The 144,179-nt window shown below is 40.6% G+C and overlaps 4 protein-coding genes, 1 long non-coding RNA gene and 1 pseudogene across 5 annotated transcripts; 4 read left to right on the top strand and 2 right to left on the bottom strand.

Annotated features, from left to right (window-relative positions):
* The first annotated feature begins 19,936 nt into the window (after positions 1-19,936).
* LOC131242212 (FCS-Like Zinc finger 6-like) lies at positions 19,937-21,340 on the top strand. The gene is made up of 2 exons (XM_058240725.1): positions 19,937-20,374; positions 20,985-21,340. Exons 1-2 carry the CDS (start codon positions 20,055-20,057, stop codon positions 21,109-21,111), a joined length of 447 nt encoding a protein of 148 aa, XP_058096708.1. The 5' UTR covers positions 19,937-20,054; the 3' UTR covers positions 21,112-21,340.
* A 39,485-nt stretch (positions 21,341-60,825) lies between these two features.
* LOC131241987 (non-specific lipid transfer protein GPI-anchored 11-like) lies at positions 60,826-89,268 on the top strand. Its single transcript, XM_058240343.1, has 5 exons — positions 60,826-61,159; positions 61,735-61,755; positions 79,052-79,072; positions 79,327-79,474; positions 89,079-89,268. Exons 1-5 carry the CDS (start codon positions 60,826-60,828, stop codon positions 89,266-89,268), a joined length of 714 nt encoding a protein of 237 aa, XP_058096326.1.
* A 5,702-nt stretch (positions 89,269-94,970) lies between these two features.
* On the top strand, positions 94,971-96,861 carry LOC131242210 (non-specific lipid transfer protein GPI-anchored 11-like). Its single transcript, XM_058240724.1, has 2 exons — positions 94,971-95,320; positions 96,588-96,861. The coding sequence occupies exons 1-2, from the start codon at positions 94,987-94,989 to the stop codon at positions 96,830-96,832; spliced, it is 579 nt and encodes a 192-aa protein (XP_058096707.1). The 5' UTR covers positions 94,971-94,986; the 3' UTR covers positions 96,833-96,861.
* Positions 96,862-101,331: 4,470 nt separating this feature from the next.
* On the bottom strand, positions 101,332-118,352 carry LOC131242209 (inositol-3-phosphate synthase). Its single transcript, XM_058240723.1, has 10 exons — positions 118,046-118,352; positions 117,867-117,935; positions 115,946-116,081; positions 115,621-115,868; positions 115,052-115,278; positions 114,836-114,951; positions 102,719-102,895; positions 102,416-102,604; positions 102,234-102,296; positions 101,332-101,608 (listed from the first exon to the last, which is right to left on the bottom strand). Exons 1-10 carry the CDS (start codon positions 118,231-118,233, stop codon positions 101,489-101,491), a joined length of 1,533 nt encoding a protein of 510 aa, XP_058096706.1. The 5' UTR covers positions 118,234-118,352; the 3' UTR covers positions 101,332-101,488.
* On the top strand, positions 113,719-113,912 carry LOC131244962 (small nucleolar RNA U3; annotated as a pseudogene).
* LOC131242211 (uncharacterized) lies at positions 116,156-117,860 on the bottom strand. Its single transcript, XR_009169538.1, has 2 exons — positions 117,561-117,860; positions 116,156-117,523 (listed from the first exon to the last, which is right to left on the bottom strand). It is a non-coding gene; the product is annotated as an uncharacterized LOC131242211 (long non-coding RNA).
* Positions 118,353-144,179: the final 25,827 nt, after the last annotated feature.

The following is a 144,179-nucleotide window of genomic DNA, read 5'->3' as shown; positions in this document are numbered from 1 at the left end:
CACTTGTCCAATTCCTCAGATGGGTGATGTTCCATCACAAGTTCACAACAACAGATGTTGACGTGGCCACTTGCTAGACGTCAGTTTCATTGCAAAAGGTGAAAACTGCTTTTAATGCTCTTTCCCTTTCTTTTTGATTGGAAAGAAATGACAATCTCACGTTTGACGAATCACACCGGGAATAAAGAAAGGTGGCATCATCAGCAAAGATAGTGTTTGCTGACATGATGGATTCCATTCATGTGGGAAAATGTTTCCATGATCCGAACCGTTTATATGATGGGTCTCGCCATTCATAAGGAATACTAGAAAAAAGGTCCCTAATAGGAATATTTTTAGCGTTTGATCATTGGAAATATTTATATGAATATGGACGATCATCTCCTTAACCCTGTTTTTGGACTGTTAATCGAACGGTTAGGATTTCCCAATATTGGGAGCTTTCATGGAAGCCCCCATCAGTTTTCATCCCATTAGATCAACAGATCAGCGGTTCGGAACTTTTGAAAAGTGAATCTTCAACTGAAAACCAGTGGTGAGGATCATCCTTTCAGCTTGATATCTGACCATGTATAACTAAAATGGTTTCTGACAGTGCATGGATGGTTCTGATCACTCGACCATATCTCCATGTGGACCCGTGGTTAAAATCAAGTTAGGTATCCTGTTAATTTTGATAATAACATTGAATAGACTAAGCAATAGAACTGATGCAGACCACTAATGTGTCAATGAGGCACATGTGTGTCAGATCCAATCCATCCATGGTGGATCTGGGTACACAATTCAAGGCCTAACTGAAGCCACGGTCTTTAGACCCAAAAGCAATGCAACAGGTAAGTAGCGTCTGCGCCTGGGATTGACCTGAGTCGAACCCTTTAATTAAATAAAAGAGGTGGCCAAAACTAAAGAACTAAAGCAGTGGAGCATAAACAGAGAAAAGTTCACATCTTCTCCTCTATTATAAGTCTTCAATTTATAAGTAAAAATTAATTTTTAAATTGAATATAAAAAATTTAATAATAATGAGAATTATTCATTTATAATATAATAAAATATGATTTATTCAAGGTTTAGACAATTTCTATGGAGCATATGCCTCCCAACAGATAATAGATGCGTGCAAAAGTTTCCTCCTTCCGGACGTAAATTAGCTCGCAAGTGCAAAAGTTAAAATGGGCTTGACTACAACATTCACCGTGGAGTAGGAACGAAAGTCGGCTTTAGTGGTCTAATGGCAATGTCAAATGTAAGTCCGTCACCGGCCACTTAGCTGAATGAATAAATTCATTCAATATAGTAAAGACATTTACATAGGTTCCCACTCACTTAGTTTTGTGATTGGAGTATTTAAAACCTAAAACAAATTTAAAAAATAATAATTTTATAAAATAATAAATTTAACTCCAAATTAAAATTTACTTCAGTATTTTGTTACATAATAATTTTTTATAAAATTCATGATGACTTTTTAATTTTTAATATTGTTCGTATGTAAATTTCGATAACTAGTTGTAAAGTTATAATTATTAATAATGAGCACTGGGCCAATTGCTCTATTTTAATTTTTTTAAATCCTAACGCCACACTAAGTCATCTACAACTTATCCAACATAAAAAAAAATAAAAAATAAAAAATCCATATGGGCTCAATTTAATTTTACATGAGGATAAAATCTAATGTAGAGCGGGTCGTGGACAGTTTCATGCCCAAGATGGATTAGAAAAGGCCCGATTGACGACAAAAGTGATCCGGACCATTAGACATTAGATCGGTCGTATCTCACAATCTGGAATGAGTTATCGGGTGTAAAATATATGATTTTCGGGTAGAACGAGCTACTTTAGCCAACCAACCCCGCTATGCCGGGTTATGCAAGCCAGATTTGCGAAATACTCCTAGATCGACGCTTGTTTCCCTATTTTAATTTCGTTTTTACTATAAATAGTAAGTTTTAGTTTGATTATAACTCTTCATCCGGCGGGCTTTAAGAGTTGCGCCCAATGTGAAAAGAGCTTAGAATAATTAGGAGAACGGTTTGGTGAAGCCAAATAGGACACTTACTATTTTTGGCCGAAAACCTTGCGCACTAGTAGACATCATGACCGTCTATAAATAGTAAGTTTATTATTTATAGTAAGTTATGAATTCTAGGAGTTTTAGTTGTAGTTTACTTCTGATTTCTCTCTCATTGCTTGGTAACCCTATTTAAAGGGTTGTGAACTCGTTTAATTCATTCATTAATTTCCTATTTTGCTTACTTTCTTTCTCGTGGATTTGAGAAGCCTCTGTGAGGAGTCCAGAGAAGTTCCGTGGATTCGGAACAGTTATCCTCTTGAGGGAGACGATGCTCGACCTCATTACGTTCATCCCTGGGTCAATTGATATCAGAGCGAGGATTCCCCTCGGACCGATGACAAATGACGAAGGTATGAACCAAAATCCTGTGGATGATGATGCAGGGATTCGTGATCTTGCGGAAAGAATGGAAGCTTTCCACCGGGAGAGTCAGTTGACCATGCAAGGGCTGTAGGTAACCCTCGACCGTCTTGCAGATGCGCTATTTCCGCCCCAATCCCTAGGCGGTGCTCCACCACCTATGGTTGCTCCACCGCCCGTGGTTGCTGTACGATACAACCCCGATTTTCATAGAGCACTACCAGTGGCAAACTATAACACCCCGTACTTTTCGTATTCAGGTGTTACTGTTAAAACCCAATTAGCAAGCTTGTGTGGGAACACACATGAACCACCCTGCTAATCACCTTTCGATTAGCCACCATTTGATCATCGTGACCGTCTAAAGTTAGGCTATCTAACCATTGACTCTTAGGGCCAGACCATCAATGACTCAGACTCTTAAAATCATGACCTCGATATGAAATGAGTACTTTGCACCATTGAAATCCAATCCTAACAGTGGGAAGTATGCCATAAAGCATTTTGAGCCTTTCACGGTGTATGTGTGCAGATCTGGCCATTAATAGTATGGATCATCTGTACATCTAGGCTTGAAAATTCCAAGAAGACGTCATAGGACACCTATAGTGCACCTTTTGAGACAATTTAGTTATTGGGTTGCAAGGACGGTCATCAAACAAGTGAGACTTGGGTTGGTCGAAAATCTAGAGCATTTGACCCTTCAATCGACCATCAGAACCATCCAATGCGAGCCATGAAAGGCCTTTATCTTAGATCATCCTAGAATCAAGACCCAAATCATGAGGATCACAGTTAAACATTCCTTAGAATCCCAAGGGTTATTGTCAATCCAATCATTGGATTGTTGAATGCTAAGTAAACTGTGATTTGGAAATTAGAGGTCCACGTGGTGTAACGCACTTTAATCCAAGGTGACCCTAATGATAGGGTATGCAGGTGAATAATGCACAGCGAGTAGCCTCGCATCCTACATATAGATATAATAAATAAATAAATAAATATAGATAAATAAATAAATAAATGACAATGTATAGGTAATAATAATAAAAATTAAATATTTAATAACATAAAGTCATGAGTTGGAAAGTCCTAACCTACAGAGTGGGACCCATGTCATGAATTAAATATTTCATGCATGTGTGAAAAAGAAAATAATAATAATAATAATGATAATAATAAATAATATTATTAAAAGTATTATAACATGATATTTAACGATATAAAAACATAATAGGTCATAAAATCCATAGTCTAGCCGTTGATTTATACCTTAAATGGTCCCTTGGACCCTTTTAGCTGTTGACGTTCGATTTAGGAGTTATCTGACCGTTAGATCAACAGAAAGCCACCATTAGGACTTGAAATTTAAGAATATAGCCCACCTAAGCTTTAGAGCAGCCTGGTCTTTGGTCAAGGACATTTTGTGTGCCCTTCAAAGTAAATGGACGGAGTGGATTTCTCAGAAACATAATGGTGGACCCCACCTGGCAGAGCGTGTGCACAACAGGGTAGTGCACCCGCTGTGCACTGGTCGACCCAGCACAGTCAAAGCGGGCTGACCCGCAATCTCTCCAAAAAAAGAGGAGATTTCTCCCTCTCGCCTGCTGTTGACAGCAAAACGGACTGTTTCCGTTTGCTTCAATCATGGCCCACCTCCACTACCCAGATTAGGGATCCAAACCGTCCATCCGATGGAAAATTTACGGAAGACTAAAAAATTCTCCATTATGAGTTACCATGCACGTTCCTGCACACGATCGTTGCTGCAAAGGAGTCATACAAACACAACTTTCCAAGTGTAGAAACCTGCTGCTGTCGCCAGGTTGGCAATCCACGTGAAGCTGGATACGCCCATCCTAGTCGTCCCTATACTGAATCATCTCAGCCACCCATTTTCTTAGAACGTCCCAAGCAAAACCAGGGCCGGTTTTGGTTCCTACCCACCGTTTGGGGAAGCTGTTTCTACCAGATCGAAGTTGGTTCATTCGTTGCTCATCCAACGGTCCAGGTAAGACTAGGGTTTTCCATATGAAGGAGAGGATCGGACGGCAACAGGAGGATTCCATTCCGTTTCTTATGGTGGCTCGAAAATGGCCATTTTCTTCCTTCCTCAGAACCCACCAGCCAAAATTCCTTGGAGCTTCACTCCAGCCATTCACCGAGCTCCCATAGGCATGATTACACCACACAGGGGCTTCTTTTTGGAGGAAAGCTCACCCGACGGAGACCTGGCATTTTCGTCCAAGGTTCTTCCTCGTTTTAAGTTCAGCCGCACCACCTCGAATCGGACCGAGTTTGGTCGAGGCTGGATTGTAGGCTCGGTGGGATGATGCAAGATAAAGGTGAGAGGAAGATGGAGGAATGGAGAGAGAATGAAGGGAACTGGAAGAACGAGGGAGAAAGAAAGAGGAGGAGGGAGCAGCCGTTGCACCATCTCAGCTCGACCAAATTGTTGGGCCAGACATTAGCTGCTGCCGAGTTGCGTCTCAGTCAACTTGGTCCATACCATTGTTGGACCTCCAGCAGGAAAAAGAGAGAAGAAAGGAGAGAAAAGAAATAGGGAAGGGAAGAAGAAAGAGAAAGAGAAGGGGTGTATGTGGCTGTCGTCAAGTCGGGCGGGTCACTGACTCGCTAGACTGAGTCAGGCCAGGTCCGCCGGCCATTGCTGGACCTTTCCAGCAAGGTAGAGAGATGGAGTAAGGAAGATGAGAGGAGGAGAGAAAGAGAGAAGAAAAATAAGAGAGCGTGGGTCTTTGGGGACCACCGAGTCAACTCGGCTAGAACCGAGTTTGACTCGGTCAAGTTGGGTTCGGGCCTGGCCCATACATTGCAGGATTTCCAGCATGTGAAAAACAATAGAAGGAGGAGAAAAGAGAGGGAAAAGGAGAAGAAGAGAAAGAAGAGAGAGGCAAGCAATGGCGAGTCGAGTTGGCTCAACCAAGTCGACTAGGTGAGTCCACATTCTCCTTCCATATTTAAGCTATATTGATCATAGATATCGCTGTTACCATTACAATCATCTTTGGGATTGTTAATTAAATACGCGAATAGCCATTAGTAAACTGCCTATATTAATGTTAGTATTACATGCAAATTATCATTATCGAATATTGGAACCTATTTTGTCAACCTTGGGTATTATCCTTGGTGATTAGAACATACTATTTATTTCATTACAGTAGCTACTAGTGCCTTGTTGACTAATATTAAGTATACTGTTAATATTAATAATCGTTTTGAAATTATTAGTATTATTAGCATTACGATCAACTATACATCATTGGCCATTATTGGATTACTATTAATAGTGTTATTAGAACCGTTATTACATCCATTAGAAATTGAATCTTAAAATTTATCCTAGACCTAAACTTAAGGATGAAACCCTAAAACCTAGGTCATCTAAATCCTAGGTTAAGACCTTAACCTAAATAATGGGTTAGGATTGGATCTAACATTAGAACTTCACAATCCAGGGCAGCTCCTAGTATCTATTATTCTTGATAGTCATGATTATGAGCATCGAGAAGTATTTATCATTTTCTTTATGGGATTAGTAAAATACTTGTTAATATAACTAATAGTATTAACCCTTATTATTATCGTTAGTAAAGATTCTATCATTATTACTTACATTATTTAGGAGATTTTTAGTCATTATAGGAATATTAGATAACGTCGGTATATTTAAATAGGAACTTAGGAGCCATCATTAATAACGGATTAGTACTCCTACTATGAATATTATTCAATCCATTGTACAATAATAATAATAATAATAATAATAATAATAATAATAATAATAATAATACCAATACAGGATTCAATCCTAGAATCTAAAGCTTATCACTAAATCTTAGGGGGAAACCCCAAGTTCTATATCAAAACTCTAAAAATGAGTAATCTAAACCCTAGGTTGTAATTAATCTTGACTATAAGTACTTTATAGAAACTTGATCTCACTTACAACTTTACAATCCATGGTAGGATTCAATTCTAAGGGTGCACGCGCTTCCTAGCGACAGCAGTTGGCGATTCAAAGTACAAGGTGATGATCCTTCCCCATGAGCTTTCCATTTTTCTATTAGCTTAAGTTATAGTTTTATTTTAATTTATAAATGATATCTCCATTCTATAACCACATGTGTTAATTATTAGAATTGAGTTGCTACATCACATGCTTAATGTTTATCCTGTATATTTAATTTATGCTATTGGATTACTTATGGGTTGCTTCTGGAATTTAAATCGGTACATTAGTGGAAAACCCTCACTTATAAATGTACACCCATAATTGGGATGTAACTCAATTGGTGGTGATTGCAATGGACCTTCGATCTAGTGGTTATTGAGTGGTGGTGTATATGGATCATTGATGTGGGCCTACCATCCAAGGTTGTTGTGTTTAAGTGGTTTTCAAGGATGGTCTTTTATCACATCGTTTTTATACTCGCCCTATGTAACTTATTTTGATATTTGCCATATGTGGCTTGTTTTGATATTGGCCCTATGTGGCTTTGTTTCGGTATTTTTTCTATATGGGTTCGATGTTTTATACTGTGCAACTATGCGATAGTAAACCCCATATATTGTAATATGATTGACCACTAGTCGACGGGGTTCCATTAAACATCCGAAGATAGTAGTCTCATGAGCCGGGGATGGTGGTATGCGACTTATGTCCGAGCTGTCGGCCTACGCTAGTAACGAGCCCTCGTAGTGACCTTGATCTTATTTAAATTGGCTGATTGTAATTAGACTAATAATGGTTTGGCTAATCATGTATCCATAGCATATTGGCGATGACGGGTGACTAATTCTAGATGCTGTAGCACGTGCCCTTAGGATCGTCGGACTATCGTTTTGCTAGCTCCCAGACCACCGACTATTAATCTATTGTTCCGATTGAATGATTTTCCCAGGTCGATGATTTGCATGGGTGACGAGCCCACTGTCCGCACGGATGAGCATCCCTAGGGCGATGCTTGCATTCACGCATCTATGCATCTATAGAGGCCTGTATCATGTATTGTTTCGTGTGTTTTGTTTTATAATTATCCTTACCTAATGCGGCGGTGTGTAATCTTGAGGGGAATTCACACTGAGTTGGCCACTCATCCATCAAATATATAACCGTATAGGTAGCACAGGTGGCTTAAGTGATTTTCAAGTTCAGACTGATGATGAGTCGGGTACAAGTGCCAGGGATGCATGGCCGTATTGTTAAGAGGAGTTGCGCGGTCTTACAGTTTATGTTTATATTCTTCTGTTATTTTTCATGCATTAAATTATGTAAATTCTTGTATTTGTTATATTGAGACATTGGTTTGTATAAGTCATTATGGGCAACCTCTTGTATATCCAAAACGTAAATGAAATTTTCCATTATATATGATTTGTCCATTTTATGCTCATCTGCTTACTCTAATAGTTGAAAAAAAATATACTCAAATTTGACTATCCTTTAAGGTTAACACTCGAATTTTTAAGAAACGAGTCATATACTCGGGTCCCGAAAACACGGGGCGTTATACAAACCGTAGGGCTACACCAGATGATTCAAGTTCTAGCGATGAGGACATTAATAAAGGTTTTGTCCGACGACCAATCCATAGAGCCGATCATTTAGATTGTACTGAAAGAGACTATCAAGGTAAGGCTAAACTTCCTAGTTTTAATGGTTTATTACGAATAAAAGATTTCCTCGACTGGCTTGCCGAAGTAGATAGATATTTTGATTATATGGACATGTCAGATCATAAAAAGGTAAAATTGGTAGTGTTTAAATTAAAATTTGGTGCTTCTACATGGTGGGAGCAATTACAACTCTCACGAGCCCATCAGAACAAGATGCCCATCTCATCATGGCCATGGATGAGATGTCTTCTTCGATCATGATTTCTCCCCAGCGATTATGAGCAGATATTATTCTAGCAATATCAGAATTGCCGATAAGAAAATCGAACCATCACAAATTACACTAAAGAATTCCAGCGATTGGCGACACGAAACGATCTGTCAGAATCTGAGTCACGGAAGGTGGTACGATTTATAGGTGGGTTGCGACCGACAATTCAGGACTGAGTTCAGATGTATCCAATCGGGACTATGGATGAAGTAGTTCAATTGACGAGTAGGGTAGAAATGCAACTTACAAGAGTTCTTGCTCGGCCCTATCCTTCAACTCGACCCCCCATGACGGGTCCCACGCAGGATCCAGTGCTGGCATGAGAAAAAGAGCTAGTAGGAGAACATCCTTAACCTCCTGCAAGATACGAGGAGCTGCTCATCCAGGTCTCAATGTGCAGTACCCACAACAGCGGACCCGAGTAGGATTCCAAATCCTTCAACTTGGCCAAGGTTGAACAATTGTTACCAATGTGGTCAACCGGGTCACTTATCAAACACATGTCCTCAACGTCCCATGACACACTTGACCATAAACGAAAGGGGCACTGAATGTGAGGCCGCAGAAGAAGACCCTGGCTTTGATGAACATGAGCAAGCCACTGAGGAAATAGCAGATGGTGATGAATTGACGGGCGAGGATCGTAGTGAATCTCTAGTTGTGAGGCGATTACTGTATACCCCACAGAAGGAATTACATTCATAGTAACACAATATATTCCATACACAGTGCACTGCCAACGGAAAGGTCTATGATGTGATCATAGACAGTGGTAGTAGCGAGAACATCATCTCAAGAGTGATGGTAGACAAGTTGCAGCTACAAACGACAAAACATCCTTTCCTGTACTCAATTAGCTGAATAAAAAAGGTAAACGAGACCAAAGTAACTGAACAATGCACTATCTCATTTTCAATTGATAAAAATTATAAAGATCAAATACTTTATGACATGGTCGACATGGAAGCATGTCATATGTTACTCGATCGACCCTGATAGTCTGACCATGATGCAACCCATCGAGGACGAGACAATGTCTACATATTTGTCAAGGATAGTCGAAAAATAATCATTGCCTATATGGCACCAGAGAATCACCCTGAAGCCTCTAAAGTAGAGGGGAGTTCCCTCTTAACCATTTGAGATTTCATGGAGGAATCCAAAGAAACTGGCGGGGTATACGCCGTAGTAGTGAAATACGAGGAATCGGAACCCTCAAACATTCCTCCAAGTTTAAGAGTATTGCTAAATGAATTCAAAGAAGTCTGGCCTTAAGATTTACCTGATGGATTGCCCCCCATGAGGGACATCCAACATCACATATACCTTGTCCCTAGGGCTAGCTTGCCCAACCGCCCTTATTATCAGATGAGTCCGAAGGAGTGTGAGATACTTCAGGGGCAAGTGGAGGAATTAATCCGTAAGGGTATCTTGAAAGAGAACATGAGCCCATGTGCCGTACTAGTATTATTAACGCAAAAAAAAAGATGAAAGCTAGCGCATGTGTGTCGACAGTTGGGCAATCAACAAAATTACCATCAAATATCGGTTCCCAATACCACGGTTGGATGACATGCTCGATATGCTAGAAGGGACCAAGGTGTTCTCTAAACTAGACGTAAGTAGCGGGTACCATCAAATTCGTATCCGACCCGGTAATGAGTGGAAAATGACATTCAAGACCAGAGAAGGGTTGTATAAGTGGCTGGTCATGCCCTTCGGCCTATCAAACGCACTAAGTACTTCTATGCGTTTGATAAATCAAGTTCTAAAACCATTCACTGGCCGATTTTTGGTAGTATATTTTGATGACATATTGATATATAGCTAGGATAAGATGGAGTACAAGAAACATCTCAGGCAGGTGCTGTAAGTCCTACAAATTAACAAGTTGTACCTCAACTTGAAGAAGTGTAGTTTTTTAACGGACAGCCTATTGTTTTTAGGACTTGTTGTAACGTCCACAGGCATCCGTATGGATGATGAAAATGTGTGAGCCATTAAGGAATGGTCGATCCCGACAAACATTCATGAGGTGAGGAATTTTCACGGGTTGGCGACTTTCTATCGTCGATTCGTATGAAATTTTAGTACAATAGTTGCACCTATAACAGATTGCATGAAAAAATGACTGTTCCAGTGGACCGATGAAGCTGACAAGAGCTTTCATGAGATCAAGCATCGTTTGTCCACAATACCGGTCTTGATGTGTCCTAATTTCGACAAACTGTTTGAGGTTAAGTGTGACGCTTCATACGTTAGAAATAGAGGATTATTATTACAGGAAGGCAAGCCGGTAGCCTTTTACAGTAAGAAGCTCAGCGAAGACTGAAAGAAGTGGTCGACTTATGAGCTTGAGTTATACATAGTTGTTCAGGTGCTGCGACATTGACGACATTATCTTATTCAAATAGAGTTTATTCTGTACACTGACCATCAGGCATTAAAGTTTATTAATAGTCAGACTAATGTGAATTGTATGCATGCTAGATGAGTTACATTTTTACAGCAATTCACGTTCGTTCTAAAGCACAAGTCAGGGCAGCAGAACAAGGTGACTGATGCACTTAGCTTTCGTGCATCACTACTTATTACAATGAGCAACGAGGTGGTCGGCTTCAACTATCTCAATGAGCTATATGCCGAGGATAAGACTTCAAAAATTCTTAGATGAAGTGCCAAGAATGACCTTCATATACAGGACGGTTTTCTCTTCAAAGGGAATCGATTGTGCATCGCCCAAAGTTCTTTGAGAGAACAGATTATTCAGGAGCTATATGGAGGTGGCCTTGGTAGACACCTTAGGCGAGACAAGATGCGAGCTCTTGTGTAAGAGCGGTATTACTGGCCATAATTTGTACGTGATGTGTGAAAAGTTGTACAATGTTGTCATATTTGTCAGACCTCCAAGGGACAATTTAAGAATACGGGCCTCTACATCTTGTTACTTGTGCCTGACGGTCCTTAGAAGGATTTATTTATAAACTTTGTGCTTGGTCTCCCACGAACACAACGCTACATGGATTTAGTGTTCGTGGTGGTAGATTCTTTCTCTAAGATGACACACTTTATCCCATGCAAGAAGACCATCGATGCAACACACGTGGTGAATATATTCTTCAGGGAGGTCGTACGACTACACGGGGTCCCCAAGACCATTACTTCTGATCGTGACACGAAGTTCATTGGCCACTTTTGGCGAACTTTCTGGACTCGATTTAATACACGACTTCAATAAAGCAGCGCCTACCACCCACAGACTGATGAACAGATCGAGGTTGTGAATCACACATTGGGAGACCTCCTTCGCTGTATTTCAGGAAAAAAATCGAAGCAGTGGGATTTGGTCTTGTCTCAAGCAGAGTTTGCATTCAACAACATGGTGAACCGCTCTACAGAAAAATCACCATTCCAAATTATCTACGGACGAGTGTCTCGCCACACACTTGACTTAGTCCCTTTGCCCAAACTCTCAGGCACGAGCATTGCAGTAGAACATATGACAGACAAGATTACAGGCATCTATGCAGAAGTGCAGACCAAGCTACATGCCTTGAACGAGAAGTATAAGAAACAAACGAAAAACCATCGACGATAAAAAGTGTTTGAGGTGGGCGACAGCGTTATGGTCCATCTGCGCAAAGAGAGATTTTCGACCGGGACGTATAACAAACTGAAGAATAAGAAGATTAAACCCGTACCAATCATCCGAAAGATCAATGACAACACTTATGTTGTTGATCTTTTAGGTGACATGACGATTTCACGAATTTTCAACACGCAGACCTGACCGAGTATCATGAACCAGAGCAGGACGAGAACTTGAGGACGAGTTCTTTTGAAGTAGAAGGGAATGATGTAGAGGGGGTGGCGGACAATTTCATGGCTAAGATGGATCATAAAAGGCCCGGTTGACGATAGAAGTGATCCGGACCGTTAAACCTTAGATCGGGCGTATCTCACAATTCGGAATGAGTTATCGGGAGTAAAATATATGATTTTGGGGTAGAACAAGCTACTTTAGCCAACCAACCTCGCTACGTCGGCTTGCGCAAGCTGGATTTGTGAAATATTCCTGGATCGACGGTCGTTTTCCTATTTTAATTTCGTTTTTACTATAAATAGTAAGTTTTAGTTTGATTATAACTCTTCATCCGTCAGGCTTTAGGAGTTGCGCCCAATGTGAAAGAGCTTAGAATAATTAGGAGAACGGTTTGGTGAAGCCAAATAGGACACTTACAATTTTCGGCCAAAAACCTTGCGCACTAGTAAACATCACAACTGCCTATAAATAGTAAGTTTACTATTTATAATAAGTTGTGAATTCTAGGAGTTTTAGTTGTAGTTTGCTTCTGATTTCTCACCCATTGCTTGGTATCCCTATTTAAAGGGTTGTGAACTTGTTTATTTCATTAATTAATTAATTTCAAATTTTATAGAATTTATTTTCTATTTTGCTTACTTTTTTTCTCGTGGATTCGAAAAGCCTCTGTGAGGAGTCCAGAGAAGTTCCATGGATTCGGAACCATTACCCTCTTGAGGGAGATGGTGCTCGACCTCATTACGTTGATCCCTGTGTCAAAATCTTAATCACAATTTCAATTTGCACTTGAGAAGGATTTGAACTGCAATCAAGGGGCTAACCCCACTTAAGTAATCTGCATTGCTCATGGGCCCATGGCCCATCATTTAGTTCTTTTATGTTGTGAGAACTCAGAGTATAAGGGCCCACTCATTAAGAATGGTGGAGCCGGATTTGTCAACCACAATAATGATGGGTTTCGTCACTTGAATTGATTTTTTGGAACGGGAGGCCACCATCATGGTGGTCCTGCAATTGACTTTAGATCAACGTGTCATAACCGTTGGGTCATGGCAGCAGACCATCAATGAGTTGGAATAAGGTGCCCCATCTATATTTCTATAGAGCTTATGTCAGCTACAAGCTTGTATTAGCTTCTAGGTTGATCAAATCAACAGCAATTTGTTAGCAGGAGGAGACCATTAAATCATGATAAAGCAACCGTTTGGATGCACCTGCAATTGCATGTGAATTGAATTGTGATCATTGCAATTTGAAACCTCCAAAATCTTTCAAGTTGGGATGCCAAACATCAATCCAACTGTTCATTCGATAGTGCGAATGGGAGCAAGCCATGATGCAAAAATCACACTGATTAGATGATCCCAATCCAATACAAAGTGGGTCTGTTGAATAGATGGGTTCAAGATGACGTTTTCTCTACTCAATATTGACTATCCATTTTCCCTGCCATTGATCGGATGCTTTGGATCATTCAAATTGCATGATTGTTCACCACTGCTAGCTTGTCTCTAATTGTGTGAAAGAATGGACGGTCCAGATTGATGATTGGGCATCCCACGCGTCGCTTAAAAGGTTGACCACCACGTTTTAGAACTATGGTACAAATTACCAAGGGCTCGTTTAGATGCCACTAAAAATATATCTTAATATTAATAAGTAGATCTGCCCATGCCGGATATTTATGGCGTACTTTCGAAGGGGAAGCACTCAACGGCTAGAATTAAAAGTAGATCTCACGCTCGAGCCTACTTTTGGTGTCATCCAAACCATTGATCTGATGTAGGCGACCTTGGATAGGTATGCCCAAAACTCTTCAGTTGAATGTGAACTGTTAATGACTGATCATGTGGGCCACTTGTACAAACTGAAAACCCGAGGACAATGTGCATGTCCTTGTGTCCACAATCATGCAAGTTCTCCTCACTGATGCAATCCTCTATTGAGGTATGAGGTTCACCCACGTTTCAGTGATCCAAAACGTTGATCAAATGTACGGTCAGAAAACCGCGGGCTCCATTTGTAGGAACTGATCAGATCACCCACCTTTCTTTCTTTGTTTCTGACCATTGGTCTGAAGGCCACGGATCCAGTAGTCAGGATCATCCGAACTATGCGTTTCTTTAGTTATTTTCCATCCATGGTCAGGTCCACCAGATGTAAGGTCCTGATTGATACATCAACCTGCCATGTGTCTTGTGGAGAGGTAGCTCTACCGTATTAAGGTTCATCCCACTCTACCGTATCAACTCCCCAGAAATAATTAACGGTCCACATTATTGCGGAGGAGGATTCGCAGCACGCCCATGCAAGATTAGTTGTGAAGTGGTCAGGAAATGATTCGCTGAAGACTAACGCACTGACTTTCATACTCCCTAACTTGTTGTACCGTACACATGAAAGGAGGGAATTGGTGAACTGGGACTGTACAAGTAGTGCGGTCCACCTTAGACGGTTCATAGTCAAAGATGGTTAGACGTCGTGGTTTTGAACTATCAGGAAGTGAATTGCATACTGAGTGAGTAAATTCTGTGAGGGCCATCCTGGTGTATGTGTGTTATCCACACCGTCCATCCGATTTACCATCTCATTTTAGGCTATGAGCCCATAATTGAAGCATATCCAAAGCTCAAGTGGACCACACCGCGGAAACAGTGTGAATTGAACACCAACGGTTGAAAACTTCTGGGCGCCGTGGAAGTTTTGGATCAAACTGATATTTGTTTTTTCCTTTCATCCATATGATATTATGAACAGGTTGGATGACATATAAGCATCACAGTGGGTTCGAGGAATATTTCAACGGTGGACGTCATTACCCCACTGTTTCCTTCTTGTAAGTGTGGTTCACTTGATCGTTGGTTATGCTTGCTCTAAAATGTTCCAAAAAATATTGATTTTTAAATATATTTTAATAAAATATAATATATATATATATATATATAAGTTTGAAAATTATCTTTTTTGTGGGCTTTGGGAATAGTCCCATATTAAAAAAAGAGGAGAAGAAAAAGTACTTTATATGAGAGTGATGGAGTATTATAATATTGACCCACGTGTTCCAAAGGAGAATGGGACTTGCGCTCGCACTCGCACTCGCGCTCAGTCACGGGCTCGGTACGAGGGCGTGGGCATATGAGGCAGTGTGATTGTAGTGGTATACTTTTCACTTCGCAGAGGGTCGCTCTCTTCGCAAACCGTAGCGAGACATGTATGAGTCGCGGTGCGACTAGTTGGCTAAGGTGAGTTGCTGGTTGGAAGGAAAGACTAGAGGACTGAGAGAAAGGTCTTCCAGTATATATAGAGAGGCTGAAAAGTGTGAGTCGCGGTGTGAGTAGTTGGCTAAGGTGAGTGGCTGGTTGAAAGGAAACTAGAGAACTGAGAGAGGTCCTCCAGTATATATAGAGAGGCTGAAAAGAGCTGTTGCAGCAAAAACTGTAACAGCTGTACCATTAGTGTAGGGTCCAGCTGTAACTGCTGCGTGGCTAGCCCAACAGCTAGAAAATAGCTAGCTGCTGTCTCACAATAGTCAGCATGCAGCAGCTTTATGGCCCATGCACAATAGTCAGAAAACGGTCATAAAACGGCTAGTTTTCTCCAACAGCCAGAAAACGGTCATGGGATTTATTCCCCTGGACCATAACCCCCAGCCACCATAGCTTATATAAACAAGGCCTGGATGGGTTTCCAAATCATCTCAACCCACTTTGGCGGTCCCATACGAACCAAAGCATCTCCTCTCCTACAGACAAAATTATTAGCAGTATAGCAAGGTTAATTAGATCCATTGCTTGAAGAACAGACCAACGGTGTGGTCTAAAATGGTTCAACTGAACCAGTGGCTGAAGAACTGACCAGTGCAGTGATCTAAATCACAACTTCTCTTCTCTTTTTCTTTTTTGAGATTTTTCTTTATTGTATTTCTGCCAGACTGAGTGTAATAGAGTTTCATTTGGTGGGCCTTCGTGTTTGCTGAACGCAGACCCACACCAGGCTCGTCGTATCCTAGAAGTAGTTTGCCTGTAACCTATCAGCATACTCAATTCACTTGAGTAAGGGCAAATAATGCTTTAAGGACAACGTCCCAGACGTGCTTCAGCCTGTCCTTATTCAAGTTAATTTTATTTTCAGTTTCCACATTATACAGAAATAATATAAATCTGTATAATATCCAACATAAAATGAGATGGTCAAATGGATGGACCGTGTAGATAAAGCACATACATTATGGTGGTCCTTACAGAGTTTATTTGGTAGGGTATAGCATATTGAGTTACTCAGTACCCAATCCGCTCCTCATACAACCAGGGATTGGAACTGTCCATCTAGTGGCCTTTATTGTAGATGGCTCAGAGTTAGATAATCATACCAACAGGTCTAAGCTCTCGATTCTTCCACAATGTTCCCTTGCTTAATGTTGACCGTCAACGATGTTTTCAATTACATTTTGAAGGTCCCGATCAAATGTTGAAGACCATTGAATTACTATGGTTTTTGAACAATAATCCACCATTGGTTAGAGATCACTGAATTTTCAATAGAGGAGATTCTACTGAACTTTTTCACTTCCAGTTAGTCTAGAGCTGGGAAGAATTCGACCTGATCCGAAGGCCTGGATCGGTGTGTATCAAGTAGGACCACTCAGATCCGACCGTACATCAAATTGAGTTCGGATCGTGGTCAATCCGGACTGATCCGATCTGAAATCCGAACGAACCCTAACCCTTCTTTCTCTACCTGAAGGAGGCACCGTCCACCCATCTCTCCTCCTCTCTCTCGATTTCCCTCCTCTCCTTTCTTCTCTCCAGGTTTCCCACATCTCCTTCTTTCTCTCCTCCTTTCTCTCCCTCTCTCTCCCTAGACTCAACTCGTTCCGACTCCATTCGGTTTCTCAGACCAAGTTAGACTCAGGCCAGCAAGAATTCGGATCAGATCGAGTCAACCCTGCTGGACTCCGTCCTAGATAGGATTGAGTTTGGGTCATGTTCTTGAAAAATCGGATCGAGTCGAGTTGGGCCCAATCCGGTCTGACTCAACTCATGCCCACCTTTACCTGTTACCATAAATTACAGGTAGTCAACCCATCACGGCCGGGGAGGGTGGCATTAAGAAAGAGCCGCGCTAGCGTAACTCGCGCACCTAGAGCCATGTTGACAGAACTTTCATGAAATCCACCCCGTCCATTAGATACGTTGCATCATGTTCACATTTGAGTTGTAAAATCATGACTATCCACAGAGGTCAGGTAGGCCACACCCCAGGAAAGGTTGGCATGAGACGCCCAACATTACTTGTGTTGGGCCATCATGGTGTTTATATGCAACCCAATCCATTTACCTAATGCGCCTCATCAGGCCGAAAGAATTAAGCAACAGTCATAATACTACAAAACTCGGGTGCAACCACAATAGCACATAAATTTAGACGTTTATAGGTATAATTTTATGGGGTGGCCCACCTGAATGTTTAATTATCCTTATTTTTGGAATTTAGGCAAGGCAATGAGTGACATACCTTATGGACGGAGTGGATTCCATTTGCATTAAACGTTTTCCTAGAGAAAGTGACCTTAGTAGGTACCAACCCAAGGCACGCGTCTTCCCAGCGGGAAAAGGACGAAGCTACCGTAGATCAGATCAGTAAGAACCGGAAGGAATGCAGAGAGTCTCTCTGCACAGCAAACTTGAATTATGGCTTACCCTATGGATGGAAATAGTCAAAAAAACACTTTAGCTTAAATGATTTTAGTCATTTGATGAGTAGTCTTAAAATTAATAGCATAAATATAATACCGAAAGTTCTGCCATACAACAATTCTCTCGAAGTTTTAACAATTTTCCACATACAACAAAATTGGACTGGCCATCATAGTGCCATTGCCTCTCCAAAACTAAAAAAATATAATGAAATTAACAATTCAAACATCGCGACACTACATTCAACATAATTCTTTTTAGTTCAATGTGTTGCTTATCTTTCATCACTAATTGACATTTATTTCAATTAGATTAGTTTAACTATCTTCACTTCTATTCAGTGCTATGGTATAGTAAGTTTAAATTGTTTAGTTTAGTTTTAGCTTAATTTTTATTTTTGCACGGCGCATCACTACATAAAGTTGGTATAGTTTTAGGTTAAAATATTCATGACTTTTTCGTCATATTTCGTAAATTTCTAAGTCCTTATTAAGTGATTTTTTTAGTCATGACATGTTAATTAAATCCTATGATTATCTCACAACTGTCTCATGACTATCCAGGTTTGGAAGACCATTAGTGCCACGGTCATTTCATCAACTTAAGCTGTCATTGATAATTTATTTTGCGTTCTTTACTATATTTGCCGATTGTATTTTGTATACATCGAGATTAATAAAATTCGTGCAAAGCCTTCATCTGTCTTTGCATTGTTTTTATTGATGAATGTTGAGGTCAAAATCTGGACCACTCTCTACTCAATGCCGCAAACCTTCAACGAACCCTGGTCATGCACAAAAGGGTGAGCAAAGGAAACCCTTACTCAGCCGGGGGACCCTCCGATGCCTATAAGTCGAATGTAAAGAGAGGGTGCAAGATATTGCGTACCTATAGCAATGGAGTCCCTTGATATTTATACATGTGGGTTGGGCGATCCACGTCCATTAATCTTGGCATGATTCTCTCAATCAGCGAGATATTATGATCGTGGAGATATTATCCGCAATCCATATATTTGTTTGGTGTATCTTGTCTTAAAGGCGCGTATCTTTGGGCGGGATCTTCGGTCACGTCCGCGTTTGGATAGTTTTCTAGTTTGGCACTCAGAATAGCCACATTTGGCCTCAGCCTCGGCCTCATCTAAGCCGAGGCCGAGTGTTAGTAGTCGGGACTAGTCGCATAGCCTTTGCTCTAGCTCGTAGCCTCGGACTAAGATGACCTCGGCACCATGCCTCAGACTAAGAATGGAATGTTGATTGACCAAGTTCTTAAACGATGACTGCTCGGAGTCGGGATAGGCCAAGAGAGGACTCAACTCTGCTTCTCCTTTCTACATTCCTGAGGTCTCCCCTCCGAGCTCTGAGGTCCGTAGCTAGCTTAACTTGTCAAGTCGGATTCCCCCACAACAATGAACATGATTAAATTATCATCATCACATGAAATTTTCGTCTAATCACCTTATGAATCGGTATTTGAGTAAACCATTTATCTTAGCAAATTTAGTCTTAATCAATTTATCTCAACACTTGAACTCATAATATGTCCGTTTCAATTTGAGTCAAGCGCAATTTTGACATGCCCAACACTTATATGCACGAAATATTATTACACATGTGATTACATGTCTGAATTTATCAGCAACACATTCTTAAATAGGCACAATTGGTACCAAAGTAAAAATAGGCAATTCAAAAATGGTAGCCAAAAGGTCCACATTCAATGTACGCGTGGGTCCTAACTCATGAGCCGTCACACCTCGTTGTGGGCCAGAAACATTCACTGCATCTTTCTCATGATGAACAGCACAGATTCACCACGCATACGCCCGTGGCAAGACGGAGTAGTTTCGGTTATGGGTCTGTGGTTGTGTATTTACAAGAAGCGCTCTGAGCTCTGGAGAGTCAGTGAATAACTAGACCCCACCTGTCCGAATCACGAGAGAGAAAAAAACAAAAGAAATGAAAGCAGCGAAAACCTAAAGAAAGGAATGGCTGACGCGGATCCTTCTACGCAAAACACAAAAAGAGCGATCCAGATTCGTCCTCCGGATTTCTCTCTCAGCATATATTTTCCCCTCCCCCTTCAGGTCTCTCCCCCTCCCTCTATCTCTCTCTCTGAGATCATCTGTTCTAATTCCAAGTCAGAAAACCCAAGGCTTCCAAAGAGAGAAAAGAGAAGGAGAAGATGTTGCTTGGAAAGCGGCCTCGCCCCCCGATTAGGAGGACGACGAGCATGAACGAGTTCTCTCTCGATATCTCGACCGTCCAAATGTATCCTCAGCCACATAATACGAATGATCATCAGAAACCCAGCCCAGAGCCTGCTTCAGTAAGAAGGCATCAGGTTGTGGGCGGCTCGACCGGGTTCGACACCCGTTTCTTGTCAGCTATTTCTCCAAGAAACCTCAGAAGTTCTGCTGATTTCCTCGACACCGCCAATTTCATGAGAGCTTGTGGTCTCTGCAAGCGCAGGCTGGGGCCTAGCCGTGACATATATATGTATAGGTATCTCTCTCACAACAGATCAACGGTCTATATTTTAGTTCCTTTTTCGTCCATCAACTGGCCAACGGCTTTGATCTCTGTCTCTCTCTCTCTCTGGGGAAATGGATTTGCTTCTCTACTTTTAGTGCGTTTGGTTGCATAAAATCACGATATTTGGTGCAACCAAATGCATCCTTAAATAAGAAAAAACCACAAATATTTATATAAGCTTTGTTAATTCGATTTTTTAAAAAATAAAAATAAAAATTCTTTTGTTTCATGAAGAGAAGAAAACCCTGGGAAGATGGGAAAAAGGAGTCGTATTTGCAGAGATCAACATGTATTTCTCTCCTAAAAAAATAAAAGGAAAAGTAGGATCATATAATCCTTCAATTCTCAAAGATCTTTTGTTTTCTGTTTTCTTTGTGTTTTTAATTCAAAACCCATCTCGAAAATTCTAGTCTTTATGATATTTACAAATTCATTTTAATTTTTTGTGACTCGATCTTTTCAAAAATACAAATTAACCCATGTTTTCTATCTTCTTCATAACATGTTCTTCTTCTTCTTTCTATTTTCTATTTTATGTGGGTTGAATATTTTATCTCTGAAATAATCGTTCTTTCTTCAGGGGTGATAGCGCGTTTTGCAGTCTAGAGTGCAGGCAACAGCAGATGAATCAAGACGAGAGAAAAGAGAAGAGCTCATTAGCATCTATGAAGAAAGAAGCTACTTGTACGGCAACATCTGAAACTTGAAGCAGTGGGAGATAGGCTACAGCCGCTTGAAAAGAAATCGTTCTGGAGCGCACTCTCTTACGATAAAAGAAGAGAAGACGACGTTTCCTATGAGCTTGTTTATGTACGTATATTGATGTATTAAAACCCCAACCTACTTTAAGATCATCAAACATATACGAGCAGAGTTGTTTTGAATTCTTCCTACCTTTGTTTTCAATGAGAAGAAGAATGAGAGATTTACTAGCCATTTTTTATGTGAATGATTCTCTCTCTCTCTCTCTCTCTCTCTCTCTCTCTCTCCCCTTCTTCTTCTTCATGGGCTTTGAGCCTTTGAATACATGAGATGTTAACTACGAGTACTGATCACGTACAGCAACGCAAGGTTCCACAACTTGTAGTATGGTATCATCTTTCCTGAAAGCATGACAACTTGTATAAGAAATCAGCACCACTGAATCAGTAGGCCACACCACGGAGATCATCTAAGCCCAAAATCAAGGAGGTTCCATCATCTATTGAACCACACTATAAGAATCAATGTACGACCGATGGTTTGACTCAACACGCAGTCCTGCTACACCTAGAGAGTGGATCAAGTTGATTTTTCGAATAAGTATACTTTATCTTGGGACTATCGTTTCCATGGTACTGATTTCATAAACAGGCCACGTGTCGGCAGGAAAATGAGCAGTTTACCATGAGTTGTGGTACAGTTGCCTGTATGTGACCTGTTCTATTTCACTACCGGTATGGCTGTCATTGGGCCGGACCTGGCCTGTGGTAGGTCTTGGCCTGGATTTTTGAAGTTTACGGGCCGGGCTTATTCAAAGTCTTAGTTCAAGCCCGAGCCCAGCCCATTGACACAACATGACCATGGAATATAGCTAAAAGATAAAAAAAGAAAAGAAAAGAAGTAGAAGAAAGAAGGAAAGACAGCCTAGAAAACACTCCACGTGGACAAGATCCAAGATGCTAGAACAGGTGGGGTCCAGAAAACAGTACGGACCGATCATCACTTGGGCCACATTTTTGGACGGTTACAAAAAAGTAACAAGCAGTCTACTTTGTGTGGCTTCCCAACTTAAAGTACAGACGTTGTTTTTTTAGCCCAGGGTATCTAATACGTGGGGACCACCTGAGAAGAGGCCTGGCTGTTGCACACGTGTGGCACATTTGCACCTGTGAGTGGCCAGTGCCTTGCAAAGTGCCATCCAGCGCAGGTCGCATTTCATTTCCATCTTTTATTGAAATTATTTTGTGGACGATTTTTTAGTTCTCTCTCTATTTTATGTTACAAAGTCAGGAACCTTTTCTTCTTCTTCTTTTTTCTTTTTTTTCTTTTTATCTTTTTCCTCTCTCTCATAATTCATCTGAGAGATGACAGCAACAGAGAAGGACGACGCGGATGGCTTGGGTCACCAGGGATATCCCAGTTTACCCAATTCTGTGGGGCCCGCCCTCATGTATATGTTTTATCCACGCCGTCCATCATCTTTTCCATCTAGTTTTATAGTTTGAGTCAAAAAATTAGGTAGATCTAAAGCTCAAGTGCAGTAATCCAAAGGAAAGAGTGGGGATTGAACACGTACCATTGAAAACTTCTTGGAAGCCATGTAATTTTTGGATCAAGCTAATATTTGTGGTTTCCATTCATCCAGATCTTTGTAACCTTATGAACAGGTTGGATAGAAAATAAACATCATGGTGGGCCCTAGGAATGTTTCAACGGTCAGCATCATCAATCCCACTTTTTCTTGTAGTGTGGTCCCCTTTATAGTTTAATCTACTTCATTTATTGGCTAATACCCTAAAATTATTTTTTATAACGGATGGATGGCGTAGATCAAATACAAACGTCATAGTGGGCACCACAGAGTCGGATCACCAGCAATATCCCCGCTGCGCGGGTCACCAGCAATGGGCGTCCAACAGAAAAGGAGCGATTGCTTTTTTATAGTTTTAGAGAAATTTACAACCGTACGACCCATATATGGCCTATTTACATTATAAAGCCCGCTTCTTTTTACCTCTCAAGAATAAGCCCCAGGTGTACGGACGTCTTGCCAAAGGTCGAAAATGCCCCTGCTTTTTCCTTCAAGCGGATCGGTGGTGCTCGAAGACGAGCGCTGACGCTCCTCAAACCCCGAGTTGTACGAACGGTTCAAAAGATATCAAAGTTACATGGGCTCCACAGTTATGTATTTATTATATCCACAACGTTCATCCATATTTCGAGATCATTTCGGAGCATTATCAAAAAAAAATAATCATACCCATAGATCAACTGGACTACACCACAAAGAGCAGCTGAAAATTGATTTTCACTGTTAAAAATTTTGTAGGGCCCACCATAACATTCATTCTCCATCCAATCTATTCATAAGGTCACAAAGACCTGGATGAAGAGGAAAAACAAATTTCATAATTATCCAAAACTTCTGTGACCCCTAAAAGGGTTTCAATGGTAGACCTTCAATTCTCCACAGCCTTTTACAGTGTGGTCCACTTGATAGCTAGATCTGTTTTATTTTTCATCTCAAGCCTTAATACGAGTTCTTCAAATAGACAGACGGTTTGGATATAACACATACCTTATAATAGGACCCACAAAAAGTGGTGGGATTACAACAGCAAAAAATAAAAAAAATTTAAAAATTTAAAAATAACAAATAAAAAAGCAGGGGCTTATGGCTAGGGGTTTTCCATAGCTACAGATTATAACCGTAGCGAGAGCCGTAGCCCGTACTTTTTCGCTATGTCCTTTGTGATGCATTAAAGGTCTTTCAATTACAGCGAGTTTGCCTCAAAATTCCTACAATTTTCGATGCATATTGAAAAGTATCTTACCGATAGCTACGGATTATAACCGTAGCTATAACTGTAGTCTGTTCCAATCTATAAATTTTTATTTTATTTTTTTATTTAGAGAACTTTAATCTACCTACAATTTTCTTTAATACATATTTATATAAATATGTATGTATAAGCATATAAAAAAAAAATTTCTCTCTTTTTTTTTTTTCATTTCTTTCTTTATTCTTTTAACAAGAATATCGTCTAAACCAAACTTAGTTACTTGACATACCCTATATGATTTTGGGGTTGGAGAAGCTACTTTAGCCAACCAACCTGGTTATTTTTCAAGATTCCATCAGGTCGATGGTCGAAAATCCATTTCATTCACTTCGCGGTCAATTTCAATCAGTTCACAGTTAATTTCATTCATTTCATTTACTTCGAGATCAATTCCATACATTTCACGGTCAATCCCGGCGATTCCGTTTTGATTCACGGACATTTTCATGCATTTCATTGTCAATTCCCTTCACTTCACGGTCATTTTCATGCATTTCATGGTCATTTTCCTACACTTCACGGTCATTTTCATGCATTTCACAGTCAATTTCGGCGATTTTGTTTTGATTCAAGGTCATTTCCATGCATTTCACGGTCAATTACCTTTACTTCACGGTCATTTTCGTGCATTTCACAGTCATTTCCCTACACTTCACAGTCATTTCCATGCATTTCACGGTCAATCCCGACGATTCCGTTTTGATTCACGGTCATTTTCATGCATTTCACGGTCAATTCCCTTCACTTCACAGTCATTTCCATGTATTTCACGGTCAATACTGGTGATTCTATTTTGATTCACGGTCATTTCCATGCATTTCACGGTCAATCCCGATGATTCCGTTTGATTCACGGTCATTTCCCTTCACTTCACGGTCATTTTCATGCATTTCATAGTCATTTCCCTACACTTCATGGTCATTTTCATGCATTTCACCATCAATCCCGGTGATTCCGTTTTGATTCACGGTCAATTCCCTTCACTCCATGGTCATTTCTCATGCATTTCACGGTCAATTCGCTTCACTTCACGGTCATTTCCATGCATTTCACGGTCAAACTTGGCGATTCCGTTTAGATTCATGGTCATTTCCAAGCACTTCACGGTCATTTCTACTCATTTCACGATCAATTCGCTTCACTTCACGGTCATTTCCATTCATTTCACGGTCATTTCTGGTGATTTCGTTTAGATTCACAGTCATTTCCAAGCACTTCACAGTCAATTGCCTTCACTTCATGGTCATTTCCACTCATTTCACAGTCAATTCGCTTCACTTCATGGTCATTTCCATTCATTTCACGGTCATTTCCGGCAATTCCGTTTAGATTCATGGTCATTTCCATGTACTTCACAGTCAATTCCCTTTCACTTCACGGTCATTTCCACTCATTTCACGGTCAATTCGCTTCACTTCACAGTCAATTCCCTTTCACTTCACGGCCATTTCCACTCATTTCATGGTCAATTTGCTTCACTTCACAGTCATTTTCATTCATTTCATGGTCATTTCCGGCGATTCTGTTTAGATTTACGGTCATTTCCATGCACTTCACGGTCAATTCCCATCACTTCACAGTTATTTCCGACGATTCCGTTTAACCTCACGGTCATTTCCATGCACTTCACAGTCAAATCCCTTCACTTCACAGGAAGTGACCGTGAAGTGCATGGAAATGACCGTGAATCTAAACGGAATCGCCGAAAATGACTGTGAAATGCATGGAAATGACCCTAAAGTGAACTGAATTGATCATGAAATGCGCGGAATTGACCATGAAGTGCATGAAAATGACCGTGAATCTAAACGGAATCGCCAAAAATGACCGTGAAATGAGCGAAAATAACCGTGAAGTGAAGGGAATTGACCATAAAGTGCATGGAAATGACCGTGAATCTAAATGAAATCACCTAGATTAACCATGAAATGCATGAAAATTACCATGAAGTGAAGTGAATTGACCGTGAAGTGAAGGGAATTGACCGTGAAATGCATGGAAATGACCATGAATCAAAATGGAATCGCCGGGATTGACCGTGAAATGCATGTAAATGACCGTGAAGTGTAGGGAAATGACCATGAAATGCATGGAAATGACCGTGAATCAAAACGGAATCGCCGGGATTGACTGTGAAATGGATGAAAATGACCGTGAAGTGAAGCGAATTGACCATGAAATGCATGGAAATGACCGTGAAGTGAAGGGAATTGACCGTGAAATGCATGGAAATGACCGTGAATCAAAACGGAATCGCCGGGATTGACCGTGAAATGCATGGAAATGACCGTGAAGTGTAGGGAAATGACCGTGAAGTAAAGGGAGTTGTCCATGAAATGCATGAAAATGACTGTGAATCAAAACGGAATCGCCAGGATTGACCATGAAATGCATGGAAATGACCGTGAAGTGTAGGGAAATGACTGTGAAATGCATGAAAATGACCATGAATCAAAACGGAATCGCCGGGATTGACCATGAAATGCATGGATTGTTCGCGAAGTAAATGAAATGAATGAAATTGACCGCGAAGTGAATGAAATGGATTTTAGACCATCGACCTGATGGAATCTTGAAAAATAAACAGGTTGATTGGCTAAAGTAGCTTCTCCTACCCCAAAATCATATAGGGTACGTCAAGTAACTAATTTTGGTTTAGAAGATATTCTTGTTAAAAGAATAAAGAAAGAAATGAAAATAAAGAGAGAAAAAAATTTTATATGCTTATATATACATTTTTATATAAATATGTATTAGAGAAAATTGTAAGTAGAATAAAGTTCTCCATGTAAAAAAATAAAAATAAAAATTCATAGACTAACACAGACTACAATTATAGCTATGGTTATAATCCGTAGCTATTGGTAAAATACCTTCGATACATATCAAATACTCTTCGATATGTATCGAAAATTGCAAGATTTTTGAGGCAAACTCTTCGATATGTATTCGATACATATCAAATACTCTTCGATATGTATCGAAAATTGCAGAATTTTTGAGGCAAACTCGTTGGACATTTCTGGACCTTTTTCGATTAATCAAAAGACCTCTGATGCATATCAAAAGACATATCGAAAGACCTTTGATGAATATGCAAGGACATATCAAAAAAAAAGGGGCTACGGCTATAGCTACGGTTATAATCCGTAGCTATAGACAACCCCATAGCCATGAGTTCCTAGCTTTTTTATTTGTTATTTAAATTTTTTTATTTTATTTTATTTTTTATTATTGTAATTCCTACCGCTTTTTGTGGGTCCTATTACGAGGTATGTGTTATATCCAAACCGTCCATCTATTTGGAGAACTCGTATTAAGGCTTGAGATGAAAAATAAGACAGATCTAGCTATCAAGTGGACCATACTGTAAAACGTTGTGGAGGATTGAACGTCTACCATTGAAACCCTCTTAGGGGTCACAGAAGTTTTGGATCATTATGAAATTTTTTTTTTCCTCTTCATCCAGGTCTTTGTGACATTATGAATAGATTGGATGGAAAATAAATGTTATGGTGGGCCCTACAAAATTTTTAACAGCGAAAATCAATTTTCCAACTGCTCTTTTTGGTGTGGTCCAGTTGATCTATGGGTATGATTTTTTTTTTTTTTTTGATAATGCTCCGAAATGATCTCGAAATATGGATGAACGTTGTGGATATAATAAATACATAACCGTGGGGCCCATGTAACTTTGATATCTTTTGAACCGTTCGTAAACTCGGAGTTCGAAGAGCGTCAGCGGCCGATCCTCTTGCGGAAGGAAAAGCAGGGGCATTTTCGACCTTTGGGAGGCCGTCCGTACGTATGGGGCTTATTCTTGAAAGGTAAAAAAATGTAGGCTTACAAATGTAGCCATAAATGGGTCGTACATTGTAAATTTCTCTAGTTTTAAGATACGGTTGAGCCACAACACCCGAGATATGGTGTAGCCTTCTTCCGAAGCTTACGTGGAAATGTTATGTATCAATCGTATCCGTCCATCTATAGGACCGAGCATGGATGGCATATCTTTCAGAAAAGGAAACCATCAAATAATCCCATATTCCATTTTCTTTCACTCAAACCACTGAATATGTGATCGTTAAATACTGTCAATTTGTACCGTCCCTTTGAGAGCCAAAATCATATACTGTTATTTTTAAAATAAAAAAGATCCTTTCTATGGCCCACTAGATATGTGGACTTGATTATCACATCATACTGACATTTGTACTACCATATTCCAGTTCTATCCGATCTACCTTATCATCTCCAGTGAAATGCTCCGGTGCTCAAAGGTCACTCATAAGTGACAGTGCTCCTTGCTGCATATTTTCACTTGGATAGTTCAATCGATAGATCTTAACTGTCTATTTAGTCCAAAATTCATTTATATGACCACTGTAAAAAAATAACAAATATATGACGATCCAATCTTTATTTGATTTGTCCTTATTTTCTCTAGCCGTTCTCAGTCCAAGCCATGGATGAGATGGCTATGATTTCCTTAAAAAACTGATGGCTTAAAATCATAAGCAATCCATGACGGGACCTAGCAAATAGATGGATAAAATTTTTGATCAGGCCAATTATTCAGAAACAATCTTGGCCGTACATAACAAAGGTCATCGATCAAATGGTTAACATTTGTTAGATTGATGTGGTGTTCCACCGTAACCAATGAAATACGCGATGGACCTAGTGAACAGTTTGGATCAATGGATTGAACTGTCTAAATATCCAAATCCAACTAGGAGCATTATAACTTATAGTGTTCCAGAGAGCAGTGGATATTTCTTTTTAAATGTTACTGATTGGGTGACACATCAATTGCAAGTGATGTCATTTGCGCCCAATGAGAAGAAAGTTTTGTTTTTAATGTATTTTTTTGCGGCATTAGAAATCAATAAAACTAACGTACGATTGGCCCTTGAGAGTAGGGAATCTATTTTAAAATGGATTGTTTTAGGAGTATGGAAGGTGGGTGGGCCCCACGCCATAGAAAGCAGAAAGAGATTCATTTGGATGGTTTGTACTTTTCGGTGGTGGTGTGGGGCCCCTGATGTAACGTTGAAAGAACCGTCTTTTGTCACCGGGCCTACCCACTTGGGCCCGGTATCTTTCACATGTCTCTCTCCACATGAGGTGCATGCGACTTCTCGTACATCTGAGATTATCGTTGTATGGTTTCTCCGCACATCTCACGATATTTTGATCTGGTTTAGCAGGGACGCGGATTTCCTGTTAAAGCCTTTCAAAGTAAGTTCCTGCGCTGGGATGAAAGGTGGGGTCCACCGTTATGTTTATGAGAAATCTAACCCGTCTATCGATTTTTCGAGTTCATTCGAGAACATGCGACCAAAAATGAGGAGTATCCAAAATTCAACTGAGTCATATAAGATGAAACAGTGGGGAAAGGAATTCCTGCCGTGGAAGCCTTGCAAGGCTCCACCTTGATGTTTATATGCCATCCAAACCGTTTATAAGATCATTTTCACTGGGATGAAATGATAAAACCAAAAACTCAGACCGGCACAAAACTTTTGTGGCCATATAAATATTTCAACTGTGGTCACTAAATTCCTACTGTTTCCTCTGGTGTCGCCCGTTTGAGTTTTGCCTCCCCCTTATGTTTGGTCGCGTGTTCTAAAATGAGCTCGATGGATGAGTTGGCTTTCTCACAAACATGGCAGTGGCCCCACCCAGAATCCCTGCGCATTTTCGCAGGAAATCCGCGTCCGTTTAGAAGCAATGGCTGCCTCTCCACGTGTCATTGTTGAATAACCTTATGCTTCAAGTACCTTGCGTAGGCCCACAAGTCCAGTGCATAGTATTCAATATATCCAGCAGTGTACCCTTACCTTGAAAGTTGGAGGCTCAAAAAATCAGAATGATCCAAACATCACGTGGGCCATTGAATGAATTTGGAGGGTGTTGGATGATTGAACATTGCCTTATAAGGTGTGATCCACCTATTCAGTCTATAGCCCTTTTTGGAGCATACTGCCGTCACGGTGGCCCTTATGTGATTGACGGATTAGATTGGCGTGTAAATAACATCACAGGCTCAACAATGGTAAATAATGGATAACCACCCATATTATAGTTGGATAACCATCCAACTTTGGAGCAATCTATTAAACCGGTTGAATATCATACACTAGCATAAGCTACATTTTTTCTAACCATCAACGGCAAATTAGCTAGGAAACATTAATATTGCTTACAATCCAAATGCAGCTCAACGTCGGGAGGATAGGAAACGGATTGGCTACTCCCCCGCCTCCAGCCAATGGCTAGTGGTCGGTACTTTGTGGACCTCACCATGATATATGTGTTTCATCCATGCCGTCCATCTATTTTTCCAAATCATTTTATGGTATGGTACCAAAAATGAGGTATATACCAATCTCAAGTGGACCACATTATAGGAAAAATTGTTGAATGAGCGTCCACCATTAAAAACCTTTTGGGGGCCATAAAAATTTAGGACCAAGCTGATCGTGGTTTTTTCCATTCATCTGGGCCTGTGTGGCCTAATCAATAGATTGGATGTCAAATAAACAATACAGTGAGCCTTAGGAGGATTTTAATGGTGGATATTTAATCGCTATTGTTTTCTTGTGGTGTGGTCCACCTGAGATTTATATCCCTCTCCTTTTTTGGGATACGTCCCTAAAATAAACTGTAAAAATGGATAAATGGAATGGATGAAACACATACATCATGGTGGGCCCCACACAGCACCAACCACTAGCCTTATGGCTGGTGGCAGGGGGAGTAGCCAATCCGTTTCCGGGATGATATGAGGTGATATGGACCGTACTAGACTGGGCTCAGTGCTGGACTGGACAAAGCCAGTCCACCCTCTTTGCCACCCTGATAGTAGGGGTGTACATGAACCAAGCTAGCTCTGCTAGCTTGCTCGACCCGACCCGAAAAAGCTCAATTTGACTTGGTTCGAGGCTGAGTTTGAGCTCGAAAATGAGTTGGAGCAGGCCCCAGCTCAACTCGACTCGGATCGAACGCAGCTCAAATCCAGCTTGAATCAAACTCGGATCAAACCAGTTCGGTGACTTGGTTACTTTGCCATTGATGTTGTTCACCAAGTGTTTGATAAAATGACTCAACGAAGTGTGGCTGGTGGCAAGGAAGGTATGCACATGAAACAAATACCCTTTTTTCTTAGTTTTCCTTGGTTTTTTATGTTGCTTAGAAGGTGTTTGATAAAATACTTGTAAAACTATTGCTTCTGTGTCACATACAGAGGGATTTTGAAGGTGTAGTTCAAGTGTTTGTGGAAATGCCTCAATTGCGAACTTGGCTCGATCTTGGCTCGAACTCGGCCCGAGCTCCTAACCGAATCGAGCAAAGCTGGCTAGTCAGGCTTGAGGATCGAGCCGAGCTGAGTTTGAGCTAAGGTCAGCTAGTGGCCGAGCCGAGTCGAGCTGAGGCAAGCTTGACTCCATGTACATCCCTACCTAACAGTATTATAGACGGTAACTTAGTATATTCTCTAGGACCCAACTGTAACACTTCGTCATTTTTTTTAATAGTGGGTTCCACTATTCCCTATGATGTGGCCCACTTGAGTATTGGATTACCCTCATTTTTGGGCCCTTGCCCTAACTTGACCCGATAAGACTGATAAACGGTGTGGATTTGTCACATCATTCCTGTGGGGCCCATTCTAAAAAAAACAAAACAAAATAATAAGTGACGTACTGGCGCACATCACCCCACAACCAAAACCTCTTCTCCATGATTCTCTCTCTCTCTCTCTCTCTCTCTCTCTCTCTCTCTCCTTCTTCTCCTCCGCACAGTTTCGCACATGAACCCATCCACCATGCATGCCATCATCATAGTGGGACCTACTCCTCAATCTAAACCGTCTAATGAACCCAGACTCTCGATTAACCTTAGCTCTTGAATTCTTTTACCTAAAAACATTTTACATGGCTCACCTTGAAGCTTAATTTGAACTAATTTTTTTAGCACTAGGACCTGTGGAACCTGATTAATGGCCTGATTTCTCTCAGCCACTATGGTGGACCCTACATCACTACCCACTCCTCACAGTTATAACAACTGAAAGCAGAAATCTTCCCTTTGCACGAAGTCATCATATACAAATCTTCTCTCTTATAATAGTAGAGATTCTCCTTAGTGATTCCAGTCTACTCACTCATCGATTCACAGCCATTGAAAAGCCTACCATTGAGATCTCTAAAATAAATAAATAAAATCTCTTCTTCTTTCTACTTCTCAATTTTATGCAACTAGCTGCTACACTTTCCAAGTTCAGAATCGACCAACAAAATCAATCCAAACTTTAATCTGTGGAGCCCACAAGCTTTGTACGGTCTGTAAGAACCATCCACAACTGTCAATGTTGCAAAATGCATCAATCCATATTCTGACATAATCGTCTTCTTCATCTACACCACCACCATCTGAAATATGTAAACCGACATTACGGTAAATAAATCTTTCCATGAGGCATATTAAAAATAGATCTGACCATTAATTAATATCCAGGGTCTTAATATGTATATTTACATCCTCTAATAGGTAAATTGTTTCTCAAATAGTTAATCTGAAAGCAATATGTAGTTGTAATATAATCCAACTCACTGAGTCAATTATCTTGTAATTATTCATTTATTTTCAGAAGTTTTTGTACAGATAAAAATCCTAATTATGAGAATTGTATTGATACCATAGGTAAATCTTATCTGATCGGACCAATTCTAGCATACAAATTCAATTTTGTTCGTGATCGTTACATCGAATCATATTTGTAGCAGACTTTGTTATCGAGAGAATAATCCTACAAGAATTCATATCTATATCAGAGTGTTTTATCATCACATCAAGTAAGTGATCTTCCCTATTGAAAATTTTAGGTTAACATATCAATTGATTTGATTATTTATTATGTATTAAATTTAATTGATCATTGTCATTAGTTGCATATTATTTTATTTGATTTCTTGGATGCATATTGTAGAGATAATTTATTTGACTTATTAATTGACTTCATTTCATTTATCGTAACGTGCTTAAATTACAACTATTTTCTTATTATTACATGATGAAGAATGCATTTCAATTTACGAGTTCTCTGCCCTAAAAGGATCACCATGTTATTTGTTTATAAGTGCTCTGCCCAGGGTCATTCTCGAAAGGATTGGCACGGTACGGGTGCTCTGCCCAGGGTCATACCCGAAAGAATCGGCACAGGTGCTCTTCCCTGGGTGATTTCCTAAAACGATCAACACACACGGGTGCTCTGCCCTGGGTATTACCCTAAAAGTTTATTCACTGATGCTTTACCAAGAGTCATTACCTAAAAGGATCAACACCGGTGCTCTGCCGAGGGTCATTCCCTAAAACGATCAAGACACACGGGTGATCTGCCCTGAATTGAACCAGAAAGGATTTTAGATGACCGTATTATCTTATTTTGATATTATGAAAAATAATTTGTTATTGTTGTTACGTAAAATGCTAATTCAATATTCGTAATTAATCTTATTTATTTTATTAACTTGTATTGGTATTAAAATCAAATTTTCAATTTTGAGAATGATTTAACCCTATGAGCCGTCGCGCTCACACCCGTATAGGCTATTTTGCAGGGTTTGTATATGAAGAACCGGTTGGGTAAGATTGAAGACTTATCTTTATTTATTTAGAAATTAATTAAAATTCAACGTATATTGTTATTATTTATTTTTGAATGTCAATGTAATTAAAAATTCAAGAATTGATTAGTGGACAATATTTAATGACAATGATTAGTATCCTTTTAGTTGCTCTGATTGCCTTAAAAATACATGAAATAATGTAGGTTGCGATATATATTTTATTTAAATATAACTCATAGTCCTGAAATTCGAGTTTGGGCCTGGCCAACTTAGGTTCCAATTTTCGTGGCATGACACCAACCACCGCCAATTACTGTAAATCCAAACTATCCAATAAATTTTACTTTTGAGTTAATCGTTCCCCAAAACCTGCTACGACCAATTCATCTTGACCGTTCAGACAGCATCTCTATTTGGGTGTTGTCTGAATATAGAATGCCTACTTGAATGGTTAGAAACATCGTATGGGCACATATTGCAAGGTATGGCCCATTAATTCATATTTCAGGCCATGGGCCATTGATCATATTTTGGATCCAAGGAATTTTACGATCCTCAAGTGGAGATATGTAAGATTACACAAGTGGATCGTGTTTTGCACTAATCTAGACCGTTATCTCATGGCCCACATTGAATGGACCATCCCCCCAGAACCCTGTGGGAAGATTTTTTGGGCGCTGGGTTCAACAGATTGGATCACCCAATCCCGGGCTAACTCGTACGAATTGAGGGCCTGAGAACAAGAAGACTACATGATTCCTCAATGCGAGATTTTGACGATATTTCAATTTATCAATATAGAGATATGATAACGAGACGAGAATCAGTGACTTTAAGTCACTTCCCTTTCTTTCGAAGCCGGTTTCTGTACAAGTCATCGTCGATTTAGCTCATCCGTCATCCTACAAGGTTCCCTTGCGTGAGAAAAGTTATACAGTTGACTCTGTTCTTGTGTGGGACCAACCGTGTTGGATTTTTTCCGATCCAACCGTACATTCATTGAGATCCACAACAATGATGGGATGACCCAAAATTCAGTCCTATCCATTCATTAAGAGAGCCACACCATAGAAAACAATTAACAACCACCCAAACACCTGCAACTGATAGTTCTAGCTCATGTGATGGTTGGATTGGCCTGGTTTTTTGAATGTTTATCTTTCACAGTAGGACGACCCTTCTGGACAGTTCAGATGCCATCAAATTGATGGTGGACCATGCATGACCCTTGCAGAATAAGCTTATTCTTGGAGGACTTGCGCCTCTTTTTATATATATATGTATAATAATTTTAAAATGAGCCAAAATCTAGAACATTGACACCTGGAAGATTTCAGGCCCTTTTTTTTTTACCACCCATTTTTCTTGGGTCAATAGTTCAATTTGCAAAGTAGAGTGGCCCAATCAATCATGCTTTCTACTGCTTTTCTTTCTTTCTTTCTTTCTTTTTTTTCTTTTTTTTTTTTTTTTCACAAAAAGAGGTGGTCCCTTTCTTTCTATATATGTGTGTGTGGGGAAATGGTTAAATGCAGTCGACCTCATGGCAAGTTTGAGCTGTGTGGGCCCCACCATGATGTGTGTCGAACATCAACGCCACATACTTTTGTATGTGGTGTGGTCCACACAAGTCATGGATTGACTTGATTTTTAAGCCCAAGGCCCACCATGAAATGGTGCATCTGACTGATGGGGTAGATGTTCGACATGCATCACGGTGGGCCCACACAGCTCGATCTCATGGGAAGTCCCTGCACAGTCAGGTAGATGTTCGACATGCGTCACGGTGGGCCCACATAGCTTGATCCCATTTCCCGCACAATCGACCGTATAGAACCAATTCATATATATATATATATATATATATATATATAGAGAGAGAGAGAGAGAGAGAGAGAGAGAGAGAGAGAGAGAGAGAGAGTGTGTGTGTGTGTGTGTGTGTGTGTGTGTGTGTCAAGGGTAGGAAATAGGAGAGAATCGCGCAGGGCCGGTAAGGGTTTTTTTTTTTTTTAAATATATGGTAAGATATCCGTCAGGTAGGTCTAAAAAATTATGACATGTGACTAGACTCCATGCGCTTACAAGAATGGCATGATGTACGCAGTTAGGTAACTATTGGACAGTGCTCTGTGGGCCGATCATGATGTATGTGTTTTATCTATGTTGTTCATTTAATTCTTCATGTCATTTTAGAATATTAGGAAAAAAAAAGTATATTCAAATCTCAAATGGACCACACCACAAGAAAACAGTGCTAATTAAACACCCATTGTCAAAAACTTCCTAGGGTCCACTGTAGGGTTTATTTGCCATCCAATCTGTTCTTAAGGTCACAAAGACTTGGATGATGAGAAAACAAAAATATCAATTTCATCCAAAACTTGTGGCCCTTAAGAAGTTTTTAACAGTGAGCGTTGAATCACCTTGTTTTTAAGTCATGCCCTAAAATAAGCATTCAAAATGAATGGACGGTATGGATTAACCATGTACATCATGGTGGGGCCCACAGAGTACCCTATAGTGGCCATCTGGTGACGCTGCCTCAGAAGGCAATCCATATCCCTTGGATGCATGGGTACCACCCCCATCAGGACGGAAGCTCATTACATAGTGAGTAACCAAGTATGTTTACCATACTGAGTAAACTCTGTGAGGCCCACTATAATTTACCTATTTTATCCACTCCGTTCATCCAATTTACTAGATAAGATTACACATGGATGAACACAAATATTAGCTTGAGCCAAAACTTCTTTGGCCAGAAGAATTTTTCAAAGGCAGACATTCAATTTACATAGTTTCCTATGGTGTGCTCCACTTGAGCTTTGGATATGCTTCAATTTTGGGTTCAACCCACAAAACGAGATGGAAAACGGATGGACGACGTGGATAAACCACACACATTCATGGTGGGCCCAACATAGTTTTGCTCAACATGATAAAAGCCTACTTTGTAACTCAGTACGCAATTTGATTTCACCGGGACCCAGCTAGAGACGGACGGTTCTAGTGGTGCCTCTTTGGGGCCCACTATGATCTATATGCTTTATATACACCGTCCATAATTTTAGATAGATTATTTTAGTGCATGAGCCCAGAAATGAGGCACATCGGACGCTCAAATGGACCACACCACATGAAGCATGACCGCATGCAACATTTATTCGCATTGGAATAAAAGTCGTTGGATCACACCAATCGCTCCACCATCATTGTCGTTGCCTGCAATGGGCCCACCGTGATCTATGTATTCTATCCACTCCGTACATCTATTTTAACGGATAATTTTAGGGCTTGAGACCAAAAATAAAGTATATCCAAATCTCAAGTGGATCGCATCACAGGAAACAATGTGAATTAAATGAATACCATTGAAAATTACTTGGGGCCATAGAAGTTATGTATCAAGCTAATATTTGTATTTTTCTCTTCATCCATATTTGTGTGATCTTATGAATAGGTTGGATGACAAATAAACATTATTGTGGGCCCTAGAAAAGTTTCAACGGTGGAAATCATTATTTCCATTGTTTCCTGTGGTATGGTCCACTTGAGCTTTGAATATGCTTTGATTTTGGGCTCAACCCTTGAAATGAGATGAAAAAAATGGATGGACAGCGTGGATAAACCGCATACATTTATGGTGGTCCCAACAGAGTCTACCAATCTAATTTCATCATGTGTGCGAAGGAAGCAGATTGGCCGGTGTACCACACACACCACCGATGTGGCTGGTGTGTTGACATCACCAAGTTATGTGGGTCCCATCATGAGGTGTGAGTTATATCCAAACCGTCTGTCCACTTGGTGATCTACTCTTAATACTTGAGCCAAAAAATAAGACAGATCCAAAAACTAAGTGGACAACACTGTAAAAAGCAGTGGGGGATTGAACGCTTGCCATTAAGGGTCATAGAAATCATGGATTAATATGATATTCATTTTTTCTCTTCATCCAGGTCACACAGACCTGATGAACAGATTGGATGGAAAGTAAACGTTACAGTGGGCCCTACGAATGTTTTAATGATGAGAATCATTGGCCCACTGTTAAAAACTTCTTGAGGGCCACAAGTTTTGGATGAATTGGATATTTTTATTTTCTCATCATCCATGTCTGTGTGACCTAATGAACAGGTTGGATGGAAAATAAACATTATAGTGGGCCCTAGGAAGTTTTTGACGATGGGTGTTCAATCACAACTGTTTTCCTATGGTGAGGTCCATTTGAGATTTGGACCTACTTTGTTTTTGGGCTCATGCATGAAAATAATCTGAAAAATTAGATGAACATCATGGATAAAACATGTACATTATGATCGAACCAAAGAGCACCATCCAATAGCTTTCGAGCTGCGTGTGGCATGTAATTCCCATGAGAGCGCGAAAGTATCGTCGTGAGTCATTATTTTAGAAGCTCTCTCGTTCTCATGGCTGCTGAATCTTAGCCATGGCTATAATCTAACAGCTCATATGAAAAGCTCGCATAAAATCTCCATGCAGCGTTGTGCACAGGAGACCATATATATATATATATATATATATATATATATATATATATATATATATATATATATATATATATATATATATATGACTGGCCGTGTAGAACCATTTCATAGAGAGAGAGAGAGAGAGAGAGAGAGAGTTGATCCAATACAGCGTTGTATGGTTCCGGTTGTGAATACGTACGTGTCACTTGCGTGAGACGTGGACTCCACACTATAAGGATCATGCAGGGCAAAAATGGGCCAAACGCTTGTTAGGTGGGCCACATCCATAGATCGAATGAAACCATTGGCTGTCGATTGATTTCGCCCACCCAGGATTTTCTCCGGATGTGATATTCTCACGGGTCGTAGTAAAAAGTAGGTATAGAACGTCCAGCACTAATATTTTTCTTTTATATTATTAAATGTAATTAGATCTTAGCAAATCTTAGACGCTCGTATAGCCAGCCCTATACACACCTAATACAATTGTTTAAACGCTTAAAACTCTATATTTTTTAGAATACAATTGGTATAGCCAGCCCTATACACCTATTTTAGACCTTATTTTTTTAAAAAAAATCTACTAAAAAAATCACCGTAAAATAATTGTTTAAACGCTTAAAACTCTATGCTTTTTTAGAATATATATATATATAAATTTATATGATATGTAAACCTTTTTATTTTTTCACGCAAGCACTCACATCACACCACAATGAGATTTAACCACAATGGGTACTTCAACCTCTAACATTGTGTTGAAAGTCCGTGAGTCTACCTCCTTAGCATGACTAAGGCCCATATAATATATAAATGTTTAAAATTTAATAAATTTTTAGAAATTATATATATATATATATATATATATATATATATATATATATATATATATATATATATATATATATATATATATATATATATCTTTTCAGCAAATCAATTAAACATATTTTAATCTTTGCATTTCAATACAAATATAGTATTAGATGTAGGGCTACAACTCTTTTCTCCACTACCATATGCAACATCTAAAACCTATGCCCCTGCACAATCATTCTTGTCAAAAGTACTCTTCAATCATCCCCGTCGAAAACCTTATCCCCAGAGCATTCCGGTCAAAACCCCACCTTTACTCGAGCACTGACCACCGGAACCTCAGTCCTAATAAAACAAAAAAAAAAAAATTTAAAAAATAAAGATATAAAGAAATAAGAGCATTTTAAAATGGAAAATTTGGTAGCTGCCGTTCCATTCGTTATTAAAATGGAGTAGACGATAAAAACTTTTAGTAGATACAATTGCTTAAAATGAGACAACCAAAAAATACGGCCATTTCACTATTCATATATATTATTATTCTACATATAAAAATTTAAATCATTCTAATAAGATTTCTTTTAAATTTATTTATTTTTTTTAGCTTGGTAGTACACCCTACTGTGAGTTCACACTTCACTGTTGGCCACCGCCACTGAGGAATGGATGCCATGACCCTGAAACGAGGTATCTTTCACTCAATCTGCCACTTGTGATGTGGATAAGGGTGAATCTTTTTTAAATCTTATTTATATCTATAGAAGCAAATATAGTCCTTGTTTTCATTTTTGCCCTGTATATTTTTTAATGATACACTAGGCACGTGTGTCCGCTTTCAACGGCCCTTGTTTTGCAGTGTCTCCCCATTCACTTCAAGCCGGTCTGGTATCAGGAGGCTATGAATAATAAAATGAGAGAGCTTTCATCTCACAACAAATCGAGGGGTATTGATAGGGTACAGTGCCCTACCATAGTACTGTGCATGCTTGGTTTTCACCTTGATTTTATGTTAGATGGTCGTATGAATCGTTCATGATCTTGTCACTGCTTTAAAGAATCTAGGAAAGCTTATAATCCCGCGTACTGGTGATCCTAACCTTCGATTCTTGAATTTGAACACAATCCTTTCAAACTTTTGAATACTCCAAATTCATTTTCATATATAATCATCCACTCAAATTTTTTACGATGATGCTTGTATCATAAACTATAAAATGAACGGTTCAGATCATTATCTTAAATGTAATACCGGGGACAAAACCAATCCCCATACGGTATCTTTGGTAGGGTAGCACCGTACCCTATCAAAACCACGCAGCGCCTTCTCTCTAAGAGCTTTTTTAATTATCTTTGAGACTTTTCCAGTGGATCTTTATTAATGAGATATGATCACATACAACGGCTCTAGCCATGTCTTCCCACCAACGTGTCCCATGTGTGGAATATCCAATCCATTGGAAAGGTGGGATGCACTATGGTTATATTTCCTTTAGAAAATCAGGCCGATCCACTCATCGATCAGGACACAACATGAAAATAAAGGACATCCAAGGGTACAACTCATGTGTCGGCGTGGCCCACCCAATGATTTTATCATCCTGACTTATTTGCCTATTTTATCATTATGGCTTGGCCCATCTTTTGAACGGATCAGATGGTACTCACATGTGACTACTTGGCCAGATAGAAATGTCTGTATGTGATCATATCTCCTTATGAATGACCCTTATTATATGGCGCCCACTTGCACCACTAGCTGTGATCTCTTGAGGGTGCTAGCTATGAATTAGATATTTTTCTAGCCACTTGTAATGGTGAAACACGTGGCTACAACGCAACTCCATGTGCTCCTATTAGTGGGCCACCATTCTCGGGCCTGGAAACATATTTGTAAAGAGAAGTGCGAAAGCGACATGGTGTGATGGTGACAGAAGGGGCGATTTAAAAAAAAAAACACACAATGGTTAAAGTAGCGCGTGTGAGATCCAGACCATTCATCAAGAGATAACTATCATTGGATGTTAGCCCCCCAAAAATCAGAACATTCCATTAATCAGGCAGGACACAAGTGTATAACAAACATGTACAGTTAAAAAGAAGATGACAAATGGTCTATATTCAAGGAATGTGTGAGTCACCCGATAATCAGCCATCTTGTTTTTGGGCCAGGTCCACCTGATGTGTGGCCTGGACGTGCGATATCCCTCTTCAATCCACTGCATGAATTACCATTGAAATGACTCGCCAAAATGCTTTGCTACGTGCCAATCGATGTTCTATGCAATTCATTTAGTGGGGCCCGCAGTGGGTTGATTACACGTTAAAAATCCCAGCTATCAAGATCTCCAGCATCCAAACGAAGTGATGGGGTTTTTTTGACCCGTCATCGACTGGTCGTGAGTCCTGCTCGATCGGTCGTGAGCTGGTGTTCGACCAGTCGTGGGTTCGTGCCCTGACACGACTCAAAGTCCAGTGAATGCGGACTAATTTTCTCTGGGGTGCTCGACCGGTCGTAGGTGACGCATGACCAGTCGTGGGTGGTTCACGACCGGTCGTGGGTAACGCACGACCAGTCGTGGTTACGCAGATTCGTTCCACGATTTTGTGCAAAATCCGTGTCGCAAGTTCTTTCGCAACTGGAATGCGGAAAGGAGTTTTCTACAACTTTAAATAGGAGTTCCTAAGGCTTTCTAGGTATGAGAAGAGAGTTTCCTAAATCTTTACAAGGGATTTGCTAAAGGGTTTAGGGGCTATCAAAGGTGTGAGAGAGGAAGCTTATAGAAGAGAGATTATGCTCGTGGAGGTTATCTACTGTGCAATCTATATCTCAATACTTCTATGTCCTCGTAATCAGTGAAATCTTTCCGTTTTTCTTTGTTTCTTTTATTGTTTATCTACTCCTGCGTGAGTGAAGAAGGTTGTAACGTTCTACTTCATAGTGGATTGTTGATATGAACGAGGTCCCGTGGTTTTTATCTCTTTGAGGTTTTTCCATGTAAAAATCTCTTGTGTGGTGTGTGGTTTATGCTTTGACTTATTTCATTGCTTTATTATCCATAATTCTAGTTTGTTTCGAGAAGCTAGATCCTAAGGTTTTGTGCAAGGCATCCCAACATGAAGGGCGGTGAGTAACAGCGCAGTACTCCACGTTGCTGATGGCCTACTAGATGAACAGGTCGAATATCAGTGTAGGAAAGCAAGTATGGTGTGCAATGCTAGCAATAATCATGTTCACGTATGGCCATATCCCAAAAATCACGCCCCTACAATTGAATGGTCATGAGTTGTCCAATCCACATGGTACCCCATTATATCAACAGTCCCAATCACCCCATTTTTACCCATGCAAGCCATCCTCTGTGGTCTATACGAGCCGTTCACGGTTGTCTATGATGCATGATATCATACTCATGTGCACGTGTACGGTGTAAGATCGGGGCTAGGTGGACGGGACTACTTTTCTTTCTAGGGTCCCATTTTGTGAAATATGACCAAAACACCCTAGAAACCGGAAATTAGATTTCAGGTATAGAAATGGATCTTGAGGAAGCATTCACAGATCAGAACCCTCCACTCAAAATCTATGAACCCAGCAATCCTATCTTTCTCTCACATTTGTAGGCCACTGATAGAACGGTTAAGATCTTCGACTCTAGAAGCTTTGTCAATGATTTCTCGTTGATAGTGATTCCCATTAGATCAACGGTCTGGATCACTTGACCATGAGCTCCACATGTGTGGAATCAGCAAAGAGCACCTATAATTTCTGGATAGTGAAGGGCCTGGATGTGCCGAGTTATTTCTATCAATGTGATGACGGTGGTTCCACATGTACCAATTCGGCAACTTGGCACCACACGTGCCAGAACTAGGTCATTTATCAGTTGGGGGCCACCATATAGACGTCCCAAGCTCACCATCATCATCATCTAAGCCTTGTCCCAATTGATCAAGTCCGTTGATCATGTGAAATTGCCTGGTCACAGTTCTGTGAGTGGTTTTTGGGCTTGGGCTAAAAGGGTTGGGCCCACATAATGGGCCCAATTAGTATGATTATTTGATTTATGTTAGAGCAGATTCCATGATTTGGAGTGGTTCAGCTAGGCCCATTTGTGCACTCAGCTAACTATGATCTCATCCTTGATGAAGTTTGCTAGGGAGGTTTGCCCCTTCTGGCCCACCAGATGTTGATCCAGACCATGAATCTAGTGGGTTCCATCATGGATGGTATGCATGGCCAGATACTGACTGCCTATACATCCTCATCATCCATACACATGTTAAGATGAAGATGGTTGTTTTCTCGCTCACATTTATACGGACAGAGAGGGCGTGGGGCGTGGATAAGGACAAGAGGTTACCCTAAATAACTTTCCAACAGCATATTATATATACCAAACTGATAATGGGTCACAACATCATAGCCATCAAAGCTACAATGCATGTTTACCTAATAAACCTTCATGAGAAGGTCATGACCCAAAATCAAATTGACTAAGAGATTAACTGCCATTTGTTTGTTGAATAAGACTGCTCACTATTTTTATTTTAACCTGTATTAGATGTCCACCAGTTGCCCATGAAAGATTTTATATATATATATATATATATATATATATATATATATATATATATATATATATATATATATATATATATATATATTCTAATCATTAGATCCTTCATTTTGAATTTGGACAACATATAATTTTATTTCTAATCATTCATTTGATAGAAATCAATTGGATGGTTAGATTTTGTTATTGTTGGTGATTTTTTATATATGCTCCATCCACAGTGTGGCCTACATTTTGAGTGATATAGATACCATATGTGAGTTCAAAATCGAGATGAGATTTAAACATTTTGTGGAGAGAGACGTGAAACCCGAATTGGTTGGACTAGGGAGCTTATTTGATACTCTGGCCTAGTATGATACTTGATATGCAAGTACTGAAAACTTACCCATGAAGTTTACAATGAGAAACTTGTTGAACCCACACAACTCTTAAGTCACAGTGCTAAATTTAGAATGGTTGATCAATCCTAACCTCTGGTTGGTCTAGACTTGTTTATTCAAATGAGACCATGGTATATAATTTCTTCATTATAACTGTCCAATAAACATCCACCAATCCGTTTGTCAGACAAAAAAAAATAAAAATTATTAGTTTTAAATAAATTGTAAGTCTATCATGTGTATGGTCCAACATACCATACTCAGGGTTCAAAGTCTTTCTCACATCAACACAGTGGATACTCAACACAGGTTTATTGACCTTATCAACAGGTTGGATGAAGGGAATTCAATCACCACTGTTTTATACTATGGTTCACTTGAGACTTGGATCTTCTTTATTTTTGGGCTCCTGCCCTAAAATGATCTGGAAAAAACAGATGCACGGTATGGATATAGAATACATATATTAAGATGGGCCTCACTGTAATAAGTGCATGTACACGCCACATATGTGGCAGCATGCGTGATAGGTCTAAGATGCAACAAATCCATCAGAATGGCATCACTATAGTGATATCTTAGCTCATGTGTCAGGTTAATCTACTGGTCAGGTGGGCTGCATGCAGTTTGCAAATGTAAGCTTTGAAAAACTTGGAAGCTTTCTAACTCATTCACCTGTTTCCATGATTGGGGCCCATATGCTGATTTGGAGCACATCTTAGTTCTGGAAAAACATGTACATGGCCGTACGAACTCGATGGTTGGATTAGATCTTGCACCTATGTGCCATGCTGGCATATGTGTGGTGTGTACACCAACTTTATTGCACGAGCATGTACTATTAGCATAGGCACACCAAGGGGTGTCAACGGGCCGGGGTGGGGTCCGGCCAACCTCTGTGAGCCGCAAGTTTTAACCTAAAGCCCAAAACGGCCCGGGACCGTGATGGTCTCAGATGGTCTAATCTGAGCCCGACCCAAATTGGTTATACGGCCCAAGCCCAAGCACAAGCCCAAGCCCGAATATTTCAACAGCAGGGAAGAGAAGAAAAGAACACTTACGAAGAAAGGAGCATTTGCCTTTCTTTTTATCTTTTTTTTAATGGAAAAAAGAAAAAGAAAAAGAAAAAGAAATATGAAGAGAGAGAGAGAGAGAGAGAGAGAGAGAGAGAAGAGAGAGAACTTCTTTCAAGCTAGATAGAGAGTAGGTTAGGTGGCAAATGGGATACTCTGGCCTGTCTGGGCTCAGTGTACGCGGATTGCATTGTGAACCCAACGCTGCTGAGCGCTGTAAGGACTCTTTGAGGTCCATCATGATGTTAATTTGTGTTTTATCTACGCTGTCCATTTGTTTTTCCATGATCCCAAAATTGAAGCATATTCAAAGCTCACGTGAACCCGTGGGGATTGAATGTCTGCTGTTGAAAACTTACTGGGGGCCACAGAACTTTTGGAATGAGTTAGTATTAGGGCCCGTTTGGACGGGTGGATTGAGTGGTACTCAGACGTATTAAGATGGATTCGTTCGTCAAATCTGCCAGCGTCCGTATGAAGTCTAGTTTGGGCGGCGACTGGATAAGAACGAAAGGGGATTTGCTTGGATTGAATGCTGGATTGTCGAATCCAGCAGGATCGTTCTCTTCCTGCATTGGATCTCGAGCCCATCCCAGACCTGTTTGCAGTCCAGCATACAGATTGCGGGATGGGATTGGAGATGGCAAAGACATGACGGGAGTCGTGGAGGGAGGATGATTTTCAAACGAAAATGGCTTATAAGTAAGTTGCAGGAAGGTCGCGTTGGCCATATTCATCCACCACCATTGCCATCGCAATCTGACGGTTGGCCTGAGGGCAGAGGTAGGTCTTCTTCCTCGCTCTCGGCATGATACGCCATGTTGTACTGTAGATCCTTAATGCATGTTTATTTTTCATGTAGTTTTTTTGGCATCTGAGGGGCCGAATGAGATTTTTTTCATTCCTATGAAACCCCCTTGTTATCACGGGGCCATAGCCCTCCGAGATGCATGTGTGTTGTCTGGTAGGATGCCATGGCTTTCGGTTTTTGTGAAATAGGTGTGCTTGTTCGATTTCAGTATCACGCTTCTAAATATATTGGTATATTTACTCTCAAAGTGCTAATCTTGCTGTAGGAGTATGGCCGTTTGGGTTTTCTGATATTTCGCATTAGGGTTTCTGTTATTTGGGAGTTTTGGAAATGTAATTTCTCAATCTATGAAGTACCATAAAAATGGGGGTTTTGGGTTATCTGAATAATTTTGTGGAGATATATATGGGTTTTTTGTGTATTGCCTTGGACTTGAAGCCAAACCCCCTACTTTCTGGGTTCAATGTGACTTCAACCTATACCGTCTTGTGTTGTATTAGGGCCAATTGTTAAATTGCTAATGAATCAGACGATACCGTAGAGAAATTGTTGGTCTTTTGACCTCTATGGATCTCTGGCATGGCTACTTTTACCTATTTTTGTTAGTTCGGAGTATCTTTTGGATTCCAAATACCTATGTGCAGTTGGATTCCTTAAAAATACTTCAACTATATTGACTAATTATACCTAATGCTATAAGCTTTTTGTGAAAATCTGTTAGTTACTCGCAGCATGGTTTCACTGAATTGAAGGTCATTGATCTCATCCCTTGGATTTGAGAAAGATCTCTAGTATGGTCACTATCATCTATCTTACTTTACTGTTTCTCAGAATGTCATATTACCTAGGATTTTCTCAGAACTTGCTTGGATTGTTATTCGTGTATTTCTCTTTACTACTTTGGTGAGTTATTTGGGTGATCAATGTGTCTACCATTAGACCTATAACTCTGCCTTTCGATTTAGTTATTAAGTGTTACGGATCTTTGTGATTTCTCTTTTCTCTTGTTTTGCTTCTTTGATTTTGTTCAAGAAAGCAAGTAGCTTTAATTGGATTTTCTATTCATGTCTGATGCAACTGTTGTTAGAAGGAAGCTGGGATTTGAGTCTGGAATGTTGTTTTGAAATAATCTGATCCATTTTGTGTTGTTCTCTATGGATTTTGGTTTTTGGGTCTCAGGAATCTGTCCGTTCTTCTGAGTTTGGGTTTTGCATTTTGGGGTTTTAAATATTATTTTGTTACTGCAACTTTTGAATATCTTTCTATAAGTTTGAGTTTGGATTTTGAAAGTTTGACTTTTTGGATTCTGCTGATACTGTATGTTTAGTTTTACTCTTCAATGGATGTTAGTGGATTTATTGGATTCTGTTCATGCCTGATGCAGTTGTTGTTAGGTTTGGTTGGGATTTTAGTTTGGAATGTGGGGTTGAAAGAATCTGAGTGTGCTGTTTTCCATGGATTTTGGTTTTGGGGTTTCAGGTATTTGTCTGTGTTTTTGAGTTTGGGTTTTAAATTTTGGGGTTATTTGGATTTGATGGTACTATAATTTTGAGCTCTAATTCCGTTAATGGATTTTTCTTTTGGGGGGGTTTTAAGAATCTGTCTGTAATTCTAAATTTGGGTTTTTTGGATTCTTTTGGTTGTTTTTCCAAAAAAAGGTGGTGGCTTTATTGGATTATGTTCATGTCTACGCGTTTCAGTTTCTGGGTTTGAATAATATCTCTGTAATTTTGTGTTTTGGTTTTGCATTTTGGATTTTTGGGTTCTGCTAGTAGGGATTTCTGCCCTTCTTTTGTAGAAGAAAAAAGAAAAAAAGAAAGCTTGTAGCTACATTCGATTCTGTTCATGTCTACTGCAACTATTATTGGACATTGTTGGGCTTTAAGTTTGGGTTTTAGGGTGGAAAAGAGTCCAACCCTTTTCTAATCTCTCTTTATGGTTCTTGGATTTTGAGTTTCAATTTCGTCATTACGGTTTTGCATGTTGTGAGATGTCTGTATTTGGATTTCCAAGCATTTTTTGTAATTCCTTATCGAGAGTGTTGGAGGTTGGAGCTTGTGTTAAAAACCAGTCTGCAACTTCACTGCAGGGGTTTTGGATCTTGGAGGACTCATTTGGGTTTGAATGTCCTTACTAGTTTTGGTTTAACATTGGATGCCAGTTATGATATCTTTGTTTTGCAATTTCAATCTATTTACTAGGCTTCATGCAACTTGGATGTCAGTTGTGAAATCTGTACTATACTAGTGGACATTTATTGGACAGTCACAATCAAACAATATCATATCCAACAGTTCTATTTCCACAGACAAAACCAATCTGATCTTAGGATTCTGACTCAGAGACTGAGCTGTATAATGTAGCTGGTTTATTAGAGTTAATATGCCACATGTATAATCTCAAAGTGTGTGTGTATCAAGTGTTAGACGTAGCCTGAGTATCATCTGACACATTATCCAAAACAAGAAGAATGGCATCTACAGTTACAGGCACAAGTGATCAAGACAGTAATACCATACTCCTATTTGCAGAAACACATATCCTATCTTTTGTAATTTGTTTTGTTATTTCTTTTTATCCTACAGTTACAGGCACAATTGATCAAGACAGCAATAACACAAGTCATCGGACAAATTCTTATCTTTTGTTATTTCTTTTTATATACCGATGATAGGGTAGCAATACCATACTCCTATTTGCAGAAACACATATGGAAACAGTTCACCCTGTTTAACCGGTTATGTCTTTCTTATCCAGAATCGTCCAGTCGACTCATACTTGGACCTATCAGTCTTGTACATGTGAGCGAGGAGGTCGAGACGCAGTTTAACTTAGAGTGAGAGTTGGAGTTAATTGAAACTCGTCAATAAGAGGTTAGCACCCGATCTTGAAAGATGCTTGTGTTACTATATTTCTTAGTTTATGTTTCATCGGTTGTAATATAATGCAAGCTTTGTGTTGACTTCTCCACGCATGATGTTTAAGTTCGGTATATTGATTGCATATATTGCAACACCTAGGTGCTCCTTGAGATTAAAATATTACAAACTGTTCAGACGTTTATTGATTGCATATTACAAAATTAAACATATTACAATATGTTTATTGATTCCATATTACAAACTTAAACATATTACAATCATGGATCTGCATGATTTTTAGATTCATGTACTGTCTTTCAAATCAGGTGGACGGAGTGGATTTGTGACATATATCCCACACAGCCCCTGGCACAGGGATATTTCTATTCTAGGGTCACAGGCAATCGCATTGGGTAAATATTAACGTTTGCTGCAACAAGCTTGGATGTGTATTGTTGGAATACAGCGGTTGGATCTTGGATTATGTTGGTGATCCAAGCCGTTGATCTGACAAGATAGCCCAGCTCAAGGAGTACATCTGGGTAAGACCCTGGAACAGTGACATGGTGAGACCCTGACCGTAGGGCCTACTTCGATGTATGAATGTATATCCACGCTATTCATCTCTTTTTTCAGCTTATTTTAGGACATTGTCCCACAAATGGAGCAGATGAAGATTTCAAGTGGACTGCACCACATGAAACAATGGTTAGTAACCATTGAAAATCTTTTGTGGGCCACAAAAGTTTTCTGAAATTTGTTTTTTTTACTTTCATCCATATTTGTATGACCTTATCATTAGGATGAATGGTCAATAAACAAAACACTGGACGCTTAGAAATTCAATGACCATTGTTTCCTATGGTATGGTCTACCTGAAACTTGTATTGGACTTCATTTTTTAGACCATGTCTAAAATAACCTGGAAAATTAGATTAACTGAGTGGATATACAATGTATACATCAAGGTATGGCATATAGTCAGGTCTCACCCATATGCAAGTGTTCTTAGGTCTGACCCAACTTGCGCTACAGCTCATGTGGCTGGTTAAAAATATTTAAAACCGGAAGAATTCGAGATTTCAATCAATGATTCACAAATATAAAGGAGACCTCCTGTATTAATGACCCACAAAATAACGGCTAAAGACAGAGACCGTGGATATTCCAAGGTTTGAACGTAAATATTATAAATTTAAACATATTACAATATGTTTAAGTTCGGTATATTGATTGCATATATATACCAGTATATATATTTACACATTGTTATTTGTGATATAAATTTAAAAGAAATCCGCACGCGAGAGTGTAGGTTATCAATTGGCGATGGACGATGACGATGACGAAGAGATGGAGAGGGCTATTGTTATTCACGCAATGACAGCTTGTATACAGGCTCTTGGGGAATACTGTCGCGTATACATGTTCAAACAACCAGCCCATCATGGGGATGATGAGCGAGCGAGGTTCATCAATTCTATCATTCGGGCTAGCAATGAAGATTGTGTAGATCAACTAACAGATTCCACAGAGACCATTCCATTTTCGTCAGACAATCCTTCGATGGGACATCGCGCCTCCCGTAGCACTCCTAATCGCACTCCTGATTCCGATGGTAGCCGATGTGGGACCACAACAAGGAAACGATCACGCCCTCCTCGTCCTTGTGATATACTCGGGACCTCTCTTCAGACCGTTGTAGTGACTATGCTCAATTTTGGCCTCAGCAAAGAGGTCAATTGGACTAGCAAAGTACTTGATGTACTAGAAGAGATGAAAGGCTTGACCAACTCAGAGTTTATCGAAGTTGGTCAGATTTTGAGTAGAGACGAGAAGCTGGCATCATTCTTTATCAGTTTTCGACCTGAGTGCCGAGTAGAGTGGTTAAAGAAAACACTCTGTGATAACTTCGATGATGGAGGTGTTGGATCTGTCTGACAAGGTATGGTCACTGGTTGATTTATTCTGTTTCTTATCCGGGCATGTAATAACTTTGTTTGACATGATAATTGTTTTTTTAGACTTCATATTTTTGGATTGATATATACTAGTTTCTGCGTAGTGTAGACCATTATGACTTCTGTGATGATGAGTATATCTATTATTTAACATCTTTGGTATATGTACTTGTTTTGCTTGTGATTTACACATTAAGACGGAACGGACCATACACTTCGTTTGGAGGAAGGGTACGTACTTACAACTTTTCTATTTTTAAATAATTAGTAAGGTTGCAATGTACTTCTTCTGTTCGGTAGTAGAATAATGCATGCCAATCTATTTCACGATCCTAATCTGATTCTCAAATGTTGTCCCTATTCCCTCCATGTCATTACAGATGGGAAAGGAAAAGTACTATATTGTCTTGGTGGGACGTTGGCCAGGTATATATTTGATATGGGACGATGCTCGATTGGAAGTGGAGGGATTTAGCGGGGGGAGACACTAAGCCTTCAAGAATTGGAAGGAAGCTGTTGCATGTTGGGATAATTATTTCAGTAAGGTCAGTGCACCGTCCAGACCTCTCACAGAATCTCCAGCGCTTCAAGTTGCCGCTTATTCTGATGCGGTGGACATCCATCACTCTTCGACTTTGTCTATCCGACAGACGACCCAGAAGAGCCAGGACATGGTAACCAGGGCCACGTCAACTGATGATCTTGCCCCATCAGATAGAGAGAGAGAGTTGTGGCAATTTTGGTTGCCGTCTTGGTTATTTTTCTTGCCTTGATTGTAATTTTTAAATTCTAAATATTACTGGTATTATAACTTGGGGATTATTACTTCTGGATTTTAGGGTTGGTGTGGTGTATGACGTATGATGACATCGACCATATAAGCCGTGTATAGAGCTGGGCATCGGACCAAATCGGATCGGATTCGGTCCAACTCGATTCGGTCCAAAATGTAGCTAGACTTATTCGATCCGGGACCGAGTCCGGGACATAGGACTCGAGCTGATCTGACACACGGTTGGCCTGACTCGAACCGAGTCCAACTCGGTCAGGAAAACCGAGTCAGATCAGGTTGAGTATGATTCGGATCGACTTCTTTAACGGTGAAAATCATTATCCTCGCTGCTATTTTCGATGTGGTCCATTTGAGCTTTAGATATGATTCATTTTTTCCAAATGCTCTAAAATGATCACGAAAAATTGATAAACGGTATGGATATAATAAATACTTCATTGTGGGGCCCATGTGATGTTAATCACGGATTGGCTACTCCCCCAGCCACCAGCCCCATGGCTGGTGGTCAGTGCTCTGTGGGACCCACCATGATGTGTGTTTTTAATCCATTCCATTCATCCATTTTTAATGATCATTTTAGCACTTGACCCAAAATATGAGAGGGATATAATCTCAGGTGGACCACACCACAGGAAAACAATAGTGATTGGATATCCACAATTAAAATCCTCCTAAGGCCCAATGTACTGTTTATCTGAAATCCAATCTGTTGATTGGGTCATAAAGGTCTAGATGAATGGAAAAACTAAAGAATAGATTGATCCAAAACTTTTATGGCACCCAAAAGTTTTTTTAATGGTCAACGCTCAGTCAACATTGTTTCTGTAATGTGTTCTACTTGAGATTTGGATAAACCTCATTTTTTGTCTCACACCATAAAATGACCTGGAAAAATAGATGGATGGCATGGATGAAACACATACATCATTTTGGGGCCCATAGACCACCGACCACTCCATTCCCATTTGAGTCATTCGTACAACTCAAAGCTCGAGGCGCTATAGGCTATAGCTGCGTTGACATGCTGTACACGGCGTGCAGCGTGCCGTGCATGAAAGTGTCTGCGTTGTTGCGTTTATGTTAGCAAGTTCTGTGGGTCTGATCATGGGACATGTGTTATATCCAAACCGCCCATCCATTTTGCGAGCTCGTTTTAAGGCTTGAGATGAAAAATAAGGTAGATCTAACTATCAGGTGGACTACACTAAAAAAAGTAGTGGGGATTGAATGTCTACCATTGAAAGCCTTTTTGGGGTCACAGCCTCACAGAAGTTTTGGATCAATTTGAAATTTGTTTTGCCTCTTAATTCAGGTCTTTGTGACCTTATGAACAAATTAGATGGAAAATAAACGTTATGGTGGGCCCTATGAATTGTTTAACGGTGAAAATCATTATCTCTGCTGCTATTTGTGGTGTTCCACATGATCTTTGGATATGATTCATTTTTTGGACAATGTTCTAAAATGATTTCTAAAAATAGATGAACGGTGTAGATATAATAAATACATCACTATGGGGCCCATATAACTTTGATCTCCTTTGAACCATTTGTACAACTTGGAGCTCGAGGGAGCGTCAATGCTCGTCTTCGCATGACATGCACCTCCAGCTATAGCCTATAGCTTACATTAGCTATCCTATCCTACAACAACTATATAGCTGTGTATGGTACACCAGCAAACCTCTTCTTATTTTACTAAGTAAACTCTATTGGGGCCCACTGTGAATGCATGTGGTTTATCCACGCCGTCCATTCATTTTTTCAAATCATTTCAGTGGTTGAACCCAAAATTGATGCATATCCAAAGCTCTAAGTAGACCATACCACTGGAAAAAGTAGAATTACTGATAAGAACCACCTCGGATCGGGTCGGTCTGAATCCATTCGGATCGGGGATCAGTCCAGATTGACCACAACCGATCTCGATCCGAAAAAAATATTGGATCTGAATGGCCCTACCCAATCCGCACCGATCCAGGCCGTCGGTTCGGTTCGGAACGGGTCGGATCGGTGTTCACGCCCCAAGTGTAGGGTTGTGATGTAGTAATAATCTCGGCAAGACTGAGGTCGAATCCATAAAGACTAAACCTTGTGCGTAATCTGAAAGTAACTGGGAACTAGAACTAGAAGAAGATGTAATCTAAATCAGGAAAATTAAGAGAGTAATGGTGAATAGATTAATTAAAAACTAATAAATTTAAAGGTGGAAAACTAGGGTGTCAAGGATCCATTTATAAAGATCAGAGAGATCTACGCTTGATTGATGAACTCAACTGGACTTCGAGTCTCATCTTCATCCAATTGGAGGATAAATCATTAAAAATAACATCTGAACTTCCTTTGATATAGTTTTCAATAGAAAATAGGTATGAGAATTAGAATTGATTCCATCACAAAACCATGCCCATGAGACAAAGCAAACGACAGAATTTAGTCAATCCACATCCAATCTAAGAAAGTTATAAACATTAGGAAGGTTTCCATCATCCAACCATGCCCAGGAGACAATGGTGAACAATAGGGCTCCTACGTTCATAATCCCTATTATGAACAGAACATGCTCAAAGCCATCGTAGATCCATTATAATTTAAGTCACAATAACCCAATAAAGACGAAAAATATTCCATATAATCAAACTATCATCAAAGAGGGTTCATAAACATAAATCAAAACCGTTAAAAACTCCCTATCATGCTACAGGCTTCACCTCTTAGCCCTAGCTAAGAGGTTTAGCCAAACATGATCAAGCTAAAACCCAGAAAAAGAAGAAAACGAAGGTAAGGGAAGGAAAAACTCGTGCTCCCTCGCTCCAAGATGCCTCCACGGCTGCCCCAAAAGATCTCCACGTCTAAGCCTTCCTTTTATAGAGTAGGAAGGAGGGCAAGGTTGGTCGGTGCTGCTGAAGTCGATGGGTAAAGGCCTTTCGCAGTGCAATTCACAAAAACGCGACAGACCTGCGTTTGGATCAAAGTTTTGGACGGTACAGGGCCAAGAAAACTGTTTTGGCTCATGGATCGGGTAAAAACCCCCCTCTAAATGTTCTGAACAGTTTGGATCACCCATTTGACCACAAACAGTGGCCCATAACTCCCCGCAACGTCTGAAAAAATCGGATGTGCCTAACCTGCGAATACTATTGCGCTGATGTGTTCGGTGGGCCCCACAGTGATGTTTTCTGAAAAATCCACCCCTCTCATTAGATTCATGAAGAAATTTCAGCCAGAAAAGAGTAGTTTTTGTCGAGTTTTGGTGCGGTACACTTATCAAATCAACTCGTTGTTCATCCTGCGTTTTTCAATGATTCACGTGTTTACGTATACTTAGGGCCAAAAGGCCACCATGGATAGAGTCTTCCCCACCCTCTGGAGCATATGGACGGTCCGGATCATCCGTTTGGATGATGGGTGGGGCCCACTATCAAAACTCAATCGCGAAACGTCCGTCGTTGGACGTTGGGTTCTTGCTTGCGTGAGATTTTTCATGCATGGCGTGTGCACGTGTGCTATGCACATGCACACCCTCTAAGTAGGGTCAATCATGAAGTTTATGAGAAATCCTCTCCGTCCATCCGTTTTAGCACCTCATTTAAGGGTGAGACCAAAATTGAAGCATCTATAGATATCATGTGGACCCTAGATCAGTGAATTGTGGGCTGATCTGTCCGTTGGGCTACTTTCACAAAGATCCAATGACTTAAATTTGACGTGTACGGTTAATTTAGGGTCTTCAAGCCATATATAAAGTTTTGAGCCAAACGGATGGTGGGAACCCTTTGATCTTGCATTCTAGACGACTTGCAGGCCCGTTTAAACTCAATCACTTGATTTTCTCGGATCTTTGGCGTGTAAATTCTTCGATCTTGGTCTCATTGGGTCCGTCCCTTGCCTTGGTGATTTCTGAGCGTTAAATCCAGCCTTTTAATACCATTTTCAATCCAAGCTCTTTAAATTCACCTTGCAACAAAAACATGATTAAAATTGGACGTTAAGCATTATTATGTATGTAAAATCAGGTAATAATTGTGGTCTAATATGCAATATTTGACCCACAATAATCGGGTCTGATCAGGTCGGATCCACCAGATCGGGTTAGATATGCGCAGCTCTAGCCATGTAGATTGTTTCGATTTACATATGCTTCGGTTACTCTCATCTAGTCTTGTATCACACCACCGTCATATGGTGTGGTCCAGTGGATACGTGGACATGTCATATGTGAGATCAACTTTGATTGATGGTACCAAAACTTTAGTGTGGTCCACTGGAAATATGGTTGTGCTTCATCGAATGGAATATATATTTACTTGGATTCCATTGGCGGGATGAACGGCGTGGATGAGACAAGTACATAACATTGGGCCCACAGAGCTTACCCTACTAGGCATACAGTAATATACATTAGTTTCATTCATGCAATCCATCTATTTTTCTAGATCATTTTATGGCACAAGACAAAAAATGCCATAAAATGAGATATATAAAAATCTCAAGTGGACCACGTTAGAGGAAAAGGTGTTGAATGAGCGTAGACCATTAAAACCTTTTTGTGGGCCATAAAAGTTTTGGATCAAGATGATATGTGTTTTTTTTCCTTCATCTAGGCCTGTATGACGTAATTAACAGATTGGATGTCAAGTAAACAGAACACACTGCCTTTGGAGGATTTTAATGGTGGATATCCCTATTTCTATTGTTTTCCCATGGTGTGGTCCACCTGAGATTTATATCCCACTGTATTTTTGGTATGAAGCCCTAAAATGATCGGTAAAAATGGATGAACAGAATGGATGAAACACATACATCATTGTGGGGCCCACATATCACCAACCACTAGCCACGAGGCTGGTGGCAGTGGAGTAGCCAATCCATTTCCACCAACGACCATGCTTCCTAAACATGCTAGCCCTTGGAATACATGCGCCATGCCTGGCCAATTAGGAAAGCTCAATGGCATCCCTGGATAACATGGCCAATTAGGAAAGCTCAATGGTATCCCTGGATAAGCCTGCCCGTCCAAACGGGTTACAATATTGGACGCTGGATTTTTTAAAACCGCGGGATTGGAGACAATCTACTTATGCTGCTTTAATTACGTTGGTATTTGTGCAATACACCTGAAACCGATTCAATATCATTCAATCCGCCCGTACAAACGGGCCCTTAGTGTTTTCCCTTCATCCATGTCTGCGTGATCTTATCAACAGCTTGGATTACAAATAAATATCATTGTGGGCTTGGGAAGGTTTCAACGGTGGGTGTCATTATCCCCACGGTTTCCAGTGGTGTGATCCGCTTGAGCTTTGGATATACTTCAATTTTGAGATCATGTGCTAGAATAATCTATCAAAATGGATGGACAGAGTGGATAAAAAATATACATCATGGTGGGCCCAGAGTCCTTATACCATATTGTTCCCCCGAAACAGATTGCGGGGACAAACGATATCCCCCGTGACCAAACTCTGCAAGTCCTACCATGATGTATGGGTTTTATCGACCATTCGTTTTTTCAGATATTTTAAAGCATGAGGCCCAAAGCGAAGTAGATCCAAGCTCAAGTGGACCACACCACAGAAAACAATGGAGATGATGAATGCCCACAGTTGGAACCTTCGTAGGTCCCACCGTGATGTTTATTTGTCATTTACCCTGTTTATAAGGTCAAGTATGTGTTTTATACACGCCGGTTTTGCCAGTGACCCACCGGCGTGCCCAAAAAGTTTTCAACGGTAAGCATTCAATCTCCACTATTTCCTGTGGTGTGGTCCACTAGAGAATTAGATCTGCCTAAAGTTTTGGATCTTTCCTTAAACTGACCTGCCAAAATGGTTGGACAGCAGGGATAAAACGTATACATCATGGCAGGGGCCCACAGAGCTTTGACACTAGCTAGCTGGCTAGTGCTGGCGTCACCCGCGAAACCGGGTTCCTGGAGAGATACCTCAACAGACTCGGTTTCTCCCTCTCCACGTATAATCCTTCAAATTTCCACATATAAAAGTAATAGAATCACGTTTGAAACTTCTTTTCTCGAGTAAAGATCCAGTGGCCTGAGTGTACGGCAACTTTCTCATGCAAAGAGATTCAATCGGCGTAAGTGGCATTAACAACAACTATCTGGACCGTCCATTAACTCCAGTGCACTCGCTATATGCTGCACTGAAAAATTCATACTCATCATATCATCCAAAACCTGCGGTTAGTGGTATGCAAGATGGAACCGCAAGTGACAAATCCAGACAGTTCATTATGTGGACCTTACGTGGATCAATCATATAGCTGATTGGCCGGAACGCTTTGCTGAATTCAATTATTCAGACGGTTAGGATCATCTTAGGGCCGTTCCTAAAATCGAATCCTAACCTTTGCCAAGGACAGCACGTTCCACTTTTCACTGGCCTTGGTTAACAACTAAACATTCTCGGACTGGGATTCCTTAGCGACTCCTGTGGTCGGTACTCGTCGGTGCTTTTTGGGCTCACCATGATGTATGAGTTCCATCCACGCCGTCCATCCAATTTTCTGGCTCATTTTAGAGCATCTGACCATAAATGAGGAATATCGAAATCCCACGTGGACCACACAACAAGAAATAGTGATGATTGAACGCCTACCTTTAAAAAATTCTTAAGGCCACAAAAGTTTTGCATCAAGTATTTTGCCTTCATCCAGGCCTTTGTGACCTAATCAAGAGGTTAGATGGAATTACGGTGAGCCCTATGAAGTTTCCAATGGGTGTACTTTCAATCACAACTTTCTTGTTGTGTGGGTCCACATAGCACCGACCAGTACCGACCTTCCTGCTATCGAATCCGAGTCCAACCTGCATCAAACGGGAAGCTTAACAAAGCACGCCAATTTCCCGCCAAAGAAGTTCTGCGCAAGGATGCTAGGTCGGGCCCACCGAGATGTTTGTGAGAAATCCACCTCGTCCATCTTTTTTGAGAGCTCATTTTAAGACGTAAACAGTGGAGATTCAGTGTGAATCGTTGAAACATTCTTACGGCATGTTTCAGTCAATTTTTATTTTAGTATTTTCACTTCATCCCAATGGTAATGACCTTATAAACGGTTTAGATGGTATATAAACATCAAGGTGGAGTCCTGGGAGGTTTCAAACTATATGAATTTTTTTTTTCCTAATTTTTCCTTTCGTGTGACACACTTTTGCTTTGGATCCACCTATTTTTGGTCGCATGTCCCAAAATAAGCTCTCAAAATGGATGGAAGGGATGGATTTCTCACAAACATCTGGGTGGGCCTTACCCAAACGCGGATTGCATCCTACCCACACGGACGGATTACCGTCCGAGCAGGGCTCTATGGGGCCTGCTGTTCATCGTTTTGTCATATCATTTTAAGATATAATACAAAAAATGAGGCAAGTCCAGGGCTCAAGTGAACCACAAAGTGGGAATTGAACATCCACCATTAAAAACTTCTTCGGAGCTGAAGAAATTTCAGATCAAGCTGATATTTGTGTTTTCACTTTATCCACGTCTGCATGACCTTATTAATAGGTTGGACCCTTAGAAAGGTTTCAACGGTGTCAATATCAATGCTGCTTCCTTTGATGTGGTCCACTGGAGCAGTGGATCTGCTTCATTTTTTGTTCCATGCCTTAAAATGATCCGAGAAAAGCGATAAACAGCGTGGATAAAACACTTACATCACGGAGTGGCCCACATACCCCTGCCCAGACAGATTAGCGTCCGGGCGGGGGTAGGACGCAATCCGGGTCCAGAAACTTCCTGCTAAATGACGATTGGAAAGGATGCGGATTACGTAGCCACAGCCTGTTAAGAGCTCGGGATAAGCTGGGGCTCACATGGCCCACCGTGTTTTTTATTTTCCATCCAACCAGTTCATAATATGATATAGACCAACACAAATATCAGCTTGATCCATAACTTCTGTGATTTGAAAGAATTTTTCAATTGTACGAATTTAACCCCTACTATGTGGTCCACTAATGCTTTGGATAAAATTTATTTTCGGCTAATAATTTAAAATGATGTGGAAAAATGGATAGACGTCATGGATGAAAGCCAAACATCACCTAGGCCACTTGGAGTCCCAGCCTGTATTGAGATCGGAACAGGTGGGGAAGTACCTAATCCGTGTTCGATTGAAAGTGAAGAAAGGGTGTCCCGGGTAACATAGGAAATCAATAACGTATGTGCAGGGCACGGGAGTGTTACAGAGAGTTCCTGCGATACAAAGCTTTGTGGGCCAACTGGATGTTTTTGTGAAGGAAGCGGATTGCGTTCTACCCCCGCCCGGACGAGAATCCGTCCGGGTCGATCTGTGGGGCTCACAGTGATGTAAATACTTTATCCACGCCGTTTATCCCTTTTTTCAGATCATTTTACAGTACGATCTTGAAAATGAAGCATGTACACAGTTCCAGTGGACCATACCAAAGGAAGCAGCATTGATAATGAATCCACCGTTGAAACCTTTCTAAGGGCCACGGTGATTTTTTTTTTTTACCATCCAACCTATTCATAAGGTCATTTATACCTGTATGAAGTGTATATATATATATATATATATATATATATATATATATATATATATATATATATATATATATATATATATATAAAAGCTTAATCCGAAACTTCTGAAGCTCCCAGGACGTTTTTAATGGTGAGCGTTCAACCCTCACTTTGTGGTCCGCTTAAACGTTAAACATTCGCTCCTCCTAATTTTTTGGTTCATATCCTAAAATGATATGTAAATATGGATGAACGGCGTGGATAAAACCCTTACATCAAGGTGGGGCCCACAGATCGCTGCCCGGAGAGATTATCGTCGGGCGGGGGTTAGGACGCAATCCGCTTCCGTGAGGTCGATCCACTCTGCCAAACAGCTTTTTTTTTTTTTGCTCTGATTAGAATAAGATCCCAAAATTGAGGTCGATCCAAGCTTTGTGGGGCCTACCGTGATCTTTATCTGCCATCCAACCCGTTAATAAAGTGATTCCCAGTCGGTTGTAGATAAGAAACAAATATCATCCTGATCCAAAATTTCTTTCGGCTACAATAATGTTTCAAAGGTGGCTATTCAATCTCCACCGTTTCTTATAGTGTGGCCCACATGAGTCTTGGATCCACCTCAATTTCGCCTCTCATCCTAAACATAAGCTAATGAAATTGAAGGACGGAGTAGATTTGAAACAAATACTGCTGTGAGCCCACATAGCTTTGTATCACAGGAACTAACTAGTGTTACATGAAACTGACATCCATCGCCGTGAGGCAAATATATCTCCTTATGAGTACAACGTTGTAAAACGAATGATAATTACCTATTGCAATTCTGATAAAAGAGGAACGAATGATAATTACCTATTGTGATTCTGATAAAAGAGGACTCTTTCTCATCATACACACACTCTACCTATTTATTCACCAATCTCTCACATCTCTCTCCTACATCTTCAGCATACTAGTTATTATTTTCTGTGACGCAATGGCGAAGATTTTCTTGGTTTTTTGTTTTGTAGCCATGTGGGCCATGGTGAATGGGAAACGTCCATTGCTGGCCCACCCAACACCTACAGTGCAATGCACCATTGATCTGTACATGGACTTAATTGGATGTATAGATTTTGTACTGGATGGGAGTAAGGTCGCAAACCCAAGTATAGGGTGTTGTGATGGCTTGGAGGAAATGGTGAATGTAGCCCCTAATTGCATTTGCCAGGCTTTCAATTTCGCTAAGGGTTTTGGAATTGCTGTGAATATGACCAAGGCTCAACAGCTTCCTTCTTTATGTCGATTTTCTACTGATATCCACTGTATTGGTAAGTACATCTTCTTTATTTTCTTAATTTTGAAATGTTTTGATTTAGTCCATGTTAGATTTCTTTATTATTTTGATTTAGATTTTTTTTTTAAGGTTTTTAATTTTTGTACTTTTGTTTTATACTTGTTTTAGAGCATGGATTTAGTGGGATTGTTGGTGATTTTTTTTAATTTTTTATTTTTGTCTTTTGTGATATTTTAATTCCTAAAATAAGATTTTTTATTTTCTTTGGAGTTAATAAAGGTGAGTAGTGTAGGTAACAATTGTTGGATAAATGGTTCCAAAAGTAAATTTGGAAATTAATTGAACTATTTAATATTAAATAAGATGTTTTTAACCATTGAGATTTCCATCTTAAGGATAGTAATTTGGATTTAAGCTTGATTATCTCACTAAAAAGTCACATTATTCACTCGCCTTGGATGATTATTGGTCTCACCATTTGATTCCCTGGATAATAGGCACTGGATTGTTCAAGTTTGTAACTTTTCATCAGTTGTCTTATTTACACTTTAATTTATTTATTTTAATTATATTTGTTGACATTTTTTTTTGTTTTCATTTTTTTGGCAGATTTTGGTCCTCCTTCACCAGGTATGTGATTTTCTTACTTGATAACTGGCTTTTAAAATGAATATATGTTTTATCTTAAAACTAAATATTCTAATTTATAGATTAAGGGCATTGCACTAAATTAGTCATGAAATTTATTCATGATATTTAGTACGACCAAACAAGCCCTTAAGATTTTAATATTGAATTGATTTTTTTTCTATGTTTTTGCAGTGCCATCAAAACCTTGAGGCTCATCTCACCTTGCTTTACCCAAGTCATCGCCATCACCCACCCCATTTGCTCTATTGATTCCATCGGAGCCATCGCCAAAACCAAAGTCATCTCCCCTAGCTCAATCTCAGCACAACCATTGAACTCCAGTGCCACGACATTTTAAATTTCTTCTACATTCCTTCTAGTTATTGCTACATGCTCCTATCTTTGAGCATGTTATCGGCCATTGCATTACTTATTTTGTTTTCGTAGGGTTAGTTGTATTATTTTAGTAAACGATTTGAATTACCTATTAGATTAGGGGTTTTTTTTTTTTTTTTAATGAAACTTGGTGTTATGATACATTGCATTTTTTAATGAAAGTTTTTTTTTTTTAGTTACATTGCATTGCCATTTAATTTTGACTGTTGCATCACTATTACCACAGTGAATATAAATGGGGGCCTTCAGTAACTTATATTTTGTGGACTGGTTATAATATTTGATTCGCCTTGGTCATATCTTCAATGTGAACCTTTCTTCATGTGGGTCCTACCTTCAATGTGGACCCTCAACCTTTTGACGTCTACTTTTGATGTGGGCCCCCATCATGCAGGGGTCACTTTGGATGTGGGTTGTCCATCATGTGGGCCCAACTTTAATGTGTACCTTTCATCATGCAAGGCTCAACTTCAAAGTGCAAGGCTCAACTTCAAATTGGGTCATCCATAAAGCGGACTTAACATCAATTTGGGTCATTGATCAAGTGGGAATGTGGCCCCTCAACCTTTTGAGGTCTACTTTTGATGTGGGCAGCCATCATGCCAGGGTCACTTTGGTTGTGGGCTTTCCATCATGTAGGCCCAACTTTAATGTGTACCTTTCAACATGCAAGGCTCAACTTCAACATGCAAGGCTCAACTTTAAATTGGGTCATCCATAAAGCAGGCCTGACCTGGATTTGGGTCATCGATCAAGTGGGACCTCCCCTAGATGTGGGACTCACCTATAATATCCACCGCCCATCATGTGGAGCCCACCTTTGATGTCGACTGTCCATTACATAGGGCTTACCTTAATGTGGGTCATCAATATTGTGGGGCTCATCATCAATATCCACCATCCATCATATAGAGCCCACCTTTGTGTGTACTATCCATCGTGTGGTTCCCACCTTCAACATGGGTGCTCCATCATGCAGAGCCTGGCTTGGATGTGAGCCATCCATCATTAGGGCTAACCTTTAATGTGAACTATCTGTTATGTGGGGTCCCCCTTGATGTGTCTCATCCATCATGTGGGGTCCACTTTTAATGTTATCCTCCATCATGTGAGGCTCCCTTTAATATCATATGCCCCTCATGTGGAGCCCACCTTTGAAATTGACTGTCAATCGTGTGGGCCCCATTTTTAATGTGTAGAGCCTGCTTTGGATGTGGGTCATTCATAATTAATAGTGGCATCCCTTTGTGACTCATCTATAATGTGGATCCGACCTTTGATGTGGATCTTTCGCCGTGTGGGCCCCTAGCTTTGATATGAATTACTCATCATATGGGCCCACATATAGTTTATCCATGTCATCCATTCATTGTACAAGCTCACTTTAGGGAACTAGCCCAAAAATGAGGAGGCAAATCCTAATCTCAAGTAGACCACACCATGGGAAACAGAGGTGATTGAAAAGGCCCACCATTTCAAAGGGCCACATAAGTACTTATGGATCAAGCTGATATTTGTGTTTCCCTTCATCTGGTTTTCATGACCTAATCAACAAATTAGATGTCGGATAAATATTATAGTTTGCCCTAAGAAATTTTTAATGGTGGGCATTCAATTACCACTGTTTCATTTCATGTGGTGTGAGAGAGAGAGAGAGAGAGAGAGAGAGAGAGAGAGAGAGAGAGAGAGAGAGAGAGAGAGAGAGATTTTGTTTTTAAGGCCGATGCCAATGTTCTGGGGATCTGCGGATTATGGCTGATGTTATGCCACTTGGCCACTTACCACCCCTACATTCTACTGACCGTAGTCTTGCTAACTGACTGCAAGGAGAAGAAAACCCAGCAAGCTAGATAGAGAGTTCTAGGTTAGGTGGCAAATGGGCTAATGTGGCCTGTATGGGCTCGGTGGATGTGGTTTGCTTTGTGAACCCAATGTTGCAAAGCGGTGTTAGGACTCTTTGAGGCTTATCCACGCTGTCCATCTCAAAGTTGAAGTATATTCAAAGCTCACGTGAACCACACCAGAGGAAGCCGTGGGGATTGTCAATGTATGCTGTTGAAAACTTATTGGCGGCCAAAGATTTTGGATCAAGCTGACATTAGTGTTTTACCTTCATCCGTGATCTGTGTGATCTTACCAATAACTTGGATTACAAATAAACATCACTGTGGGCTTAGGAAGGTTTCAACGGTAGGTGTCATCATCCCCACTGTGTGATCTACTTGAGCTTTGGATATGCTTCAATTGTGAGATAATAATCTTTCAAAATGGATGGCTCGGAGTGGATAAAACGCATACCCAGAGCATTGTTCCCGGAAACAGTTCTTTTTTTTTTTTGTTTTTTTAAAACTCCTGGGAGTTTACCACTGGAGCAAGGGTAAGGATCCTTCCCAGAAAGGATTGTGGGCAAAAAAGATATCCCTAGTGACCATACTTGGCAATGCCCACCATGATATATGTGTTTTATCCAAATTGTTCATTTGTTTTTCCAGATAATTTATAGCATGTGTCCAAATGCGAACCAGATCTAAAGCTCGAGCGAACCACACCATAGGAAACAAGGAGGATAATGAATGCCCACCGTTGGAACCTTCATAGGTCTCATGTGGTGTTTATTTGTCATCTACCCATTTTATAAGATCAGGTATGTGTTTATCTACGCCTGTTTGGCCAGTGACCCACCGGTGTGGCCCAAAAAAAATTTCAATGGTAAGCATCCAATCCCCACTATTTCTTGTGGTGTGGTCCATTGGAGAATTGGATCTGCCTAATTTTTTGGATCTTTACCTAAACTGACCCACTAAAATGGATGTACAATAAGGATAAAATGCATACATCATAGTGGGACCCACGGGGCTTTGACACTAGCTGGCTGGCTAGTGTTGGGGTCACCAGCGAAACCATGTCCCTGGAGAGATGCATCAACTGGCTACGTTTCCTCCGTCTCTAATGTATAATCCTTCGAATTTCCACCTACAAAAGGAATAGAATCCCGTTTGGAACTTCTTTTTTCAGGTAATGATATAGTGGTCTGAGTGTATGGCAACTTTCCCATGGAAAGAGATTTAATCGGCCTAACTGGCATTAACAATACATATCAGCTGGACCGTCGTCCATTAAGTCCAGTGCACTCTCTATCTGCTTCCCTGAGAAATTCATACTGATCATATAATCCAAAACCTGTGGGTGGTGGTATGCAAGATGGACCCCACAAGTGACAAATCCAGACAGTTCATTATGTTGACCTCGCGTGGATCAATCATATAGCTGATTGGCCACAACACCTAAAAACGGATATTAAAAGAAAGCATACCGATGGGCTGAATTCAATTATTCGGATGGTTAGGATCGTCTTGGGCCGTTGCTAAAATCGAATCCAAACCTTTTTCCATTTTTCACTGGCCCTCGTTAACAACTTAACATTCTCGGATTGGGATCCCGCAGCGACCCCTCCGGTACCCTGGTCGGTAATGGTCAGTACTTCGGAGGCTCACCATGATGAAGTTGATACTTGTATTTTGCCTTCATCTTGGCATGTGTGACCTAATCAAGAGGTTGGATGGAATTAAAGTGAGCCATATGAAGTTTTCAACTGTGGGTGTTCAATCACAACTATTTCTTGTTGCGTGGCTTCCTGGTTTTTGGATCTTTTTAATTTTGGTCTCCTTCCTTGAAATTAGCTGAAAAAAGGGACGATTAAAAAACATGTATCTGGTATTTGGATCTTTTTAATTTTGGTCTCCTTCCTTGAAATTAGCTGAAAAAAGGGACGATTAAAAAACATGTATCTGGTATTTGGATCTTTTTAATTTTGGTCTCCTTCCTTGAAATTAGCTGAAAAAAGGGACGATTAAAAAACATGCACCGATGGTAGGTCCACATAGCACCTACTAGTACCGACCTTGGTGCCTACCGAATCCAAGTCCAACATGCATCAAACAGCTGAAACTTAACAAACAAAAACCCACGTCAACGATTACGTACTGCCACATGGGGTTACGAGCACGGGACAGGCTGGGGCTCCCAGCGCCCACCTTGTTGTTTATTTTCCATTCAACCCGTTCATAAGGCGATCTATATCTAGATGAAGGGAAAACACAAATATGATCCAAAACTTTTGCGATATGAAAGAAACTTTCAACTGCAGGAATTTAATCCCTACTATGAGGTTTACTTGTGGCTTGGATCTACCTTTATTTTGGGCTGATAACCTAAAATGATATGGAAAAATAGATGGACGGCATGGATAAAAGTCATACATCATGCAGGCCCTCGGAGCCGTCGCCTGGGAAACGGATGGGCTACTTCCCTGCCACCGGCCAAGGGCTGTTGCTCGGTGTTATGTGGGCCCTGTCATCATGTATGTGTTTCATCCATGGCGTCCATCTATTTTTCTAGATCATTTTATGATATATGACTAAAAATGAGGTATATCCCAATATCAAGTGGGTTATATTAGAGGAAACAGTGTTGAATGAACGTCAACCATTAAAAACTTCTTGGGGGCTATAAAAGTTTTGGATCAAGCTGATTTTTGGTTTTTTTTTTTTTCCCTTCATCTGGGCATGTATGACCTAATCAACATATGTGATGTCAAATAAACGGTACAGATGACCTTAGCAGAATTTTAATGGTGGATATCCAATTGCTATTGTTTTCCAGCGGTGTGGTCCACCTAAGATTTATATGCCTCTCATTTTTGGGATCAAGCCCTAAAATGACCTTTTAAAATGGATGAGGGGAATAGAGGAAACACATACATCATGGTGGGGCCTACAGAGCACCGGGAGTAGCCAATTCATTTAGCCTAATCGGTCTTGAGCTTGGAACAGGTGGGGTAGTACCTAAGGAAGCGGATTGCATACTGAGTAACTCAGTATGCTTAGTAAACTCCGTGGGCCCAACTGTCATTCAGGCATTTCATCCACTCCATCCATCTCTTTTAAAAGATAATTTTAAAGCTTTAGTCCAAAAATGGAATGTATCCAATCCTCAAGTGGAGCACGCCAATACAAACCATGTCTGTATAATCTTATGAACAGGTTATAAGATAAATAAATATCACTGGGGCATTAGAAGGTTTTCAATGGTGGAAATCAATAATTCTACTTTTTCATGTGGCATTGTCCACTTTAGCTTCGGATATGCATCAATTTTGTTTTCAACCCTTAAAATGATCTGAGAAAATGAATAGACTGCATGGATAAACCACATGCATTCAGGGTGGGCCCAACAGAGTTTACTCAGTACGATAAGAGCATACTAAGTACCCAATCCAATTTCAATAACTAATCCTCGATTGGAAAGTGCAGAAAGGGGATGCGATTTTTTTTTATTTTATTATTTTTCACACACACCCCCCACACACTCACGCTAGGTGAATTTCACCACCTATGGACACTCGAACCCTTTACCGGGAGTTGAAACTCCTGAGAGTCCACCACCGAGCGAGAGTAGGGACCCATAGGGGATGCGAATTTCCTCAAAGCCTTTGGCATGGAGTTCCTGCGCTGGGATGTTAGGAGGGGCCCTGTTTGTGAGATATCCACCCCGTTCATCCACTTTGAGAGATTATTTTAAGACATACGACTCCAAGTGGGCCATATGAGAGGGAAAACGGGAAAAGAGTTTCCTACCGTTGAAACCTTCATGGGCTCCACTTTGATGTTTGTATTCCATCCAAACCGTTGATAAGGCCATTTTCATTGGGATTAAGTGAAAACACGAAAAATTAGTCTCACACGATACGTTTGTGACCATAAAAATGTTTCAACGATGCTCATTGAATCCCCACTATTTTCTCTAGTGTGGCTCACTTGAGTGTTTGATCTTAAAATGATCTCTCAAAGCGGATGGACGGGGTGGATATCTCACAAACATCATGGTGAGCCCCACATAGCATTCCAACGTAGGAACTTCCTACTAACAGGCCTTCGCAGAAATCGACGTCCAAGAAAAGGCGTCTCGGGTAACATAGGAGATCTAAAACGTATATGCATGGGTAGAGGTGTACACGAGTCGAGCCGAGCCGAGTATTGCCCAGTTTGTGCTCGACTCGGACTGCTCGAGTCCTAGCTCATGCACAGCTCGGCCTTCGAGCTCAGAACAGCAACTCATGCTCGGCTCGGCCTTCGAGATCGAAATAGCAGCTCGTGCTCGGCTCGTCCGAGTTCAATCCGAGTTTGAGCAGATTTCGAGTAGTAATTCTAGCTGATTGCAAAAAAAAAAAAAAAGCTATAGAAATTCATCAAAAGCAATGAAGTAAACACCATAAGTTTAAAAAGTAGTAGATTTTACACTACCAGAAGCTCTTTTTTGGACCTCAAAAACCCTAAATTACCACAAATGCAAGAAAACCTAATGGCATTCCCGAATCAAGAGCTTGCAGTAAAGAGATGCATACGTTTTAAGTTTCGATCGATCTCGGGATTGGATTTTAGAGGGGAAATTTTGCAGATTTGAAGGGATCTTCTTCGGGCACGGAAGGAAAGAGAGGAGGAGAGGAAGGGATGAGAGAGACGGACGGCCATCGTTTTCTCAAAACGGTGGGTTTTTTTTTTTGCCCTTCATAGGACTGGATTTTCTGGATCGGGAGACGGGGAGTTATTTCATACTCTGCCAGACTATGATCTCCATGCTCGTGCGCACGCCACTTGCGCCGAATCGAGCCGAGTTCAAGTAGTATTCGACTTAGAGTGCTGACTTGGATTCGTACTCAAGTGTATAATACTTTGACCATCGCAATAGACCACGTGTTACTCCTACTTCAGGCTAACTTCATGTAGGAACCTCTTCATCCAAAGCATCTTTTTATATGCCTTTGTGACTGCAATGTATTCAGCCTCTGTCGTCGACAATGCTTCGACCTTCTGTACCTTGCTCAACCAAAAGACTGCTCCCCCTGCAAACGTGAACATGAACCCCGATGTAGACTTTCTAGAGTCTGTCACCTATCATATCTGTATCTGTGTAGCCCTCCAACAAAGGTTTTCCATCACCATAGCATAGGCTCAGCCTGGATAAGCCTCTTAGATACGGTAGTATCCATTTCACCATATCATAGGTGTGGTTCTTATGCAAGGATCTCATCTTCTCTTGCATAGCTTTCAACTACTCCCCCTTACGCTCGTCGACTAGGGCCTCAAAATAATCTCATGTCTCTCCCCCACCAGTGAGCATAATGTACTCATGCGGCGAGTACCTCTTGAACTGTTGTATATCCCTAGATGACCTCCTTACCTGTGGCTGATTAACAGGTGGTTCAGGTAGGGGCTACTCGCCCGGTCCATCTTCTGTAGGAACTCACTCGTCCTCTACACCTTACTATACTCCCCCGTCATCACGCACCACGGGATGAATAACCGGATCCATATCCTCTAGCTCTCTTGAACTAAGCTACGTCTTTTCTGATTTACAAATGTCTTCAATACATTGGTCTTCAAAGAAAACCACATCTCTACTCCTAACAAACTTTTTCTCAGTCGAATCTCATGATCTATAGCCGAACTTTTCATCACCGTACCCCAGGAACACATATTATCTGATCTTCATATCGAGCTTAGACCTCTCGTCCTTTAGTACGTGAATGTATATACTTGCATCCAAACACTCTGAGATGACTATACGATAGATCTTGTCTAGTCCACACCTTCTCGGGTACTTCTCCATTCAACGAGGCTGATGGAGACTTGTTTATCAAATACACTGCCGTGTACATTGCTTCTCCTTAGAATGTCTTGGGCAACTTCGCATGGGATAACATGCATCTGATTCTCTCTATAATGGTGCGATTCATTCGCTCAGCCACACCATTAAGCTGGGGAGTCTTGGGAACCGTCTGTACATGTCATATACTCAGGGAGTTGCAATACTTATGAAAGTCACCGATGTATTCACTACCATTGTCAGTGCGGATGCACTTCAATGATCTACCTGTCTCTCTCTTTACCATAGTATGAAACAATTTAAACACACCAAAGACTTTGTCCTTAGATTTCAAAGCATAAACACAAACCCTCCTTAATACATCATCTATAAAAGTAACAAAATACAATGCCCCACCCAAGATTTTTGTCCTCATAGGACCACAAACATTAGAATAAACCAAATCTAATACATACACTTTATTAACATGAAAAGTAGATTTAACAAATGAAACTCTATGTTATTTCTCTGATAAATAATCAATACAAGTTTTGAGAGGTATACATGTTACGTCTAAAAGGAGCCACTTCTTTACTAGTAGCTGAAGCCATTTTTCACTCATGTAGCATAAACGCCTATGCCACATGTCAATAGTTGAATCTTCCGCTGCGTTCAACCCACCCTTGCACACACTAATACCTGCCTTGTAAAGGGTGTAACACTTCTTTCCTCTGGCCGCGATCAATAAACCCTTGATGACCTTCCAATGCTCACCAAAAAATTAGCTTTCATAGCTATCATCATCCAACCTTCCCATCAACATCAAGTTGAGGCGAAGGTCTAGCATGTGTCTCACATCCCTAAGAACCAATGTGCAACCTACATCAGTTTTTACACAAATATCACTGACCCCTATGATCTTTGATATGCCAGAATTTTTCATTTTCACAGTCCCAAAGTCACCTGACTTATAGCTTGTGAAGAAATCCCTACGTGGAGTCGCATGAAACGAAGCTCCTAAGTCTATCACACAGTCGGTGTCCTGACTCGTAGTCGTGAAACAAATATCATGATCTGCTGAAAGAATAACTATAACATCGCCATTTGAAGCGACCGTAGTGGAATCTGATTCATCTTCATTCTCCTTTCCATTTCCTTTCTTGTCATTCTTCTTATGACATTCATGCTTGTAGTGACCCTTCTTGCTACAATTCCAGCATTCAACATCCTTCCTGGTACTCGACTTGCCTCTTGATTTATTTCGGGCCTTCTCGCCCTTTCTGTTCTTTCCTTTCCCCCATTCTTATGTCACAAAGGCCTCTTGCTGAGTAGACCGTTAAGACTTTCTCCTTATCTCTTCGTTGAAGAGACAACTAGTTACTTGTTTCATGGACACCTTTATGTCTGGCGCGGAGTTACTCAGAGACACCACCAATGTCTCCCAACTATCAGGCAATGAACTAAGTAATAGCAAAGCCCGTAATTCATCGTCCAGGATCATCTTCATGGTGGAGAGCTAGTTTAATATATTATTGACTTCATTCATGTGCTCAGTCATAGAACCACTATCTTTGAACTTGAGATTCATAAGTCGTTTTATCAAAAAAAAAATTATTGTCAGCTGTCTTCCTCTCATACAACCCCTTGCAGTTTCAGCCACAGGCTAGTGGCTGAGGTCTCTGTATACACATGGTGGAATACGGAATCGTCCTGTCATTGTCTAATAAACTCTACCGCCTTTCGGTCTAACTTCTTCCAATCATCATCTGACATATCTTTTGACTTTGCTGATATGCCTTGAATTGGAGAATACAAGTCCTTGCAATAAAGCAAGTCTCCATCTTAGCCTTCCACATGGTCCAGTTAGAACCATTGAGATTGATCATCCTTGATGAGCCACCTTCCATAATTCAGAACCGATCTCACTTCGTTCAACTAACCTGAACGCTCTGATACCACTTTGTTGGGAGCGTTGCACAAAAAACCTTAGGATCTCGCCTCCCAAAACACCAGAATTATGGGATATAATAAAGCAATGAAATAAATCAAAGCACAAACCACACAATATAAAGAATTTTTACGTGGAAAACTCTCAAAGAAGTAAAAACCACGAGACCTAGTCCAGAGCAACAATCCACTATGAAGTAAAACGTTACAACTGATCACAAGCACACACTGCTTGAATCAAATCTTCTTCACTCACGCAGGAATAGATAAACAATAAGAGAATAAAGAAAAAATGGAGAGATCTCATAGATCATGAGGACGTAGAAGCGCTGAGATGTCGACTGCGAAGTAGATCACCTCTACGAGCAGAATCTTCCCTTCCACGAGCTCTCTCTCTCTCTCTCTCTCTCTCTCTCTCTCTCTCACCCCTTGGCCGTCAAAGACCCTTAGCTCAATAGCTTTAGAAAGCCTCCTCAATACCCTAGAAAAGCCTTAGGGACCCATATTTACATTTTAGGCAACTTCCTTCCACACCTCTTGCGAAACCGCCTTAAATTTACACAGTCCGCTCCAAATCCGAACTAGAATTTGCGTAGCCTTGACTAGTCGAGCAAGGTCCTCAATCGGTTGAACGGACCTCGATTGGTCGAGCAGACTCCTCGACTGGTCGAGCGGCATGGAAGAATTAACACAATTGATCGCTGGACTTCGAGTCGAGCCAGGCCTCGACTGGTCGAGCACCACCCTCGACCGGTCAAGCCTGAGGAGAAAATCCCCATCAGTGGACCCTCAACTTTTTGAGGTCTACTTTTGATGTTGACCACCATCATGCAAGGGTCATCTTGGATGTAGGCTATCCTTCATGTGCGCCCAATTTTATATAACGTGGACCTTTCATCGTGCTAGGCTCAACTTCAAAGTAGGTCATCAATCAAGTGGGCTTGACTTGGATTTGGGTCATCCATCAAGTGGGACCTCCCCTAGATGTGGGTCATTAATCATTAGGGCCACAACTTTGATGTGAACTATTTTCATGTGGTGCCCACCTTGATATGGATTATCTATCATGTGGAGCACCCACCATCAATGTTATTTTCCATCATGTGGGACTCACCTTTAATATCCACCTCCCGGCACCCACCATAATTGTTATTTTCTATCATATGGGACTCACCTTTAATATCCACCTCCCATTATGTGGACTGTCCATTACATAGGACTTACCTTAATGTGGGTCATCAATATTGTGGGGCTCATTATCAATATCCACCATCCATCATGTAGAGCCCACCTTTCATGTGTACTATGCATCATGTGCTCCCCACCTTCAATATATATGGGGGTTTCCATCATGTCGAGCATGCCTTGGATGTGGGCCATCCATCATTAGGGCCAACCTTTAATGTGAATTGTCCGTTATGTGGGGTCCCTCTTGATGTGGCTCATCCATCATGTGGGGTCCACCTTTAATGTTATTCTCCATCATGTGAGGCTATCTTTAATATCATATGCCCCCATGGACTGTTTTATATTGTGTGGGACCCATTTTTAATGTGGGTCGTCCATCATGTGGAGCCTGTTTTGCATGTGGGTCATTCATAATTAGTGGCCTACCTTTGATGGGTCATCTATAATCTGGATCCCACCTTTGATGTGAATCTTCAATCGTGTGGGCCCCCACCTTTGATGTGAATTAACCATCATATGGGCCCACATATAGTTTATACATGTCATCCATTCATTGTGCAAACTCATTTTAGGGAACAAGCCCAAAATGAGGAAGCAAATCCAAAGCTCAAGTGGACCACACCATGGGAAATAGTGGTTATCGAAAAGGCCTGCCATTACAAAGGGCCACAAAAGTACTTATGGGTGAAGTTGATATTTGTGTTTTCCCTTCATCCAGGTCCCGGTGACCTAATCAACAGATTAGATGTCAGATACACATCATAGTGTGCCCTAAGAAAATTTTAATGATGGGTGTTCAATTACCACTGTATCATTTGGTGTGAGGGAAATTTTGTTTTCGACTAGATTAGAATCAGGCTCAAGTTTAAACCTCAAATCCGACCAGTGGACTTGAAACGACAGCCCAAGTCCAGGAGGTGGCAGTTCAGGCCCGGAAACCCTGCTGAGGCCAAGGCCTTTTTAACATGATCAACATACATACACCCTGATTCATAGCTCAACTGGTATACTGAGTGAAAAATGCCTCATTTCAACACTGAGGTCTTGGTATCGATTCCCTGATGGGGGTGGCTAACAGTGAAGTCTAAAGTTACAGTGGGTTGCACTAACAAGCTAACAAAAAAAACACACGCTTACCACAGTGAATGTATGCTGTTGAAAACTTATGGAGGGCCACAGAGATTTTGGATCAAGCTGATATTAGTGTTTTCCCTTTGTCCATGTCCTTGTGATCTTGTCAATAGCAGCTTAGATTACAAATAAACATCTATGTAGGCTTAGGAAGGTTTCAACAGTGATCCGCTTGAGAGTTGGATATGCTTCAATTTTGAGATCAACTTTAATAATAATCTTTCAAAATGGATGGATGGAGTGGATAAAACACATGCATTACGGTGGGAGTCCTAATACTACATTGTCCCCGGAAACAGATTGCAGACACAAACAATATCTCTGGTGACCAAACTCTGCAACGCCCACCATGATGTATGGGTTTTATCTAGCTGTTCGTTCGTTTCTCCAGATAATTTAGAGCAAGAATCCGAATGCAAACCAGATCCAAAGCTCAAGTGGACCACACCGGAAACAACGGGGATAATGAATGCCCACCGTTGGAACCTTCATAGGTCCCACCGTGATGTTTATTTATCATCTACCCATTTTATAAGGTCAGGTATGTGTTTTATGTATGCCGTTTTGGCCAATGACCCACCCTTGTGGCCCCAAAAAGTTTTCAACAGTGAGCATTCAATCCCTATTAAAGAACTGGATCTGCCTAATTTTTTGAATCTTTCCCTAAACTGACCCGCCAGAATGGATGGACAGCAGGGATAAAATGCATACATCATAGTGGGGCCCACAGAACTTTGACACTAGCTAGCTGGCTAGTGCTGGGGTCACCAGCGAAACCCCGTCCGTGGAGAGATGTCTCAACAGGCTCCGGTTCCTTCTTCTCTAATGTAAAGGAATAGAATCCCGTTTGAAACTTCTTTTGTCGAGTAATGATCCAGCGGTCTGAGTGTACGGCAACTTTCCCATGGAAAGAGATTTAATCGGCCTTCTTAAAAAAAAAAAAAAAAAACACACGCACAGACACCCCTACACACTCACGCTGGCGGAGTTTCACCGCCCATGGGTACTCGAACCGTTGACCTGGATTTTGAAACCTCCGAGAGTCTACCACCCGAGTAAGGACCCGAGATTTAATCGGCCTAACTGGCATTAACAACACCTATCTGGACCGTCTATTAAGTCCAGCACACTCTCTATGCTTCCCTGAAAAATTCATACTGATTAGATAATCCAAAATCTGCTGTTAATGGTATGCATGATGGACCCCACAAGTGACAAATCCAGACAGTTCATTATGTGGACCTCATATGGATCAATCATATGGCTGTTTGGCCACTACACCTGGAAACGGAGATTAAAATACTGATGGGCTGAATTCAATTATTTTGGATGGTTAGGATCGTCTTGGGGCCAATGCTAAAATCGAATCCTAACCTCTGCGAAGTACAGCACGTTCCATTTTTCACTGGCCTTGGTTGAAACTTAACAATCTCACGTTGGGATCCCTACGGACCCCTCGCTACCCGGCTCGGTGCTCTGTAGGCTCACCATGATGTATGATTTCATCCACGCCGTCCATCCATATTTCCTGCTCATTTTAGACCATTTGACCAAAAATGAGGAACATCAAAATCTCAAGTAGACCACAATATGAAATAGTGGTGATTGAACATCATACCATTAAAAAGTTTTGGATGAAATTGATATTTGTATTTTGCCTTCGTTACAAGATCTTTCTATTTTTAGGCTCATTCTTTGAAACTAGCGAAAAAAGATGGACAACTTTGCTGGTGGGTCCACGTAGCACTGCCAGTACCAATCTTGGTGCTACCGAATCCGAGTCCAACTTGCATCAAACAGGTGAAGATTGTCAACAAAAATCGCTATGGAAAGGAGGTGGATTATGTACTCTCACCGCCGTTTACGAACTTGGGACAGGCTGGGGCCCACCTTGTTGTTTATTTTCCATCGAACCGGTTCATAAGGTGATCTAAACTTGGACGAAGGGAAAATACAAATATCAGCTTGATCTAAAATTTTTGTGATCTGAAAGAATTTATCAACGGCAGGGATTTAATCCCTACTCTGTGGTCTACTTGTGCATTGGATCTACCTTTATTTTGGGCTAATAACCTAAAATGATATGGAAAAATGGATGGACGGCATGGATAAAAGCGTGGAAACGGATTGACTACTTCCCTGCCACCGGCCAAGGGCTGCTCGTTCATGTATGTGTTTCATCCACGGTGTCCATCAATTTTTCTAGATCGTTCTATAGTATGGGACAAAAAAGGAGGTATATCCCAGTATGAAGTGGACCCCATTACACAAACAGTTGTAAATGAATGTCAACTATTAAAAACTCTTTTGGGCCATAAAAATTTTGGATCAAGCTGATCATTTTTTATCCCTTCATCTGGGTATGTATGGCCTAATTAACATATTGGATGTCAAATAAACAGTACAGATGGCCTTAGAAAGATTTTAATGGTGGATATCCAATCACTATTGTTTTCCTATGGTGTGGTCCACCTAAGATTTATGTCCCTCTTATTTTTGGGATTAAGCCATAAAATGATCTTTAAAATGAATGAAGGGAATGGACTAAACACATACATCATGGTGGTGGATATCCAATCACTATTGTTTTCTTGTGGTGTGGTCCACCTAAGATTTATGTCCCTCTTATTTTTGAAATTAAGCCATAAAATGATCTTTAAAAGTGAATGAAGGGAATGGACTAAATACATACATCATGGTGGGGCCCACAGAGCACGACCACCAACCACTGGGCTGGTGGCAGGGGGGAGTAGCAAATTCCTTTAGCCTAGCGTGCCTTGAGCTTGGGACAGTTCGGGTAATACCTAATCCTCATTCGATTGGGAAGTAAAGATATTTCCTCCGAGGCCTTTCGCATGGTGTTCCTGCGCTAGGATGTTAGGTGGGGCCCACCATGATGGTTGTGAGATATCCACCCCATCCATCCACTTTGAGAGATCATTTTAGGATGGAATGGGTACAAAATATCCAAGTGGGCCACATGAGAGGGAAAACTGGAAAAGAGTTTCCTATCATTGAAACCATCATGGGCTCCACTTTGATGCTTATATTCAATCCAAACCGTTTATAAGGTCATTCCCACTGGGATGAAGTGAAAACATGAAAAAATTAGTCTCATACGAAACATTTGTGACCATAAAAATGTTTCAACAATGCTCACTGAATCCCCATTGTTTTCTCTCGTGTGGCCCATTGAGTGTTTGATCCACCTCATTTTTTGTGATATGCCCTAAAATGATCTCTCAAATAGGATGGACGGTGTGGATATCTCAGAAACATCACAGTGAGCCCCACGTAGCATCCTAGCACGAACTTCCTAGGAAAGGGCTTTAGCTGGAAATCCGCATCCAAGAAAAGGTGTCCCGGGTAACAGAGGAGATCTAAAACGTATGTGCATGTAGCGCGAGTATTACATAGAGTTCCACCAACCCAAAGCTTTGTGGGGCCCACCTGGATGTTTTTTTGTGAAATCCACTCGGTCAATCAGATTTTTATTTTTTATTTTGGCTCAGGTTAGAATGAGATCCCAAAAAGAGGTAGATCTAAGCTTTGTGGGGCCCACCGTGATCTTTATATGCCATCCAACCTGTTCATAAAGTGATTCCCTGAAGTATATAGAGAACACACAAATATATATCATCCTGATCCAAGACTTCTTTAAGCTACAACAATGTTTCAATGGTGGCCATTCAATTACCACTCTTTCTTATAGCGTGGGCCACTTGAATCTTTGATTGGCCTCACTCTCTCCTCTAATTATGAACATATAAGATGATAAAATTGAGGGGCGTAGTAGATTCGACACAAACACTACTATGGGCCCACATAGCTTTGTATCATATGAACTACCTAGTGTCACATGAAACCGACGCCACGAGGCAAATATGGTGGATGCATGAGGCAAATATATGTCCGTACGGCACGTATTAGTAGACGAAAACATGCGATAATAAGTATAGATAAAAGAGAACTCTTTCTCGTCAAACACTCCTCGTACCTATTTATTCACCACCCTCTCACATTTCTATCACATCTCTGTTACATCTTTAACATTCTCTTTCACATCTTTAACATTCTAGTTATTATTTTCTGTGACTCAATGGCGAAGATTTTCTTGATTTTTTGTTTTGTAGCCATGTGGACCATTGTGAATGGAGAACGTCCATTGCAGGACCACCCACTACCTATAGTGCCATGCACCACTAATCTGTTCATGGACTTGTTTGGCTGTGTGAATTTTGTGTCGGATGGGAGAAAGGTCGCAAACCCAAGTATAGGGTGTTGTAATGGCCTGGAGAAAATAGTGAATGCAGCCCCTAACTGTGTTTGTCAGGCCTTCAATTTCGCTAAGGGTTTTGGGATTGTCGTAAATATGACTAAGGCTCAACAGCTTCCTTCTTTATGTAGATTTTCTACTAATATCCACTGTGATGGTAAGTATATCTTCTTTATTTTCTTAATTTTGAAATGTTTTGTTTTATTCCATGTTATATTTTTTTATTGTTTTGATTTGGTTTTTTTTTATGGTTTTTAATTTTTGTGCTTTTGTTATATACTTGTTTTAGAGCATGGATTTAATAGGATTGTTGGTTTATATTTTTTTTTTTTGTGATATTTTAATTCCTAAAACAAAATTTTTTATTTTCTTTGGAGTTAATAAGGGTGAGTATTGTAGGTATCAATTGTTAGATAAATGGCTCAAAAAGTCATTTTTAAAATTAATTGAACTATTTAATATTAAATAAAATGTTTTTGACCGTTGAGATTTCCATCTTGAGTTGATAATAATTTGGGTTTGGTCTTGATTATCTCACTAGAAAGTCATATTATTCCCGTGCATCGGATGATTATCTCACCATTTGATTCCCTGGACAATAGGCTTTGGGTTGTTTGAGTTTGTAACTTTTCACCAGTTATCTTATTCACACTTTAATTATTTTCTTTTTTAATTATATTTGTTGACATTTTTATTGTTTTCATTTTTTTGCAGAATTTGGTCCTCCTTCAACTGGTATGCGATTCTCTTACCTGATAATAAGCTTTTAAAAAGAATATATATTTTATCTTAAAACTAAATGTTCTAATTTATATATTAAGGGCATTGCACCAAATTAGTCATGAAATATTATTAAACTTCAGGATATTTAGTACAACCAAACAAGCACTTAAAATTTTAACATAGATTTTAACATAGTTTTAAATGTTTTTAGTTCCGCAATAATTCTATTACATTCTACTATTGATTTTTTTTCAATGTTTTTGTAGTGCCAAAGTCATCGCCATCACCCACACAATTTGCTCCAGTGATTCCACCGAAGCCATCTCCACAACCAAAGTCATCTCCCCCAGCTTCATCTTCAGCACAATCATTGAAGTCTAGCTATTGTTACGTGCTCATATCTTTGAGCTTGTTGTCAGTCATTGCATTGCTTATTTAGTTTTTGTAGGGTTAGTTGCATTATTTTAGTGAACCATTTGAATTACCTATTAGTTGCATTTTTTTAATGAAACTTGTGTTATGATACAGTACATTATTTAATGAATTTTATATATATATATATATATATATATATATATATATATATATATATATATATATATATATATATATAGTTACAGTGCATTGCCATTTAATTTTGACTATTACACCGCTTTTACCACATACCAGTGAATATAAATGGAGCCCTTTAGAAATTTATATTTTGTGGACCTCTCATAATATTTGGTTCACCTTAGTCATATCTTCAATGTGAACTGTTCTTCATGTGGGTCCCACCTTCAATGTGGAGCCTCAACCTTTTGAGGACTACTTTTGATGTGGGCCACCATCATGCAGGGGTCAACTTGGATGTGGGTTGTCCATCATGTGCGCCCAACTTTATATAACGTGGACCTTTCATCATGCAAGGCTCAACTTCAAAGTGCAATGCTCAACTTCAAAGTAGGTCATCCATCAAGCAGGCTTGACTTGGATTTGGGTCATCCATCAAGTGGGACCTGCCCTAGATGCTGGTCATTAATCATTAGGGGCGCAACTTTGATGTAAATTATTTTCGTGTGTTACCCACCTTGATATGGATTATCTATCATATGGAGCACCCACCACCATCAATGTTATTTTCCATCATATGGGACTCTTTTAATATCCATTCCATCATATGGGACTCTTTTAATATCCACCTCCGGCACCCACCATCAATGATATTTTCTATCATATAAGACTCACCTTTAATATCCACCTCTCATTATGTAGACCCTACATTACATAGGGCTTACCTTAATGTGGCTCATCAATATTGTGGGGCTCATTATCAATATCAATCCATCATGTAGAGCCCACCTTTGATGTGTACTATCCATCATGTGGTCCCCACCTTCAATATATACATGGGGTTCCATCATGCCGAGCATACCTTGGATGTGGGCCATCCATCATTAGGGCCAGCCTTTAATGTGAACTGTCCGTTATGTGGCGTCCCTCTTGATGTGTCTCATCCATCATGTGGGGTCCACCTTTAATGTTATTGTCCATCATGTGAGACTACCTAATATCATATGCCCCCATGTAGAGCCCACCTTTGAAATGGACCATACATCGTGTGGGACCCATTTTTAATGTGGGTCATCCATCATGTGGAGCCTGTTTTGCATGTGGATCATTCATAATTAGTGGCCTAGCTTTGACGGGTCATCTATAATCTGGATCCCACCTTTGATGTGGATCTTCAATCGTGTTGGCCCCCACCTTCAATGTGAATTAACCATCACATGGGCCCACATATAGTTTATCCATCTCATCCATTCATTGTGCAAGCTCATTTTAGGGAACAAGCCTAAAAATGAGGAGGCAAATCCAAATCTCAAGTAGACCACACCATGCGAAACAGTGGTGATTGAAAAGGCCCGCCATTACAAAGGGCCATGAAAGTACGTATAGGCGAAGCTGATATTTTTGTTTTCCCTTCATCCGGGTCCCTGTGACCTAATCTGTTAACATCATGGTGTGCCCTAAGAAATTTTTAATGGTGGGCGTTCAATTACCACTGTTTCATTTGGTGTGATCACCCGTGAGAGAGAGAGAGATGGGAGAGAGAAATTTTGTTTTGGAGATTATGGCTGAGGTCATACCACTCGGCCATTTACTACCCCTACAATCTACTGGCCGTAGTCTTGCTAACTTACCGCAAGGAGATGAAAGCCCAGCAAGCTAGATAGTGAATGGGTTAGGTGGCAAATATGCGACTCTGGCCTGTATGGGCTCAGTGGACGCGGATTGCTTTGTGAACCCAACACTGCAAAGCGGTGTTAGGATTCGTTGAGGCCCGCCATAATGTACAGTTTTATCCACGCTGTCCATCTGTTTTTGCAGTTCATTTTAGGAATTGAGCTTAAAATTGAAGTATATTCAAAGCTCAGGTGAACCACACCAGAGGAAACCTTAAGGATTGAATGTATGTTGTTGAAAACTCATTGAGGGTCACAGAGATTTTGGATCAAGCTCATATTAGTGTTTTCCCTTCATCTCTGTCTGTGTAATCTTATCAATAGCTTGGATTACAAATAAACATCACTGTGGGCTTAGGAAGGTTTCAACGGTGATCCGCTTGAGCTTTGGATATGCTTGAATTTTGAGATCATCTCCTAGAATAATCCATCAAAATAGATGGACGGAATGGATAAAACACATGCATCACGGAGGGCTAGAGTCCTTATACTGCATTGATCCCGGAAATAGATGGTGAGGACAAAGGATATCCTTGGTGACCAAACTCCGCAACGCTCACCATGATCTATGTGTTCTATCCTTAGCCGTCCATTCATTTTTCCAGGTAATTTAAAGCACGAGTCCAAAAGTGAAGCAGATCTAAAGCTCGAGTCGACCACACCACAGGAAACAACGGGACAATGAGTGCCCAGCGTTGGAACCTTCTTAGGTCTCACAGAGCTTTGACACCAGCTAGCTGGCTACTGCTGGGGTCACCAGCCGAACCGCGTCCTTGGAGAGATGCCTCGACAGTCTCCGGTTCCTCCGGCTCTACTGTATAAACCTTCAAATTTCCACGTACAAAAGGATTAGAATCCCGTTTGAAACTTCTTTTCTCCTGTAATCAGTGTACGGGTACTTTCCCGTGCAATGAGATTCAATCAGCCTAACTGGCATTAACAATATCTAGACCGTCCATTAAGTCCAGTGCACTCTCCATATGCTGCCCTGAAAAATTCATACTGATCAGATAATCCAAAACCTGCTGTTGGTGGTATGCACGATGGACCTCACATGTGGCAAATCCAGACAGTTCATTATGTGAACATCACGTGGATCAATCATATGGGTGATTGGCCACAAAGCCTAGAAACGGAGATTAAAAGAGAGCGTGCCGATGGGCTGAATTCAATTATTTGGACGGTTAGGATCGTCTTGGGGCCGTTGCTAAAATTGAATACTAACCTTTGCGAACACGGAAGCGGATTGGTTGGTGTATATAGCTGGTGTAGGTACGTGTCGTGCGAAGACGAGCACGGACGCTCTTCGAGCTCTGAGTTTTACGAACCGTTCAAAGGAGATCAAAGTTACATGGGCCCCACAGTTATGTATTTATTATATCTACACCGTTCATATATTTTTAGAGATCATTTTAGAGCATAATCCAAAAAATGAATCATATCCAAAGATCATTTGGACCACACCAAAAATAACAACGAAAATAATGATTTTCACCGTTAAAAAATTTTGTAGGCCCACTATAACGTTTATTTTCCATCCAATATGTTCATAAAGTCACAAAAACCTGAATTAATAGAAAAAATACTTCTGTGACCCCAAAAAGAGTTCCAATGGTAGACGTTTACTCTCCCACTACTTTTTTTTTTAGTGTGGTCCATTTGATAGTTAGATATGTCATATTTTTTGTCTTAAGCTTAACACGAGCTCACGAAATGGATGGACGGTTTGGATATAACACATTCCTCATGATCAGACTCACAGAACTTGACAGCAGCTATATCGCTGGCATGAGGTACACCAGTCAATCCGCTTCCTGTTGACACGTTTCATTTTTCACTAGCCTTGGTTAACTACTTAGGGCGTGTTTGGATGGAGGGATTAGGTTGGAGTAGACTGGTTAGGGTTTTGAAATCCCATCATGTCCTCCTGTTGTCCTGTTTGGGCAGCATGATTTTGACGACGGATTGAGCTGATCTCTGGATTAGGGAGCGAATCTGCTGAATTGCGAAATCTCATCAAGTCATATCTCGCCTCTTTGCCATCCTACGCACAGTTCATTATCTCTCTTTATCTTGTGTGCCCGTCCAAACGCGGCAATACCTGGGCCGCTGGATATAGCAATCCAGTGGGATTGCTTCTAATCCACTGACAAATGTATTGATGACATTGAAAGCCGTGCAATCCACCCTACTCCCGTCTACTCCAACCTAATCCCTCCGTCCAAACACGCAGTTAACGTCCTAGGATCAGGATTTCGTAACGACCCCTTTATACCCAGGCCGGTACTGGTAGGTGTTTTGTGGGCTCACCATGATGTATGGATTCCATCCACACCGTCCATCCATTTTTCCGGCTCATTTTAGAGTATATGACCACAAATGACAAGGATCAAAATCTCAAGTGGACCACACAACTTGAAATAGTGGTGATTGAATGCCTACCATTTAAAAACTTCTAAGGGCCACAAAAGTTTTTAGCTGATAATTGTATTTCGCACTCATTGAGGTATGTGTGACGTAATCAAGAGGTTGGATAGAATTAGAGTAAGCCCTAAGTTTCCAACGAAGGCATTTAATCACAACCATTTCTTCTTGCGTGGCGTCCTCAATTTGGATCTGCCTCGATTTTGTCTCATTCCTTGAAATAATTAGCAGAAAAAAGAGATGGACAACTTCGATTAAAAAACACGCATCCTGGTGGGTCCACTTAGCACCGATCATAAGACCTTGTTTCCAACATGCATCAAACATGCGAAGCTTAACGAAGGACGCAGGTTTTCCTGTCAAAGCCTTTCGCAGGAAGTTCCTGTGCACGGATACTAGGTGGGCTACTGACATGTTTGTGAAAAATCCACCTAGTTTTTATGTTTTGAGACCTCATTTAAGACACGCCACTAAAAATTATGCGTCTCCAAAACTTAAATGGGTCATGAGAGTAAACAGAGGAGATTTAATTAGTGTGAATCGTTGAAACATTCTTACGGTCATAAAATTTTTGTTTCATGGTAATGACCTTATAAACCGTTTAGATGGCATATAAACATCAAGGTGGAGCGTAGAACGTTTCAATAGTATGAATTTATTTCTCCAATTTTTTCCTTTCGTGTGACCCATTTTAGCTTTGTATCCACCTTATTTTTTATGGCGTATACTAAAATGAACTCACAAAATGGATCAAGGGGGTGGATTTCTCACAAACATCTGGGTGGGCCTCACTCAGCATCCTGGCGCACTTCCTGCGAAAGGCTATCCGCGTACGTTAACAAACGAAAATCCGCGGCGATTGGAAAGGAGGCGAATTACGTACTGCCACCGCCTGTTACGGAAGCGGACGGATTGCGTACTGGGTAAACTCTGTGGGACCCACCGTCATTTATGCATTTTATCCACTCTGTCCATCCATTTTACTAGTTAATTTTAGGTGGCTAGCCCATAAACGAAGCATATTCAAAGATTAAGTGAACGACACCACTGGAAACAGTGTGAATATAACTAACTATACCGTTGAAAAGTTCTTAGGGGCCATGGAAGTTTTAGATCAAGCTGATATTTGTTTTTTCACTTAATCCATGTCTTATTTTTTATCTTACTAACAGGTTGGATGACAAATAAACATCACCAGAGGCCTTGGAAAGGTTTCAACGGTGGAAATCAATACTTTCACTGTTTCCTGTGGTATGGGCCATTTGAGCTTTTGATATGCTTCAATTTTGGTCTCAACCCATAAAATGATCTGAAAAAACGGATGAACGGTGTGGATAAACCAAATGTATTCACGGTGGGCCTAAAAGAGTTTACTCAGTACGACAAGAGGCAATCCAATTTTGCCTGTTACGAGCTCACGACAAGCTGGGGCTCACACGCCCACCGTGTTTTTTATTTTCCATCTAATCAGTTCATAAGGTGATATACACCTGGATGAAGGTAAAATACAAATATAAGCTTGATTCAAAACTTATATGATCTGAAAGAATTTTTCAACTGCAGTGATTTAATCCCTACTATGTGGTCGACTTGTGCCTTGAATCTACCTTTATTTTTGGGATAATAATCTAAAATGATATGGAAAAATGGATAGACGGCACAGATAAAAGCCATACATAACGCAGGCCCCTCGTAGCCCTAGCCTGTCTTGTGCTTGGAACAGGCGGGGGTAGTAGCTAATCTGCGTTAGATAGGAAAAAGTTGAAGAAAGGTTGTCCCGGATAACATTGGAGATCCAAAACGCATGTGAATGAGACGCTGAGTGTTTCATAGAGTTCATGCAACACAGAGCTTTGTGAGGCCCACCTGGATGTTTTTGTGGAATCCACTCCGTCAATCAGTTTTTTTTGCTCAGGTTAGGATGAGATCCCAAAAGTGAGGCATATCCAAGCTTTGTGGGGGCCCACCGTAATATTTATCTTCCATCCAACCCGTTCATAAAGTTATTCCCACTATGATGAAAAGAAGACAATTATCATCCTGATCAAAGACTTCTTTTGGCTACAATAATGTTTCAGTGATGGCCATTCAATCCCCACTCTTTCTTGTAGCGTAGCCCACTTGAGTCTTAGATCCACCTCACTTGTGCCTCTCATCCTAAACATAAGCTGATGAAACCGAGGGACGGAGTAGATTTGACACAAACACTGCTGTGAGCCCACAAAGCTTTGTATCACATGAACTAACGCGTATTATGTGAAACTGACATCCACGTGCATGAGGCAAATATTGTTGCAAAAAATATTGATTTTAATAAAATATATTTCAATAATAAAACAATATATAATATATAAAAAGTTATTTTGAAAAACACCTTTCTGTGGGTTTTTTGGAATAGTTCCACGGGGAAAAGAGAAGAGAAAAATCTGTGGTTTATATGAAGGATGTGGAGTATTATAATATTTACCTACTTAATCCGTAAACTATGGACCTTGCGTGTTCGTACGCTCGGGCACGGGCTTGGACTCGGGCTCGGTCTCAGTCACGGGCTCGGTGCGAGGGCGTGGGCATGTGAGGCAGTGTGGCTGTAGAGGCGCTAGTGGCGCACTTCGCACGTCCGCATCGTGTCATAGAGGGTTGCTCCTCGCGACCTTGAGCGAACCGAAGCAAGACGTGTGCAAGTCGTGGTGTGACCAAGTGGCTATGGCGGGTGGTTGGTTAGCAGAGAGACTAAAGGACTGGGAGAGAAATCTCTCGGTGTAAATATAGGGACTGAAAAAAGTTATTACAGCAGAAACTGTAATAGCTGAGCCGTAACTGCTGCATGGCTAGCCCAACAGCTAGAAAATGGCTAGCTGTTGTCTTCCAACAGTCAGCATGCAGCAGAGTAATGGCCCATGCACAACAGTCAGAAAACGGCCATAAAACAGCTAGTTTTCCAATAGCCAGAAATGACTTAATGAAATTTAAGTCTCTGGACCATAACCCCCTAGTCATCATAGCCTATAAAAGGAGGGCCTGGATAGGTTTGCAAACCATCTCAACTCACTCCAGCAAACTCATACGAACTGAGACAGCCAGCCCTTCTCCACTCATATGTTCTAGTATTTCCAGCAACATAGCAAGGCTTAAACCTTAACTTGAAGAACAGACCAGCGGTGTGGTCTAGGACGGTTCAACTGAACCAGTGGCTGAAGATTTAAACTGACATGTGCAGAAGTCGAAACTACTTCTTCTCTTCTTTTCTTCTTCTTTTGGAATTTTTCTTTTATATTGTAATACTGCCAGAAAGTGTGTAATTGAGTTCCATTTGGTGGGCCTTCGTGTTTGCTGAATGCAGACCCACACCAGGCTCGTCGTATCCTAAAAGTTGTTTGCCTGTAACCTATCAGTATACTCAATTCACTTGAGTAGGGGCAAATAATGCTTTAAGGACAGCGTTTCATACGTGCTTCAGCCTGTCCTGATTTTATATTATTTTACAATTTTCGGTTTCCACATTATACAGAAATACATTAATCTGTATAATTTCAACAAATATATCTCCTAGGAAATGCAATTCTCATAAAAGAGGACTCTTTCTCATCAAACCTGTCTCATCTCTCTCTCTCTCTCTTGTATCTCTCACATCTTCAACATTCTAGTTTTTATTTTCTATGACGCAATGGTGAAGATTTTCTTGGTTTTTTGTTTTGTAACCATGTGGGCCATGGTATATGGAGAATGTCCATTGCTGGCTCACCCAACACCCACAGTGCAATGCACCATTGATCTGTACATGGACTTGATTGGCTATATAGACTTTGTGTCGGATGGGAGTAAGGTCGTAAACCCAAGTATAGGGTGTTGCGATGGCTTAGAGAAAATAGTGAATGTGGCCCCTAATTGTGTTTGTCATGCCTTCAATTTCGCTAAGGGTTTTGGGATTGCTATGAATACTACTAAGGCTCAAGAGCTTCCTTCTTTATATGGATTTTCTACTGATGTCCACTGTGATGGTAAGTACATCTTTATTTTCTTAATTTTGAAATGTTTTGTTTTAGTTCATATTATTTCTTTATTATTTTTATTTGAGTTTTTTTAATGGTTTTTAATTTTTGTGCTTTTATTTTGTACTTGTTTTAGAGCATAGATTTATTGGGATCGTTGGTGAATTTTCTTTTTTGTCTTTTGTGATATTTTAATTCCTAAAATAAATTTTTTTATTTTTTTTGGAGTCAATAAGGGTGAGTAGTGTAGGTATCAATTGTTGGATAAATGGCTCAAAAAGTCATTTTGAAAATTAATTGAACTATTTAATATTAAATAAGATGTTTTTGCCGTTGAGATTTCCATCGTGAGTAGATGATAATTTGGGTTTGAGCTTGATTATCTCACTGGAAAGTCACATTATTCCCTTGCCTCGTATGATTATCTCACCATTTGATTTCCTAGATAATAGGTTCTAGATTGTTAAAGTTTGTAACTTTTCATCAGTTGTCTTATTTGCACTTTAATTGTTTTTTTATTTTATTTTATTTGTTGACATTTTTATTATTTTTATTTTTTTGGCAGAATTTGGTCCTCCTTCACCTAGTACGTGATTCTCTTACTTGATAGCTGGCATTTAAAAAGAATATATATTTTATCTTAAAACTAAATATTTTTTTTTCCCACATAAATAAAAGTTCATGATTGCTTGTTTATTGAGTTGGATATTTGCTATGATACATTCTAATGAATTATAATGCATTTATCATTATTATTATTATTATTATTATTATTATTAAGGGTCTTTCACTTATCATCACTCATAAATGGTCATCTCTCCTTAAGAGCCCCATCTTTACCTTACTTAGTTGATAGGCTAAACATCTTAACATTTTATAAATCAAAATTATTGAGAAATACTCATTGATGGCATCGAAAAAGTGCCTAATTAATTCAACGACCAACCGAAGAAAATCCGAAAAATATCGATGGGATCGAAAAGATTGTCAATGGCATCGACAGACTCAAAAATAGACTTGATTTAAGACATCTATTACAACAAGTGATCTAGATCTTCCACTGGTGGCACACCATGGGTCCCATGGACAATGCTCTAAATAGACCGTTAAGAAAAGCAAAATTACAATGGTCCACATTTAACTAGAAAAGGCCAAAGATTGGATGTCTTGTGGATTTAGAATCTGATTATGAATAGTTTTTTGATTTTCAAATTTATAGATTAAGGGCATTGTACCAAATTTGTCATGAAATATTATTAAATTTCATGATATTTAGTGCAACCAAACATGCACTTAAGATTTTAACATAGTTTTAAATGTTTTGCAGTTCCACAATAATTCTATTACATTCAACTATTGATTTTTTTAATGTTTTTGCAGTGCCACCAAGACCTCTGCCCCCATCTTATGCTCCACCCAAGTCATCGCCATCACCAGCACCATTTGCTCCATTGATTCCACCGAAGCCATCTCCACAACCAAAGTAATCTTCCTCGACTCCATCTCCAGCACAATCGTTGAACCCCGGTGCCATGGCATTTTCAATTTCTTCTGTAGTCCTTCTTATTAGTCTAGTTCTGGCTACATGCTCCTCTCTTTGAGCATGTTATTGGTCATTGCATTGCTTATTTAGTTTTCATAGGGTTTGTTGCATTATTTTAATGAACCATTTGAATTACCTGTTAGGTTAGTTTTTTAAATGAAACATGGTGTTATAATACATTACATTATTTTATGATTTTTTTAAAAAATTATTATAGTTACATTACATTGCCATTTAATTTTGACTGTTGCACTGCTGTTAATTACCACGGTGAATATAAATGGGGGCCTTCAGTAACTTATATTTTGTGGACCACTTATAATATTTGGTTCACCTTGGTCATATATTCAATGTGAACGGTTCTCCATTTGGGTCCTACCTTCAATGTGGACCCTCAACCTTTTGAGGTGTACTTTTGATGTGGGCTACCATCATGTGCGCCCAACTTTAATGTGGACCTTTCATCATGTAAGGCTCAACTTTAAAGTGCAATGTTCAACCTCAAAGTGGGTCATCCATCAAGCGGGCCTGACCTGGATTTGGGTTATCCATCAAGCGGGACCTCCCCTAGATATGGGTCATTCATCGTTAGGGGCACAACTTTAATGTGAACTATTCTCATGTGGGGTTCTCATGTGGGGCCATGTGATATCCACCGCCCATTTGGAGCCCACCTTTGATGTGGACTGTCCATTACATATGGCTTACCTTAATGTTGGTCATTAATATTTTGGGGCTCATCATCAACGTCCACCATCCATCGTGTAGAGCCCACCTTTGATGTGGACTACTCATCATGTGGTCCCCTCCTTCAATATGGGTTGTCTATCATGCAGAGCATGCCTTGGATGTGGGCCATCCATCATTAGGGCTAACCTTTAATGTGAACTATCCATTAATTACGTGGGATCCCCTTTGATGTGTCTCATCCATCATGTGAGGTCCACCTTTAATGTTATCCTCCATCATGCGAGGCTACATGAGATGAAACAAAATGTCTCATCCATCATAAGGGGTCCAACTTTAATGTTATTGTCCTGTGAGGCTACCTTTAATATCATATGCCCCCATGTAGAGCCCACCTTTGAAATGGACTGTCTATTGTGTGGGACCCATTTGTAATGTGGGTCGTCCATCATGTGGAGCCTGTTTTGCATTTGTGTCATTCATAATTAGTGGCCTACCTTTGATGGGTCATCTATAATGTGGATCCCACCTTTGATGTGGATCTTCAATCGTGTGGGGGCCCCACCTTTGATGTGAATTAACCATCATATGGGCCCACATATAGTTTATCCATGTCATCCATTCATTGTGCAAGCTCATTTTAGGGAACAAGCCCAAAAATGAGGAGGCAAATCTAAATCTCAAATAGACCACACCATGGGAAACTGTGGTGATTGAAAAGGCCCACCCTTACAAATGGCTACAAAAGTACTTATGGGTCAAGCTGATATTTATGTTTTCCCTTCGTGGGGGTCCGTGTGGCCTAGTCAACAAATTATATGTCAGATAAACAACAGTGTGCCCTAAGAAATTTTTAATGGCGGGCGTTCAATTACCACTGTTTCATGTTACCACTGTTTCATGTAGTGTGTTCCACCTGAGAGAGAGAGAGAGAGAGAGAGGAATTTTGTTCTCTACTGGATTGAGAATCAGGCTCAAGTTTAAAGCTCAAACCCGACCTGTGGACTTGAAACTACAGCCCAAGCCCAGCAGGTGGCAGTTTAGGCCCCGGAAGCCCGGCTGAGTCCAAGGCCTTTTTAACATGATTAAAGCCAATGCCAATGTATTGGAGATTATGGCTGAGGTACCACTTACCACCCCTACATTCTACTGGCCTTAGTCTTGCTTACTTACTGCAACGAGATGAAAGCCCAGCAAGCTAGATAGTGATTAAGTTAAGTGGCCAATGGGCTACTCTGGCCTGTATGGTCTAAGTGGACGCTGATTGCGTCGTGTTAGGATTATCTAAGGCCCCACCATAATGTATGTGTTTTATCTGTGCTGTCCATCTGTTTTTCCAGCTCATTTTAGGGATTGAATGTATGCTGTTGAAAACTTATTGAGGGCCACAGAAGTTTTGGATCAAGCTGATATTAGTATTTTCCCTCATCTATGTATGTGTGATCTTACCAATAGCTTGGATTACAAATAAACATCATTGTAGGCTTAGGAAGGTTTGCTTCAATTTTGAGATCATCTTCTAGAATAATCCATCAAAATAGATGGACGGAGTGGATAAAACACATACATCACCGTGGCCCAGAGTCCTTATACAACATTTTTCCCGGAAACAGATTGCGGGGACAAAGGTTATCCCTGGTGACCAAACTCCGCAACGCCCACTATGATGTATGTGCTTCATCCTAGCCGTCAATTCATTTTTCCAGATAATTTAAAGCATGAGTCAAGTGAAGCAAATCCACAACTCAAGTGGACCACACCACAGGAAAAAACGGGGACAATGAATGCCCACCGTTGGAACCTTCATAGGTCCCACCGTGATGTTTATTTGTCATCTACCCATTTTATAAGGTCAGGTATGTGTTTTATCCACGCCGGTTTGGCCAGTAACCCACCGGTGTGGCCCCCAAAAAGTTTTCAACGGTAAACATTCAATCCCCACAATTTCCTGTGGTGTGGTCCGCTAGAGAATTGGATTTGCCTAAATTTTTGAATCTTTCCCTAAATCAACACGCCAAAATGGATGGACAGCACGGATAAAATTCATACATCATCGTGGGGCCACAGATCTTTGACACTAGCTAGCTGGCTAGTGCTGGGTTCACCATCCGAACCGCGTCCTTGGAGAGATGCCTCAACAGACTCCGGGTCCTCCGGCTCTACTGTATAATCCTTCAAATTTCAACATGCAAAAGGATTAGAATCCCGTTTGAAACTGCTTTTCTCCAGTAATCAGTGTACGGGAACTTTCCCATGCAAAGAGATTCGATCAGCCTAGCTGGCATTAACAACACCTATCTGGACCGTCCATTGAGTCCAGTGCACTCTCCATATGCTGCCCTCAAAAATTCATACTGATCAGATAATCCAAAACCTGCGGGTCTGCAAGATGGACCCCTCCAGTACCTAGGTCGGTACTGGTGGGTGCTTTGTGGGCTCATCATTATGTATGAGTTCCATCCACACCGTCCATCCATTTTTCCGGCTCTTATTAGAGCATATGATCACAAATGACAAAGATCGAAATGTCAGGTGGACCACACGACAGAAAATTATGATGATTGAATGCCTTTCATTTAAAAACTTCTAAGGTCCACAAAAGTTTTGGATCAAGCTGATATTTGTATTTTGCCTCCATCCAGGTCCGTGTGACTTAATCAAGAGGTTGGATGGAATTACAGTGAGTAATATGAAGTTTCCAATGGAAGGCGTTTAATCACAACCATTTCTTGTTGTGTGGCGTCCTCAATTTGAATCTGCCTCTGTTTTGGCTCATTCCTTGAAATAAGCAGAAAAAAGAGATGGACGACTTCGATTAAAAGACATGCATGATGGTGGCTCCACATAGCACCGACCATACCGACCTTGGTTCTACCGAATCCGAGTCCAACATGCATCAAACACGTAAAGATTAACAATGGACGCGGATTTTCCTGTGAAAGCCTTCCGCGGGAACTTCTTGTGCAAAAATGCTAGGCGGGGGCCACCAAGATATTTGTGAGAAATCCACCTCGTTTATCTGTTTTGAGAGCTCATCTTTGGACATGTGACTGAAAATGATGCGTCTCCAAAACTTAAATGAGCCACACGAGAGGAAACAATGGAGATTCAATGTGAATCGTTGAAACATTCTTATAGTCATGGAATTTGCCTTTTATGGTAATGACCTTATAAACGGTTTAGATGGCATATAAACATCAAGGTTGAGCCCAAAAGATTTCAACAGTATGAATTTCTTTATCCAATTTTTCCTTTCATGTGACCCACTTTAGCTTTGGATCCACCTTATTTTTCGTTGTATATATTAAAACAGTTCGACGGGGTGGATTTCTCACAAACATATGGGTGGGCTCACCCAGCATCCTTCGCAGAAATTTCGTAGGAAAGGCTTTACCAGAATATCCGCGCCTGTTAACAAACAGAAATCCACGTCAAGTGGATGCGGAGATTGGAAAGGACGCAGATAACGTTCTGCCACCACCTGTTACGAGCTCAAGACAGGCTGGGGCTCAAAGGGCCCACCGTGTTTTTTATTTTCATCCAACCAGCTCATAAGGTGATATAGACCTGCATGAAGGTAAAACACAAATATCAGCCTGATTCAAAACTTATGTGATCTGAAAGAATTCTTCAATTGCAGTGATTTAATCCTTAATATGTGGTCCACTTATGCCTTGGATCTACCTTTATTTTGGGATAATAATCTAAAATGATATGGAAAAATGGATGGACAGCATGGATAAAATTCATACATCACGCAGGACGAGCTTGGAACAGGTGGGGCAGTACCTAATCTGCGATAAATTGGAAAGTGAAGAAAGGTAGTCCCAGTACGACGCGGATTAGCTACTGACCGGTTGAGTAGCAAAAGTCACTGCTGAAGATACGTCACCAAGTTCTGTGAGACCCACCATGATGTATGTCTTGTATTCACACCGTTCATCCATATGGAGATATCAATTTAGGCATGAGACAAAGATTGAGTCAGATCCAAATCTGAATTGGACCCTACCACATAAACAGTGGGAAGAGTGACGCCCACATTAAAATTTTCTAAGGGTCACAAAAGTTTTCAATCAAGCTGAAATTTATGTTTTCCCTTCTTTCATATCTGTCTTTAACTTATGAACACGTTGGATCTCAGATAAACTTCATAGTGGACCTTATGAAGGTTTCAACGGTGGCCGTCACTCTTCCCACTGTTTTATGTGGTGGGGTCCAGTTCAGATTAGGATCTTACTCATTCTTTGTCTCATGCCCTAAAATGATTTCTCCAAATGGTTGGATGGTGTGGATACAACACATACTTCATGGTGGGTCCCATCTAGCTGAGTCTCGCCGTCAGTATCTAATCCGCGTCCAGTCCCAGTAACACGTGAGATCTAAAAACGTATGTGCATGAGACGCTGTTGTTACATAGAGTTCATGCAACACAAAGCTTTGTGGGGCCCACCTGGATGTTTTTGTGAAATCCACACTATCAATCAGTTTTTTTGGCTCGGGTTAGGATGAGATCCCAAAATTGAGGCAGATCCAAGCTTTGTGGGGCCCACCGTGATATTTATCTTTCATCCAACCCGTTCATAAAGTGATTCCATCTGGGATGTAGAGAAGACAGAAGACACAATTATCATCTTGATCCAAGACTTCTTTTGGCTACAATAATGTTTCAATGGTGGCCATTCAATCCCACTGTTTCTTGTAGCGTGGCCCACTTGCGTCTTGGATCCACCTCACTTTCGCCTCTCATCCTAAACATAAGCTGATGAAACTGAGGGACGGAGTAGATTTGACAAAAACACTTATGTGGCCCAAAGAGCTTCGTATCACATGAATTAACTAGTATTACGTGAAACCGAGCGTCCACGTGCAAGAGGCAAATATATCTCCATACGGATAACGTATCATCGTAGGAAACGTACTACAATCACATACAATGATTTTGGTAAAAGAGGACTCTTTCTCATCAAACACACCTCATACCTATTTATTCACCGACCTCTCTCATCTCTCACATTTCTCACATCTGTCACATCTTTAACATTCTTCAGTGACGCAATGGTGAAGATTTTTTTAGTTTTTTGTTTTGTAGCCATGTGGGCCATGGTGAACGGGGAACGTTCATTGCTGGACTACCCAACACCTACTGGGCAATGCACCATTGATCTATACATGAACTTGATTGGCTGTATAGATTTTGTTTCGAATGGGAGTAAGGTCGCAAACCCAAGTATAGGGTGTTGCAATGGCATAGAGGAAATAGTGAAAGTAGCCCCTAACTGTGTTTGTCAGGCCTTCAATTTCGCCAAGGATTCTGGGATTGATGTGAATATGACCAAGGCTCAACAGCTTCCTTCTTTATGTAGATTATCTACTGACATCCATTGTGATGGTAAGTACATCTTTATTTTCATAATTTTGAAATGTTTTGTTTTAGTTAATGTTATTTCTTTGTTTTTTTGATTTAATTTTTTTTATGGCTTTTAATTTTTGTGCTTTTGTTTTGTACTTGTTTTGGAGCATGGATTTAGTGGGGTTGATGAGGATTTTATTTTTTTTTTAGTGGTTTGGTTGCAAGTAAATTGATAGATTGATTTTGCGAATGGTAAAATCTATTACATTCTACAAGATTTGAGATCCATACTTCCAAACGAGGCCTTATTCTATTTGATAGATTTGTCTTTTTTGATATTTTAATTGCTAAAATAAGATTTTATTTTTATTTTTTTTCTTTAGAGTTAATAAGTTTGAGTAGTGTAGGTATCAATTGTTAGATAAATGGCTCAAAAAGTTATTTTGAAAATTAATTGAACTATTTAATATTAAATAAGATATTCCCTTACCTCGGATGATTATCTCACCTTTTGATTCCCTGGACAATAGGCTCTGGCCGGTTGTTCAAGTTTGAAACTTTTCATCACTTGTCTTATTTGCACTTTAATTATTTTATTATTATTATTAGTTTTGTTTTCTTGATTTTATTTAGATTCTACTGTGGTTATTATTAATAGTCATAGCAATTTAATGGGAGGCCCTTTATTAAGGTATTAGCCCCGCTGTCTCTTCTGAATGGATAGTTTGAATTTCAAGGTCAATTAAATATCTGGTGTAATTATCTTATCCTCATCACCCTCTACAATAGACATATACAGGTAGATAAGGATGAGATAATTACAACAGATACCTGACTGATATTAAAATTCAAATTATCTATCCAAAAGATTTAGCTGTGATGAAACGTATGTTAACACACTTTTTGTCAACTACCGTAGTAATTTTCAATATTGATATTGTACTGGGAGTCCACAGATTTTTTAGTCCCGATATTTATTTATTAATTTCATATGACTCAGTTCTAGTTATACTAAAAAAAATGGAAGAATAAAAAAATTACTTAGGCTGCGATCAATGCTCCAAGCCCTTCAACTTTTAACCCCACCGCATGGTATTACAAGTGGGTCCCTTGTCTTAGTGATCCAGATCTTGCACTGGTGACCCCACCATGGTTGGGCAATGCTCTAATCATGAAATATTATTAAATTTCATGATATTTAATATAACCAAACAGGTACTTAAGATTTTAACATAGTATTAAATGTTTTACAGCTGCACAATAATTATATTACATTCTACTATTGATTTTTTCAATGTTTTTGCAGTGCCATCAAAACCTCCCACCCCATCTCCCCTTGCTCCACCCAAGTCATCGCCAGCACCCACCCCATCTCCCCTTTCTCCACCCAAGTCATCACCAGCACCCACACCATCTCCAGTGATTCCACCGAAGCCATCTCCCCCAGCTTCATCTCCAGCACAATCGTTGAGCTCCGGTGCCACGACATTTTCAATTTCTTCTGCAGCCCTTCTTGTTAGTTTAGCTATTGCTACATGCTCCTATCTTTGAGCATGTTATCAGTCATTGCATTGCTTATTTTGTTTTCATTATTTTAGTGAACCATTTGAATTACCTATTAGGTTAGTATTTTTTAAATGAAACTTGGTGTTATGATACATTTCATTATTTAATGAAAATTTTTTATTATAATTACATTGCATTGCCATTTAATTTTGACTGTTGCATCACTGTTACCACAGTGAATATAAATGGGGGCCTTCGGTAACTTCTATTTCGTGGACGGATCATAATATTTGCTTCATTTGGTCATATCTTCAATGTGAACCGTCCTTCATGTGGGTCCTATCTTCAATGTGGGCCCTCAACCTTTTGAGGTCTACTTTTGATGTGGGCCACCATCATACATGGGCCACCTTGGATGTGGGTTGTCCATCATGTGGGCCCAACTTTAATGCGGACAGTTCATCATTCAAAGCTCAACTTCAAAGTGAGTCATCCATCAAGTAGGGCCTGACATGGATTTGGGTCATCCATCACGTGTGACCTGCCCGGATGTGGTTATTCATCATTAGGGCACAACTTTCATGTGAACTATTCTCATGTGGGGCCCACCTTGATATGGGCTATCTATCATGTGGAGCACCCATTCCATTATGTGGGACTCACCTTTACATCCATTGTCCATCATGTGGAGCCCACCTTTGATGTTGACTATCCATTACGTAGGGCTTACCTTGATGTGGGTCATCAATATTGTGGGGCTCATCATCAATGTTCACAATCCACCACAGTCCACCTTTGATGTGGACTATCCATCATGTTGTCCCCACCTTCAATATGGGTCATCCATCATGCAGAGCATGCCTTTGATGTGGGCCATTCATCATTAGGGGGCAACCTTTAATGTGAACTGTCCATTATGTTGGGTCTCCCTTGATGTGGCTCCATTTTTAATATGGGTCGTCCATCATGCGAAGCTTGCTTTGGCTGTGGGTCATTCATAATTAGTGGCTTACCTTTGATAGGTCATCCATAATGTAGATCCCACCTTTGATGTGGATCTTTCATCGTGTGGGCCCCCAACTTTGATGTGAATTAACCATCATATGGGGCCACATACAGTTTATCCATGTCATCCATTCATTGTGCAAGCTCATTTTAGGGAACTAGCCCAAAAATGAGGAGGCAAATCCAAATCTCAAGTAGACCACACCATGGGAAACAGTGGTGATTGAAAAGGCCCACCATTGCAAAGGGCCACAAAAGTACCTATGTGTCAAGCTGATATTTATTTTTTCCCTTCATCATGGGGTGCCCTAAGAAATTATATTTTTAATGGTGGGCGTTCAATTACCATTGTTTCATGTGGTGTGATCCATCTGAGATATGGATCTCCTTCCCTAAAATGAGCGGGAAAATGGATGGACGGCATGGATAAAACTCATACATCATGGTGGGGCCCATAGCACTGCCCAGTACCGAGAGGGGTCACCACCGAATCCGAACCTTGCCTAGCAAATCCTCCATGGGGCGCTGCCGAGTACCACAGTATTTTTATTTTTATTTTTTTTTTGTCTTGATGGGTTCTGGTAGCTGAATCATTTCTCATAGGCTCCGTTAATTTGGTGAAATGTCATGTAGTTGTATGGATAGCATTGCATAGATAAGATTACTTCATGATTGTTCAATATTGTTGATTTAGCCATTTGGATGGTCTGGATTATCAAGCTTCCATCACAATGTACACTCTTCTGAATCGACGGTGACTACTGCTTTGATGGGAAGTGTTTGTTTGCAAGATCCACACGGTCCATCGGTTGTGTAGCCCTACATTTGCCTCTGATTCAAAAAATAATTATATAAAAAAATAAATAAATAATAATAATAATAAAAACACCGATCTGACAATCAGGTGAGGTAAACCATAGAATTCTGGGAAATCAAGTCACTCATCAGCGCGTACATAACATAAGCATGGTAAGAATGGGCGAGATACCCAAAGTCAGATCACCTCCGCTTATCAAGTGGACACAACAAGGAAAACCATCATTCGGATCGGTACTTTGTATGTAGTTTCCGTTGCAACAGCTGTATCTCAGCATCTTTCATATGAGAGCTTTGATATACACCGGACCTCAATGTTTCACTACCAAAACAGATATACACAAACACACAAAGTATGGATAGTTACAACAAGCAGTTGTTTGGATAACAGATGTTTGAGATTTGAATTTCTTTCAATTTGGATAACAGATGTTTGAGATTTGAATTTTGAGATTTGAATTTCTATCCATTTGGATAACAGATGTTTGAGATTTGAATTTCTATCCATTTGGAGATGTATGTTAGGGAATGATCACATAGGTTTGAAACTGTGACTGCACACAGTCGAGCTGAATGGGGCCCGTGGTGTCTATACGAAATCCAAACCGTTAATTTGGTGGGCACCTCTCTGAATAATCCCAATCCAAAACACAGGTGGTACATCACAGGAAGTAAATATATATACAAGCATGCCCAAAACACACATTCACCATTCCCATATATCCTCCATTCTTCCTTTGCGTGTGGCCCATTTCAGTTATTAATCAGGCTGGATTTTGGGGGTGGAGACCTAACATGAGGGCACACATCAGCTTAACACTAACGTATGTGATTCATGCCTCTCAAACCACTCCATCCAATAGAAGACTATACACAGTCCGACTTTACATGTCCATCCAACCCATCTGGTAAAACAAATGCAATTGCAATTCCAGACCAAGACTAGTCGGGTAAAGGACCATGGATTCCATGTACATGTGGGGCCTCACCTGCTTTTGCAAATTAATGTCTAGGAACTTAGCCCTGGCCATGGCATGAGCCCTGAATATAATATCATCTTGGTTCACCTAAAAACAATAAATAAATAAAATAAAACCCATTAATTCTCCTTAAAAAATAGTAAGATTTAAATTAATTAGGGGTCAATTGGATGCATGTAAACGATTTACAAGCTTGTCATGTTTGACTTTAAGCTGTAAATAATTTACAAGTAAATAATTGTTTGTGTTTGTATAGTCCATAAATGATTTAAATCCCCATTAAATTATAAATAGCGAGCCTGGAAATGAAATTCAAACTTTTTTGCTTGTAAATGAGATGGAGTAAATGTTGTAAATCATTTATAGCTTGTAAATGATTTATAGGCAAAAAAAGGACATATGAACGCAGTCTTAAATCATTTACAACTTAGCCTAATAACAGGCATCCAAGCCACCATAGGGAGCAAGCTCTTGAAAGGAGCATGTATTTCCTCCCCATTGAAAGATCTAACTCTAATGGTAGAAGCTTTGGGTGGTGACCCCAAGTAATTAATTTGCCTGTTGTACTCTTTTTATCTTTGGTTGCCCACGAGAGATTCCTCTGCAAAATGCCTGCAGCCCACCGTGATTTAGGCTCACATCCATTCCACAGGTGTGTTCTCTGCATGCCCAATTCTTCCAGATTCTGATTTGTATAGGCACCATGTTGAAATAGAGACATTGCATAATTTTTACTTTTTAATTGTTAAATAGTCAACCTCAATGAACCTCCTCAACTCTTTTGGTTCATGCCACATCTAAACTGAGACCCACAACTTTTGGGCAGTTCAGCTCAATTCGAATTTACTTGTACGGCCCCCTGCAAAGCAGGACTCGATTTCACTAGTGACCCCTCTTTGTACTGGTTGCTGCTGTGTGCCCCACCATTATTTACGTGTTTTATCAGCTCATTTTTGGGCACTAGCAAAAAAACGAGGCATATCCAAATCTGAGGTGGACCACACCACAGGAAACTGGTGATTGAATGCCCACCAATAAAAAGGCCTACAAAAGTTTTGGATCAAGCTGATATTTGTATTTCCCTTTCGCGTGAGACCTACCTAATCAAAAGGTTAGATGGCAGATAAACATTACACTGAGCCCTGGGAAATTTTTAATGGTGTGGGCGCTCAATCACCACATTTTCCTATGGTATAGGAAATGGTCCAGCTCGGATATGGATTTGCAATCAGCATAATATTATTGCTTCCAAAAGGAGGACCAAAGGCCAAAAAAACAAGACCACCCAAAGTTCAAAGAAAATTAAAAAGCCACATGTGGGCCACCCACAACCCAAAACATGTGAGAAGAGAAACAAAAGACCCACGTTCCGAACCCAGAGAGGAGAGAAAAACTAAAGACCCACATTCCGAGCCAGTAGAGGAGAAAAACGCATGTATAGCAAATTCTCTTGATTGGTGCTGATGACTGAATCATTTCTCATAGGCTCCGTTTGGGGCAATGTTGCAATGTCGTGTAGTTGTACCGTAAGTATGCAATGCTTTGTTTAATTGCAAGATCCACACCGTCCATCAGGTGTGTGACCCCACGTTTGTCCATGATTCAAAAAATCACACAAATCCAACACTCAGGTGACCCAAGCCATAGAATTCTGGCAAATGAGGTTGCTCTGCATTTGCACTCATCAGTCATCAATGAACAAGCCAAACTCAAAACTCAGATCACCCCCGTTTATATGGGAACTTTGGTTGCAAACCAATAGATCATATTGCTTCACCGAATTTCACATTTAACAGTTTACAATGTGCAGTAGATGCGCAACACTCAATCCCAAGGCAGAAAACAGAAAACAGAAACATGCATGTGAAAGACGGCAGTACATTGCATTCACGGTCGGGTTTCATTTATACTCCAAGATCATGTTATTTTCAGCAGCGAGGCCAATGCAAGCCCTGAGTATGTTCTCCAGCATCGCCCTTTGTTTGGAAAGAGCATTCACCACTGGCGTGCCTGGTGGTACCTATTGCCACATACACAACCCACAAAATGTTTAAGAACAATGCAAGAAACAACCAAATACCCATTTGGGTATGAACCCCGTCTGCTTTTTATTAGGGAAAATCATCACATATGTTTGAAACATATGGCGATATAAGGCATTGGTGGTGATTACCATAAGGTTGAGCTGCATGGGTTCTGTAGTCTTTATATGAAATCCAGACAGTGAATTTTGTGGGCACCCTCATGATCACGGTACATTCCAAGAATCATCCCAATCCAAAATACAGGTGGTACACCACTGTAAGAAAATGTACAGTTATGCCTTAAACACAGACATTCACTTGTAATGGCCCACCTAAAGTTTTGGAATGGGTAGACTTAGGTGTGTACCTTCACCCTGGTGGGGTGCACCTGATGACTGGGTTGGATGACATACACAGGACAGTGGAGCGCACACTCCATACATGTGAGTCACCAATGTTCTTTTTGGTGAATTTGGTGGGATCCTCGAAATCATGCAATTTGAAGTAAGGCTAGAGATTTTCGTGCACATTATTACAATCCGATTCAATACTGCACCCAAACAGGCCTCAGCATCACAACCTTATTATGGTGCACCTAAGATAAAGGCTAGAATTACTTACCAGTGGGGCCTTGGTGAGGTAACTCAGAATTGTAGCCACCGGATGGAAGGGGTGGAACTTCCCCTGTAAAACCCAAAAACAAAATGAGAAACACGTTAGTCAGGTAAGTAGAGTAGCACTCGTACATGTTCTTAAGGCCAGTAACACCATGAGGTGGGGCCACTAATGTCCAAGAAACCAACCTCCCCTTCAGCTCTGAGCTGGATCCTTGTGCTGAGTTCTGCGAGCAGGACCAGGTCTAAGATGATAGGAGCAGCCAGCAGTGAGTCCTCGCACGTATTGTGCAGGACGATGGTGCTCTTGCCGCCCATGAAGATCTCCGATGTGTACTCATCCATGGCCCTCTTGCTATCGCCAACATAAGGCACGTACTGCACAAAAAACAAATAAGGATGAGACTAACATGTGCCATGAGAAATGGACCAACTTGAACCACACCCATTCAAGGGAAAAATATTTAAAAAAAAAAAAAATCACAATGTTACCTTGATGACAATAACGTGGTCGGGGTGCTCCCCAGGCTCATACAGAATGCCATTGCTAGAGACCATGTCATCCACCACATTGCTCTTGGAGATCTCTTTTGAGCGGAATGTCTGGGGAGCTGAGAGATTCATGCCGTCGTTGTTTCCGAGATGGTTGTAGCTGACAATAGAAGTGGGCTGACATGAAAAAATGAAAAGGTCACAAAGCAACTACATTGCATTGTTCATTGATGAAACTACTTATCAAGAAACTATAGTTTCTGTGATGTTAATGAACTCTGTAGCATCTATTAGATTGTAGCCGTAAAGTTGAGAATCTCTCTATATTTCATTGAAATGGAAAAGCACTCTTATAGAGATTGTACAGGTCTAAAAATAGAATAAACCAAATCTAAAAAATTAATACAAAATCTAAAAAATTACAAGACTAATTACAAATCAAGAATCTATTTACAGGTTGTCTTATCTAATAGTAGCAGTTGAAGTTGAAGAAGGTAATGTATAAGGTGGGTGAAAAGCAGCACCACCACACACAGCTGTTTGCTATTCCGGAAAAAGCAAATGCTCATCTGCTGGGATGGGGGAATGGCCTTAAGGTTGTTGCTTGGGGTACAAAATAATATTCGATTCATGAAGAGGCCAGAGCTCCAAATTTGAAGGGCAAACACTAGACTTTTAGATCATCCAATCAGGGTGGTTTTCGGGCAACAGCTTCATCCACAATTGGAATGATGATTGGAATGATCCAAAAGGGACATGGACGTAGGCCATGTGTACAGAGAAACTCAATATATGGTTCAGATTTCCCTTAACAATGGCCCACATGAAAAAACAGATGCATGATGGGGAGTTCCATGACAGGGTACATCTAATGGACAATTTCAATCATGCACACATGCAAGATGCAATAGCATGTGTGCCATTTGGATTGGCCGCAGTAAAATCATGACAGGGTGCATCTAATGGACAATTTGGATCACGCACACATGCAAGATGCATTAGCATGGGGCTGTTTGGATTGGTGGTAAAATCATGACTGGGCACATCTAACGGACAATTTGGATCAAGCACGCATGCAAGATGTAGTAGCATGTGTGGTGTTTGTGTTGGACATACAGGCCCACTGGTGGGCAATCACTAGTGGGTGGGTCTTCATGTGTTTAGGCCTCTTCCGGCCTCTTCTTTTCAGTTGGTTTTCAAATTTAAAATTGAATTTGATTTTAGATGGAGAGATAGGGACAAGACCAAATAACTTCATCCAAACTCCATCCTCTAAATAGGATAAGGCTCTCTTGGAATATTGGTAAATAATAATTTGTCCATTTAGCTTGCCTTGTGACGATCTAAACCATATATCGTGATCCGGGGCCATCTATACCGTAGAATCAGAGGGGTGATTAGACCCATCTGCTCCAATAGTGAATAGGCAGGCTGCTGGATCTAGACCATTCATCTTCAGCTTTGTGAAGGTTCCATATCGTGTAGACCGTCAAATCTTAAGGGCTCACACTTCCGCACTTCCTATCAGTGGTATCAGAGCAATCAACGGCGGATCTCCGATTTATTTTCATCACAAAATGTAAGTGGCCGTTTTTCCTCTGTTTTTTTTTTTTTTTTGATTGATGAACATGCATGTCACATGAGATGGAGCGTGCATGATGAGTCATACTCACTGCCGCTCAACGATGATTGACTCCGTCACCGTACACGTGGCATATACAACATCAATTGAGACCATTCGCCATAGTGGAATTAGCATAATTTGAAAATAGAGAATTATAGCAAATGGTCCACATTTAAGGGTGGGCGCAATCAGATGGTCTGAATTGTCAGATAGGGAAAAGGTTTGGAGAATGTCCATGCATAATGTGGCCAGTACATGAACAGTTTGGATAACCAGGAGGAAGTCTGCACATGTACAATTTGCAGGTTATAAGCTGCGTCTGTCAGCGATCTGAATCGTCTATATAGATGGACACAACATGGATGCTAGACACCCTGAAAATCACACATGTATGACCCATCTAATAACTTCTCCACTAAATGTGAAGCACTGGATGTAACTGTCCTTTAGCAAGCCACTCATCGCATGTCCATGATTATCAGGTTAGGAGATAACTTGGGCAACAAGGACATGAGATGGGCCATCCCAAATGAACAGCTCAGATTACGGAATGGTGGGCCCCACCCGCGACATAATTTCACTGAGAAGAGAGTAGTAACCATGTGATTTTTGGCTTCGAGTATGGACTGGTCACCATTTTTAGCCATCCATTTGATAGCCAATTACTGGATGATTATGGTTTCTTGATCAGTGTAATTTTAGATATATGCTCCATCCATGATGGGACCTACAGTTTGATGGTTTGGATCATATGATGAGGACAAAGCATAACCAGTTTTTTAAATGTTGAAGAACTAACACAGTAGTCTGGCTAGGAGGAGAGTTATACTATCCTTTAGCCTGGACACGACTCGGAGCATCATAAATAAATATCACTGTAATGGAATTGAGGAGTGCTATTTTAGCTGTCCACTTGCCAAAATCAAGTGGTCCATGATTTCTGATGTGGTGCACCCATAAGAGATCTAGAACGTTCACCAGTGATCCATGGCCCTAAAATGGGGCCCGCCCATTGGTCAGGTGGCTCATGTGCGTTGAAGAAATGTACCGTTAGGAAAACGGTGAACCGATGGTCTATATTCACTGCACATCTTTGGATCATCTGATTAGTGGGCCAGCCTAATTTTTAGGCTATTAAAAAAAATTCACCAAAGGGCCCACCTAATAAATGCGACCGATCTAACATAGGTATGCAACGTCAGAACATGCATGGCATGGTTGACTTTGGTGCCGAAAGATGGGAAACATTGGTCATTGATCATTAAAATTATATTGGATGAAGCTAATATTTGGGTTTTCTCTTCATCCAAGTACGTGTGACCATATCAAGCATGTCAAATAAATATAACCGTGGACCCAAGGAAGATTTCAACGGTGAATGCCATTTTTCCCACTATATTCGGTTGTGTGGTCCACTCGAGCTTTTGATATGCTTCAATCTTGGGCTAATGCCTATAATGAGGTAGCAAAACGGATAGATGGTGTAGATAAAATCTACTTCGAGAACTGTTGATCTAGAGATCATTAGTGATTGAAACGATTATCAACCATGATGATCAATGTTGATGAAAGGATCCATCATCAACAATGATCATTAACGGTAATGATCGGATCCATCACTAATGGTCATGATCACTGGTGATGATTAAACTCTCTTTATGGCTATGCACTTCATTTTTTAAATCTGATAATAATGATTATATGCGTGACATAATTAGGCTTGATGTGATTAAATCTAAGCCCTTTTTTCATTATAAAATAGATAACTTAGTGCTAGAATATTCCCTATATATATAAAGGTTGTGCATAACCTTAAGTATGAGTTTATTCTCCACTAAATGATGCATGCAACCTGTAATGGAAGGTTGCACGCTATACAAATATATTTTTATAAAAACATCAATTTCATTTTAAAAAGTGAACTTGATTGATCTGCACCGCCCATTTGGGTATGTGGACTTTCATATCTCGTTAAGATGTGTTGACTACTTTTATACTTTAAAATTTTGAATAACACATAGAAATACTAATGATTAGTATCAATACCATAGATCATAACTAAGTAGTGATACTTGATGTAATGTAGAGATAGCCACCAAAGTGTTAATCGTTGAACAACTCAAAGGATAACAATTCGACGGTAACAACTACAAAGACTGGTCCCACGCGATGAAAAGCCTTTTGAACAAAGACGATATATCGCATACACTCAATGAGGTTCAAGAGGAACCTATATTAGCTGAAAATGAAAATTTAGGAGAACATAGGGCTGCAATGACCAACTGCAATAAGTGGCGTAAACAGAATTGTTCAGCCTGTAATGTCCTTATTAACACTATGCACAAAGAACTCATACCAACATATAAAGTGCATGACACCGCTAAAGGTATCCGGGAAGCACTAACAAATGTCTATGCGTAGAAGTCAGATGCAAAAGTTCGGGCAATGGAATTAAAATTTCAGGAGTATAGGATGCCAGTCGGCTGCCCCATCAAAGATCATATCCATAAGATGGAGCAGATGATAGGTGTCCTTAGGAATGTTGGGTGTAAATTGACTGAAAATTAAAAGATAATAGCAACGTATAGTAACGCATCGTTCCTTACCTGAATCTTGAGTCTCAATCAAAAGAATTCTGAACCATACTAATTCTATCACTACGTTCAGAGACTTTTGTAGTCATTTGGTACTAGAGGTTGAAATGAATGTAATTCAACTAGGTTCGACCAAGGCCTTTGCAGCAGAGACCTATAAGCGGAAAGCTAACAAGAAACGGTTCAAAGCTCGCAAGAAGGTGAAAAAGAATGATCAAGAACAGAAGTCCACAGCACCTCCTCCAAATCTCAAGAATGAGAATAGAAAGAAGAAGCAGAAAAAGACTAACATAATCTGCTTTGTCTGCAGAAATTCTAGCTATTTTGCCCGATAGTGTGCCCATAAAAAGACGATAATTCCCAAGTCACTAGATACTTTGCATATAGGCGTTTGTTCTGAAATCTTTTTTGTTAATATTATATCTAACAAGTGAATTTTGAATTCAAGCGCAACGAAGCACGTGATATGGAGTCGTCAAGGACTCAAGGAATTCTGACCTACAGCCAAGGGAAGTTACAAAGTGTATATGCGAAATAATGTTGTTGAAGATGTACTAGGGATTGGTGTTTACCATCTCCGTACGCACATAAGGCGAACAATAATCCTCCGTGATATTCTTTATGCATCGGCCATGCGTCGGAATTTAATTTTTGTTTCTAGGTTGTTATTTAATAGTTTTGATATTTGCTTTTCCAGGACACGAGTTTCTTTGAGACTAAATAACCTCATCTTTGAATGGGAAAATTTAATTTCAGCTTTATTTATTTTGGACATAGATAGTGATAATACACCTTTTCCTTTATCTGCTATGTCGAATGAAACTTTAGTATCTGAATCTCAAAAATGACACACGAAGTTCGGTCACATCGAAAAGGATCGTATGACAAGACTAGTACATTCTGGTCTGTTAGACTCCTTATCTAAAGTTGATTTGTCATTTTGTGAACATTGTGTATTCGGGAAGACTTCAAAGAAACCATTTCCTAAAGCGGCTACGTCCAAGGGCCCACTACAGATAATCCATTCAGATATATGTGGACCCTTCAATGTACATGCTAGAAATGGATGTTAATACTTTGTCACTTTCATTAACGATTACTCGCGCTATGGATATGTGTATCTCATCTCATACGAATCTGAGGCTTTTGATTGTTTTCTTAAATACAAAGCTGAGGTGGAAAATCAGCTTGAAAAAAAGATTAAAATCCTTCGATGTGATAGAGGTGGCGAGTATACATCTAAAATGTTTAAATCATATTATGAAAACATTGGTATTGTTTAGCAGTACACAATGACTCGTACTCCACAACAAAATAGTGTTGCAGAGAGAAAGAATAGGATACTATTGGACATGGTTAGATCGATGATGGCACAAGTCAATCTCTATACCACGTTCTGGGGAGACACTGTTAACAGCCGTCTACGTCCTTAATAGAGTCTCATCAAAATCCATTCCTAAAACCCCATATGAGATATGGTCTGGGAGGATTCCTTCTCTAGCTAACCTACACCCTTGGGGATCTTTGGGATATGTTTTGCTGCCTACTTCGCATAGAGGTAAACTTGATAGTAAAACCATTGAATGAGTGTTCACAAGGTACCCTATGCATTCAAAGGGATACATTCTAGTTTATGAGGACCATGGACAATGGATTGAGATAGAATCTCGGGACGTGACTTTCGTCGAAGATAGATACCCCAGTCGAATGAAGCAAAAGGTTCCAATAGAACTTTTTAAAATACTCGATGTATCTCAGGAGAGTGGGAGTACTGCTTCTCAAAATGACGATGGATTAAGATAAAACTTGGCCGATTGGGTAACTGCTATGAACAAGGTGTCCCGTATCGGTATCGGTTGGCGTAACGGTGACCTCCAAAACCGATACGGATACGGGGGCGTAACGGTGATACGATGGCGTAACGGCCCGTAACGGCGCAAAAAATTTTTTTTGCCAAAAAAATATGAAAAAATATGGATTAAATCCGGAATATTCTAAGCATTCCAAATATGCATTCATTTATAAATTGGAACATGTTTATGGTGGTGTAACGGTCCACTCTTTAGTGAGAAGTTGTATCGGACTGTCTGATGAATTTATGAACCAGATAACCTGAATTTGACTACAAAATTCATATATTTAATTTTCTAACTATCTACTATCAATGATGGATATTAGAATGAATATAATATGAAAATATCTTACATTTAGGTGTTTGCAATTATTTTTGAGGGCCAAAATTCATGCGTAAATAGAAAAAAATATAAAATGGCACCCCAAATATGTAAAATGCACATTAACATGTTCTACTATGATTAACACATCATATGGCATCATTAAAACAGCAAAAGAATCATTTAAAAATGATTTTTCGAATTTTCAAAAAAAGGGCCGAAAAAATGCCTAAATAGAAAAAAATAAAAAATTTATATAAAATAGCACCCCAAATATGTAAAATGCACATTAACATGTTCTACTATGATTAACACATCATATGGCATCATTAAAACAGCAAAAGAATCGTTAAAATATGATTTTTCGAATTTTCAAAAAAAGGGCCGAAATAAATGCGTAAATAGAAAAAAATATAAAAAAAATATAAAATGGCACCCCAAATCTGTAAAATGCATATTAACATGTTCTACTATGATTAACACATCATATGGCATCATTAAAACAGCAAAAGAATCATTAAAAAATGATTTTTTGAATTTTCAAAAAAAGGGCCAAAATAAATGCGTAAATAGAAAAAAATATAAAAAATATATAAAATGGAACCCCAAATCTGTAAAATGCACATTAACATGTTCTACTATGATTAAACAATCATATGACATCATTAAAACATCAAAAGAATCATTTAAAAATGGTTTTTAGAATTTTCAAAAAAATGGCCAAAATAAATGCTTAAATAGAAAAAAATATTAAAAAAATATAAAATGGCACCCCAAATCTGTAAAATGCACATTAACATGTTCTACTATGATTAACACATCAAATGGCATGATTAAAACAGCAAAACAACCATTAAAAACTGATTTTTCGAATTTTAAAAAAAGGGGCCAAAATTCATGCGTAAATAGAAAAAAATATTAAAAAATTATTAAATGGCACCCCAAATCTGTAAAATGCACATTAACATGTTCTACTATGATTAACACATCATATGACATGATTAAAACAGCAAAATATATTAAAAAAAGTATAAATACCTATTTTTGACGAATTTCTGAAAAATGGCCCACCGAGCTTTGATTCAAAAAAATCTATAATATAATGTGTTTTTCTATCAAATACCTAGCTAAGGTTGGTCGAAATTAGTAGTAGAAGGACTTAGAAACAGTTTGGAAGCAAGAGGTTTCAAAAAAAGGGCAAAAACAGAGCTAAAAAAAAAGTTACCGTTTCGGGCCCGTTACGCCCCGTTACGCCCGTATCGGTCCCGTATCGGCCGATACGGGTACAAAAAATCGAATCGGCCGTTTCGGCCCCGAAACGGGTAACGGTTCGCACCGTTACCGTTACGTATCGGCCGATACGGCCGATACGTAACCGATTTGGCATTCCATGGCTATGGACGAAGAGATCACTTCCATGGAGAAGAATAAGGTTTAGGAACTTGCTGATCTGTCTTCCAATCGCAAAGCGATAGGTAATAAGTGAGTACTAAAGATCAAAAGAAAGGTAGATGGTACAGTGGACAAATATAAAGCACGATTAGTTGCTAAAGGTTTTACACAAAAAGAATGCATTGATTACGATGAGACTTTTTCACCTGTTGCAAAGTTTTCCTCAATACGCATGATCTTGTCTATTGTCGCAAGTTTGAACTTAGAGTTATATTAAATGAATGTAAAGACCGCATTCTTAAATGGTGACTTGGATGAAGAGATATACATGCAACAGGCCATGGGTCGTGTAGACAAAAAGCATCCAAAAAAAGTCTGCAAGTTGAAATTTATCTATGCGTTGAAGTAATCTTCAAGACAGTGGTACATGAGGTTCCACTTAGTCATCACTACTTTTGGATTCATGATGAGTGAAGAAGATCATTGTGTATACATGAAATAGACTGGAAGATCTTTTCTGATACTATCTCTATATGTAGACGATATCCTGCTAGCTGGTAATGACATGCAATTGTTGATATTGACTAAAAATTAATTATTCTCGAACTTTAAGATAAAAAACCTCGGTAAAACCAACTTTATTCTTGGGGTAAAAATCATCAGAGATCGTCCTAAGAAATTTTTAGGCTTGTCTCAATCCACCTATCTACAAAAGATCTTAGAGCCGTTCAGGATGGAAAATTCAAAAGCTGTTGAAACTCCTATGAATAAAGCTACCAAGTTAAACAGAAAATCGTATCCCCAGACTGAAGCTGAGAAATTGGCTATATCTTTAGTACCTTATGCAAGCGCAGTAGAGAGCTTAATGTATGTTATGTTTTGCACCAGACCGGATATTAACTATGTAGTTGGCATAGTTAGCAGTTATCAGAGTAACCCAGGACAGTCTCATTGGCAAGCCATCAAACGTATATTCCGCTATTTTAGAGGAACAAAAGACCTAATGTTGTGTTATGAAGGCACAAGCCTCAAGCTCAAAGGATATTATGATACTGCTTGGAGTAATGACGCCGACAAGGGAAAGTCCATTTCAGGATATGTATTCTTACTCGGAGGAGGAGCTATCCCATGGTCAAGTAATAAACAGACATTGCATATCCTGAGCTATGAATGTCTTTTATCTATAGATGCCGAGTACATTGCATGTTGTGCTGTAGTTCAGGAGTGTGCATGGGTTCGTAGATTTTTTCTAAGTTTGGATGTTGTACCGAGCGTTCGTCAGCCTATATCGCTGGAGATAGACAATACTTCTGCTATTGACTTGGCGAATGACTCTAAACACCACCAGAAGTCCAAGCACATCGAGATCAAGTATCATTACGTCCACGATCAAGTAAGAGATAAGAATGTCGCCCTCAGCTACATTCCTACTAAGGAGATGATGGTTGATCCCATGACGAAACCTATAGCTAGATATCTATTTCAGGTTCACGTCAAACGGATGGGATTGAGGAAAACTTGAGCGATAAACTTGTTTTTAGTACCTTTGATCTTTCATTAATGAATAACGCATTCCATTTATTCAGTATTAAACACTAATATAAACTAGGCAAGTAGATCATCAGCATTTACCTTAAGATCATATAAGATTTCTTTTTTTGTCGGCAGGCCGGTCACCCACTCGCACGGGTTGACTAACCTTGAATGTACTAGAGGAGGTATGGACTTCTCTTTATTGTGAATAATAAAATATAAAGATATGAGTGAGTCGTATCCGCCTACAATCTTTTAAGATTGAAGATGAGCCTGATCAAGTTGAATAACATAATCGCATCATTCCTTTTTATGCGATCAATGTTATGGCCTGAATTTATAACCAGGTTATGAGGTTATGAGATGAGTTGTATCTCATGTAAAATAACCTGCGTATTATAGACCCGACATACACCTGGTATTGTCTACTTTACAACGTAGATTGTAGCCACATCCCACATGATGGGACCTTTTACCTACAGATTGCTTTGATTCGATCTAATCATTACAACATGTAAGTAGCAGCCAATCTCGTAAGTGACTCTTTGTGTCCTTAGCTACCCTCCTCTTGTGTAATAGGAGAATAAGATTGAGTGTCGCTACTTTAGTGTACTATGACGAAAGGTCATTGATTGGTCAAACTCAGTTACACTAGGAAAGCGGCTTGATTGATACCAAATTACACATCTACATGTGGAAGATCCCGTGACAACTACACCAAGTTTCTAAAACTATAAATACGCACTTACAGACTTATCCGCCGGCAGTATCGAGTTGTTTTTATTAGACTTTTGCAAACAATATTTTTTTCTTAAAAACATATATATATATATATATATATATATATATATATATATATATATATGTATATATATATAAGTATTGCTTTAAATTGATTTTAGTCGAAGTTTGTGAAAAATTAAGTTTTCAGAATAACTCGATTAGTTGGATAAGTGCGTATGTTGGCCGAGTACTCCAGATCGGGAGAACTCCATCCGATGTGGTCATACGGACTAAGACAGGCATTGCAAAGCTTGGGTTATTGAATACTAGTTAGGTGGTCACTTAGTACTTAAACACTTGTGAGAAGATTATGATAATCCAGCTGGTCCCACGCCTCTGATTCTTTTGATCGCGATGTTTAGTCTTTGATTGTTATTAGGCGAGTTAGATAGACAAAAAAAATTTATGCCTATCCCACTATGTGATTGAGTGAGAGATGCTGGACATAAGCCTGTGGGGCCCACTAGTGGGCAATTACTAGTGGGTGGGTCCCATGTGTTTAGGCCTCTTCCGGCCTCTTCTTTTCAGTTGCTTTTCAAATTCAAAATTAAATTTGATTTTAAATGGGGAAATAGAGATAAGACCGGATAACTTCTGGTCTTATCCAAACTATCCTTTCCTATAAATAGGATAAGGCTCTCTCGCTAAATATATGAAAAATAACGAGAGTATAAAGGAGGGAATAGTGGTAGATAGTAATTTGTCCATTTAGCTTGTCCTTGGGACGATCTAAACCATAGATCGTGATCCGGGGCCATCTATACCGTAGAATTAGAGGGGTGATTAGACCTATCTGCTCCAGTAGTGAATAGGCGGGCCGTTGGATCTGGACAGTTCATCTTCGGCTTCATGAAGGTTCCATATCGTGTAAACCGTCAGATCTTGAGGGCTCACACTTCCACACTTCCTATCAAGCTCGTACTTTTGTATCCTTAAGTGTTAAGGAGACAGGCAACCAAGTCTAGTGGATGAGATATGACAGTTTGATCAGAGCGTGATTAATGGCTAAGATCTCTTATGGATCAAAGCTATAGAGGATCGTTCTCAGCAGTTTAAAAACCGGCTGGGTTGGTCTTCCAATTGTCTGAGAGACTACCCACAATTTTTACTGATAAGAAGTGCAGAAGTGTGAGCCCTCAAGATTTGAGGGTCTACACGATATGGAACCTTCACGAAGCTGAAGATGAACAGTTTAGATCAAGCGGCCCACCTATACACTACTGGAGCAGATGGGTCTAATCACGCCTCTGATTTTACAGTATAGATAGCCCCGAATCACGATCTATGGTTTAGATCGTCCCAAGGATATGCTAAATGGACAAATTATTATCTACCATTATTCCTCATTTTTACTCTCGTTATTTTTCATATGTTTAGAAGCCTTATCCTATTTATAAGAAAGGATGGAGTTTGGATGAGACTAGAAGTTATCTGGTCTTATCTCTATCTCTCCATCTAAAATCAAATTCAATTTTGAATTTGAAAACCAACTGAAAAGAAGAGGCTGAAAGAGGCCTAAACACATGGGACCCACCCACTAGTGATTGCCCACCAGTGGGCCCCACAGGCCTATGTCCAACAATTTGGATTGGTGATAAAAATAATAATAATAATAATAATAATAATAACAGCCAACCAAAGTCATTTCCTCTGAGGAGAACCACTCAATTTCTTTTCAAAGGAGGCAGCACCACAGGCATACCAATATTTATTTTCAATGGTAAATGGCTGCCACCAAAATACACCCTAAGAAAATGTATATATATTCCCCTTTTCAGTCCAATGAAGAATGGAAACTAAATAAGTTTTAATTGTATATTTCTTTGATTTTAAACTAAGAAGATCTAAAGACCAACTAAATTAGATTTACTTGCAGATGAATGAGTCCTATCATAAAATCAAAGAAAACAGTGGAACTAAACTTTCTCTAGTTTCAAGCATTGCAAACCCAAAAGCCAAACACGCTACAATTGCATTTTCATCTCCTTATGTTACTAAAGAACAAACTTGTATGTACCTTAATTCCAGCACCAACCAGGAAATCTACCAACACCGATTTCATTTTGGTCTGCCCACTCTTAAAATCGTCTCCGCCAATTAAACTGTTCCTCTGTATAGCCAAATCGATCAGACCTGTAAAATCAATGAACAAAGGACATGTTTAAGAACTAAAACTTTCCATTCATAGGTTTTCATTCAAAGCTATATTGAGTTTTAAATCTTAATTTCAAACCTGGAACAAAGGTGTTTTGTGGGCTTCCGTTGATGAAAGGAACATTCTCTTGTACACATGCTAAAGCAAACAACGTCGATGGAGATATTTCTGCTTCATTCCTGTCCAAAGAAGTCAAGAGATTTTCCGTGGTATCGTTCAACCCAACAACTACATCACTGTATCTTTCTGTGTTAGCTGTCCACAGAACCACCACCTTATCCACCTTGGTGGCAGCTTGGAAGTCCCTGATTCATGTGAAGAAATCAGAGGCAAGCAATCACATATGTTATAAATATACATACAAAAACTCAATATCTGAACCATTGTCCGTATGCCACCCATCAATACTGGCCAATCAGTAGACCACCTAGAGGCCAAATTGATTAATGCACTACTAGTCCCAATTGTCCAATCAAGATTCCCCCATCAAATGGTGCCGTTCGGGAAAGATCCCCAAATAGGTGGGCCATCTATTTCATGTATGTATTGACTATTGACATGTGCATTGATGGTTCACACAAGACTTCTAATGTATAGCACATACACTCGATTTGCAGCGATAATTAAGAATTAACTCTTTCATATACCTTATATCTTTTATGATTTGCTGAACTTGTTCCTTCTTAGTACCTTTGATCACATTGTTAGCTCGAGAACCTTGATTTGCGGCAATGAAATCAGGATCATAGATTCCAGGCAAGGGGACCATGGATTCCATGTATGGCCTCAGCTGCTTTTGCAAATCAATGTCTAGGACCTTAGCCCTGGCCATGGCATCAGCCAAGTTCATATCGCTTATGTCCCAACCCCCAAATATAATATCATCTGGGTTCACCTAAAAAACCAAAATAAAATAAACCCATCAATTTTCCTCCAAATAACTCCTGAAATTTAAATTAATTACTACATTACCATAGGAAGCAAGCTCTTGAAAGGAGCATATATTTCCTCCCCATTAAAAGATCCAACTCTGATGGTAGAAGCTTGGGTGAGCGACCCGAAGTAATTTGCTTGTTGCACTTTATCTTTGGTTGCCCACGAGATTCCTCTGCAAAAATGCCCACACTTCATTAACATGCTACCCACTTTCCGTTTCCTTGCACCATTTTTTTTTTAAAAAAAAGTTTTGGTACCATATGGGGCCAGGTTGCTTTGCAACTAATGTAGAATAAGCTTAGTCTACAACTACCTATGTGGGGCCCACCATGATTTAGGCCCACATCCACTTTGTGGATGAAATTCACCCCATATCCAAAAAAAATAAAATCAGACAGATCCAAAACACAGGTGGGTCACGTCACAGGTAACAGTTGGAAAGGGGGCGTCAACTGTTATAGTCTTCCAGATTGCGTTTGGAGCCTAGTGTAATAGTTCCGAATCAGATCTCTTTACTAATAAAACTTTCGTGATTAGGTTAGCCATATACTTCACATTTTCTAGTGATCCACATGGCATCATTAAATGATACAAGTCTTGGATAAGAATCTACAATGCACTAAAACGCCCTTGTTGACGGTCCTTTACTCTGACACAATATAGGGTTACTCGAATAATGTGATATCTCACACCAGGTAAATCCTAAAGCCTTCCTCCTCCTACCTCTACAGGTATTCCAATCCATTCATAAGAAACTCAGGTGGGCCAATATTGGTTTTAGGCATGATTTTACATAGGGTGGGCAATCATTACGCCTTCCAAATTGTGTTTTATGTCCCACTTTGTTTTGTACATGCCATCCAATCCATGCATAAGAAACTCAGGTGGGCCACACCACAGGATTTTAGTTGTTTTAGGCATGATTTTGCATGGTGTGGCCAACTTGAGTTCTTGATCAGCCTGATTTTTTGCCTCCAAGGAGAACAGGAGGGAACTCACATCATGTCTAGATTGGATGCTGTGCATACATCACAGGGGGCCCCACACAGGTAGTTGTACAATAAGCTTGTAGAGGATCTGGCTTCCTAATCCGATAGGAAAATCATCAAACAGAGTGAACACCTGGAAGGAAAAAAAAAAAAAAGTCCGCACCTTGATCCAATATCAACATTTTCAGGCCCATCATAGAAATCATCAGTCCAAATTCAACTAGCAAAAAGATGGCTATAATCATTCCATCAATGTCTGGAGGCTCTACCCCATCCACAAAAGGGGCCCACACATGCATGCTCCATATACAGTGGAAGCCCCACAACTTACAAAAGGGCTAGACCCATATGATAACTGCTCCATTTCACCCCCTAAAAAAAAAAAGGTGACGACTCATCCTCCTCACATGTGGCACTGATGTAAGGCAATCCAGACCATCAAACTATGGGTCCCATTGTGGCTATAGAAATCCTAACCATCTAATAAACGACTATCAAATATATAGTCAAAAATAAAAAATTGTGAGTGGTCCAATTTCAAATAGAAAAATCAGATGGTCAGAATCATCTTGTCAGTGCAAGTTTTCACTTATGCTCCGTCCACAGTTGGCCCAGCAAGTTTTCACTTATGCTCCATCCACAGTTGGCCCAGCAATTAGGACGGTCTGGATTGCACACAAACGGTTGAATAGCCACCACAATCTTTTAAATGTTGCAAAACAAAAGGAATCTGCCCCTTGCATACTGATCTGGGTAACTATCACCCAATTCTAGCCCTGATTCCTTTTTTTCCTAAATTAAGGTTGCATTTGGTTGCCCTAAATAATGCGAAATTTCACGATACTCTCCGTCAAATGACACTGATTTTATTCATGAAATTTCTTGAAACTTCCTTAAAAAATATAGAAAAATCATAAATAAATAAATAAAAAGAAACAAAAAAGATCAAGACTCGTGAGTTAACTCACTCCCGATTCGCAATAACTCCCGCAGTAAGAGTCGAACCGTTGTTTCCACCCCATCCTACAAGCATTACCCTACCAAAGAAAAAACACAAGTCATAAGAACATGCATGCATGTACATGCATGATGCATCTGTATGTTTGTATGTATACATGTATACGAAAAGAACAACCCCAAATCTTACCCTAGTTTGGGAACACGAATGTCGGTCTTGAACTCGTATTTGACGGTCTTTGGCTTGACGATCCATTGATAGGTGCCGTTCCTATTCTCATGAACCAGCTCCGTCGTTTCGTAGCTGTAAAGAGATTCGATCTCATGATCTCCATATCTCACGTTTGGGCTCTCGACCTTAAAGTTCTCTATGAACATTTTCTCTCTCGAAATGAGATGTATTGCAAAGCTATGGAAAGAGGCGTTTGCACCGGAAAAAGAGAAGACTTCTCTTCTTCCTTTCCGTTCTCCCTGACTCTCCTCCTCTCTGCTCCGTACCCGCCTCACCGGATTTAACGGGGAAAGGAAGGGGATGGATGTGACACGTGGACGAAGGGAATTAGTTGCATGGCTTGCTTTTTCTGACAGCCGTTCAAAGGATTGGCGATTTCTATCGTGGCCACACAATCATACGTGCGGTTGACACGCTTGGACGTGAGGTGGAGGGTTTGACGGCATGTGATCCCGTGCTTTATGCGTGGCCGTCGTGGCAGACGCCACGTGTCCACAGCTTTCTCATAGAAGTGGGACCCACCGTCTCGGCGGAAGGTACTCGAAGGATTCTGACCTGACCGGCCGGGGCGCGGCTTGGGTAGGGGCGTCAATGGGACGGGCTCGGGCTGAAAAATCAAATTGTTTTGTAGGGTTCAAAATCTGGGCCGAGACTCAGGCCCAGCCCTTTGACAGCTAAGGTTTGAGTGTAACCCTTTGGCTATGTCGGCAACTTAATTTATAATAATAAAAGACTTTCAGCTGAAAAATAATTATTACCTCAAAAGCACTTAATGCGTTCTATTAATAAGACCAGCCTCAAATATATTTGAAAACCCTATGAAGTCCAATGTGATGCGTGTGCCTTATATCCGCATCGTCCATCCATTTGAAAAGCTTATTTTAGGGTGTGATTTTAAAAATAAATAAATAAAAAAAAATCTAAATCTTAAGTGGACCATGCCATATGAAATAATAGTGATTAAATCCCTACCATTAAAAACTTGATAAAGCTATTAAAATGTTTATTCGCCATCTAACTTGTGAATATGGTCAAATACTTAAACGAAAAGATCAAAACTTTTGCAGCTCATACAATTTTATTTTATTTTTAATTATTGATTATCATTGTTTCCAATGTTAGGGTTCACTCGAGATTTGGATCTATCTTATTTATTTAAATCATTCTTTAAAATGAGAGTTCAAAACGGATGAAAGGCATACATAAGATATAAATCACAGTAAGACCGAAGGTCAGGGATCTCATCCACTTCGGAGATCCACCGAAGCCGCCGCCAACGGGCCAATGAGGATAAGCGCCAAGAGCGGAGAGAGGATTAGGCACGGCACCGACGTTATCTAAGATGGTGCAGCCCTTACTGTGGGGCCACCTTGATGTATTAATTGTACATCCACGCCGTCCATCCGTTTTGCAGGTCCATTTAGGATATAAGACCAAAACCGAAGGGGAAGAAAAATTCAAGTGGACCATATATAGGAAACAATGGTGATTAACCATTAAAAAACACTTTTTATGGGCCACATAGGTTTTGGATCAAGCTGATATTTGTTTATCTCCTCCATTTAGGTTTATGTGACCTTATCAGCAGGTTGGATTACAAATAACAGTTACATAAACATTACATTAGGGCTTAAGAAACTTTTAATGGGGAAACGTCCAATCACCATTGTTTCTTCTATCATGGTACACCTGACATTTTCGATCGGAATAATTTTTGGATTTATAACCTAAGAAATCTTTCAAAACGAATGGACGGTCTGGATGTACAATTCATATATCAGGGTAGTACCTACGGTAAGGGTCGCACCGTCTTGGATGAGGCCGGGACCACCAGCTCCCCAAGTGCGAGTACCACGTGGAAATTGAGATTTATAGGCGTCGATACCGTTCCCTGGTGCTTTCGTCGTGTCGAACGGGCGAGTGCACGTGGATGGGTGCAACTTGGCCGGACCCCGGGACGATTGATGTGGGTGATACGCTGACCGTGGGTCGCACCTCGATACATGCATCATATATCTACACCCTTCGTCCGTTTTGCCAAATCGTTTTATGGTATCACACCAAAAGCCCAAAAACTAAAACAGATATAAATCTCCCGTGAACCATACCGCATGAACCGTGGTCATTAAACAACCACCGTTAAAATTTCGAAAAGGAACACTGTCACTTTTATTTGCGATTCAAGGATTGTGGAGCGTAATCTGTTGTTACTCTAGACCTCCGAGATATTCAGGAGAATCCCAAGCGTCATGAATCTTAATTCATCTAGGATGCGTATCCTTTAAATCGGCTGGATCCCATTATGTTACTATGCGTATAAAATTAGCACCGTAGGCTCTTCCTTGTTATGCGCTTATTTTATTTTATTTTTGGATGCATGAGAACTTATGTTATCAAAGTCTAGATTTTTAGGATTGGGAAAGAAGATTTTGAACAAAAATACCTCTAATTTTGGAGTAAGGTAACTGAAGAAGTTAAAGAGTATCTTCATTTTTATTGGTTCATCCGTACCAGTAGATGTCTAATTTAGTAAAATAGGATTTGTTTAGATTGAATAAAAAAGATGAAGATAGGTCAGGCCTATACTAAAAATTACCCATTATAAATAGAAACTTTCACTGGGAAAAGGTAAGCACACATATTTTATCTACCCTTAAACTATTTTTACTAAACTCATATTCGTAACCTGAGGCTGAGACTTGTATCTACTTTATTGTTTTAGCTCGTGCCTCATAAATGAGTTGCCAAAATGGATGGACTACATGAATATACAATCCATACATCTAGATGGGCCCTACCGTCAAGTTACCACCCATGTCGCTGGTTCAAGGGTCCTAGCCAAATCACGCCCGATGTGGATGGGTATGGTGTTACACCTGGTGGGTCCCGCCATGAATGCGATGCCTCCAAAAAATTCTTCGAATTAGCCCACCTGATCAACAGTCCGGATCACGCATCCATTGGCCAGAAAGCGAGTTAGTCTCGCATAATTCCTAGTGATAGTCTAGTGAATTTCGGTACAGTCGCGATGAGGTAGCAACCACATGCGTCCGATCCACATGCATTAAAGATCGGTCGATTTAAACCGTCCATGTTTTATGCATTGCTACAGATGGATCTTGATCAGATTGTCAGATGGAAAGAATAATCTTAACATGTGAAACATTAAAATTTTCATTTTGGATGGTCCAAATTCATCTACTTATACAACGTTCGAGATTTTCCATTCTAAGGCATATTATGGAATATTCTCACACACACTAGCTATTAACATAAGGAGAGAAGAAAAAAGAAATGGACAGTGTCAATCACCCATTCATCTTTCAAATGGCCCAAATGTCAATATGAATGGATATGTACAACGGTCTACATTCAATGAGCAGTAATCACATGGAATGATTAAGATTTTCTGACAGGGTATTGAACTATTTACTTGTTTGGTTACATATTATTTCTATAAGTTATTACAGTAAAATCATAACCATATATTTATAGCATCCTCAGTGGGGCCTACTTTTGATTGCTCGTACCTCCATTATTTATTGGGTAGTTGAAGATCATCATATCAATATTGATTTTTTGGGAGGGATTAGAGGTACAAATCAATGGTTGGTCAAAATTGGAAATGAACGGTTTGAGTAGGTTGGTATTCAAGATCAAATGTTTGTTTGGGTCAATATTGAAGATCAATGCTTGGAATATACTGCTATTAGTGATGAGTGGTCTAATTAGGCTAAAATTGGAGATGAATTGGCCCAATGATTTTAAATAAATAAATAAATAATCTTGATTTACGATCCACGTAAGGCATAGTTGAAGATAAATGGTTTAACTAGACCACTATCGAAGATCAATGATCTAATTAAGACAAAGGTGAAGATGAATGGCTTGATCTGGCTAAAATACAAGATCAATGATCTAATTGAATTAATATTGTAAATTAATAGCTAGAGTAGACCGATATCAAAGATGAATGAATGGTCTAAATCATACTGTCTATCTTTAATATTCATCCAATTGGACTGGTGGACTCTGATATCATACCAATTGCACAGTTCATCTCAAAGACAAATCAGACCATTCATCTCTACTATTTGCCAAATCACAATATTGATATCCAATATCCACCCAATTTAACCATTGATCTTTAATATCAAACTAATCGCACCATTCATCTTTATTTTTAGCAAAATTAAATCATTCATCTTCGATGTAGTCCAATCATACTGTTGATCTTCAACATTGGCCCAAACAAATTGTTGAGAGTCAATATTGGCCTAAATGGACTAGTCATTTTCAATTTTAGCTTAACCCGACTGTTCATATTTAATATCAATCCAATCATATGGTTGATCTTCAATGTTTGCATGATCAAACACTTTAATCTTCACTATCCACCTACTCGGATCGTTAATCTCCAAGATAGGTCTAATTGAACGATCGGTTGTAATTTTGGTTCAATTATATTATTCATCTTTATTATTGATCCAATTTAATTATTCATCTTTAAATTTGGTCCAACCAAAGTGTTGAATTTAAAGATTTGCTCAATTGGACTATTTATCTCTAATTTTTACTAAAGTAGAAAGTTCATCTTTAGTGTTCAAACTGCATTATTTAACTTCAATGTTAATTCAATCAAACCGTTGATCTTTAATATGGGCCAATAGAACATTCATCTCCAATTTTGGTACAATCTTCCATCCTCTAGGGAGTTTTTTGGTACAATATAAATGTGTTTTAACACATCTTCCTTAAACACTGTCACATCCAGATGAAAACACCAATGTCTATGATGAACTGAAGATTGTGGCCCTCTTAGGCGTCCCTCCGGCCTAAAATTTCAATGGGCTATGTTTTTCTCCGATGTCTAATCTGATGATCGGTTCCGATTAAAAAAAAAAAAAAAAAAAAAACAAGCGGCCAATGTTAGCAAGCATGTCGAAAGTAGGCATTCCCCGACTCACCAGCTGCAATTCTTTTATAAAAAAATAGAAAGTGACTTCCTTGAAAAATGCACATCCGCTTAATGTAAAATGGGTGGCATCCAAAAACGCTCATATCAGATTTTATAGAAATGATAATACAAATGGGTGGCATCCAAACACACCCATATCAGATTTTATAGAAATGATTATACCGTAGATATAATGAAAAATGAAAAAATGGGTAGCATCCAGACACACTCACATCAGAATTTATAGAAATGATTATACCCAAGGTTAAATTGGCAATATCAAAAAGTTCAACATCAACCAACTCTTTCAAAAATCCATGCATGATCAATCATGCCGTTTTCACTCACTTATGATTAAATGATGAAAAAGGACACATCTATACAAGTGGTTAGAGAGGTTTGCTAGCCCCACATGCACCCTCCCCGGACCATCCCTATAAGAAAATAATAAACAGTCTAAATTAAAACTTGCAATGGTCCACATTCAAATAAATGTGTGGCCCACGTGATGAGTGGATCAGCCTAAACTTTTTAAATGTGGTCATCTGCACAGTAAGGAAAGCCTTATGCACTGATCAGATGTTTTATACCCTTCCCATGTGGCATGTGGAGCCATCAAACTTCAGTATTTAGATGGTTGAGATGAGAAAGGGCCATTATATACTACTTGCATTAGGTTAAGGTCGCTCAAGAAAATGAAGGTTCGCTTTCTATGTGTGTCGCTTTCTTTCCCTTATCAGCAGTTTCATTTTCGTGCACGTTACAGATGTGCATGGGATCTGAATCTATCATCTGTTAGCTTTATGAATGGGCCATGCATGGCCTAAAATCACATTGATCTAACCATTCATTTGCTGAACATTTGTGGAAAGAAGATGGGTGGTCATAAAAAAGGTAAACCAAAGTTCCTTTGTGGATTGTTTTACCTAAAGATCGATCGATCCAAGGATTGGGATTTTCCAATCAGTTTGAAATTTGGGATGAGGCAATCCAAGGTGGGTCTGCATGATGAATGGTTTGGATTAATGTACACATTTTTCATTTCAAGTATACAAACAAAGTGATTCACCAATCATCTTATGCTGAGGACCGCTTTGGGATAAGGGAAGTGTGAATATGTATTTGAAATTTCATGGATTTGAGATGTTTCTGATTTTGCAGGGATTTTGGATTTGGCAAATCCTAAACTACGCAATTTGATAGTTAAGCTAGAAATTCTGGATCGGATTAATTAGGTGTTACTTGGGTAACACAGGTGGGTCCCACCTTGATGATTTGTTGTATATCCAAGCCGTCCATCCATTTTACCGGTCCATTTTAGGATGTGGTTCCAACTATTAAGCATATCCAAATCTCAGGTGAACCATACCACTGGAAACAATGGTGATTGAACACTCAACGTTAAAAACTTCCCAAGGCCCACCATAATCATATCCTATTGTTTATTTTCCATCCAATCCATTAATAAGGTCAATCAGAGCTAGATGAGTAAAAATAAAAAGATTAGCTTGATCCAAAACTTATTGCATACGGAAAGCTTTTAATGATCATTCACCACTTTTTACCATGTTGAAACTTGTGGCATGCCGAAAAGCTTTTAATGTTCATTCACCACTCTCTACAATGTTGTGGTTCATAGACAGATTTGGAGACTGCTTGAACTTTGGAATAACATCAAGGTGGGCCCCACACAGTAAGGGTAACACCCACCAGAAACTTATGAATTCTGGGAGCATTTATTGAATTGTTTCCTTTATGTTATCTTTATGGTGTATATACTCAATATATCTGCATCCATTTAAATGGAAGTATCAAAGCCTCAAAATACATACTATACCTAATGGATGGTGGAGATTAATAAATTGGACCATCCAACATACTCAAGTGTAAATAAGAGCACTACAACCAATAGCTTATATTGCTATAAGAGAGACTAAGTGTTAAATAGGCTCATCCTTCTAACGTATGGGCAGACGTGAAATGGACTGGTATTCATGGGTGCGTGCCAATAGTTACTCCACTTCCCCAGGTAAAGGTTGCTGTCATTGCCTCACTTCCCTTCAGCTGTACAAGATACGGCTAAATAAAAGTTACGAGGGTTATTGCTTACAGGGGCATTGATGGAGTGTGTACTAACTCGGAGTGTGTGTACTGACATGGGTGTGTACTGACATGAGGTCTTAGTATCGATCCCCAGCGGGGGTGGCTAACGTAGAGTATGTGTACCGACATAGGTGTGTGTGCGCTAACGAGCTAACTCAAAAAAAAAAAAAAAAAAAAGGGCATTGATGGCTTGACACCATTGACATGGTCGTCCAACATGATTTTAAGACTTGGTTAAGTCCCATATAGCTTAATCCAGACAAGCCGATGGTCTAGATAAAGGCGTTCTTAGCGCGACTTTAAAAGAGCGAGTTCCCTTCTCTCGCACGCCTCTTCACCATATTCTCTATCTCTTCAAAGAACGTGGCGGAAATCTTTTCCCATTAAATTATTCCTCTGGAATACTAGTTAGGTGTCATCAAGATGTTAATAATAAATCTATACCATCCATATAATTTTTTAAAATAATTTTATGGTATGAACCCAAAACTGAGGTAGATCAAAATCTCAAGTGGGCCACACAGTGTTGATTGAACTCTCACTATTAGAAATTTCCTGAGGCTACCAAATTGTTGGATCAAGCCAATATTTGTTTTTTTCCATCATCCAAGTTTATATGACCTAATCTACAGGTTGGATGTCAAATAAATATCACAGTGGGCCCTAAAAGATATTTAACAGTGAGAATCATTGTCACCGCTGCTTTATGTGGTGTGGTACACTTGAGATTTGGATCTGACTCAGTTTTGAGATAATGCCGTGAAATGAGAAGAAAAAATGGATGGACAAGGTAGATTCCTCAAAAAACATTATGGTAGGCCCCACGTAGGTTTTCAGTGCGTGAAAGGCTTTCGTAAGAAATTTGCTTTAAAAAAAGCCTTGCTAATAATAATTTTCACCGTTAAAATTTTCTAGGGCCCACCGTGATTTATATTTGTCATCCAACCTATTCATAAAGTTACATAGATCTCAATGAAAAGAAAACACAAATATCAGCTCCATCCAAAACTTCTTTGGCCTCCATGAATTTTTCAACGGTAGGGGTTTAATCCCCACTATGTAGCCCGTGTCTGTCTTGGATTTGCCACATTTTTAGGCTAGTAGTTTAAAATGACAAAAAAATTGGATGGGCAGTGTGGATAAGACCCCTACATCATGGTGACCACTCAAAGCTCCTGCGTGCTCCCAGATAGGCGGGCAAAGGTAGGACGCAATGTGCATCCCTCACCTCCCCATGATCGTAGCCGGTTTAGCCACTGACAGGTTGAGTAGCCAGACTCTCTAACGAAGTGACGTCACCAAATTTTGTGGGCCATACTCATGATGTATGTTTTGTGTCTACACAACCCATCCATTTGGAGAGATCATATTAGGGCATGACCCAAATGAGTAGATCCAAAGATCTAGAGGACCCAACTGTAGAAAATAGTGGGGAGAGTGACGCCCACCATTAAAAAGTTCTAAGGGCCACCAAAGTTTTCGATAAAGCTAATATTTGTGTTTTCCCTTCTTTCAATGTCTGCGTTAACATGTAAACAGGTTGAATCTCAAATAAAAATGATGGTGGACCTTATGAAGGTTTCAACGGTGGGCATTACTCTCACCACTGTTTTCTATGGTGGGGTCCACCCCAGCCATGGATCTACCTCGTTCTTTGGACCATATCCTAACATGATCTCTCTGAATGTAGGGATGGTGGGGATACAACATATACATCATGGTGGGGTTCACATAACTTGGAGACGTCACTTCAGTAGCAAGTCTAGCTAGCGATTGCCTCCAAGACATAAACGGATTGGCTACTCCCCTGCCAACAGCCAATGGTTAGTGGTGGGTGTTCTAACGGCCCATCATGATGTATGTGTTTCATCCATTCCGTCCATCTATTTTTATATATCAGTTTATTGTATGAGAACAAAACTTAGTTATATCCCAATCTCAAGTGGACCACATTATAGGAAACAGTGTTGAATGAACATCGACTATTAAAAAACTTTTTGGCGGCCATAAAAGTTTTGGATCAAGTTGATTATTGTTTTTTTTCCCTTCATCTGGGTATTTATGACCTAATCAATAGATTGGATGTCAAATAAACAGTACAGTGGGCCTTAGGAGGATTTTAATGGTGGATATCCAAATACTATTGTTTTCCTGCGGTGTGTTCCATCTGAGATTTATATTCTTATCATTTTTTGGATCAAGCCTTAAAATGATCGGTAAAAATGGATGAACGGAATGGATGAAGCACATACATCATGGTGGGGCGAACAGAGCACCGACCACCAGCCATAGGGCTAGTGGCAGGCGAAGTAGCCAATCCGTTCCCCTCCAAGACGTCCAAAATCTTACTAAGTTCGCTGAAAATTTAGGTGAGGCCCGCCATGATGTTTGTGAGAAATCTATCCTGTCCATCCATTTTTTGAGCTCATTTTAGGACTATAGAACAAAAGTGAGCCAGATACATGATACCGTACTCATCGAGACGTACCGAAGGAAAAGGGGGTAGGGAAATTCCTACCGTTGAAACCTCCTTGGGGTCGACATGGATGTTTACATGCTATCTATACCATTCATAACGTCATTCCTATTGGGATTAACCGAGAACACAAATATTATCCTAATTCAAAACTTTTGTAACCTACGAATATATTTCAACTGTTTAAGTTTAATCTTCACGTTTTCAGCCTAGTTAAGTATTAGATTCGGCTCATTTTTATACGCATGTCCTAAAATGATCTCATAAAATGGATGAACGGATTTGATTTCTAAAAAACATCACGATGGGTCCCACATAGGTTTCCAAGCCTTTCATGTGCTAGACACCTAAATGGGGCCTACCATGATATTTTTTGAGAAATCTACCCCGTCCATCCGTTTTTCTTATCAATTCAGGGCATTATCCCAAAGCTGAGGCAGATCCAAATCTCAAGTGTGCCACGCCACATGAAGCAGCGGTGATAATGATTCTCACTGTTAAATATTTTTTAGGGTCCACCATGATATTTATTTGACATCCAACCTATAGATTAGGTCATATAGACTTGGATGATGGAAAAAAACAAATATTGGCTTGATCCAAAAATTTGGTAGCCCCAGGAAGTTTTTAATGGTGAGAGTTCAATCAACACTGTGTGGCCCACTTGAGATTTTAATCTACCTCAATTATTTTTAAAAATATATGGACCGCGTGGATTTATCATTAACATCTTGGTGGGACTCAACTACATCCCAGTGAAAGAATTTCATGCAAAAAGGCTTAGAGAATATGGTGAAGAGACGTGCCAGAAAAGCAAACTCCCTCTTTCAAACTCACGCTAAGAAAGGTTATATATATATAGAGAGAGAGAGAGAGATAGAGAGTCGCGCAGGGAGAGAGAGTCATGGTCACTTGCACACCTATGCACAGGGTCCATGTGATGCGGAATCCCATGAAACCCGAAGGGACAAATTTTTACCATTATCTAAAATTTTGGTGGGCCATAGCAAAGAGAAATGCAAATCAAGAGAGGAAACTGTTTTCATTTTTCATGGTCCACCAAAGTTTTGGATCAAAGTAAAACTTAGGCCCGAGGGGTTAAACCATACGTCAGATCTTGTTGTTGACATCAAGGTTCACATATAATAACGTACAAACTAGTGTGTAGGTGAGCATTATATATATATATATATATATATATATATATATATATATATATATATATATATATATATATATATATATATATATGGGAAAAGGTACTATGCTTTCGACCTCACGATAAGATCCTGTGAGGTGTGCATTTGATGAGTCCCCTTTAAATATGGGATATCCCAAAAATCAACCGTATACGGAACTCAGGTCGGCCATACCTTCTAAAATCATGTGAAGACATGCCAGAAACATATAAAAGCACTTGGTGGGGCCCCCCTGAGTTTTGAATGCTGCTGAAACTTGGTCTGAACCCTCATCCAAGTGGGACACACATAATGGATGGGCTGGATTTGCAAACCACATCTCGGTGGGCCCAAAAAATGATTATGAATGTTTTAATGGTGCACGGCCCCTCCCCACTTCTATATGTGGTGTGGCCCATACAAGTCACGGATTGACTTGATTTTTGAGACCTAGGCCCATGATGGAATGGTGCATCTAACTGATGGGGTAGATGTTCGAAACACATCACGGTGGGGCCCACACAACTCGACCTCATGGGACGTTCCCATCAGCTCAAGCACATAGTACCTTCTCTCTCTCTCTCTCTCTCTCTCTCTCTCTCTCTCTCTCTCTCTCTCTCTCTCTCTCTCTATATATATATATATATATATATATATATATATATATATATATATATATATTTCTTTCTAGAATCTTTATATTTTTATTAAATCTCTCTTTTGAGAGGAATTCCATTAATATAAGGCTTATCCCAATGTTATACAACTTCTCTATGATATATATTTCATCTCATCCAAATTTAAAATTTATATGTATTGTTGATGCAATTATCTGGTTCGTCCTCCTGGATCCTTGTATGCCTGCACAGAAAAAGGACAAAGGAGACCCTGGCTAGCGCAGGGGACCCTCCGATGCCAAAGTCAGGCCTGGACTCGGGGTCTTAAAGTATTGAAAAGTCTTTTGGAGGAATTTGTTTTCGTACCTCTCAAGGTGAGGGCCCCCCCTTCTTTTATAGCTGCTGGGGCATTTAATCATACGAGGATTCTCTTCCTGGTATTGTGCGCGAGATCTTCTCCTGGGATCACGGAATCTTCTCCTGGGATCACGGAAACAGGATCGTGCCCGTCTCATGCCTTCATCCGATCCCGTGAGCTTCGGGATCGGGAATCTTATCCCAAGACATCCGGAGTGCGGCTTCATCTTGTGACGGTCGATCCGATAAAGAGGTCCGCCCGAAGCATGCCCGAGACACTGACGACCCTACCGACCCGTCGGGGCCGACTCAACCTTTGCCTCGGTCTAGCGAATAACTCCTCGGATTTGACACATCCTTTGGTGGCCCGAGGCATTTAGTCCGAGTCTGCGGACTTGTATGTTTTGTCCCCAACAAGAGCCCCCTAAAATTTAAGTGAATTTTCCAAATGACACTGAGGAGTAGCGAGTGCTGAGTCGGTTCATAACTTAGTCCGAGACGAGAAGTAGTCGTTAAGCGCATTCATTGAGACCTTTGATGGGGACGGTTCAGCTTCTGACATCGTATGCGCCGTCAGCTATCAAATCGCAGGTCCCGCCAATGAGGATTGGACACGTAGTAAAGCTATTATTGTTGCTAGTCGGCGTGCTCCACGTGTCGAGTGGGGGAATCGATGCAGGCGTCGAATCATTTCCCCATTAATGTCTCCGCCGTAGGGCGACCTTATAAAACGTCAGGGGTCCCGCACTTCGAACTTTTACTGCTCTTGCCATTCTCGCTCTGCGTTTTCTCTGGGATTTGCGTAGCCTTTCATCTCCTTCCTTTCTTCTCTCTTTATCGTCGGCACTTCTTTCCGCCACTGTTCCTTTCTCTCCGGTGAGTTTCTCCTTCCTCTTTATTACATAATAATAATGGCGGATAGGAGTTCTCAAAGCCCCCAGGTGGGAGTTTCCGGAGACGAAGCGCAACGTTTTTGGAACGTTGCGGAATCGCCCTCTTTACTAACGGAGATAGCAGTGGATGCCAACGCTGCTTGTATGCCTGAGAGAGTCACCGACGATCAGGCGGAGCGCCCTGCTTCCGTCGTTCCTTCCCGTGGCGGGTCATCTTTATTAACCCGCCCGGGGAGGCCCAACTTACCAAGGGACATGGAGGAAGATGAAGAGGAAGAAGATGAAATTTTAATTGCCGGAGGAACCCCTGACCCAGTTCCTGCTGATGAATCGGCGCAGGCCGAGTCTGAAGGGGAAGAATCGGGGGAAGATTTAAGCGGTCCGGTTCCTTCGGTCTTGACGACTTGGACAGAAGTCGAGTCGGGTATCATATCCCAGTCGGTCATCACGTATCTTCCTCGCCCGAATGACCTGCCAGATCACCCGCTGGGGCAGTCGCAATTTACCAAGTATCGATGCAGTGCGGCTTGCGTCGGCCCTTCAGACCATCGTCCGGGGAGTTTTATCTCGCATACGGATTGCCCGGGCAGATAGTCCCGAATGGGTGGAGGAACTTACTCGGATGTGCGGTGTTGTGGGCCGAGATGGAACAACCACCGCTCACAGTCAGTTTCTCCACCTGTACCAAGTGCGGGTAAATCCGAACTACCCCGGCTTCTACGTCTTCTCTGCTTGGCGAGGCGGAGGCGGTTCCCTGATAACCGACCCTCCCACTTCCAACAAACATTGGAAAGAGCGTTGGTTCTGGGCATGTGGTCGATGGGAGACGGACGAGTCCGGGTCTTGCGAGACTCGTGTCCCTCGGACATTTCAGAGAGCAAGTGACTTGGGTCTTCTCTCCCTCGCCCTTTTTCATTTTTTTTTTTTTTTTTTTGTTTTTGTCTGACGAACTTGTGTTTGGCAGATATTCCGAAGAAGAAGCCGAAGCTCGGCAGCACTGCCTCGGCTCGGATCAAAGAGTTGAAGTCGTTGGATCCAAGGGACAGGTCTTGGAAGGTGCTTCTTCAGCCGGAGCGCCTTCACCTTGCAGGCCTGGACTCGGAAGTTACAGGTAATTAAGAACGAATCTTGAATTTTTCAAATTTCCGCCGACTTACTTCGCCTTGCTCTCCCCCTCCTTTTTTGTGTTTTTAGATCTGCCCGAAGCTCGTCCCAACCTAAGGATTGTCCCCGAACCGGAGATGACTGGTGCTCGTCCTGGACCCGTCACGAAGTTGAAGGCTCCTCCACGGTCGGTTCTTTTTAGAGCCTCGGCCACCGAAGAGGCAAAGGGTGCCGCGGAAGGAGAAAGAGCCAGCTCTTCTGCCCCTCCGGTCGTCGTGATTCCCGACACGGACGAAAGGGCGGAAGAGACGGCGATTGCTGCTTCGGGCGGCACTGACTCGGCACGCGTTGAGGCGGGGTGCCGAGTCGGGAAGGAGAGACCGGGGCCACGACCTCAAGGGGGGAGGAAGAGACGAGGACTGCGTCCTCCCGAGGGGAAGAGACGAACCAGGAGGGGCCGTCAATCCTGCAACAAGTGGTGTCGGGGATGGTTCCTTGGGCCCTGGCCCATGGGTGTGAAAGAGAGTTCGTGAAACTGTACAACGCCCCGTCATCGCAGACCGTCAGCCACGCTGCCCGGATGCTGTTTGAACTCGCTCCTTGCTTAATCAAGGCCAGCAAGGAGCTATCCTCAACTCATCGGCTACAGGCTCTTCTGTCTGAGGCCGAGATCCGGGTCGGCGTCCTGACAGGCGAGGCGTCTCTTGCTCGGAAAGCTGCCGAAGACGCGAGGGCAGAGGCGGCTTCTTCCAGAAGGGCCCTGGACGAAGCGAAGGCGGAGGTCGCTCAGGCACTGGTTCGACTCTCCAAAGCCGAAGAGGAGAATCAACGAGTTCTGGCAATCCATGCTTCGTGCGCGGATGACTTAGCTCGGGCTAAGCTTGAGGCGGCGGAGCGCATTCAGAGGCCGAGGAGAAGACTCGGGAGGCCGAGACGGCTAGGGACCAGCCGTCCAAGCATTCCTCGAGTCGGCCGAGTTTGAGGACGAGAGGGATCGCCTGTTCAGCGGATATCTGGAATGCGTCAAGGATATAAAGAAGTCTTTTCCGACCTTGACCTTTCGTAAATCGAAGGCGGGCGACCTCGAATCCGAGAACTCCGGACGCCGCCGCCGAAGACACAAGCTAGGGGACGGGGCCGACGCATGAAGACTTTGGTTTTTTTTTATATGTAAATATTTTTTGCTCCGATGTATTCGGTTGCTTTTGTACTTACACGTATTCGGACGAATGAAAAAGCATGTCTTTAAACATCAAATAGTAAGCTAAGGATAGTAGACCTTGAGGTGTTCAGCGTTCCATGGATGAGGCAATGACTGTCCGTTCAGGTCTTCCAACCGATATGTTCCTGGTCTAATGGTGCCCGAGACGATATAGGGTCCTTCCCAATTGGGTCCCAGTGTACCCGACCCAAACTCCTTAGTGTTGGAAAACACTTTCCGAAGAACCATATCTCCCCTTCTGAATCTTCTAATCTTAACTCGGGTATTGTAGAACCGAGTCACTTGTCGTTGTCGAGCCTCCGTGCGCAGCCTCGCCCTTTCCCTTTGTTCGTCCAGAAGGTCGAGTCCGAGTGCAAGGAGTTCTTCATTCTCTTCTGCATTGAATAAGGTGATTCGAGCCGAAGGTAATCCGATTTCGACGGGAGTGACTGCTTCCGAGCCGTAAGCGAGTGAAAACGGGGTTTCTCCTGTGGCCGTTCGGGTTGTAGTTCGGTAAGCCCAAAGAATTTTCGGGAGCTCTTCGGCCCATGCTCCTTTGGCCCGGCCAAGCTTGGTCCGAAGATGTTGCTTGATAATCTTGTTAACTGCCTCGACTTGTCCGTTGGTTTGAGGGTGATGCGGTGATGAATAAATATTCCTGATCCCGAGGTTCTTGCACATCTCACGAAAGCTCCTATTATCAAATTGCCTTCCATTGTCTGTGACAATGGTACGGGTACTCCGAATCGGCAGATAATGTTTTTCCATACAAACTCGGTGATCTTCCGCTCGGTTATTTTGGCTAATGGTTCTGCCTCGGCCCACTTCGTAAAATAGTCCACTGCTACCACAGCAAACTTGGTCTGCCCTTTTCCCATAGGGAGCGGTCCTATGAGGTCGATGCCCCATTGTGCGAAAGGCCAGGGACCAGTCATCGGCGTCAGTGCCTCGGGTGCTTGCCTCGGAATTGCCGCAAACCGTTGGCATCTGTCGCATTTTTGAACGAGCTCACGAGCGTCATGTTGGATAGTGGGCCAGTAGTATCCCTGTCGTAAGACCTTGTAGGCGAGGGATCGCCCTCCAGAGTGGTTTCCGCAGATTCCTTCATGAATTTCCCGTAACACATAGTTTGCCTCGCTGGGTTTGAGGCACCGCAGCGGGCGTAGTATCCTTTCTTATAAAGGGTCCCGTTGAGTATGGTGTAACGGGAAGCTCGGATCCTAATTCGTCGGGCCTCGGTGCGATCTTCTGGCAACTTTCCTTCGTCAAGGAATTGGAGGATTGGATCAATCCAGGATGGTTCCGAGTCGATTGTATTGACGGCCTCGCTAATTGGCTCGTCTATACTTGGTTTATCGACGTATTCGACGTGCAAAAAGCCTGGGTATATCGTCTTCTTCGGCCGAGGCGAGCTTTGCTAGCAAATCGGCTTTGCTGTTTTCCGTACGAGGTATCCGAGTTACACGACAGAATTGAAATCTGTTGATAAGTTCTTTCGCTTTCTCCATGTAAGCCCTTAGCCGGTCTTTCCGTGTCTGGTATACACCGGTAACTTGGTTAACAACCAACTGAGAGTCGCTGAAAACGCTTAGGTGCGTGACCTCCATGCTAGCGGCGAGTCGGAGGCCGAGTAGCAACGCTTCATATTCCGCCGTATTGTTCGACGCTTGAAATCCAAGTCGTAAGGCATACTGTATATAGGTGTGATCGGGGGTTTCCAGCACTACCCCAGCCCCACTGGCCTTCGAGTTGGAAGAACCGTCGACATACAGATTCCATGGAATAGGGCAAGGGGAAGCGGTCGAGGCGGGCACTGCATCGACCTTCGGCGTATCGTTCACTGAGAGTTCGGTTGAAGGTGTTCCTTCGGCGATAAAATCAGCTACGGCTTGCCCTTTGATTGCTGCCTTTGGTCGGTATTGAATATCAAACTCACTCAGCTCGATAGCCCATTTGGTGAGTCGGCCGGAAGCTTCTGGTTTTTGCAGTACCTGGCGAAGCGGAAGGTCGGTCATTACAATGATGGTGTGGGCATGGAAATACGGCCTAAGCCGCCGAGATGAAGTTATTAAAGCCAAGGCAACTTTCTCCAAGCTTGGGTATCTTGTTTCTGCCGGCAGGAATGCTTTGCTGACATAGTAAACCGGCAGTTGCTTTCCTTCAGATTCTCGTATCAAAGCCGAGCTAACAGCTGCCACGGACACGGCTAGGTAGAGGAGCAACGACTCCCCTGGTTCGGGTTTTGATAAGAGAGGTGCAGAACCGAGATATGATTTTAATTGCTGGAATGCTGCTTCACACTCTTCCGTCCAACCCATCGCTTGTCTCCCTTTCAATTGATTGAAGAAAGGGAGACATTTATCCGTAGCTCTGGACAGGAATCGGAGTGCTGCGACTCGTCCGGCCAATCTTTGGACGTCCTTAATGGTTTTGGGGGATTCCATATCAATCAGAGCCTTTATCTTCTCAGGGTTTGCCTCTATTCCTCGCTGACTGACTAAGAAACCGAGGAATTTTCCTGAGCCTACTCCAAAAGCACATTTACTTGGATTCAACTTCATCCGGAACTTCCGTAGGATTAGAAACATTTCTTCCAAATCATTCACATGATCCGCCGCGTGTATGCTCTTGACAAGCATGTCGTCGATGTATACCTCCATGGTTCGGCCTATAAGTCGAGCAAAAATTTTGTTAACTAACCTTTGATAAGTTGCACCGACATTCTTCAAGACCAAATGGCATCACTCGGTAACAATAAAGGCCTTTGTCGGTGACAAAGGTAGTTTTTGATTTATCCTGTTTGATGCATTACAATTTGATTATATCCCGAATAAGCATCCATGAAGCTAAGGAGCTCATGTCCTGCTGTACTATCTACTAGCCGGTCTATCCTCGGCGGAAAGCTATCTTTGGGGCGGGCTTTATTCAAGTCGGTATAATCAATAGACTCGCCATTTCCCGTTGGACTTCTTCACAAGCACGACATTCGCGACCCACTGGATAGTGTATTTCTTCTATGAAATTAGCCTCGTAGTAGTTTGTTGACTTCTTTCTCGATGATGGCGTATCGCTCGGGGCCAAGCGGTCGCCGCTTCGTCGGATCGGTCGATATGACGGATCGACGTTAAGCCGGTGAGTCACCACGGAGGGTCGATCCCTTGCATATCTTCATGATTCCAAGCGAATACGTCGGCGTACTCTCGGAGCAAGGCGATCAGCTTTTCTCTCAAAGGGGACTGCAGAGATGAGCCATTCGCACCGTCTTGGATCCATCTGTTTCGACTAAGGCGATTGAGACAAGATCTTCGACCGTCCTCGTTCATAATTCTCGCCCGAGGGTCCAACGATTCGATTGTTAATATGTTGGTCGGAATCTTGTCGGCGGCTCCTTTTACAGCTATCATGTAACATCGCCTTGCGTCTTGCTGGTCTCCCTTAACAATTCCGACTCTGACTCGGTCGGGAATTTCATTGTAAGATGGTATGTGGATACCACCGCCTGGAGGAGACTCAATGAAGGTCGGCCGAGTATCGCATTGTATACCGAGGGTTGATCGACGACCAGGAAGTCAATCATCATCGTCGTCTGATGTGGAGCACTACCAGCAGTGAGCGGCAACGAGACAATCCCTTCAGGCAGTAACTGTCCTCCGGAAAAACCGATCAACGGGGTCCGAACTTGGGCGCAGTGTGGATCGTTCGATCCCCATTTTGTCGAACGCCGGGGTAAATAACACGTCTGCAGATGACCCCGTATCGACTAGTATACGAAACACCTTTCGGTTAGCGATAGTCATGGTGACAATCAATGCGTCATCGTGGGGGTGATAGATGCCTCGGGCATCTTCTTCTGTGAACGAGATGCAATATCTTTCTCTTTTCTTCTCCTTTGATGGCCGATCTATAATCATTAGCTCGGACTGAGTCTGACTAAGTTTTCGTGCGTGATTCCTTCGCGCGTTGTTTGAGTCGCCCCCACATTGTGGACCGCCGATAATCGTCCGGATTTCTTCCATAGGCTGACTCTCGGTCGGGCGCGCCTCAGATGCCCCAGCTTTGACCATATGTTCTCTGAGTCGGCCGTCTTTTATGAGTCTTTCGATCTCTTCTTTTAAGTGACGGCAATCACTTGTGTTATGCCCGTGATCGCGATGATAATGACAGTACTTATCCTTATCCCGCCGATTAGGATTACTCCTGAGCTTACTGGGCCAGCTAACAAAGCCTTCGTTTTTTATTTCCATCAGCACCTCTTCCCGAGTCTTATTCAGGGGAGTGGAATTTTCGATCCGGCCGTTTTCCTGACCTTCGCTCGTCACGTGCTTGATCCTCTTTGCGTTTCCTTCCCCCGGCCGAGTCGGCTTCTTTTCTGGCCGACTCTTTGGCCGAGGTTTTAGTTTCACGCAGGATTCGCGCTTCCTCGGCGTTGGCATATTTATCGGACCGTGCCATAAACTCTGCCAGAGTATCGGGCGGAGTTTTGTCTAGAGATGCCAGGAATGGCTTATCCCTAACTCCTTGCATGAGTGCATTGAGGGCCGTTTCTTCCGAATGTTTCCGAACTTGAAGGGATTCGAAATTAAAACGCTTGATGTAATCTTTCAATAGCTCTCCTGCTTCTGAACTACGCTATTCAGTGCAGGGGGCTTTAATTTTTTCTTTCCGCCGATGAAGTTGGTGAGGAAGGCGTTGCTTAGCTCAACGAATGAACTGATGGATTTTGGCTTCAGCTGTTTGAACCACAGTCGAGCTACATCGGTCAATGTAAGAGAAAAGGCCCGACACATTACTGCATCCGAGGCATCATGGAGTTCCATATAGGTTCTGAAGCACTCAATATTCGGGTCGGTCTTGCGGGTGAAAGGAGTGATTTGAGGTAATCGAAACCTCTCGCAATCGGGCTTTCATTACCGAGTCCACAAAGGGGGACGCTTTCGCTTCGGACCCGGTTGAATATACATTCCGGCCGTGCTTTATGTCTGCCATCTCTTTTGCCATCTCTTCCCGCACTTCTTTTTTGAAATTTTGAATGTCGGCTTTCCAAGGTTCGCTGCTTTCTGCCGTGCCTTCCATGGAAGGACGATTGCGCCTTCTTCGTTCTATTTCGTGCCGAAGATCAGTCGAGGGGAGGGAGGCGTTGGCCGACTGCGCTGGAGATGGTTCTGACCCGCCTTGGGGTTGGCTCGGCCAGAAAGACTGCGGCGCAGAAGGTTGAGGATCAAGCGCCTCCGTCGGTACGCGCGCCGTCTCCCCTTGAGGATGCGGGAGTGGCTGCATTTGCTGCTGATACATTCGTTCCAGCATCTGTTTCATCGTATTCATATCAGAACGGATTTCTTGAACCTCCTTGTCCAACCGCCCATCGTCGCGACCCCGCTGATTGTTGCTTGTTCCGGTCGCCCCTCGTCGGCGGTTGTTAGGTGCGTTCTGGGCTGGGGGACCGGCGATTGGACCGGGTGGCCCTGTAATCGCGTTCTCATTCAAATCTTCTTCTGGGACCGTCCTTCTAGTCATCACCATTGGACTCAATATAGAGGTACGGGATGGCTTTTTGCACGTTCCCACAGACGGCGCCAAACTGTTGATGCAATTATCTGGTTCGTCCTCCTGGATCCTTGTATGCCTGCACAGAAAAAGGACAAAGGAGACCCTGGCTAGCGCAGGGGACCCTCCGATGCCAAAGTCAGGCCTGGACTCGGGGTCTTAAAGTATTGAAAAGTCTTTTGGAGGAATTTGTTTTCGTACCTCTCAAGGTGAGGGCCCCCCCTTCTTTTATAGCTGCTGGGGCATTTAATCGTACGAGGATTCTCTTCCTGGTATTGTGCGCGAGATCTTCTCCTGGGATCACGGAATCTTCTCCTGGGATCACGGAAACAGGATCGTGCCCGTCTCATGCCTTCATCCGATCCCGTGAGCTTCGGGATCGGGAATCTTATCCCAAGACATCCGGAGTGCGGCTTCATCTTGTGACGGTCGATCCGATAAAGAGGTCCGCCCGAAGCATGCCCGAGACACTGACGACCCTACCGACCCGTCGGGGCCGACTCAACCTTTGCCTCGGTCTAGCGAATAACTCCTCGGATTTGACACATCCTTTGGTGGCCCGAGGCATTTAGTCCGAGTCTGCGGACTTGTATGTTTTGTCCCCAACATGTATATTTAAAATTTAAAGTTAAAAATTCAAACCAGCGAGAAAAGATTAGGTCCACTTGTCACAACTGAGGGGCCGAGTAAAACATTAGGTCAAGGATCATGACATTTCTAGCTGGTCACATTATGGGTAGTTAAGAGCAGGGACTAATTATTTCGTCATCCCACGGACAGCCAAACCCGACGCAGACGTAGCCACGCGGTGCAAGGACTATGACCTTAGTGTGTTTTATCCAGGCCATCCATCCATTTTTCCCTCATTATTTGATGGCGCCAAGTCAAACTAGAAAAACATTAAAATCCCAATTAGATCACACTAGAGGAAACGGTAGAGATTGAATGGCTACCATTGAAAACTTCTTCAAGCCACAAAACTTTTGAATAAAGTTGATATTTGTTTTTTTACCTACACCCAATTGTACGTAACCTTATGAACAGGTTGAATGACAAATAAACATCACTCTAGCCCTTAGAAAGGCTTCAACGGTGACATTATCATCCAGTTTTTCCTATGTGTGTGGGCCTTAAAATGAACTGGCAAAACGTATGGACAGCAAGGATAAATCAAATATATCATGGGATGCCCCACAGTGCATACGTGTGGTATTGGGTTCACCTAGGATTGAAAGTGGAAGGTTGGGTTAGGTTGGTGCTCAACCCTAGTTCAACTCAAGGTTCCTCGGCCTCCATCCCAACCCAACTCAATCCAACCTGGGATTGCCAATTCTCAATCTAAGCTTAACCCAAGTGGATCCGTTGGGTGAATATATGCTAATATTTTCATTATTACATTAGTTTATTATATTTTTATTACATGTCTTATGTTTTTTGTACTGATAAAATATTTATTTTTTCTAAATAAACAAACTTATAGAACAACTAATCCAACCTATCTTGTTAGCTTAGTCTTCAAAAACAGCATGGACTAAAGAAACCGACGGCTTTGAAACTTTTTTGTGCCTTAAGTAAAGATGATCCGAGTTCAATTATAATTTATTAGGAACTTATATATTGATTGGGTATAGGTTGGGCTGGGCAACCCGAGCTTGACCCAAGTTTTATCATGTTATTGTTTGTATAACCCAAGCTCGAGACGGAACCGATACATCCTTCGGAAGCCCAGGTCAGGTTGAACCCGTCCTGACTTTTAGCCCTGTTTAATATGCAATCCCGTGTCCTATCAAACCGTCGCAAATTTAAATCAAAGATAACCGAAATCCAGTTTAACAACCTTTCTAGCATCTGATACGTGTGCATACCTATCGATCTAGTCCATCAAAACTCCAATCATCGATTCACTTCTGAGATTAGCCATATGTAAAAGCCGCAAAATTTCCAATCAACGAATCAGCTACTTGCCTTTGGATGGTCAACAATAGATAATAGTAACAGTCAAAAAAATAGTCTAAAGATCTAATAGAAATGCTCATTTAATTGTAAAATCTTTAGGCTGTGGTCCACCCAAGGATCATGGCATTGGTTTTTGTGCATCATGAAATGAACCTCCTGTTACGCCCCAAAATCTAGGTACAGAATGTGCACTCTCAGACTCGAGTTTTAGTTCGTAACTCGTACACAAAGTGTACTAATTTAATTCCTTAATCAGTTTAATCAAAAATGATAATTATATTCAGTCTAAGTTCTACTATAATCTTATCACACATACATAATACTTAGCATCAATCAACCAAACATATATAAATCTTGACAACCCTTTAAAAAAATAAACCTTAAAAGCATTCATTTATTATATCATCGTACTATAATTATGTTTATTACATAATAACATTGTTTCAATGAAATAAATTTAAATAATTTCCTAAAATCTCAAAATCAATATGCATTTTACGCTAATCAAACTATTCTAGCAAATAAATCATATAATTAGAAATGATCTAATGCCATCACTTCATCTTCAGATAAGTATAGTCACGTTTCACATGGGTCGTGTTCAGATGCAGTAGATCCTTCCGGTTCTTGTGCCACATCATCTGCTAATGGCTTCTCTGTACGGTTTTTCCATTAATAAAAATGTAAGCTGTTCAGGCTTAGTGAAATAACCCAGCATGGTTCATAATCATAGCAATTAAAATAACATAAAAATAGATATACAATGATATGGATGCAAATGATGTATGAATGCATCAGATAGGATGATCGTCCATCTGTTTGGGTTGGAAGTAGTCAACCCGCATCCACCCGTTAGGTAAGCTTCCGCCTTTCGGTAGGCTTGGGCATAGCTCGCATCTGGTAACGCTCTACCATGATCGACATTTCTTCCAGAGAGGGCTCCTAGGATCAACCATGCATTATGCAAATGCAATAAATGATGAATGATATATAAATGCATATTTTTCATATTTGGCATAGTTGTCTTGATTAGAATATTCACATATGAATTTAACGTACAATTATCATATCAAAATACTCAAATTAGTATATCAATCAATCAAACAATCATAAACGATTAATTTTAATTTTAATGAATTATGAGACAAGTTAGATTACTCACCTGAGTCTGATAGTGTAGAATCCATAAGGTAAATGAGTTGGTTTGAATTCGAAGATCTTATCAGTTATATCAGCAACATTATTATTCATCTAGTTATTTTACATGGTGGAGCCCACCTTTGATATACATCCTAGGTAGCCAAATCTTAAATAATCAAATAATTAAAATTATATGTTTATGTAAATTTAATTATTAAGATTTAATTTAATTTTTTTAAATCCTGAAATTGAATGTCAAATAATTAATCGGGGTGGTCCACCGGATGATTGGATCATCCAGATTCTTGAGGTATTATCATGTTTTGCCTCTACACATTAGATAAATGGTGTGGATCTAACCACACATATACCAATGACTCATCTCGACCTTCTACGCCAAGTGATACTAACACTTGCGCAAAAATCTAATATTCCTTTATTAAACACTGTTAAATCTGACTAATGTGGCCTATTTGATGGTCAGATTGATCTGAAAATTATGGCCCTTGTATATTTTGGCCTTAGAGATCATATGATCCGTACAGATCCATCTTAACATAATCAAATTCTATCCATTCAATTTATTCCTAAAATATTACTAATCAAATCTAAAATCATAAAAACATCACTTTTTTAAAATTGACTCTACACACCTATACAATGATAGTGTGGATAATCCACACCATCCATTGTATAGACCAAGAAGAAATTAACAACATAATAAAAAATTAAAAAGATCTAATGATTAGAACTTATCCGATCGAACCTTCTTAAAATCTCATCTCTCTTATTCTCCAAAACTTCTTATTTTTTTCTATTAAGTAAAAACTTCTCCGTATCCATCTTTTAAAAGAAACTTCTCTTGATAAGATAGAAGAACACATCCTTCCTTATCCTAAATTTGAATTTTTTAATGATATTGGATAAAAGAATTATTATTACTATTCTAAGAATTGATCTCTAAAACTCTCTCTCAACTAAAAATGTCTCTATCAAATCAACTATTGATTTGTTTTTATTTTTTATTTAAAAATAAAATCTTTAAATATTTATAAATAAAATTTTAAAAAATTTATTTTAAATGAACCAAAATTTAGGGTTGTTTCACCTCCCATCAAAGGCATAGTCGCATAGATGCGACTATACGTAAAAAGTTTCGGTGTATAGGTTAATTGGAGAGTTCCAGTTTCTAGTCTATGTGGACCCATCAGATCAGTCCAGTAAGTTTATTGCACCTGACCCAAAAACAACCATGGCTTAATAATCACAGCCATAGGATTGATGGGAGGCAAAAATAGACAGGAAGATAACCGTAGTTTCATTTCTCCTCTCAACCGTCCGCGTGCAGGCACCAAAATTGAAATGTTAAGATCATCATATTAAAGATGTCTTTGAACCGTCTGGGGACACCATAGACCAATGGCCAGGATTACCTAAGCACGAGCCCAACCTGTCCAGGATTGAAAACCCCTGTATACATGCATCGCATGCCATGCATAGTATAATTTCTCATAATCAAATCACCTATGTAACAAATGTGGATCCAAGCATTCTCAGCCGTCGGATCAACTACGTTTCTAGAACTATGACCCACTGTTATTTCATATAGAAAGAGAGACATATATATATATATATATATATAGGACATGAGATTTGAAATTTTGTAAGTTACTTATCAGTATGTTATTATCAAACACACTTATCTAATTATTAGTAGGAAACATGGGGTGATGAATCGATTGGATGATGTACGAACACCATAGTGGGTCCCACACACAACGTGGAAGATTTTAGCGGTGGCCCTTCACATAAAAAATGTCCGAACAAGTCCACTCGAGAAAGAGGGCGGCGCACCTGATGGACGGAGTGGATTTCATGCACGTAAAAGGCATTTGCCCCACGTTAGAGCAAGCTACGGCCACCGCAAGCCTGCGACGAGTCACCCCAGTGCGCTCGTTTCACAAAGACCACATGGGAGGCTGCTTGGAGGTCCGTCGATCCCTTCCTATGAGGCCCACCGTGGTGTGTGTCTTATATCCACGCCGTCCATTTTTTTCCCAGCTCATTTTAGGGCGTAAATCCAAAAACGTAGTATATCCAAATTTCAGTGGTCCTTCATCCAGGTCTTTGTGACCTAATAAAGAGGTTGAATGGAAAATCAACATTACAGTGGCATTAGAAATTTTTAATGGTGGATGTTCAATCACCACTGTTGCATGTGGTGTGGTCCACCTGACATTTTCGGTTCATGCCCTAAAATCAGCTATCAAACAGGATGGACGGCGTGGATATATGGCACATGCATCACTGTTGCTACATAGTCAGCGATCCGGTGGATCCGGCGATCCGCCGAATCCTCGTCCGTCCACATGGGTATATAGGAAGGCCCTGGCAGTTGGTACCTACTACCTTCAGGAAGGTTAGGTGGACTTGCAGGAGCCCTGCACCTGCACTTCTACGCATGTACACACGTGCCAACCTGGATTTCACGTAGTACAGCATCCAAGCCATGTATCATGTGGAGTCCACTGTAGATCATTCTTCCCAAAGTTTTAGGCCAGTCAAC

This window comes from Magnolia sinica, chromosome 4 (assembly GCF_029962835.1).
Source record: "Magnolia sinica isolate HGM2019 chromosome 4, MsV1, whole genome shotgun sequence".
In the NCBI taxonomy this organism is placed as follows: Eukaryota; Viridiplantae; Streptophyta; class Magnoliopsida; order Magnoliales; family Magnoliaceae; genus Magnolia; species Magnolia sinica.
This window is presented reverse-complemented; position numbering and strand designations above follow the sequence as displayed.

Excerpts from the sequence above, each read along its gene's own strand:
- LOC131242212 (XM_058240725.1), top strand. The coding sequence starts at position 20,055 with ATGTTGCTTGGAAAGCGGCCTCGCCCCCCGATTAGGAGGACGACGAGC. Across the intron at positions 20,375-20,984 it reads CGTGACATATATATGTATAG|GGGTGATAGCGCGTTTTGCA; the intron begins GTATCTCTCTCA and ends TTCTTTCTTCAG.
- LOC131241987 (XM_058240343.1), top strand. The coding sequence starts at position 60,826 with ATGGCGAAGATTTTCTTGGTTTTTTGTTTTGTAGCCATGTGGGCCATG. Across the intron at positions 61,756-79,051 it reads TTTTGGTCCTCCTTCACCAG|AATTTGGTCCTCCTTCAACT; the intron begins GTATGTGATTTT and ends ATTTTTTTGCAG. Across the intron at positions 79,073-79,326 it reads ATTTGGTCCTCCTTCAACTG|TGCCAAAGTCATCGCCATCA; the intron begins GTATGCGATTCT and ends ATGTTTTTGTAG.
- LOC131242210 (XM_058240724.1), top strand. The coding sequence starts at position 94,987 with ATGGTGAAGATTTTTTTAGTTTTTTGTTTTGTAGCCATGTGGGCCATG. Across the intron at positions 95,321-96,587 it reads TACTGACATCCATTGTGATG|TGCCATCAAAACCTCCCACC; the intron begins GTAAGTACATCT and ends ATGTTTTTGCAG.
- LOC131242209 (XM_058240723.1), bottom strand. The coding sequence starts at position 118,233 with ATGTTCATAGAGAACTTTAAGGTCGAGAGCCCAAACGTGAGATATGGA. Across the intron at positions 102,605-102,718 it reads ACCACGTTATTGTCATCAAG|TACGTGCCTTATGTTGGCGA; the intron begins GTAACATTGTGA and ends TTTTTTGTGCAG. Across the intron at positions 101,609-102,233 it reads ACCTCACCAAGGCCCCACTG|GTACCACCAGGCACGCCAGT; the intron begins GTAAGTAATTCT and ends ATGTGGCAATAG.